General features: G+C 46.9%; 1 long non-coding RNA gene across 1 annotated transcript; it reads left to right on the top strand.

The window, feature by feature from the left end:
* The first annotated feature begins 50,036 nt into the window (after positions 1–50,036).
* Positions 50,037–112,029, top strand: LOC138286627 (uncharacterized). The gene is made up of 2 exons (XR_011202025.1): positions 50,037–50,121; positions 111,684–112,029. It is a non-coding gene; the product is annotated as an uncharacterized lncRNA (long non-coding RNA).
* The last annotated feature ends 32,150 nt before the right edge of the window (positions 112,030–144,179 follow it).

Raw genomic sequence — 144,179 nt, 5'->3', positions numbered from 1 at the left:
TGGATTACAGTCTCCACTGGTCAAGGAGGATGCATGGTGGGCACAGTGAACCGTTAACAGTGCTTGAGACGGCGGTGCCCAGCGGAGCGGTGCTTGAGATGAAGGGCCCAGCGGAGCGGTGCTTGAGACGGTGGTGCCCAGCGGAGCGGGGCTTGAGATGAAGGGCCCAGCGGAGCGGTGCTTGAGACGGCGGTGCACAGCGGAGCGGGCTTGAGATGAAGGGCCCAGCGGAGCGGTGCTTGAGACGGCGGTGCCCAGCGGAGCGGGGCCTGAGATGAAGGGCCCAGCGGAGCGGTGCTTGAGACGGCGGGGCCCAGCGGAGCGGGGCTTGAGATGAAGGGCCCAGCGGAGCGGTGTTTGAGACGGCGGTGCCCAGCGGAGCGGTGCTTGAGATGAAGGGCCCAGCGGAGCGGTGCTTGAGACGGCGGGGCCCAGCGGAGCGGGGCTTGAGATGAAGGGCCCAGCGGAGCGGTGCTTGAGACGGCGGTGCCCAGCGGAGCGGTGCTTGAGATGAAGGGCCCAGCGGAGCGGTGCTTGAGACGGCGGGGCCCAGCGGAGCGGTGCTTGAGACGGCTGGGCCCAGCGGAGCGGTGCTTGAGATGAAGGGCCCAGCGGAGCGGTGCTTGAGACGGCGGGGCCCAGCGGAGCGGTGCTTGAGACGGCGGTGCCCAGCGGAGCGGTGCTTGAGACGGCGGGGCCCAGCGGAGCGGTGCTTGAGCTTGAGGTGAAGGGCCCAGCGGAGCGGTGCTTGAGACGGCGGGGCCCAGCGGAGCGGTGCTTGAGATGAAGGGCCCAGCGGAGCGGTGCTTGAGACGGCGGTGCCCAGCGGAGCGGTGCTTGAGACGGCGGGGCCCAGCGGAGCGGTGCTTGAGACGGCGGTGCCCAGCGGAGCGGTGCTTGAGATGAAGGGCCCAGCGGAGCGGTGCTTGAGATGAAGGGCCCAGCAGAGCGGTGCTTGAGACGGCGGGGCCCAGCGGAGCGGTGCTTGAGAAGGCGGGGCCCAGCGGAGCGGTGCTTGAGACGGCGGTGCCCAGCGGAGCGGTGCTTGAGATGAAGGGCCCAGCGGAGCGGTGCTTGAGACGGCGGGGCCCAGCGGAGCGGTGCTTGAGACGGCGGGGCCCAGCGGAGCGGTGCTTGAGACGGCGGTGCCCAGTGGAGCGGTGCTTGAGACGGCGGGGCCCAGCGGAGCGGTGCTTGAGACGGCAGGGCCCAGCGGAGCGGTGCTTGAGACGGCGGGCCCAGCGGAGCGGTGCTTGAGACGGTGGGGCCCAGCGGAGCGGTGCTTGAGACGGCGGTGCCCAGCGGAGCAGTGCTTGAGATGAAGGGCCCAGCGGAGCGGTGCTTGAGATGGCGGGGCCCTGTTCAGCGGTGCTCTTCTGCACGGCGGGGCCCTGTTCAGCGGTGCTCTTCTGCACGGCGGGGCCCTGTTCAGCGGTGCTCTCCTGCACGGCGGGGCCCTGTTCAGCGGTGCTCGTCCAGTAGGTCAAGGGAGCCAGACCTGGCCTGGACTCCCTGCTCACTCGCCCTCCGACCGTGCTGTTGCTGGACCCTTTGGTGTCCTTCCTAACACCCGGGATGGGGCTTGTGGGCCCCTCCTGCTCCGCGCTCCTGCTGGCTGACTCTTCCGCCCTGCTGCCCTTTCGCTCCTTAGATGGGGCTCTCGGGCCCTTGCCTCCCCTAGCTGTTGTGGCTGGTGAAGTGGGCGAACTTGGCTCCTTGGGGGCAGCCGTGTCAGTCCTCTCACGGCGGCCCTTCAGCTTCCTGGTCTTCTTGCCTGGTGGGGGGCTGGCTGTCCCCTTGCTGCTGATTGAGGTGTCACTGCTGGCAAAGGGTGGGCTCCAGAACCCATGCACCACAGTGACACTCGAAGCTGGGCTGGTGGTGGCTGAGGTGCTCTTGGGACTCTTTGCAGATGGAGGGGGTGGGTCAGTGGAGGGAAAGAGGTCAATATTAGCAAGGAAAAGTTTCTTAGGACCAAGGTAAAAGGTAGGAGAAGTGGAGATGGAAGTGGAGGAAGAGGATGTGGTTGTAGGAGAGTCAGGTGTGCTGTCTTTGGGTGCAGGTGCATGTGCTGGAGGCTGTCGTGAGGTGGATGGCTGTTGGGTGGGTGGCTGCCTGCGTTTGTGTGTCTTGGAAGAGGGGGTGACAGACACAGTGGGAGAGGACACGGGACGTGTAAATGGCAGTGGGGGTGGTGACTGCACGTGTGCGGACTGGACTGGAGGGTGTGCTGGTGATGGAAGCACTGGCTGATGGTGGTGTGCATGCAGGTGTGAGAGTAGACATCACAGGGAGGGAGGAGGGAGACGAGGAGGAGGGGGACACAGAGGTGGTAGTGACTGTTGGAATGTCTGCATCTGGGTGTTGCTTGCGTGAATGCTTGTGGGTTCTGTGGTGCTTGTGTCTGGATGAGCTGCCCTTGGGTGTTGAGGTGTGTGCAGGTTGGTCTGATGGTGTGGATGGGATAGGCTGAGGAACAGGAGACAGAGACAGGCTGGAGGCAGTTAGAAGAGGGAGGCTGGAAACAGGGACAATGGCTGCCGTCAGTGCTGAGGCCAGAGCATTGAACGATCGTTGATGGGCAGCCTGACCCGAATGAATGCCCTCCAGGTAGGCATTGCTCCGATGCACCTCCCTTTCTACCCCCTGGATGGCATTCAAAAGGGTAGTCTGCCCAACAATGAGTGTCCTGAGGAGATCAATGACCTCCTCACTGAGGGCAGCAGGGGTAACAGGGGCAGGGGCTGAGGTGCCTGGGGCGAAGGAGACGCCCGCCTTCCTGGGCGAGCGGGCACGGAGCGTAGGCTGAGGGGCTGCTGGGAGGGCGGGGCTGGTGCGCTGGGTGGCGGCTGTACCTGTAGAGGCGGGGGGCCCGGATGTTGCCGCCACCGCTAGGGAGCTCCCATCCGAGGACGTGTCGCTGTCGCTGGTGTCACCACCGGTCCCCGTTGTGGTGCTCCCCTCGCCCTCCGGATCACTGGTGCCCTCGGTGTCTGTTCCTGGTCCCACCGGGGCCTTGTGACTTGCAGCTCCCTCGTGCTCCGATGCCAAATCTCCTCCGCCTGATGATGCTAATGCACACATGCACAAGAAGACGAAGAAGAAGGGTGGGGGGAGAAAAACGAAGACCAGGTTGAGTGCATGCAATGTCAACACCGTTGGCGGAGAGGACAGACACAGAAGCCTCATGCACTAAGCCGCGCATTCGGGGTACACTACTCAGTACTTCTGACTAGGACAACAGGTCTAGAGACGACAAAGGCGCACATGTGTGATGCTGGACCATCGATAGCTGTACTTGTCACCCTACAGAGGTGGGGGCCGGGAGCACAGGGCCATGCCTAAAGGAGAGGACTACACTACAGAAAGCGCCCTGGCCTAATGTCACCCCCAACCCTCCTCCCCCACCCAGACGCCTCCACTGCGCAGAGAGATAGCAGAATGTGCTGATACTCACCCCCTTGTGTCTGCTGTGATGTCCTCAAGCGCCCATCCAAATCAGGGTAGGCCACCGCCAGGATCCGGGACATCAGGGGGGTCAGGGTACGACTGGCACCCCTCCTAGGTTGGGAGGCCATCCCCAGCAGTGACTCGGCGGTCTTCCTGGTCCCGCGGCGGATGTCCTCCCACCTCTTGCGGCAGTGGGTGCCCCGTCTGACGTTGACCCCCAGGGCCCGGACTTCCTTGGCGATGGCACGCCATATGTCCACTTTCTGATGGGCGCTGACCTATTTGACATGTACAGGGTGAGAAGGAGAAATCATCATATTCCTGCATGTCAGATGCGATTGGCCCCCCCTCCCCAACCTTGCCATATGGCACATGCTCTCATCTGTCGTGCGTTGCACTCCTCATTCGCCCCCCACCCCACCAACTTAGCATCCAACCCACTCCACACAGGCATAGCCCATTCAATGTGCACCCAGTGGACTTACCTGTTGGTCTGGAGGACCGTAGAGTAACGCATACTGGGGGAGGACCCCGTCCACGAGCTTCTCCAACTCTTCGGAACTGAAGGCGGGGGCCCTTTCCCCAGTCGCAGCAGCCATTGTCACTTCCAGACCGAGGTCACAGCAGCACTTGCAGTATAGGTCCTCTCCTGTGGAAGATCAGGTCTCGAGTGATTAAGCAGATAGAAAATGGCGGTCACGCCCGCGGCGGTGCGTCCCGCGGCGGTGCGTACCGCGACCGCCGGCGCACCTCATTATTGGCTCCTGAAACCCATAGGCTTCAATGTTAGCCAATGCGGCTTCGTATAGCGGTCTTCGACCGCCTACCGCCACGGTGTGCCACGCCAGCGCATTGACCTCACATCCCATTGTCCCACTTCACAGGTCAGGCAGCCGCCATTTCAAGGCCCCACATGGCATAATTTGTACTGCGTCACACAGGCCTAGGCCTTGCATTGCCACACATACACGCCTTTCAATACATAGATAATCGTCTGCTATGCATGCAGTGGTGAACGTACCTGTGACTTGCTTGACTCTGTGCTCCATGTTGTCCTTCCTAGGCACCGTCCGCTGGGACTTGCGAGGAGAAGGATGAATCCTCGCGTGTACCGACCGCTGGTGGACCTGTCGACAATGGAAGAACGCCACATCATACTACGATACCGACTTGACCGAGCCACTATACATGAACTGTGTGCCCAGCTGGAGCCAGCCCTGATGTCCCCCATCCGCCAACCCACAGGAATTCCCCCTCTAGTGCAGGTTCTGTCAGTCCTCCATTTTCTGGGAAGTGGCTCATTCCAGACAACAGTGGCCATGTCATCTGGAATGTCTCAGCCTATGTTTTCAAAAATCTTGTCTAGAGTGTTGTCTGCCCTGACGAAACACATGCGGCGCTACATTGTATTCCCTGAGGAGGTAGATTTGTCCACTGTGAAGGGTGATTTTTATGCCCTTGGACATATCCCCAACATATTTGGTGCCATTGATGGGACCCATGTGGCTTTAGTACCCCCAAAAGACGATGAGCAGGTGTACAGAAACAGGAAAAGTTACCATTCGATGAACGTTCAGGTGGTCTGTTTGGCTGACCAGTACATCTCCCATGTGAATGCCATGTTCCCTGGGTCAGTGCATGACGCGTATGTGATGCGAAATAGCAGCATCCCTTATGTGATGGAACAGCTACAGAGACAACGTGTGTGGCTAATTGGTGACTCTGGTTACCCCAACCTGCCTTGGCTATTGACCCCAGTGAGGAATCCCCGGACCAGGGCAGAGGAACGGTACAATGAGGCCCATGGGCGAACTAGGAGGATCATTGAAAGAACCTTTGGCCTCCTGAAGGCCAGGTTTAGGTGCCTACATATGACAGGGGGATCCCTGATGTACTCACCAAAGAAGGTGTGCCAGATCATCGTGGCCTGCTGTATGCTTCACAATCTGGCATTGCGACGTCAGGTGCCCTTCCTGCAGGAGGATGGTCCAGATGGTGGGGTTGAAGCAGCTGTGGAGCCTGCGGAGAGTGAAGAGGAGGAAGACGAAGAGGACGACCCAGACAACAGGGACAGAGTTATCCAACAGTATTTTCAGTAGCACACAGGTAGGAATCACCCACGCCATTTAACTTTTACTGAATGCCCCCTGCATCTTTACTTTGTGTATTTCCCCCCAGTTCTTTTAAACTGAAGTTTACTTTTCCCTTCCCTTTTCAGTGCTGTATGACCCACTGCGTGACTTCAGCTTGGTTGGCCCATGGACTAATGCTTATAGACATCGGTATGTTGTCCACACATAAATTACAGAACATTATTGATAAGTAATGTGTTATACATTTGTAATTAATACAGGCTGACTCCAGAATGATTTATGTGCAATGAGTGATTTATTTTTAGTGCTATATATTGGTACATGATATTAAAACAGTGAAGGGTGAGGGTGGAGTTATGTCCATGGCAGAGTCCAGTTCTCGGTCGCACAGGTGCATTGTTCATATGGCTGTGGAAGGATGGAGCAGGGGCAGTTCAAGGTTGGACAGGGTGACACTGTGGGACAGTGGAATGACATCCGGGGGGATATTAGGCTGGCGGGGGTCTTGGCATCCTACTCTGTCTTCCTTTGAGATCTCAGGTTCCTCTTGCGGGGTAGTTGTTCTTCAGCAGGAGGTGGGGTTCTGGGGGCCCGTCGTTGTGTGGGGGCCTCCTGACCACTAACGCCGGCGGAGGTGGTAGGCTGTTCCTGGCTAGTGACAGGGGCCCTTTGCGGTGCCACATGGTCCCGCAATGTGGTTTCTATCCGGTTGAGGGCCTGGACTATGGTCCCCATAGCGGTAGCGATGTCCCGGAGTTCATTGCTGAACCCCATGTACCGTTCCTCCTGCTGTGCCTGGATCTCGGTGAACCTGGCCAGTACCGTCGCCATCGTCTCCTGGGAGTGATGGTATGCTCCCATGATGGTGGTCAGGGCCTCTTGGAGAGTCGGTTCCCTGGGCCTGTCCCCCCCCCCCTGTCGCACAGCAGCCCTCCCAGTTGCCCTGTTTCCCCGGGCCTCTGTCCCACTGTGAGGGTTTGGGGGTGGTGTATGGGTATGTGCAATGGTCATGCTTTGGTGGTGGCTGTCTATGGTTTGTGTTGGCATTCAGGGGTTGGTGTTGTTTAGGGTGGGTTGTGGTGGTGAGACATTGGCAGGGAGGTTATGTGCTGGGGGGGTTATTTTGGGGATAGGGAGGGGGGGGGGTTGGCATGCTGGTGGTTGGGGGGGGTGAAGTAGTTGAGATTCGACTTACCAGAGTCCATTCCTCCGTGTACTCCAGCGAGGCCATCAGGATGCAGGATGTTTACCACCTCTTGCTCCCATGCTGTGAATTGGGGTGGGGTGGGTGGGGGTCCGCCGCCAGTCTTCTGCACAGCGATGTTGTGCCTGCAGATCATCGAGCGCACCTTCCCCCGTAGGTCGTTCCATCGCTTTCTGATATCTTCCCGATTTCTGGGATGCTGTCCCACAGCGTTAACCCTGTCTACGATCCTTTGCCATAGCTCACCCTTCCTTGCTATGGTGGTGTGCTGCACCTGTGTGCCGAAGAGCTGGGGCTCAACCCTCATGATTTCCTCCACCATGACCCGGAGTTCTTGATCCGAAAACCTTGGGTGTCTTTGGGGTGCCATGGGGTGGTGTGGATGAGGTGTGGGGTGGTGTTTGTGGTGATGTGCGTGGTGATATGTGGTGATGTGTGCGTAGATGTGGTGTGGGTGATGAAGTTGGGTTCCTGTGTGTGTTGGGGTTTTCTATTGCTGTGCTCGCTATCTCTATCTCTCTCGCATTCGCTCCGATTTCCAACTAGTGGGGGTTTGTGGGTGATGTGGGTGTGTGTTTTATAGTTGATTGGATGTGTGGGAGCGTTGTTTGTATGTGTCTCAGGTGTGCGTATTTCAAAATGTCCAATGTGGCAGTGTTTTGGAGCTGGGTGTGTATTTTGACCGCAACGGTGTGTACCGCCAATGGAATACCGCGGTTGAAAGACCGCCGCGTAGATTCGTGGGTCAGAATGGCATGGGCGTGTTTGTGTTGGCGTGACGGTGGAGGTTTGGTCATCTCCATTTTTCCGCGGCCCGCTGATGTGGCGGCCTTCCTTGGATGTCGGATTTTTGCGGTTTCACAGTTGGTGGTCAGAATGACCGTGGCGGTCTACCGCGGCGGTAGAATGGCGGACTTCTGACCGGCGGTAAGGGCCTTTTACCGCCGAGGTCAGAATGACCCCCATAGTATCAAGGTTTAAGCATTACGGCATCATCTGTAATATGGCATATCATAGTCGTAAATATAATCTCGAGTGGGATAATCCTCACCTACATGTCTTGACACACCAGCTACACATTTTTTATATTCAATGGCAGGACTGGAGGCTTCTGATTATGCTAGTTTAAAGCAGTGTCACCATTAAAGACACAGGGGGTCATTCCTTGACCGCCGGGGCCGGGGATGCGGGAGCACCGCCAACAGGCTGGCGGTGCCCCGCAGGGCATTCTGACCACGGCGGTTTGGCCGCGGTCAGAAGAGGAAAACCGGCGGTCTCCCGCCGGTTTTCCGCTGCCCTGGGAATCCCCCATGGCGGCGCAGCTTGCTGCGCCGCCATGGGGGATTCCGACCCCCTCACCGCCATCCTGTTCCTGGCGGCTCCGGCCGCCAGGAACAGGATGGCGGTAAGGGGTGTCGTGGGGCCCCTGGGGGCCCCTGCAGTGCCCATGCCAATGGCATGGGCACTGCAGGGGCCCCCGTAAGAGGGCCCCACTTTGTATTTCAGTGTCTGCTTTGCAGACACTGAAATACGCGACGGGTGCCACTGCACCCGTCGCACATACCTACTCCGCCGGCTCCATTCGGAGCCGGCTTCCTCGTGGGGAGGGGTTTCCCGCTGGGCTGGCGGGCGGCCTTCTGGCGGTCGCCCGCCAGCCCAGCGGGAAACCCAGAATGGCCTCCGCGGTCTTTCGACCGCGGAGCGGCCATATGGCGGCTCCCTCCAGGCGGGCGGCTCCCGCCGCCCGCCGGGGTCAGAATGACCCCCACAATGTCCACAATTGTTTTTTGATAAACAATCGTAAATGTGGAATCAGACAACCAATCAGACACTGCCAATATGCCCTCTAAACGAGAACCATAAGAAAATGTTTTAGAGGTTTTAGATGCCATAGCATCTCGGACTGAATGGGGCAAAAAAGTAGTCAAATCAATAACCACTTCAGCCAACAGCCATGTGATCCAACGAGCCAACTTTGCTGAACTAACCATTCAAAAAGCCTTCTGTAAGGAAATAAGCAATTGACTCCCAGGGTCTCTATGATATTCACAGGTGCAATCTTCATATACCCGGAGGAATCATACCACACACAATTTTTTGATTTTCAGGGAAAGTCAGATAAGACACACTATGGGGGTGATTCTTACCTTGGCAGGCGGCGGAGGCCGCCCGCCAAAGTACCCCGCCAGAACACCGCACCGCGGTCGTCAGACCGCTGCGGTGATTCTGGGATTTCCACTGGGCTGGCGGGCGACCGCCAAAAGGCCGCCCGCCAGCCCAGTGGAAATCTGAATGGAGCCGGCGGAGTGGGAAGGTGCGACGGGTGCTGTTGCACCCGTCGCGTATTTCAGTGTCTGCAAAGCAGACACTGAAATACAAAGTGGGGCCCTCTTACGGGGGCCCCTGCAGTGCCCATGCCATTGGCATGGGCACTGCAGGGGCCCCCAAGACACCCCATACCGCCATCCTGTTCCTGGCGGGAGAACCGCCAGGAACAGGATGGCGGTATGGGCTGTCAGATTCTCCATTGCGGCGCAGCTTGCTGCGCCGCCATGGAGGATCCATTTGGGCAGCGGAAAACCGGCGGGAGACCGCACGTTTTCCGCATCTGACCGCGGCCAAACCGCCGCGGTCAGACCCCTATGTAATCTGTTTTAGTACGTTTAGTTATTCCAAAAGAAATACCAGTAGGAGTACTCTACCTGTTATATCTCACGCTCTCACATCAGACGCACGTCTACAATAACTGAGACACAAAAGCAAGGTCAAATTTGCTGGCAGTTGTTTACTAGTAAGGTCTTCATTACTGGTCAAGCCCTTAAAAACCAAAGGACCACCTTCACATCCCACAAAACAGAGTATTTTGACTGAGGGAGACGAATCAGTCTAACCCCTCTAAGGAGTTTACAAATTAAGGGATGTTCACCAATAGGTCTATCATCAATACGTTGATGACCCACAGAAATAGCAGACCAAAAAGTATTGAACATTCTATATGGCAAACCCTGGAAAGCTAATTCAGAAAGAAAATTAGTAATTACTGGAATACTTGCCCCAGGGAATCAATTTCCCACTCACTACACCAATTAACCCATTTGTGCCAAGAGGCATTATGTCCGTCATGGGTACTGGGGGCCCAGGACTGAGATAGGAAGAACATAGTGTCATCCCAAACTTGCTGTTGTCTCTGGAAATCCTCCACGCCACGAGGGACAAGCGGTGCTGAACTACCAACGGATGAGGACAACCCGCTGGATCCACCAGAAGGTCCCAGAACATTGGGGTCTGGGCTGGTGGAGGACATGATTGCGCCAATGCCACTGGGAACCATGACTGAGCTTTCCAAAAGGGTGTCACCAAAATCAACTCTGTCATCTGCTGCCTCGTCTGGGACAAGACTCTCTTGATCATTGAGAAAGGAGGAAACCCTGTAAAGCAATTTCCCTAACCAAGACTGGAAACAGGCATCTGAACTCACAGCACCTGGGTCAGACCGCCAACTGTAAAATATCCAAAGTTGAGCATTCAGGCAAGAGGCAAACAGGTCCACCTTGCAAGGGCCCCATAAACTGTTGAGGTGCCCTGAAAATGCGGGGATGAAGACTTCAGTCGCTGGAGTCACAGAGAAAACAAAAGTTCCAGTCTGCCACCGCATTCGCCTGACCCGGGATGTATTTTGCCATCAATGATATCTGAAGGTGCAGGCAATAATGCCAGAAGTCCTTGCAATCTCCACTAGGGAATGGAGCTTCGCCCTCACCAGCCTGTTTATTTAACAAGACACTGATGCAATGTCCATCCAGGTTGCAACATTTCACTATGTGTGGAGTCAAAGTCTTCCTCGCAAATTACCTGGCCAAGAGCTCAAGGCAATTGATGTGAATTTTCAGTTACTCTGGGGACCACCTGACTCCTGTCTCCACAGGGCCGCATCTCACCTCTGAGCCCCATCTGCTGGCATCCAACTTTATGACACTCTCTGGAACAGAGGCAAAAATGACCTTGCCATTCCAGATGTCCACATGATCCAACCACCAGGCGATCTCCGTCCTGGCCTCCCCTGACACAATGGCCCTTATTATGACTTCGGCGGACTATAACGTACACCGCCGAAGTCCCACCAGCCACAAGACCGCCAGGGACGACGGTCCTTCGATGGCCATATTATGACTGCTGGCCAGAATTTGGGCGGAGAGCCGCCAGCAGCCATACTGGCGGTCGGCAGTGCAGACTGCTCCGCTAGCACCGCCACGTCATCACAACACTGCCACGCCTATTACGAGTTGGTAATAGGCGTAGCAGTATTGTGGTGACGGGGCGCCCAAGGAGAATTGTGCGATTGGAGGGGGGTGGTGTTTGTGTGCGTGTATGTGTGTATTGTGAGTGTCTGTGTGAGCGTGTGAATGGATGTGGGTGTGTGTGCGAGTGTATGTGTGTGTCTGTGTGAATGCATGATTGCATGTGTGTGCGTGCATGCTTGGATGGGATGGGGGTGGTCTCTAGGGGCTTAGGAGGGACCGTGGCTGTGTGGGGGGTGCTGGAGGGAGTCGCATACTGGCGACTGGAATGTAAATTCCTGTTGCCAGTATCCTTTCCGCCAGGGATTTCCGCGGGTTTCCCGCAAGGAAATCCCTGCCAGAAAGGAGGCTCCAAATACCGACGGCGGTGTATGGTGGACCGCCGGGCCGAAGGTGGTCCACCTTCAACCCGGCAGTCTGACCTCCCTGGTGGTACAGGCGGTGAACTGGCTGCTTTGCAACCTGTTCACCGCCGTGGTCATAATCTGGCGGTCCAGCACCGCCACACCGTCGGCAGTGTTACCGCCACTGCCAGCGTGGCGGAGCTGGACAGCCAATATTATAATGAGAGCCTATGTGTTCTGAGTACACTAAACCCTTAAGAGGTGCAGGATCTTGAGGCATAGTGAAGGGGACTTGGAAATATAGCCTGAAAAGACAACGCCAGAAGGCCCACCAACTTTGCCAACATTTTCAACCATACTGTCTGTGAGGCAGGGGCTTCATAGGCATAATTTAGGTCGATCTGCACCATCCATTCTTCTTCCTACAAAAGATCTCACAGAAGGTGTATGCCATTCTTCTTGAAATGTGGGTACACCACCCACAAATTGAATTGCTTAAGACTGAGAACCAGACGAAAACCTCTTCCCTTTTTCTGTACTAGAAAAACCTTAGGAGTGCGGAAGAGAGGGAACTATCGCGTTTTTGGCGAGCAGAGCCTGAATTTTGGCATCAATAAAAAGACTCTCTGATTAGGATGAAAGGAGAGGAGGGGGAATGGCCTGCTCCCGCTCCACAGCTGATACTAATTACACCAAAAGGACTCCCTCATAAAAGTGGTGTGAGTGCTGCAATAAACCACACCTGTCTTACCAGTCAAACAGAAAGCATACAGCAAGAATAGACAGAACTACAGTATTATAATAACAGAAGAAAAAACACTTATCTGTTGCTGCTGCAGCAGCACAGAAAGAGGACGGACAATATGTTCAAGGGTTTATATAGAGCAGGTGATGCCCTCTGATTGGCAGAGACATTGATTCATGGGATATGTAGTTTAAAGCTTTGACTGTTTAACTGTTTTAATTGGTTGTTGCATTTTTCATGTAAAGATATAGAACCATAATCCAAAGTATTCGGTTCTCCCATAGAATTTCCATCACCTGAAAGAATATTGTGAAGCCTGTGTATGAAACAACTTCTACCTCACCAGAAGTTGATTCACAGGCCACACTTGCCCACAACCAGCACAGGAACACAAAGGGCCCAATTTTGAGATTGGTGGATAGAAAACGCCGTCCACCAAACTCCTGACATGGTGGCCGCCGCCTACACAGTGACCTCCCCACCAGAGTTATTAAGTGTTTCCCACTAGGTCAGCAGGCAGAAACACAGGCAGGCAGAAAAGCATTGTCTCTGGCTCGTAATCACAAAGCAGACAGTAAACACTGAGATGCTGCTGGCCAGAGGGGCCTGCACTGCCCATGTCAAGGGGCTTGCAGCGCTGCCCTGGCAGATTAGGACCACCGTGGCAGAGCTGGCAGTTCCCTGCTAGGCCCAAATAACAGGGTTGCACTGTGGCGCTTGGGCTAACGCATTGGTGGTGGTCTGACCGCCATCCGCCAGTCTGGCAGTCTAGTGACCGCCAGACTCGTAATGAGGCCCATAGTCTTCCTTCATTAACTGCACTGTCCATCCCCCATCTCCTGAGTCCAGAGTAGGGGAATCTCCAGAGTCTAGAGCAGGGGCATACAAAGAATTTTCCCACGTCCCTACCTTGCTCTCTGCTCTTCTCCTTTATCCAACGACCTCTCCATAGTTGGCATTTATTCTCTGCTGCCCTTACCATCCAATAACAAATGAGCCTTCACCACACTAACTAGTTTCACGACCCCCAGCATATCAAAGACCCCTAACATACCAGAGTATCACCTTTGACCTATTTGCGGTCAAAGTTCAAGCCATCCGGTAGTATAAGACAATGGGACAAAAACTCGAGGAAGGAGCATGCCACACAGAGAAGAGTGGATGAAAGTACTAAAAAATAAGTGATTATCCATTAGGGATAAGTAGAAATGGGGCCTCCAGATTTCATTAGAGAGACTTCTTTCATTTGAAAAAAAAGTAGATTGTCGGTCTTGGTCTTGGGGGGATACGTTGAAATGAGCCAACATTATTAACATAAACATCTCAGGAATTATTAGAGACAGAAGAAAAAGCAAAGGCAAACATCATGGACAATGAGACTGATTAACTACAAGGCCCAGAAGCACGTGACCCAAGCTTGGATAACATGCCAATATTGTAAAATAATTTATATAAACCACACATAGGTACTGAAGTTTTTGTCACAAAAGTGAGGCAAATCTGGCGCGAAGTGATTTGCAATTCGTGATTTCATGATTTGTGTTAGAAAGTTGTCTAAAGTAATGCATAGTAGAGCTGTGCACTATTTTAAGTCAAGGGGGGTGTTCTGTGGGGGGTACCGAGTCTTTCCTATGCAACTAAAGGATTCTGACAAAAATACCTATGTACTAATATTTGTAGTAACGAATTTGCAATAAAATATTACACCTAATAATCCTGGAGCAAGTTTCAATATGACTCAAGGCCTTTCTGTATGCATGAATGCTGCACCGAAAGCATTAAACCAGAAGGGTATAAAATCCATGCTGACAGAATGCATACGTTCTTGGACTTTGGTGCAGGGGTGTGTGCTTTGGCCTATCGCAGCCTAAATTGCACAAGAGGGTGGGGGGAATATTGTAATATCGTAGTACTTATGGCAATGTTTTTATCTCTCCCGTCGATGCAAAACAGAGCAGTGCAGCAGCTAATTCAAAAGTTAGTAAATTTCCCCCTAAATACTTATGATGACTGCACAATTAACTTACAATTTGCAGTGTGCTTTAAGTCAAGAGTCAGAAGAACGATGCATGGAGAGTACAATGTTTAAATCTATATTTAGGGGGGCCCAGGAACAAATAAAGAGGACAAACATGCCAAGGAAATTATTGTGATAAAATAACATTTTGCAGCTGCTGCAGACACAACGATATATTTTTTAATTCCTTTAATTCCTTCAATAAATGTAGCTTTTGAGCCAACATTGTATCAAACTAAGGAATTACATGGTACTAAGTTATTTTGAAGCCATGAGCCTGGAAACATCAAACATAATGGATCTGCATCTATATGTAGTAATAGACAATGGTATAAAACACTTAAAGTTTAAATTCTACTACAAAAAGTATTTTAAAAACGTAATGTGTTTCAAACCGTTCAAAATGATCAGGGCTAAATTCATGATACCTCTAGAACCTAGTGAGGTTTAAATATTGGGTGAACATCATATTCCTAAAAACATCACATCACAATTTTGAAATATTTATTGTTTTCTAGGAACTCAGTGTGTTAGACAAAAATGGACCCAGGAATGATGGCAGAAGCTCCAATTGTTTCCTGCTACATGTGGGATGAAATTATTTGTATAATTTACAAATAGTATGGGCTTAGATGTATGTTTGTGTGAGTGGTAATTCTTCCACACAAAGAGTTTCTGCCATAGTGAAGTAGAATTATTGCTTAGAATCTGACGATTTTAAATGCTTATTATTTATAAAACATGTAAAAAATATTTTTGCTTTTAATATAAAGATAATTTAATAGTAATTTAAAAAATGCAGTCATTAAAAAAATATGAAAATTGAAAAAAAACATAACTAATTCTTTCCTCTGTACTACTTTTTTTTCTTCGCATATCTCTTAATTGGGTTTAACACAACCAAATACTGTGAGGCAGCAAAATACAGCAATGGAAAGAAAGAGAGATAAGATATATTCATAACGAAAAAAATACAACATTTAACTATGCCACTGAGCGAGAGCTATTACTCCAGTAGAGTTTACAGAGGTGGGGAGCCATCATTGGGCTATAGATCCTAATGCCCCGTGGTAGGTTAGAGTATATTTCAACCACATCTAGGTGTTCACGGGGGAGCAGATATAGCGGGGGAAACACACCATGTATAACAATACCAAATGAGGGTATCAAGTGACATCATGTACAGTGGGTATTGGCAATGGTAGATCACCCAACCAGAGAGCAAGTGGAGTCACCAGAACAGTGGGGTCTGCCCCCTAGATCCTAAAAACAGCATAACTGCCCAGAAGGTGGAGTGAGATCTCCTGAGTGTTCACGGTGGGCGTGTGTCATTTTTGGCTTCAATGTTTACAATAAAAGCATCCCACATCTCATAGCCACCACCCATCAACCCCTTAGGTTGCAGGAGGCATAGGGTTTGGGCCTCCGCGCAGGACCACTGAAGAAGGCCTTGTAGCCACTTAGTATAACTAGGAGCGTGAAAGGCCTTCCATTGTGTGGCTATTAAGCGTTTAAAAGTTATGAAGGCCAAATCAATAAATCTATGGAGCTTTTTATCCCCCTTAGCCCGTCGGCACAGACCCAATAAACAGGATTCTGGGCTCAATATCAAGGCGTGGTTAGTTATTTCCCCAGTTGCTTCAATAATGTGTTGCCAGGCTGCCGTTAGTGGTGGGCAGTCCCACACCATATGGTAGAAGTCGGCTTCTGGTGTCGCACAGCGGGGGCACACAGGGTTCGATGTGGGGATCCTGCGTTTTATGTGGGACGGAGATAGGTAGGAGTGATGCAGGTAATTAAATTGGGTATAGTGAAGCCTAGGATTACGTGAGACACATTTAACGGAGGAAAGTGCTGCTGTCTAGGCCTTCTGTGATAAGGGGGGTGGGGAGTGCTGCACCCCATCAACATTGCGCAGCCTCCGGATTCGGGCAGGCCTCCATCAGCAATATAGTGTAAAGCCATGATATCACTTTTTTGGTGTCATTTATAGATAGTGTCTGCGTAAGTATCTGCAATATCTGGGGTTCGTCATCTCCCGAGTCCCAAGTGCTTTGTAGTAGATGTCGTATTGTGGCGTAGGTCAGGAAAGCACCTGCGTGTACCCCCGCATTGTCCACCAGTTAGTTAAACGTTAACAGCATAGCTTCCAAATAGAAATCACCCACCCTCTCCAGACCCGCTTCCCACCACGGAGTCAGGTTGTGATATGCAAGCATGTCGCGGGCCCTGGGCAAGTGTAAAAGTGGAAGCAGTGGTGATTATGGTATGTTAGGTTTTTTGCCGTGGACATATCTTAGCCAACATGTTTTAGCAGTTTCTATCCTCTGTACTACTTAGCGATATGGTGAAATATGTACTTAACTTCAAAATATAAAATTACCTATTTATTCCATTTGAGATATTCTTAAATGTTTAACAGTTTTTCATGGTGAGGTAAAATGTCGGAAACAAAAAAAGTATAGTTTTACATATGTGTGAATTCTGCTTACATCTGCCTAAAAATACAGCATATTTTAAACACAATGTGACACATCTACGTTTTGAGTAACTCTGCATGGAGAAAAAGATGCAAAACGTCACAAAAAAAATAACACAGTGGAAAAAAGATGAAAGGGCCTCAGTCACCAAGTCACAATTTTTTTGTAGGGCGAGTTGTAGATGAGTGACGAGGTGTTTTGGTGCTTAGTGGTGACTTTTAAGAGATGGTTGGATGGGAGTGTGTTTGTCTATAGTGTATGTGGTTGTTGCTCTGACAGTGGTGTAAAGTTTGACTGTAGTTGGTCTCTTTGGTATTGTTTTAATTTGAGGTATATCTTTGTTAATTTCTTATTTTTGTAGTTAGTTTTTGTGGGAGGTGGGGGTTGAGGGGCTAGTTCGTTTATAAATTGTGGGTAGAGGCAGGCAGGGGTGGACACAGGCCAATTTATGGTGTAGGAGTTTTACACTGCCTTGTTGTGCACTGCCTGCCGTGTATGCTTGGGACAGGTGGAACAGTGGGCCAGGGTTACTCTTTGCACAAAAGGATGCAAGAGTGGGAGAGGGTGACCTGTAACCTCGATGATGTGTCAAACGTCCAGAGACAGTAAAGCAAGCACAGCATAAATGGGCTGCTGTGGTGTCCCACAAAGGAGACCACCCATCCATCTCAGGATTCATCTTGATGGAGAAGTTGGTAAGTTACTACTAAATTCAAGTTTTATATCTGAAAAACAAATTATTTGTTTAAAGAAAACGAATTTCTATTTTTTTATTTTAAAAATATGAATAATTTTTATAATTACAATTATTTCTAAGCACAAGGCGGATTATTGTTTAAAAATATGTTTATGATGCTAATACATTTGCCAGCCTCATTGATCCTGCCAGTACTGGTAAACATTTTAATTAATTTATTGTCCTAATATAGGCCCTCATTACAACCCTGGCGGTCCAAGACCGCCAGGGCTGTTTTGGCTGAAGCACCGCCAACAGGCTGGCGGTGCTACAGAGGGGATTAGGAGGCGGTCGCACCGCAGGGGCCAGCGATTTCCCGCCAAATTTGCCCCGGCGGTGATAATCCGCCAAGGCAGCACTGCTTGCAGCGCTGCCCAGGGGATTACGAGTCCCCGACCGCCAGCCTTTTCCTGGTGGTTTGAACCGCCAGGAAAAGGCTGGAGGTACAGGGAGTCGCAGGGCCCCTGGGGGCCCCATGCAGCTTTTCACTGTCTGCTATGCAGTGAAAAGCGCGACGGGTGCAACTGCACCCGTCGCACGGCCGCAACACCGCCGGCTCCATTTGGAGCCGGCTTCTATGTTGCGGCCGAGATCCCCGCTGGGGCAGCGGGGATCTCATAATGACCGCAGCGGGGGTGCGGCGCATGGGCGGCCGCCCTGCGGTCAGATCTTGGCGGGCGGCTGTAGCCGCCCGCCAAGGTCATAATGAGGGCCATAGTGTTATTTCCATTTCTTTCAAGTTTGGTTTTACTGGTCAAAAGCCATGGGTCATTGATTCAAGAATCTGCAATGTCAAATATTCACGCTAATAAATAATTTTAAATGACATAGTGCTGTTTGGAATTATAAAGTTCAGCCCAATGTTTCACGTACATTCTTCTTACGGAAATATCTAAGAGAGACTTTTAGTTTACAAAAGGCACAGTAAATTCTGTTCTATTTTCATAACGATATTTGTTAGCAAAGTAATTTTATCTGACATATTTAAAGGCCTTCTTTCTGGTCAGATCAAATGAAAGAATGGTAAATATATTTGCGAAAGTACTGATTAACATTGTTTATTTATTGATCTGTTTTAATCATTAAATAGTCCATCTACAGTATATAACTTCTTTATTTTAATGGTGGTGTGCTGGAGTATTACACCACCAACATGGCAGATTACCTAGCTGGTCTATGAGAACTCTATTATGCTTGAGCACAGAAAGCTTCTAAAACATATATACGGGCCTATAACACATGTTTACCTTTTTTAATGACCTTTGAAACTCAGAAGTGTTTATATTTACAGGATCTAATGCCTCGTTAGCTCTTTGAACAATGTTTTTCAACAATGGAAAATAAAAATAATTTTAAAGTAGTCTGACATTCTAAAAGAAATTTAAACTATGCCCCATGGCTTCCAGGCAGATTTACAATCATAACAATAACCTCTATGGAATTTCATCAATTCCTAAGGTAGATTTTATAAAATGGATAATTTATGCTACTCTGACTCAATTTATTGTTCAATGGATATTAGATATGTATTCCCATGCATGAAAACATGCTTTCGGAAGCAAAGCAATCATTACCAAAGAAGTTAATCGGGGACTTAAACCTACAAATTATTCTGCCTGAAGTCAGGCATAACCTGTAGCTACTTTAAAAAGTTTCTACATTTTGACAATTAGGTTTCAAGTTGTTTTCTGCATTGTACAACGCCCATGCTTTGTTTGCTGTGAAGATGTATAGCCTTTGCCTCTAAATCTATTTATTTTGATTTAAGCAGGTAAGGCTCATCTTATTATTTTTAGAAATTCTATTTTTATCTTTTAAATGAAAACAAATAATTTATTGATAGAAGAGTTTATTTTGTTTCGAATAAAAAACAATAAAAATTATATCAACCTGAAAACGTAAATATTAACGGGCTGATTATGAGTTTAGCGGTCTGTGCACCGCAATGGTGGCGGCAGCAGCAGTCCGACCACCGTGGGATTGGCGGTCGGACCACTGTATTACGATGCATGGTGCTCCATAGAAGAAAGACTGCTGCGGTCCCACCGGCACCACTAAGCAGCGCAGAAAGTGCCTGTCGGAGCCAATGTTTCCGCTGGACACAATATGATGTTGACTTCCGCCGATATGACTGTGGCGGTCCAACCACCCCGTTCCAGCTGGCGGAATTTGAGCCATTAAAGGAAGGAACTCATCTGCAAGCAGTGTCACACTGCCTGTGCTGTCAGGGAGCCGATCATACACGTCCTCCCGCTGCTCACAGATGGAGCCCAAAATCCACGCCACTGTAGACTCAACCAACGGTACAAAACTCAACAAAAGATCAATGTGCCGTCATCCACATAGTATGGGGTTGTGCTCCATGGACCACGTATACATATTTGTGTCCCGGGTTAGAGTCATTCACAATGAATGACCCATTCACAGCCCCATGATGCCCCCTTTGGGCAGCTCACTGACACTGCACTACCACACTACACAAAAACACACGTCCGGTCATCGCAGTTTCAGGGACAGTGAAGTGTACAGGACATTGTGTCACACAACAGCAACACCACATCAACATCACACATAATTAAACTGATACCCTCACATTGCTCACATGCCATGGCCTGTCGTGATATTGAAGACACATATGTATGGAAGTATAATTTAACACAAACATCCCTTCCATGCAACATTCCTCTAATGCACCCACACATATCACCCACATTGCAAGACAATGGCAGGTCAATGGGATGCAAAATATTTTGTGAGACACATTTTCAAAGCTCACAATATAAACAATACCTGCAGAATAGGTAAGGGAACATCAGGGGCACTTTAGAAAGAACGCTGCATTGGAACACATTTCACTTTGCACATGCCCCTAAAACACTATTTGCATAGGAACCGGGCCTTCATGTATCTTAGGGACAAACAATGGTAGAACCAAGCTGACATGCCAATCTGCCAAATGTATAAGTGCAAATCAAGAAAGCAAATACAAAAGCAACCGCATGAGTCACACATGTAGATGAGGTAGCTGGAAGGTACACACATGAAAATGGACACATGGTCAGTCAAATGTATAGGAAGGTAGCACAACTGAACACCTTCCCAGTGTGGACAAGCACAACCCTAGCTTGCACACATGAGATGAATGTCCAATCTACATCAAGGTGACAAATCTAACACAATACATGTTGACATTGGACCAGCCAAGATGAAATACTTACCATATCAAACAAACCACAATGCCATGATGACCAAATTGGATCACCACGCACATATCCATCCAGTGGACATCTACCCTTGTCCTGGATGCTGGAAATACAGTATTAGGCCCTGATAAATGCGTCACAGCACAAATATATGTGTATGATCATCACCAACATTGCTGGTCACAGATGGCATTACACAGCGGTTCCCGGTTCACCGCCGGTATTTTTGGCAGTCGGAACAGACTGTCAATCCATGTTGTTGACATGTGTAGACAACCATGGGGGTCATAATTGGGCCTCGAGTAGTAGACAGCTTTGATGTTATGGGTGTAATGTTTTTCCAATCATGCCTGCTTTGTCGCATGGATTTGTTCCTATACATCATGTATGTTGGTGTGTACACAGTGACTAATGCTCCAACTCATTTAATGTCACAAATAGGTACTCTGGGAGAGGGAGGAGGCGACAAGCTCCAGTCTACCGTCTTTTGCCAGACGTTCAAACCATGAAAAAGCATCACATCATCAAACAGTTCTGCCTGAATCGGCAAACTATTATGGAATTATATTGTCAGTTGGAGCCAGATTTAGGGGGTTATTACAACTTTGGAGGAGGTGTTAATCCGTCCCAAAAGTGACGGTAAAGTGACGGATATACCACCAGCCGTATTACGAGTTCCATAGGATATAATGGAGTTGTAATACGGCTGGTGGTATATCCGTCACTTTACCGTCACTTTTGGGACGGATTAACACCTCCTCCAAAGTTGTAATAACCCCCTTAGTATCTGAAATCACAAATCCAACGTGCATAACACCCATTGGGAAACTCACTGCCCTTCCAACATACAGTGGCCATATCTGGTGGCATGTTCCAAACTATGTTCAGTGGTGTGTTAAGAGACATGCTATCAGCACTGATAAAACACACTGACAGCTATATCAGGTTCCCCAGATGTGAGGATTTGGCCAATGTGAAGGCTGACTTTGATGGTTTTGGTCAGCTGCCACATATGGTGGAATCCACTGATGTCACCCATATTGCCTTGGGGCCACCGCAGGCCAGTGAACAAGTCTAATAAAACAAGAACTTCCATTCTATCAATGTGCAAGTTGTCTGCTTGTCAGATCTCTAAATCTCAAACATCTGTGCTCGGTTTCCTGGATCCGCTCATGATTCCTTTGTAATGCAGAACAGCACCATGCCCCAGCTGATGTCACAAATGCAATCAGAGAGGTCCTGGCTGGTTGGTAAGTCACATCTGCCATGATTTTGTGTGTGTAATGTCAGGTCCTACAATCATGGAGTGACTCATTGTAGCACCAACGTCTCATTCCAAAACAGGAGACTCAGCATACCCAAACTATCATTGTTTGTTAACAACATTGAGGAATCCAACTACCCAAGGGGAACTCTGCTTCAATGAGGCCCATGGAAGAATGCAGCAGGCAGTGGAGTGGGATTTTGGGCTCCTGAAGGCCAGATTTTGCTATCTGGACAAGACTGGTGGAGCCCTCCGCTACTCACCCGGGAAGGTGTGTCAGATCGCCATAGAATGCTGCATGCTCTATAACATCGCCCTGCGGAGGAATATCCCTTATGTCCCAGAGGAGGGGGGAGCCTGAGGTGCCACCAGAAGAGAATCCTGAAATGCCAAATGAATATGATAGCGGTGAAAAGGAAGGAGCTGACTTGCGACAAGATCTCGCCAGCTTCTCTCATGAGTGTAAATATGTCATGAGATATGTACAGTGAACTGCAGTTGTGATAATGTGTTGAGTGTCTTTTTAGAAATAGAGCTGATGCTCATGCAAAATATGCAAAAAGGTGTTTGATGAGCAAGCTTTTGACACATTCACATTTTGATGATGTTGTTTGGGTTGTGTCAGATTTTTCTGATGGACTTTGTTCTCTAGATGTTTGCTGAATTGAGTCATATGTATGCTTTCATAACTACACTCCCTGATTTGTTCTTTGTTCAGGTATCTTCACCATGAAATCTTCATTTGGGCATTTTGGAGTTGTGACATTGGTAGGTGTTGGACTTTTTTGCGTATGCAGGGTCATCCCCAATTTTTTTGCCTCCCGCCTCCTATTTTTTTCTGACCTGTTGCTGTTGGCTTTTGAATTCTGAGCACTTTGCCACTGCTAAATAGTGCTAAAGTGCATATTCTCTCTGTGTAAATTGTATGTAATTGGTTTATCCACGGTTGGCATATTTGATTTACTACTAAATCCCTAGTACAGTACACTAGAGGTGCCAGGGCCTGTAAATCAAATGCTATTAGTGGGCATGCAGCACTGGTTGTGCCACCCACATAAGTAGCTCTGTAATCATGTCTCAGACCTGCCATTGCAGTGTCTGTGTGTGCAGTTTTAACTGTAAATTCAACTTGGCAAGTGTACCCACTTGCCAGGCCTAAACCTTCCTTTTTCTTACATGTCAGACACCCCTAAGGTAGGCCCTAGGTAGTCCCCGAGGGCAGGGTGCATTATATGGTTAAGGTAGGACATATAGGGGGTCATTCTAAGTCTGGCGGGCGGCGGAGGCCGCCCGCCAGACTTCCCCCACCAAAATACCGCTCCGCGGTCGAAATACCGCTGAGGGTATTTTGGGATTTGCCCTGGGCTGGCGGGCGACCGCCAAAAGGCCGCCCGCCAGCCCAGGGCAAATCATCCTTCCCACGAGGACGCCGGCTCAGAATTGAGCCGGCGGAGTGGGAAGGTGCGACGGGTGCAGTGGCACCCGTTGCGTATTTCAGTGTCTGCATAGCAGACACTGAAATACAAAGTGGGGCCCTCTTACGGGGGCCCCTGCAGTGCCCATGCCATTGGCATGGGCACTGCAGGGGCCCCCAGGGGCCCCACGGCACCCCCTACCGCCATCCTGTTCCTGGCGGGAGACCCGCCAGGAACAGGATGGCGGTAGGGGGTGTCAGAATCCCCATGGCGGCGGAGCGCACGGGAGACCGCCGGTTTTCCGCATCTGACCGCGGCCGAACCGCCGCGGTCAGAATGCCCTGCGGGGCACCGCCGGCCTGTCGGCGGTGCTCCCGCCGACCCTGGCCCCGGCGGTCTCTGACCGCCGGGGTCAGAATCACCCCCATAGTAATGTGTTTTATATGTCCTGACAGTGAAATAGTGCCAAATTTGTTTTTCACTGTTGCAAGTCCTTCTCATAGGTTAACATGGGGTCTACCTTTAAATCTGATTAAAGTGTAGATTCTCTTTGGGAACGGATGAACATGTGGAGTTTGGGGTCTCTGAGCTCACAAGTTAACAATACATCTTTTAGTAAAGTTGATTTTAAGATTGTGTGTTTAAAATGCCATTTTTTGAAAGTGAGCGTTTTCTTGTTTATACCATTTCTGTGACTCTGCCTGTTTGTGGATTCCCTGTTTGGGTCAGTTTGACAGTTGGGCTGGTTGCAATTCACACTAGACAGTGACAGAAAGGGAGCTGGGGTGTGGTCTGCATTTCCTGATGAGCCATCTGTGCTAGGAGGGAGGGGATGAGTGGTCACTCACACCTGAAAGGGCTGTGCCTGCCCTCACACAATGCAGTCTCCAACCTCCTGGTGAGTGTCTGAGGCCTGGCCTGGGCAAGGCAAGATTTCACATTCAAAAGAGACTTTACTTTGAAGTAGGCCTACTTCAAAGGAGAAATTGGTTATAAGAAGGGCACCCCAAACCACAGACTTTAGAAACACTTTGGAAACAAGAGGAACCTCTGCCTGGAGAAGAGCTGAGGAAGAAGAGCTGCCCTACCTGTGACTGTGCTTTGTGGAGCTATCCTGCAGTTGCTGCTTCTGCCAGAGTAAGAGGGCAAAGACTGGACTTTGTGTGCCTTCCATCTTGAGAAGAAATCTCAAGGCTTGATTTAGAGCCTGCCTCCTGTTGTTTGAAGCCTCAGGGACAGCAAAGACCTCTCTGCCAGCACCTGGAATCTCTGGAGAGACTCCTGCTCTGACAAGTGGTGCCCTGCTCTGACAAGTGGTGCCCTATCCAGTTCCTGGGCCCTTGAAAGCTTGAAAGGAAAAGCTGGTGAGAATTTAAGGAAATGGACTTCGGACGACTCCGGACCGACGCTGCTGCTGAATCTGGTGACGCCGCCTGCAACTGACTCCGTGATCTTCGCTGGAACGCGACGACCTTCGCAGGCCCGACATCGCTGCAGCCCCGCCGAAGTCCGCGACTCCTTGGAAGTCGCTGCATCACGTTGTGACCAACGCTGCTCGAAGTGCAAGGACTCAACGTTTCACACAGACGCCGCGATCCCCGAGTTCGCGCATCGGCTTGTTTTAATTTCGTCACAAAGGTACTGTACTTGGGGGTCTATGCGACTCCGTGTCTGGCGCCGCTGGTGTCGGATTGTTGGAAACAACTCCGTCATGACACCGCGTTGACACCTCATCGAAGCATTTTGTGTTTCTAAGCGCTATTTTTTAGTTTAATCTTTAAAAGTTCATAACTTGACTTGTGTATGTCGGATTTTTGTTGTTTTGGTCTTGTTTTGTTTAGATACATATTTCCTTTTTTTCTAAACCTGTGTTGTGTCATTTTGTAGTGTTTTCATTAAGTTACTTTGTGTGTTGGTGCAAATACTTTACACCTAGCACTCTGAAGTTAAGCCTAATGCTCTGCCAAGCTACCAAGGGGGTAAGCAGGGGTTAGCTGAGGGTGATTCTCTTTTACCCTGACTAGAGTGAGGGTCCTTGCTTGGACAGGGGGTAACCTGACTGTCAACCAAAGACCCCATTTCTAACAGTAGGTATATTGTGCTGTTAGGCCTTTCAAAGTGGACATGGATTGTTTCTGGGAATGTTTATTACAGACTTTGGATGTAGATGACCTGTCTCAAGACAGCTTATACAGTGATAGAATGGCAGAAGACTACGTTCGACCTGTTCATTGTTGTGTGGTGGCCATGATGCATCATGTGTGCCATCGTATGGTGAGTGAAAATGTTGTGGTAGGCCAATTTTATGTCAGTTCCCCCTCACCTTGGCTAAACAGTCTTTTGGTTTAAACTGTGTGTAGCTGTTAATGTGTTTAATCATTGCAGGCCAAAGTGCCTGCGACACATCACTGATTTTTATTTATTTTATTTTTTTAATAATTTTATTGAATTTTCAATACAAATCTGCTTTCCATAATTTTGCATTTACAATGACAGGATTTGGTTGATCTGATATAAAATATACATTCAAAACAAACAATAAAAACGTAACTTAGGTCTTATTGTAATACTCAGAAAGTATTTGTCTGCTGTGTCTGGGTGATAGGTCTTGTAGTGTGGTGTTAGTTACCATGCAATCAACTGCCTGGTTGTGCTCTTCCCTACTAGTATATGTTTAGTTTGTGGTGGTGGGGGGACTGGTCTCATGTCTGTTTGTGGCTTATGATGCAGTAGTACTTATTGTTAATGTTCTAATTATTTACTCATCTCATGTTTGCCGCTGTAGGTTGCAGCATATTGAGGGTGTATGGATGGGAGAAATCTCGGCCCTTATGATATATCTCTTCTGGCTTGCTTGGTTATGTTAGAGGTGAACGGGTGGGAGCCTATTTATCTCAAAGCTGTCACTTAGTCGAGTTCATGGCGGTCTCTCATCATTCTTGGCCTCTAATCTGCTTACTAATGTTTCCCAGGCTTCACATCCTGTGTGTTGTTGGCCCTCCCTTGCTAATTTTCGTAGTACCAGCGATTCTGTGCGGGCCCATCGCAATGTCATGTTGTACCAGGTTTTCAAATCTGGTGCTATGGACGCTTTCCAATTCATAGCCATCAATCTTTTGTACATCACGTATGCTAGGTCTGCGAACTTATGTAGATGCCTATGTTTCTTTTCTCTCGGTCTCAGCCCTAAGAGGCAGGATTTAGGATCAACTGTGAGCGTCAGACCCGTCAACTCTGAAACCTCTTCTACCACACCACTCCACTCCCTGTTCACCTGAGCACATTCCCAGACCATATGATAGAAATGTGCCAGTGGGGCGTTGCATCTAGGGCAGGTTGGGCCAGAGCCGGGGAACATGCGTTTAATCCTAGCTGGTGAAAGGTACGTTTGGTGTGTGTAGTTGAATTGTGTGTAGCGAAATCTGGGATTTCTTGATACCCCCGTGTGTGGTGTAAAACGTTCGGCCAGCCCTCTTGCGGTCTCGGGGTTGGCAAAACTGTGTTCCATCTTTCCCTTACATTCTCCAGGTTAGGTTCGGGGAGTTTATTCAGGGTTTTATATAAGTTCAACACTACTTTTATTTGATTTTCATATTGCAGCATGTGGTGCAATGTAGGGTAGGTCACTGGTTCTTGGTCTCCAGCCTCCCATGCCTTCTTAATTAAGCGACATATAGCATAGTATGCTATAAATTGTACGGGGTTCACTGCTGTGAGGGCTTGTATGGATTCAAATGACATCAGTTTCCCCTCTTCAAAGCAGTCTCCTGCTGACAATATGCCCGCCTCTGCCCAGGCCGTTAACGTGTGCGTCGTAGCCGCGTTGGTCCATCCAGGAATCAGTCCCAGTGGGATGAGCGGCGAATAGGGGAGTGCTCTGTGACGTTTTGAATATATCTCTTCCAACATGAATGTGCCACTAGCATTAACGGATTGTCAGACGCCCCTTTCGGTGCTTTATTTGTTAGCCATGTGATCAGAGGTTCTCCATGTAGTCGCGCCAGCACCCAGGCGGATTCCTGTATCCAATTCAGTATCCACTGTAACTGTGCGGCAGCGTAATAAAGTTCGAAGTTGGGGGCGCCCAGGCCACCCGCACCTACTAGCCGCTAAGCTGCAACAGGATTGCGTTCAAGTCACGGAAAGAAGCTCTTGGGGACCGAGAGTGGCAGTGCCGTGAAGTAATATAACAGCCGGGGCAATAACAGCATGTTTGCTACCGCCATTCTGCCCAGAGGTGACAATGGCAGTTTACTCCAGAATCGCAGCAACCCCTTCATAGAAGCCAGTGCTCTCCCCAGGTTTCCATCTCTAAGGTCTTCAGTTATATGATATATGTGGACCCCCAAATATTTGAACATGTCGAAACACCATTTCAGGTGTCCTGCTGGGGCCTGTTCTTTTCTCGACGGGGACCCTATGGTTAGTGGGAACACACACGATTTTTCCCAATTTACCACCAAGCCCGATATCTCCCCGTATTCAGTCAAGAGTGAGACTGCTAAAAGTATCATCTCGCTTCCTTTCTGCACGTATATTAGGGCGTCGTCTGCATATAATGATATAACGTGGTGTAACCCATTCCTGATTATGCCACAACTATCTTCCATGGCCCGTATTTGAGTCGCTAGTGGTTCCTTCGCTATAGCGAACAACAAGGGAGATAGGAGGCATCCCTGCCTGGTGCCTCTGGCGATCGGGAAGCTATCAGATATGACCCCTCCTGTTTTCACCCGAGCTTGTGGGTTGGCGTACAATGTCTGTACCCACTGTATGTAATTAGGGCCAATTTCCGTTTTCCGCATAGTGGCAAATAAAAAGTCCCACCCTAGTGTATCAAATGCTTGCTCAATATCTAGCGAAAGCATCACCTCATCACATGCATCCGGGGGGGGTACCTCCCATTACACTCAACAATCTGTGGATGTTTAAAAAGGTATTACGTTTTGGGATGAATCCATTTTGGTAGTCGTGTATCAAAGTATGTATGATGGGAGCTAACCTGTTAGCCAATATTTTGCCTAGGATTTTACAATCGAGATTTAGGAGTGAGAGTGGTCTATAGGATTTAATGTCTGTGGGATCACTCCCTTGTTTAGGAAGAACCACTATCATTGCCTTACTCTGTGTAGGGGGTAATATCTTACGGCTCCATGCCTCCTCGAACATTTTCAGCAGGTGAGGCTTTAAGTGTTTCGAATACATCGCGAAGTATTCTATAGGGAGGCCGTCTATACCTGGCGCTTTGTTTCTGGGCATCTGTGCTAAAGCTAAGTCCAATTCCTCCATTCCCAGAGGGGCCTCCAGCATCTCCCTATCAGCCTGAGATAGTTGCGCCAAGGGTGATCCTGCAAGAAAGGATTCAAGTTGTTCGGCCGTGCATACTGTGCGTTTAGTATAAAGATTTGTGTAGTATTCCCTAAACACCCCATTTATCTCTTCTTGCGTGGTGGCCATTTTACCTTCATCTAGCTTTATAGCCCCTATGGGAGGCTGCTGACGGTTCTCACGAAGGAGCCATGCCAGCAGCCTGCCTGATCTATCCCCCTCCGATTGTAGGCGCATTAAATGATATTTGTGGTCGTGTCGGCGGAGACGAGAATCTGCTTCATTATATTTTATGCGTGCCTCTTTTAGCTCTATGTAAGATGGCTCCTTTCGTGCCACTGCTGTTTCCATTGTTCTCAGTGCCTTTTCCAATTTACTAATCTCAGCGTGAAGGGCACGTCTCACTCCCCAAGTGGACGAGATACAATGTCCTCTGACTACCGCTTTGTGCGCTTCCCACTCTACTGCTCTTGTGTCTGTGGAGTCTTTATTAATTTCCCAGTACTGTCTCAGTGTCGTGTTCAGGCCCTCTGCGAATGCCTGGTCCTGGAGAGCTTCTATAGGTAATCGCCAAGTAGCGATTACCGAGCACCTCCTGCCCCAATTTAGTGTCAATCTAAGTGGCGAATGATCCGACAGTGTCTTGGCCAGGTATTCTGTCCCATTGATCAGTGCACATATGTCCAGGGTCCCCCATATTATGTCTATTCTAGTGTGCACTTTATGAGGTATTGAGTAAAATGAGTATTCCCTCTGTTGGGGATGTTTCATGCGCCATAGGTCATAGAGTCTCATGTCACCCGCCCATGTCAACAAAGGGCACTTGGCATTGCTATTTGTTGATCCTTTTGGGGGGTGTTTGATCTGTCTAACACTGCGTTCGGTGTGCTGTTGAAGTCGCCCCCCCTGATGGCCGGGGCTACAGGGTTTACCAATATTGCTGGGGTAAGTATACCCAAGAATTCCGCTAACGCATTGTTGGGGGCATAGATCCCTATTATCAATAATTGTCTCCCATCTAATTGCCCCTCTATTGCCACATATCTGCCCCCCTGATCAAATCTATGCGAGGTTTGGGCAAATGGGACGCCACCTGCTATCCATATCAATACTCCTCTAGCGAAGGCTGAGTATGTTATGCCTATTAGCTGCTCACCCCATTTCCTGCGAATCTCCTGTAGATCAGACTCCAGTAGGTGTGTTTCTTGTAGTATAGCGATATGTACTCTCTGGCGTCTGAGACGTGCATATACCCGAGCTCTTTTACTTGGTGCTCCCAGTCCTCTCACGTTCCACGTAACTATTTCATATTGGTGTGTATTGAGATTTGCGTGCTGAGTCATGTAGCGTTATATGATGTACCTATATGAAACCCGCTCCGGGTTGCAATGCCAGTCCGGGCCCCCACCATCCTCACCAAATATATAATTAAGGCTAAAAACCGCAGCAGTGTTCTCTGTGTTCTGAGTTGACCTATTATATACAACTTAACTGTCTCCCCCCCTCCTCCCACCCCAACTAGTTCCCTCACACAACTATAAACACGTAGTAAACTACACAACACACTACTACTTAAGGAAACCTGTATCCGTGCGAATACCTGTAGGGCAGCTATTTTGGCAACCGGATGTGGCTCTTATATGGGGCTCACATCCTTCCACAGACATGGTCTGCACATATGTGTGGGCGCTCCCGGAGTGTTAGCCCCCCCCAGACCGCATGCACATCAATGTTAGACAATGCTCACAATAAAGAGAAATGAATTGTTCAAAAGATACTCGTGGGTGGCAATGGCGTCTTCCGAGTTGATTCCCGCGTCGACCACCCCCGCCGCCCACCAGCTTGTCGCGCAGCACAGGTGGAAAAGCGGTCTAGCTGCTTGTGTTCACAGTGCATCCGTAGATCTGGGGATAAGCTTCGGGCCCTTGAGCACCCCCATTATCGTGGAGTCCGAGCTAGCCAAGTCGGAGTCCGATTTGGTCGTGGGGGCCACCCGGAGTCCCTCAAAGGAGTTTTACGTATGCAGGGGAGTTTCTTTCAATGCTTTTGCCCTTTCTTCTGCTGCCTGTTTTGCCGTGGGTTGACCATTGGGGCGTTTCCTGATGCGCCTCCGCGATGAGGAGGTAAGCCATTCCTCTCCTTCGTTCATTCCCTCTTGGGATTGTGCGAAGCCTTTGGCATGCAACCACGTCCGGACATCTTCAGGGGAGGTGAATATGTGGGTGCGCTCTTCTGATATTACTCTCAATTTGGCAGGAAATAGAAGGGCATATTTAATATTGTGCTCGCGGAGGAGTTGTTTGATTTTTACATAAGAGTTACGTTGTTTCTGTACCTCTTAGGTGAAGTCTGGGTAGGCATTAACCACTGAGTCTTCATGTCGGAATGGGCCTTTGCTGCGGAATTGCTGTAATATTAAATTGCGATCTCTGTAGTTTAAGAATCTTGCTATCAGTGGTCTAGGTGGTTGGCCCGGGGACGGTGGCCTCCCCGAGACTCTGTGCGCCCTTTCCACAGAAAAGAACTTCGATGGGGACCCATTCAGCACTTCTTTGATTAGCCATTGCTCTGAGAATATTTCCGTGCTCTGTACTGGTATTTTCTCAGGGAGCCCTAGGAAGCGAACATTGTTGCGCCGGGATCTACCTTCTGCTTCTTCCGTGCGCCGCCATAGAATCTTCACCTCTGCATCCAGTCATTGAATTTGTTTTTGATTATCCGAGACTATAGGATTTGTCATGTTTAACACATCTTCCGTCGACTTCACTCTCTCCGCCAGATTGCGATGGTCCACTCTAAGTAGATTCAGATCTTGTGATACTGTGTCTATTCTGAGTTCCAAAGAGGATTTAGTGTCCATGATTGCCTGCAGCACTTTTTCAAATTGTGTAGAGTGGGCTTGGAGTGTGCTTTCCAGCGACTGTAAGGTTGGAATTAGCTGTTGATCCCTCGGTGCCGGTCCAGTCGCATTTCGTTCTTGATTTTTTGCAGATTTAGACTTCCCAGTTATGTTGCGTGTCTGTTGGGCAGCTCTCGTGATGTAGGGCAGCATTATTATGTGCTGCTTGGGCGTCGGAATTCGCTGATGGTGCGAGTCCACTCCTCGGTGTGTGATTCCCCACTGTGGCTCAGCCGAGTCTGCCTGCGACTCCCCTCGGTCGAGCCGGTCAGCGATGGTGCAGGTCGAGGGCAAATGAGTGGTTAACACTACCGCTGATAGCTAAATGCCCTAAGACAGGAGCGTGTCACCTCATCCGATGTGCCCAGCCACCGCCAGCAAAATGGGATTCTGGGCGATCTGGGTCACCCCAGCCGGCCCACCACAGGCACCACTCCCACATATGTATGTGGCCTCTGGCAGAAACAGGGGAGAGGGGCCGGATGGGAAGGACAAAAGATAAAGGATGGCAGGGTGGGGGGGGAGAGCTCAGTCCCTCCTGCCCAATCAATCCCCCCACCAGTCCAGTGGTGTTGTTGCCCCCGCTCCGCGGGGGAAAAGGAGTTCAGCTTTGGATGGTGGAGAGGGAACTGTCCCTCGATCACGTGGGCGTCACCACCGGGCCTGGGTGAGCGCTCGTCAGCCCGGAGCGGCTCCCCTCAGTGTGTACCACGACCTTACTGCCACCTCCGCCTCAGTTTGGCTGCTCCAGGCGGCAGATCTTCACAGTGGAGCGGCGCGCGACACCCGGCCGCGGCACACTATCTCCCCCGCTCCTCCTCTACAGGTGCGGGGGCGTCCCGCCCAGCAGGGGAAGCCGAGTTAATCACGGCAGCCGCCGCTGTCCGATGGAGGGGGAGGGCGGGAGAGGGGAGAAGCCGTGTGTTAATACGGTCCCCCGGTGGGCTCCCCCCTCCGTTACACCCCTCTCACCTCGCTCCGTTACCCGCCGATCACACAGGCGTGCAGCCCAGCGCTGTCTGCCTCCACGGCCGCCTGGGATCGTGCGATGACGCGCCCTCTGACTGTCTCGCGGCACACGCCCGGTCCTGGCCGCTCTGTCCTCCTGCTCAGTGCCGCCCGGTTGTTCAGCAGCACGGCAGCCTCCGGGGCCCAAAAGCAGTGTTTTAGGTGCTTAATTTCACTCCGGGAGCGCCCTTTAGGATTTTTACCGCGAGCCCAAGGCAGAGCTCACGGATTAGGCATCCGGCACGGCCGCCATTTTGGCTCCTCCCCCGACACATCACTGATAATTAATTTTGTCACACCACCTGATGCAGAAGCACTGGATTGCAATGACCCTGTGATCATGAACTTCTGTCCTGCCATCTGTCTGGGTGTTGCATCCTATGATGTATTTGATACCTTTTGAGAGCTAGGGGATCTGGCACCAGCTGATGACATCAACCCTATCCAACATTTGCCTATGTAACAGGACACGGTCTCGTATGTCCATTCCTACAATGTTCTGGGGTTCTGTAACTATATTTTGTGGCCTACATAGTTCGATATGTTCATGTTTCTCTTTCAATTTTACTGACATCTTGACAACCTATGTGCTGAACAATGTAACAAATATATATTTTGCGACAGGACACTTGCATTTATGTGTTGGTGTGTAATGGTTGTAATCCTGAGCCAGACACTGTGTATATGCAACATATCCATGCTTGCACAAGTACCTTGTATCTTCATTGTCTGGTTCACATGGTCTTACAAGATAGCAGACAATGAGTTTGTGATGGTGTATTCATCACAGTGCTCATACAGAAAATAGAATTTTGGGACATGAAGAACCAAAAATGTCAAGTGAAGGGGTCAGTCATGGTGAATGAAATCATTGGAGTAGATGCCACACCATTGGAAGTCCAGAGTACTCCTCCAATATGAAACGGAATGTGGGTCAGGATCAGTCCATAGAGTCAATGTGTTGCTGGGGTATCTGAGGGTGGTTGTGCCTCTGGCATGGCCTACCTTCCTGTGGCTGCCGCAGATGTACCTGGGCTTGATGTAGTTGGCACACAGGAAGTCGTAGATGGTGGTGTAAAAGCCCTGCTCAGGGTTGTATTGATGTTCCTCAGCACCCCTGTTAGGGTGCCCATGTTATCATTATGCCCATCCATTTTTGCAGTCATGATCCTCTGCAGCTGCTTGATTTCCTGGAGTTCAGTCAATCGTGCCTGGGACTCCTGCTAGACCCCTAAGACGCGGCTGATGGTGTTCTGGTCAACAGCAGCCCCAATGGCCTCATTCCGTTGGCCCACAGCATTCCTCTTATGCACCCACCCCCACAAGCCTGTGCCCTTGGCACAGGGGGCCCTCTCCAACTGGGTCCTGGACCCTCAGCGTCTGAAGTGTCAAGTTGCACCTCAGGATCCAGGACTGGGGTGCACAAGATGGTGGAAATTGTGCTAGGCGCACAGGTTTTGGGGGGGGGGCATCGCTGCCTGTGATGTTAATGCAACAGGGCTGGGAGGTGTCGTTGTGGGCACAGTGTAACTCACTGTTGCCATCTAACCAGGTTTCCCAGATGGGCCAGGCCCGTTCTCCACGTCCACAAGTTCAGGAGTGTCATCATCACTGAGGGCTTCATCCAGGGGTGTAATGGGAGTCTTTTCAGTGGACTCTGTGTGCCCCGTGGCAACTCAACCTGTTGATAAAGGAAATACATTGTTACTGGGTGAAATGTGGCATCTACCTCCAATGGTTTTTTGTTACAGTCAACAGAGACATTGGATATTCTTAATTGTTAGGTTAGTCTATTTTGCCATGTTACCTTGCAATTGGAGTATTTGACATGACATAAGAAGCTTTCCTAAACTATTAGATTCAAGCAGCTCATTAGATGTGCAGATACGTTGCACTCTTAATGATGGAATGAAAATTATACTTTCCCAAAAGTGAAGCCAACACAGTGGAGAGGCAACATGTGCCTTTGATCATTTAGAGGGAGGCCTAGTTGAGTTAAATACAGACAAACACAGAACTTTGTTGTATATGTATCTGCGATCATCATGTGTGCAGTGCTGTGTCAATGTGTTTGCTGCCGCTACCAATCTGGTGATGCAGCATAAGGCCTTAGGAACACTTGGCGAGCACACTTGGTATGGTGTCATTCCTGTCTGTCATAGTTAATCTTGTGATAGCAGGTCACGATGGAGCTAGTTAGACAGACATGTCTCAGAGTTGAGTTTGATCTGTATATTGCTCACTCCTAGGTGAGTAAACTTCAATTGAGAATTAACAAACAGGTGTATTTGGGCAAGTGAACACTGGGCTGGTGGCTGCAGTTACAGATCAGGGCCTCCTGGCCTTAGTAGTCAGGCCACTCCCTCTACTTCATAACACTTGACATACGGTATTCTCCCAGGTGAGTACACTTCAATTGAGTTAACACACAGGGTTATTTGGATAAGTGAACACTGGGCTGGTGGTTTCAATTACAGAAACATGAGTTATTGGGCTTTGCAGTGAGGTCACTCCCTCTACTTCATAACACTTGACATATAGCATCCTCCCAGGTGGGTACACTTCAATTGAGAGTCAACAAACAGGGTTACTTGGGCAAGTAAATACTGGGCTGGTGTTTGGAGTTACAGAAACAGGATCTCATGGCCTTAGCAGTCAGGTTACTCCCTCTACTTCATGACACTTGACATATGGTATCCTCCCAGGTGAATACACTTCAATTGAGAGTTAAACAGGGGTATTTGGGCAAGTGGACACTGGGCTGGTGTTTGCAGTTACAGAAAAATGGCCTAATGGGCTTTGCAGTCAGCTTACTCACTCTACTTCATAAGACTTGACATATGGTGTTGGACCCGGTTTCCTGGGCACTCGGGGGTTACCCTGCTCCAATCGCCATCAACTGGAGTGTTCCCCACTGGTGTCCTGGGGCCTCAGCACTAATGGAACCAAAACTGGAGAACCAAGTACTCCTCTCCAGCACCTGACTCTCTCAGGGTAGTGAGACAGAGCAGTCCAAGGCTTACTCAAGGTAGACTTTCAGAATACCAGGTACACTGTACTACCAGCTAATAAGATCAATGTCCAGTCAATGTTCACTTTTTAAAAATAAAAATACTCTAATACACATAAGAGAAATATACTACAGATAAAACTAGGATAAACAGTAAAAGCCAGACATTTCTCCAACCCTCTGGGCCAGAGTTCTGGCCCCAAACAGTATTGTAGCACCTAGACGCTGAGCACTGTAAGAACACAGTAAGCATGCAGACACATAATTAGAACTCCATATTACAGACCATGTTGCACAGGATTGCTCTCATTCGCTACAGCCATGTTACCAATCCTTGTATTGCAATGATGTAGTTTCAGCATATGATGTGAAGTCAAACGTTCCAGATCAGCCCCAGAACCATCCACCAGAAAGAACCAAAGTGCCCTCCTGTCCTTAGCAAGACACTGCTCTGGTGTTGTCAGGGATCTGATCACAGGTGCCTGATGTCTTGGCACAGTTTAATGGAGTCCCACTAGCCCAGTAGCCACCGTATTTGCTGGCCAGAGTGCCAGTACACCCTGGTAGCCCCATGTATCACATAGAGAAAGGTATGGGGCCTGTACCACAGGACACTCTTCCCCAGCTACAGATGGTAACTGGAAGTATCACAGGCTCCCACAGCACGGGGGGTCTGGGCAAAGTGATCTCACATTCAAATGACTGGTGGAATCAAGCTTCCCCGTCTCCCTCTGTCTCTGTTGATGTGCTGCAAGCTTTCTTATCTTGAGCAACTGTTCTCAATTTCCTTATCCTTGGTCAAGAATTACCTGACCTGGAACAACGTAGGGTGGTTTGGGTCCAACCTTTATATTTGTGTTCAAGAAAGGGACGTTGATCCACTGACTAAACCCTAGGAACTTGCTTGGGGTGATTCGTTTTCAGATTTCATTTTCTGCCTGCAATGCAGGCACAGCCTTGTGCTAGGTGATGGCTCTACAGCAGTTAGTGACAATGTGGGCTCAAAGCAGAAGTATCACAATTCAGGAGTACAATAAAGTGTGAAGTCTCTGCACCTGGTTGCCTATGCACTCAGCAGTAAAACCCTACCTACATATTGCTTTAGCTTTTATTAAAGAACCCCATACTCTACCATCCACGAAGTGTGCAGCAATTTCCAGCTAAAAGTATAGCCAAATCACCATCCTCCCAGACTTGAGTGTCTACACTACATGAATGCACGCAACACACTTTCTCTGGCTGTAGAAGTGGTGCCCATTGTCCAACGTCTGCCATGTCAAAACAGGTGCAATCCAAAATGGAACCTTCTGTATGCAGCAATGATAATTTCTCTACATCACAGTGACATGCCATCATCAACCTCACACATATGCCTACTTATGGGTGTTACATCAAAGTAGAACTCTATGCAAGCCTGGTGGGTGGGCACTTCACTTGAGATGAACCACAAAGGTCTGTTCATCATTATCAATCCACAAAATTCAATATGCTGGCACTCCCACTTCATGTCAACGACCAAGGACACGGGACATCTATCATGATCCAATATCATTATCGATGCCACACTTGGTGCATCCTGTAGGTCACAGAACAGGTTCTTCAGCTTGGAATCAGGGCCGGTTTTAGGGCAGTGTGACCAGTGCAGCTGCACCTGGCGCTGACTTTTGTGAGGGCACTGTGTTTCAAAATAGCGTATGGGTTTAAACGTAGGTGAACTTTCTTGTGGTTCATGATTTTCAGGCAACAGTAAAAATGTCAAGATAACTCTGGGGATTAATGATACTGCTGGTGAGAGATCAGAATTTTTTTCTAGTGGTGGTGTTGTCTCATCATAAAGTAGCGCAGAGGGATAATGTGCCTGCTGTAAAGAACGTGTACCGTGCAGATCACATAACAATGTGTAAGAGAACTATGAATTGTTTTTTTAAATCAATTAAATGTATGTTACAGGGGGCCTATGCAGAGAAAAGGGGCACTGCTGGAGAGAGGTAGTGAGGGAGTTAGTGGAGAAGGAGGTCATTGAAGGGGGCGCCACAAGCATTTAAGCCAGCCCTGCTTGGAATTACGATTGACAGGCTTGGGCCTCCGAGCATGTCAGCTGAGTCTACAAAAAGTCAGGATACCAGCTTCAAATTCAGTCGGATCCCTCAGGGTAAGACTACACTCTCTTGTTCCATGCAAGGACAATCCAATCCCAATACACGGTGTTCTCTCCATTCCTGGCACACTCTTAGGGCCATATGTACGAACACATTTTCCCATTGACACAGAATGGGAAAAACCCTTTGCTACATCTGGCCCTTAGTCCCTCAGACTCACAAAGGGTGAAAGAAGGAATGCTTGCAAATTGACTAACAACTGAAAATCGCTCTGAGTACTATTCCAATCCATCATTTTCACACTTTGTGCCGTTCCAGACAGAGGCCCACCTTACGAAGTCCTGACCCAACTCCTCATGGGAACAGTCCATCTGAACTGCTAAGCAAGGCCTCCTCCAGAATCAAGTACAAGCAACACAGACCAGTTTCAGCCACTTCAGTGATGTACTTCTTGGATCAGTGAGCAAGGGTCTCATATCTGGACATACCTTTTGCCATGAGGTGTTATATCAAACTGGTAATGAGAGGAATGCTTTTGAAAAGCCTTACTGTTGGCAGTCCCTCTGAGTTTTTCCATTGTTTTTCACCCACTTTGCCACAACAGACAGCGGCCTGTCTTATGCAAATCAGTATTCACCCTTCTCCTCATGGGAACAGTGCATTACGAACAGCCGGGTTTTCCATCCAAAAGGTAAGACAGGCAGAGGGATCAGTCTTATCGAACACCCTCAAGGCTTCATGCTATTGGCTGAAAACTGGGATTGGCTGCAATTCACCTTCATGATACCGGGCCAATTGACAGCTGTGCATCCAGGAATGCAAACATGGGCATGCACATTTGCTGTTGCATGTATTCACACATAAAAGCCATACCTATTGACAATGGCAATCCTTGGGGTTGAAATGTGTTTCAAGCTGCCTTGTCTATTATCCACTGTTGCTGTTGGTATGTTTACTGTTTTACTTCTATGCCCCCTACATGCCTGCAGAGTAATCTGCTACACATTTAAGGTGGGTATGTGCTATGTGAACTTTAAGTAAACAAATAAATGTAATGCAGTTGTTCTGTAAAGACATAGGTAAGCAATTATAATAATGACAGTTAATAATAATAAAACTAATTAAAATATTTCTTGGTGCCTTATCAGGAATATTTATTTGTATACAACCAAAGGTTACTAAGCCCCAAAAAATGAAAGTTACGGTGGTCCTGAAGGGATTCAAACCTGTGTATTGCATGCTGGGCACCGCAGGGAAAGCATGACCCTCTGAGCTATCTGACATGACTTGTAAATATGCTCTTCGGGTTGCAGTTGGATCTTAACCTGACGGAGTATGATCCTACTAAGTTATTTTGCTAAACAATGACCCTTGCCCCACAGTCTACACTCTGTGGTTGGCAGTAGACAAGTCATCCCTTTAAGCTAGGGTATTATAATTCAGATCTTTAACAGGCAGCAGCGGCAGTTTCTCTGTGAGTGCAGGGGAAGTGTTGCCTTCCTGCCCACTGCGTGCCACGGGTGAAAAACATAAAATGGCAATTAAATGATTTAATTGCCATTTTATCTTTTCCGCCCCGATGTGAGCGGTGCAGTGCCCTGGGCCCGAGGCAAAAGACATGGGGGCGATTACTCTGCTGCCCATTGACAGCAGAGGACTGGAGCAATGGCTGGCAGGATGCTCCAAAGTGCGCATGTCACTTTGGCCGGCAGTATTTCACTGACCAAAGTGACATGTGCACCTTCAAGCTCTTTTAGGAAAGTACCCTCTTTCTGGCATGCTTACCCCCACTTTTTGCCTATTGCCAGTGTGTTTGACTGTATTTACTGGGATTCTGCTAACTAGGACGCCAGTGACTGTGCTCTCTGGTTGCTTGGACCACACACACCCCACATTTGGCATACTGGTGTCCCCTTGTAAGTCCTTAGTATATGCTACCCAGGGCATTGGGGCACCAGGGGTTCCCCATGGGCTGCAGCATGTATTATGCCATTCATGGAGAGCCCATGCAAAGTGCATCTGCAGGCATGCCATTGCAGCCTGCGTGAAAGGGTGCATGCACTGTTTTCACTACAGGTCACTGCACCAGGTCTCTGTAAGTCACCCCTATGGTAGGCCCTCCGAGCCCAGAGGGCAGGGTGCAAGTACCTGTGTGTGAGGACACCCCTGCATGAGCAGAGGTGCCCCCACGAACTCCCGCTCCATCTTCAAGGACTTTGTGAGTGCGGGGACACCATTTTACGCGTGTACTGGACATAGGTCACTACCTATGTCCGGCTACATAATGGCAACTCTGAACCTAGGCATGTTTGGTATCAAACTTGTCAGAATCATACCCCAATACTGTTGTCAGTATTGGGAGAATGATTCCACGTACTCTGGAGGCTCCTTAGAGGACATCCAGGATTGCTCCTACCAGCCTTTTGAGGTTTTCCAGGCAGCCCAAGCTGCTGCCACCCCTTAGACAGGTTTCTGCCCTCCTGCTGCTTGATCAGCTCCAGCACAGGTGGGCAGAATAAAGGATTTCTTTTGGGACAGGGGCGTAACACCCTCTCCCTTTGGGAATAGGTGTTGCATGGCTTAGGAGGGGTAGCCTCCCCAAGCCACTGGTATGCTTTGAAGGGCACATTTGGTTCCTTCTTTGTATAAACCAGTCTACACTGGTTCAGGGCCCTCCAGTCCCTGCTCTGGCGCACAACTGGACAATGGAAAGGGGAGTGACAACTCCCCTGTCCATCACCAGCCCAGGGGTGGTGCCCAGAACTCTTCCAGATGGTTCCTTGATTCTGCCATCTTGAATCCAAGGTGAGCAGATGCTTCCGGGAGCATCTGAGTGGCCAGAGCAGGCAGGTTATTTCAGAGCCCCCTCCTGATAGGTGGTCTCCTGGCTAGGTGACCAATCCCCTTTCAGGGCTATTTAGGGTCTCCCTCTTGAGTTGGTCGTTGGATTTGGCTTGCAAGATTCCAGCAGGACTCCTCTGCACCCTTTACTTTGACTTCAGGCAACTGGAACTGCGACTGGACCCTACAGGACAGGAACCGACAATCTGCATCCAAGACGAAGACTCTGCTTGCAACATTGTTTCCACTGTTCTTTCCAGCTTCTGCGACATTTCCCCAGCTGTGCATCCTCTGAGGGCAGCAAGTGTTCAGCCTGCACGAGAAGGAAGAAGGAATCTCCCTTGGAGTGAAGGAGTCACTCCCCTGCACCCACAGGCACCAACTGCAACAACGACCGTCTGCGTTGATCTCCTCTCATCCTGAGCTGCATGGATCCTGCATCACGGGTGGTGGTCTGGAGTGGTCCACTCGGTCGTCTCTACCAGCTGTCCAACTTTGGTGAAGGTAAGCCCTTGTCTTCCCACGACCGACATTACCCCCCCCAAGCACCACATCTCTTGCAGCTGCCAAGGCTTGTTGGCATCTCCTCCAAGGGATCTTCAGGCTCCGTGTAGCCCCAGCCCCCAGCACTCTTCCCTCTGCATGCTTCTCCATCGGTGGGGGACACTACTCCAGTTGTGCTGCGTGGGCTCCTCTGCAACTCCTAGTTCCTCTTCTAGTGGGTCTCCTGCGGGGGCTGCCTTTTCTTCTGTGGACTCTACCTTGCTGATGGTTCCCCCTGGACTCCCTCATGGGTTGAGTCCTCCTGGACCTTGCTGGTCCCCGGCAGCTCCACTTTTCATCCACCATGACTTCTGCCTTTGCCAAGGCTTGTTGGTGGCTTTACCATGCCACAGACAGACTGCAATCTTCCATGTGGCATGAGACATCTACTGCATCCTCCAGGAATTCTTTACCAACTCTAGGGCTGCATTGCTGACCGTCTTCACCCAACTGGCGACCAACTCTTGCAACCACAGACAGGTGGGTAGTGGATCCGGCCACCACCGGCCACTCATGTGACTTCTGGACTTGGTTCCCTTCTTTTACAGGTCTTCCTCTTCAGGAATCCACCGCTGGTTTCTTCCAGTCGTGTATGGGTATTGCATTATCTTTTTAGTCCTTTTGGGTAGTTGGGAGAAAATCCAGTAACTTACTGCTTTCTTCATGGTCGCTAGGGGGCACTGTAGTACTTGCCTTTGAGGTTTCCTAGTTCCTCCAGCTCCCCTCTACACATTCCACTTACCTAGGTGGGGGTCCTGCATTCGCATTCCTTTTTTAGGTCGAGCGTAAGCATAAGACCTCTTCTATACTTTTAAGTATACCTCTTGTGTGGGCTTTCCACTATTTAATTTGTTATTCAAAAATCCTTGCTTGCTAGTAGTCAGTTATGCCTCTTTGTCCCTCCTTCTTCTGTGTGGGAGGAGGGACCAACTACTGTATAATTACATGTTGTCCTGTTTATCTGGTCTGTAGGGCATTTTTGTTTTTACTTTGTTTCCTGCTCCTAGCCAGGGAAGCTTCCCTTTTCATTAGCAGAGCATTCTTGCTCTGAGCTTAGCTGTAAACCAGGCTATAAATCAGGCTGTTATCTTGGTCACATTTGGTCTTTGTGGACTCTCTACACCCCCTTTCAGCTGCCTGACTCCCGCCCTTCCATGGCTTGGATTTTCTTTATCAAGTGTGCCTGCCTGTGTTCCCCAGCGCAGACGATTGCTTGTAATTGTTTATAGCCTAGGTACCCAGCTCTACCAGGGCTGCGCAATCCTTAGAGACAGTGCCCACTTCTGCTCCATACTGGGATCCCATTCGCAGCTCCATCAGTGCACCTCAGTTCACACACTCCAAGCCCCTCAGCCGTGCCCGTGCCAGAACCCCACACACGCTGTCTACCAGAGCACTTCAGTTCTTACAGTCAGTACATACTGCTGTTCCAATACTGGGACCTCGGGCGCAGCTCATTCAGTGCAACTCAGTTCACACACTCCAAGCCCCTCAGCCGTGCCAGAACCCCCACACGCTGTCTGCCAGAGCACCTCAGTTCTTGCACTCAGTACACACTGCTGTTCCAGTACTGGGACTTCGGGCGCAGCTCCATCGGTGCTCTTCAGTTCTATACCAGCGAGGTCACCTCCTTTCCTATACTGGGACCCTGGTCACATACAGTTTTGTTACAGCAGCTCAATTCTAATAGTCAGTCCCACTGCCAAGCCAACACTGGACCCAAAAGAGCAAAACACAGCTCAACCAGTGCACCTCAAGTCTAACATCCAACGCCACTGTTGATGGGAACCACCACAACTCCGCCAGAATCCATTAGTTCTAACATTCAGTGCATGTTTCTTCTCAGTACTAAGGCTCACTCACACATCCCTCGTCACTTCTGTGGTTCAGAAGCAAAGCTACTACCATGCTGGGCCCCATTCACAGCTTCACCAGGTCACCTCCAGGCTAACACAAGGCAACATTGGCACACCAATACTAGGTTCCCCACATAGCTTCATTAACATACCTCACTTCTGACCTTGTGTGCCAGTCACTATTCCAGTACTGCAGCCCACATACAGCTCTGCAAGTGCACCTCAACCCTAACCTGCAGCCCCCCATTATTCCAATACCAGGAATTACACGGCACTCTGTTTCTCATTCCTCACCCACTGCTTTTCTGTTATTCCAGCACTGGGCCGGGACACAGCTCTGTCTATACCCCCAATCCTGATCTGGAGCACCCCAATATTTCTGTATTGGAGTTCATATACAACTCTGCTAATGCACCTCCTGCTGTTCTGCAGTGCCCCCTGCTGTTCCACACTCTGACTTCTGTTTGAGGACGTGCAGGAGCCAATTAAACCTATTTTTAGATGTCATCTCTATTTTGGAGTGTCTGTTTCACTGATCTCACTCTGTTCTTTCCTTTACTCTGTTTGCTCTCAATGTTTTCTTTCTCCCCCACTTGTCTCTTTCCGGCTCTTAAAATCCACACATTAACAGTTTCGCTCTTTCTTTCAATTGTTTATTTCTACTCTTCTCCCTTTTGTTTTTTTTAAAATTTCCCTCTTCCTACCTCCTCATTCAAACTCGCAAAAACTTGGCTATTTCTTTCTTTGTTTCGTTCCTCTCTTTTTTTTCCATCAGGCATTCATTCTGTCACTATTTCTTCTCTTCCCTTCATTCTTTCTTTGTCTTTTTTATGTGCTCTTTCCTTTGACTTGATATGCGTCCTTTCACTTTTTTTTTTTAGATCTTTCATACTTCCTTTCTCTGGTATTTTTCATATCTTTCTCTGTCAATTTATGTTTTAATATAAATCCATCTTTTTTCCATCTGTATGTGGAAGTCACAAGTTACTTGTTGGGACCAAAGTGTCAAAGTCGTTTTCCCATTTTGTGTCTGTGGGAAATGTGTCAGTGCATACATGCCCTGTTTTTTGTTGTTGTTTGTCTCTCTCACCATCTTTTTCTCTAATGTTCATTTTTCTCTTTCTTTTCACACTTTTCATTATTTTTTCCTCTTTATCTTTCATTCCCTGCTTCCTTCCCTTTTTTCTTTTGCCTCACACGTTTGCTCTATTTCTTCTTAGCTGTATTTTCATTTTCTTGTTATTTCTTTCCCTTTTGTTTTATTGCTTTGCGACACCCTTCTCTTTCTTCCTTTTGTTTACTGTATTCCTTTTGCTTCTCTTTTTCTGCCCCATCCGCTCTCTCCCTTGAGGCCTAATTATTAATGAAGCAACAGGTGCAGTGGCACCAGGGCCCAGAGACCTACAGATCTCACTCAGCTCTAATTACTGCTATATTTTTCTACCAAAACTACAGTTAAGCATTTTCCTTTCTTATTCCAGGGCCCATGACACCGTTACTATGCCACTTGTCCTCTCCATCTTTACTCCCGACTCCCTCTTTCCTTTCACCCTCCAATCCGTCCAAAATGATATTTTTGTTATCGTGTTTTGAGCATTACACTCTAATGCCAAACGTTTACTTCTGATAAAGGTTTACATGATAATTATATGTTTCAAGATAGAGGAAGAAGGTAAATGGAAGTGCTTTAGTTAAATGCTGGGTCACTGGAGTTATATGGCAGGAAAAGACAACATTACGAGGCAGGGTTGACTATTTTATGTGGCAAAAAAAGTCCAGTTATGAATTTACAATGCCAACAGCCCTAAATCAAGAAAATGCAAGACCTACTGCATTGCAAATGCTTGTTTTAGTATATGGTTTGGGCTCCCCCTTGGGTCACTATTGCCTATTGCTATTTGCAGTGTTTTCTATCACTTGTTATGCCTATTACTGATTACTAGTGTACATATTTGGTGTGTTTGCTTGCCTCCTATTGGTGTATTGTCTATCTAGTGTTTTGGTACGGTATTACTGTAATAAAGAGCCTTTATTTTCGTAACACTGAGTGTTTTGTTTCATGTGTGTAAGTGCTGTGTGACTACAGTAGTATTGCATGAGCTCTGCATTTCTCGAAGATAAGTCTTAGCTGCTCATCCACAGCTACCCTTAGAGAGCCTGGCATCTAGACACTGCCTAAACTTCACTAATAAGGGAATCCTGGACCTGGTATAAGGTGTAAGTACCATAGGTACCCACCACACACCAGGCCAGCTTCCTACAGCTCTCCACTCAGCTGTCTTAGGACAGCTGGGTGGAGACCAAACACAGGCCTTCAGGGCCTGAAGGAGCATCTGGCCAGCCCTCTCCATCCAATTCAGGCGCTTCTCTCATGCTGATTAACAGCATGAGAGCAGTGCCTGGATTGGTCAGGGGACCTCCACAGCAGACTGCAGTTTGCAGAACACTGAGGAGGACGTGCAGCTGTCGGTAAGTACCTTTTATTTTAATTTAACATGGGATTTTGGAGGGAGGGGTTGTTTTACTATGGGCTTTTGAGGGAGGGGGATTATTTTCTTGGGATTTTGAGGGAGAGGGTGATTTATCAAGGGCTTTTGGAGGGAGGGGTGTTTTATTTACTTTCTTGGAAAGTGGTGGGGCACTTTGCTCATCCCACCATTTTAAAAAGTTACCAGCACCCCTGATAGGCAGCCTGCCACCCAAGTTGGGGAAGCTGGGACAGCATCATGAGAGACTGCCCGGGATCAGATTGAGGAGGATATGAGCGTCTCACCCCATCCGACTATCCTCTCCCTGCCTCACTAAAGAACACAAGGCAGCAAATCAAAACAGCATATAAACTTAAGCAAATTATGCAGCTTGTGGAAAACACCCACAGTACAGAGTTCTGATTCAGCAGGCATATTAAATTCATGTTTAAACATTGTTTTTCTGATACCATTTAACATTTAGCAAGAGATAATAAAATTTGCATCTACATATGTAGGTTTGCCAGAGGCATCTGGTAGCTGGCAAGATGAACGAGTGGGTTAAACATTCATCTGCCTACCATGATGTGGCTTCCAGGCAAGGCCAGCTCAGCACTGCAAGGCTGATAAATCGAGTGCAGTTACAATGATTAATAGCGATGCCAGTTTTTACTGCACTGAAAAAATCAGCAAATACTCATGGGCATAACACAGGCCCCTGAAGCCCCTGTGGCCCTAACTCAAGGGCCCACAAACACTTCAGGGGTCCCCGCATTTAGCCCATGGCCAATGAATATCTGTGAGATATGGGATGCACAGTGGCCTCTAGTCACATTCTGCAGAGGGTGGGGGCATCACTTTGTGCTATACCACTGGAAATATTGAGGTATCAACCTAAAAATAATATTGCATCCACTACACCAGTGGTTCCCAACCTGTGGTCCGGGGGCCCCTGGAGGACTGCAAAGCCTCCTCAGGGTGCCCCCGGCCGCTTGGAAACTTTAATAATAACAGATTAATTTGCCAGCTTTCAGTAATGACTCGTTGGGGGTCCCCGGATTCCAATAATGATTCAGTGGGGGTCCCCGGATTCCAATAATGATTCAGTGGGGGTCCCCGGGTTCCAATACAGATAAAGTGGGGGTCCACAGAAGTCAAAAGGTTGGGAACCACTGCACTACATCCCCTACCATTACACAGTCGAGGAAAGTACATATTTACCTTTCTCAGCTCACCAAGACTTAACCTTGCGATGCAGTGATGAGGTTGGTGTTCTTGTCATCAATGTATCACAAGCAATACAGTGGGGGTATAATTCAATCGTTTCAGCGTACCACAGAGGAGTAGTAAGTGCTATATAAATGTTACAATACAATATAGCAAAAAATCACCACCAAAGAGCACAGGTAAATCACAGTAAGGCAGTAACACACAAAACCCCAAGTAAAGGTAATTCATTTCTTCTGTAACAAAAGGTTCTATTTTAGAATGTACTGAACACAGGCTTCTATTCTGCATTTTTCGTCATGCCTTTAGTTACATTAGCATAAAGCAAGATGTCCCATTGGCCAGATCACGTTGCAACGCTGTGTTTTGGAAAGTGATGGGAATGATTTGCGCCATGCCACATTTATCAGTCCAGTGCAGTGAGAAGAGGCCGGTTGCAATGATTTGTAGAAATCCTGACTCATCAAACTTCACACAGAAGGTTTCTGTCTTTGTGTTTTTGAAACCAGTTAATAGTAAAGAGGTGGGTCAGAAAAAGCAGACCTCCATCTTAGTTCCGAAAAATATGCTACTCACCGCAAAGCACTTCAACGCCTCGTCATGGGTAGGAAGCGCTACATAAATACCTTCTACAATTACAGTTACGATTTCTGCATTTTCAAAGTGGCAGGATTGCAACACGTGACCACTGTCGGGTGGGGGCAGTGCCGTAGCAAGATAAAAAATGCCATTTTGGGAAAGGACCTTGGTGGGCACATACGTCTGTGTGTGGGACCAGTGTTGGCCTCCACCATACCCACAGTTCTCATTCACACAGTGGAAGTTTCGCAAACTGCCCCATTGTGTACCAGGGGCCAGATGTAACAAAGCTTTTTGCATTTGCAAACGGTGTGAATGCCAGTTTGCAAATGCAAAAAGCCCTTTCAGAATGTATCAAAGGCATTCCGAATGCAATTTTAAGGAATCGCTAAAATAGCGATTCCTTAAAATTGCGACCCTGTTTAGAGAGTCGCAAATTGCGACTCTCTAAATAAGAAATCGCAAACAAGGAATCCTTATTTGCGATTTCTAAAGCACATGTATGAAGCAATTCCTTAATGCGAATTGGGCATTTAGGAATCGCTATTACCACCAAGTTGAACCTGGTGGTAACCATGTGCAAATTTTAAAAATGCATTTAAAATGCATTTTTAAAATTTACATGTAAAGCACACATGCCCTTTTTACATGTGTACACCTTACATGTTGTTAAAAAATGTTTTGGGGTGCAGCAGAGAGGGCCTTAGGCCCCCAGAACCCTGGACTTTGCATTTCCCAAAATTGCGAATTCCAGTTAGGAATTCGCAATTTGGGACATGCAAAATATTCTCAAATATGGGCCAACAGTCCCATAGATGCGAATGAGGGCTGTATCGAAAATTTGCGATTCGGTAATAGCATTTGCAATTTTTAAGAAATCGCTATTACCGAATCGCAAATGTGATACATTGCATTTTGCGAATCAGAAATAGCAATCTCTTAAAAATCGCTATTTCCGAATCGCAAAAGGCTTCTTTCATACATCTGACCCATAGTTACCAACTGGCAAGGACAAGGGTGCATTAGATGCTTTACACCCACCTCATGTCTCAAACTATTGATGCATTTCGTTGCAGAGCACAAAGAAGGGGGGCTGCTTATCTGCAATGAAGCACAGTGTTGACACTGCAAGCCTCAGACATTAGAAAATTAACAGTTTTAAGTAGCAAGCGGCATTGCTTCTCGATAAATAACTGTTTTGCCCCTGCCCCGCCCCACCCCACCCTTTATCTCATGGGAGAGGCAGAATCCACAGTCACCCTCAGGGAAATAGACAACAGCAACACCCCTTTACCTCACCTACCTTTACAACTCTGCTAGTGTTACTCACATGTTTGTGCTTACAGTTAGAAGGGTGCAGACCCAGGTGTCTGGCGGGCGGTTACACACAAATGTCATCTTAGTACAAAGGTGTCAGCGGTGGGACTAGACAATCCCGTACATTTAGAGCATGTTTACACAGTTAAGGTTGTTTTATACTAGAGGGTCATTGGGCTGGTCTGTGGGGTGTGGGTATCCAAAGGTTGTGACAGAGTAATAACTGGTCAGATGGTCGGTCTGTGTGGAGTAAGAATCCAAGGGTTGCGACACACTTATAGAGGTTATGGTTTGCAGGCCCAGTTTTTCTCATTTGGAAGGTAGATTTTTACTGAGAAAGGAAGAAGTGCCTTTGAACTGACAAGGAAGGGTGTCCTAAGGCAGTCTGAAGAAGCAACAACTTTAGTAGCGTGGGTCGTGAGTGATGCCACACTGTAGCTCAAGCTCTCTCAGAACCTTGGGCCAGGTTTCCAATAGGATCACAGTAGACCGTACTGGACCACCATCAATGGAGGACGCAAAACTTCAAAATGAAAGTGCCCACCTTCATGTAAGGATAGGGAATGGTGCCATGCCAATGTACAGAATGAGAAACTCGGTAACTGGTGGATAAAAGATATTCTAGGAGGTGTTTACTTTTCTCTGCTGCTTCGGGCTTTGTGCCAGCATCCACAGCTGAGAATGGACCTTGTCCAGTTGACACGTACATCACCTTCACAGCCTTGTGAAGAACATCCCACTCCTGGCACCAACTAAGCAAATCCTCTCTGCACAGTGCTGAAGGCTTTAAGTGGGATGAAAAAACTAGGGAGGGGGGGAGGCTTAAAGGGGCAACAACTGACATTACACCTAAAACAAGACAGGACTACTGTTTTTTTCAGTGGTTGTTAGTTGCAAAAGGTACACAAGTACCACATGGCTTTGGTTTATATAATACTGAAAATGCTTCAGTTCTGAAATGATGAGGCTGAACTAACTATAACGAGTCTCTCGGAACTTACATCAAAGGGGGCGCAGGGTGGGACTGCTGGAGAGTTAAGATTTGTTTTTTCATTCTGAGGGTGACGGCATAAATGGAGAGTCCGATAGGAACCCGTCTCAGCACCTGCTTTTTTATAATTGCCGGTGCAGGGCACTCTCAGGACCCGACCTACTTAAAACCCTGGGAGTCCCCCCTACAACTATAGCTGGCATCCATCTCCATGGCTTCAAGGCACCATGCTTGAGTTCTGATAAGAAATCACAGTTAACCAAGAGTGTCAGCCCATTGGCTTCAATGGAAACAGCCCACAATGCAACTCTCAGAACACATTATGGTTTCAAACGTGGGGTCTGCCACAAGGCACAAGGAGGACATCCTACCTGCGACCCAAAGGCCCTATCACTCGCACACAAATGCGTCACAATGCCAAAACAACGCAGTGATCCACACGAGCGCCTTGCAGACAAGTTCGCTCAGAGGCACCCCAGGCGCTATAAACGCCCTGCTTCTGATAACTGGTTTTCCCTTTTTAAACAAGAGTGAGTCATGGGGTATTTATAGGCTCGCCGCAGGTCGCCAGGATTTGAAATCTATTGCAAAGGTCGCTCTGGTTTTTTAGCCGGCTTCTGCCCTGGAGCGTGTTTGCTGTTTGCCTGCTGTCATGCCTGTCACGGCGATAAGAGAATAATGTAAGGTAGCGCACCACGCCTCTGAGGTGAGTGGCGAGGCGTGAGGTACTTTCTCTCGAGTCACGCACCTGATTTGCATTTCTGCTGCTCTCTCGGCTCCCTGGCTGGTCCTCACTCGTCGAACAGTTAATGGAGGCGCGGGCCTGGCAGGTGTGTGTGGTGTGACTGCATCCACGCCCGTGGCACCCTCTGGCTTTCCACGTCACTGCGCCACAGCGTGGGCTGGCTTGCCACATCACTGAGCCACAGCGTCGGCTGGTCTGCTGCTGGGGTGCACGTGATGTGAGAGTCTCCATCGCATGGGGGAGCGGGGGCGTACCTTGGGCAGTTAGTTTTTGGAGGGGTGGGGTGAGCTTCAGATTTTGCAACAATCAGGCTGGCATATAATGTTAAAATGCACTATACGACTAGGAATGAGCATGAGAGGGGCCTAGGGCCAGCGGGAAGGGAGAGAAATACGAGTTGGTAAGAGTACCGAGAGAAAAAGACACAATATCTTGTAAAATAACCAAACATTTTTAGGACTTTCAAAAGAGAGCGAGAGAGAATTGTGTCTGCCTATATCAAAAAATTCCTGGTGAAATCTGACAGACACTTCACATTATCCAAATGAAAACACTTGCACCCACCTATTCATCAGAAAACAGTGCTTAATTTGAGCCGGTAGTTTCCAGTACGGGGTACCGGCACTTATTTTTGAGGAGCAACACTTATTTTTTTCTGCATAAGGCATTTAATGCGAGCAAAAGACACATATGGGAAAGATAGAGGAAGAGAAAAATGGAAAAGCGCCACAAAGGGAGAAAGCCAGGCACGGCCGGTCCTTTAGGGCGGAGGGGCCACCCCCCACCTTTTGCCTCTCATGAAGAGTGTCTGTCAGGCTGAACAAAGGTCAGCCTGACAGACACTCTTCATGTTCAGGTCAGGCAGCCAGGAGCAAACATACGTGATTTGCGCAGACTCCTGGCTGCCTCAGCTGAACTTTGCTGGGCTGAGGAGGTCACAGCTCCTATGGGCGTGACCTCCTCGGCTCAGCAAAGGTGCCTCGAGGCCCTCCCCTGGATGACGAGGAAAGCGTCACCAATTGACACTCTCCCTGGGCGTTTCAGGTTTAAGCCCTGAAGTGCCCAGGGCGAGTGTCAATCAGTGACACTTCGTCACAGAGTGAGGTGGGGTCAGCAGTCTCACTGACCCCATCCCACTCTGTGACGAGGCTGGGACTGAGGGAAGGCAGCAGTCCCAACACTCCTGGGACCTCCGAGGCTGAAGGTAAGTGTGTGTGTTCTTTTAAAATGAATGTTTGGTGCGTGCGTGCATGTTTGAATGTTATGAGTGTTGTTAATGGATGTGCGTGCGTGTGTGTGTGAAAGAATGAGTGTATGTGTGATCTTTTAAAATGAATCTTTGGTGCATGCGTGCATGTTTGAATGTTATGAGTGTTGTTAATGGATGTGCGTGCGTGTGTGTGTTAAAGAATGAGTGTGTGTGTGATCTTTTAAAATGAATGTTTGGTGCGTGCAAGTTTGAATGTTATGAATGTTGTTAATGGATGTGCGTGTGTGTGTGAAAGAATGAGTGTGTATGTGCTTCCCACCGGTCCCCCTCCCTCCTAAAGCTGCGGGCCACCACTGGAGAAAGCAGAAAGCTGCAAGAGTGAGCTGAAGGGGCAGGAAGTGGTTGTAAATGGATTAAAGAAGCCTGAGATGGATTCAGGATTACGTTGCCTCAGTATTCTGTGCTCACACATTTACTTGCAGCAGCCGCGTATTTTAGAGAACAGCTTTGGGCGCGTTTTTATGTACAAATTAAGCACTGTCAGAAAATACATTTATTACAGGGATGTAACACCCCAAACACCACCCTCCTCCTTGAAGATACGCCCCTGTGGGGGAGGAGCATAGCTGGGTGATGTGTTCATTGGGGAGCAAGAAACACCATTAGCCTGGCCCCAGGGAAATATGCTGAATTCGTCCAAGTGTTGTTTGCCAACACAATTCAGCAGCACCTGCATGTTGTCTTCTCAGAGCAGCAATGTTGCAGGTGGTGAAGAGACATTTTTTTCTCTTCCAGCTTGGGCCCCAAGCATCTAAAGGTCCATCAGCCTTTTTTTGTTGCAGCAGATTCCTGGCTGGGAGCTATCTGCAGCCTCACACCTAGATGCCAATGCAACAGGAAACAAAAGAACACAGCTTGTCATCTATTCACAAATACTTGAGACAAACTTAAGGGATTTGGCCGCAGGTCTTTGACTTTGCGCAGGCCCTGTATGTAAGAGATATGCATGCCCTGTGAGAATGTCAGATGTATCAGTATACATGAGTATTTACACGAATAACAATTTAAATAGCGCTTTATGTTTTAAAAAAAATACTTTTGTAGCTCTACTCATCCCACTGTAGGTTGAGCGGTTTACATCACGCACATGTATTATAGACTGACATTAAATCATACAACTGTGTAGTTTTAATCAGTATACAGGGTGTTACATAAAACAAAGAGCGTCTCAAGGTGTAGGAGTCACACATTGTCTTTACTGTTAGGGATTATAATGTTAAGAATGCATGGCCGGAAGAAAAACAAACTCAGGATTTAAAATGTAACGCAGTGCTCGGTGTTGTCCTCTTACTACCCAAAGAAGTCCTTTTTACAGCATTATAATAACAGATTTAAAAAGTCAATAAGGTTTTCCACCCATGTCTTGCAGTTTGCATGCAGGTCCTTGCTGCTGGTTCATCGCTCACTGTGCTATATTAAGATTGCAATTTATGAACTGCAAGTAATAAAATGTCTCTGTGCCAAAGTCAGTGACCCACTTACCCACCTACATAACATGATAATAATCTGTCTTCCGCATGCTACACAATGGGCTTTCTAGGAGACACATTAACCTCTATGCTAGTTTAGGAATCAAAACTGTGACTAAACAAAATACAGGTTTCTCCAACAAGTGCTTTAGCCACCAGAGTTATTTTACCATCATTATTATTCCCTGAGATTTACTGGGCAGACAAAGTTCTCTGCACTGATGCTTTAACCCCATAAGATGTTTTAAAATACAGCCTTTGCAACCAGTTAAGGCAGAAGAGTTACGTTTAGGTCTCTCCTCTGTGCCAATTTCTTTGTGACAGAGTTTTTTTTTTTTAAATAAGTGTTTAAGTTGACTATCAGACTGCTTTTCTGACTCTGCTCATTGTGACTCCACCAGCTTGACCCCAATTTATGGGTTCCCAGGGTAAAGTGTTTCCAACTCCAGCAAGACTCTTCTCTGCTAAGACATTCCCACTGCTAAACATCCTGAACTGCTTTTCCTTACTTCAGCATCAGTTATCTCAACAAGCTTACTCCCCAAACATCCAGCCTCTGCACACTACAGTCAGGACCGCGCCGCATTTGAAATAAATTCCCCTGCACTCTTGTTCCTAAGATCGTGCAAGCCATCGCTCTTAGTAGCGTGAGCTCTCTCTCCATTTGCCTCTGTGGGAGTGACATATGCAAAAATAACAAAGTACCCCATTCAACCTGCTACTTATCAATGCCTTATCTGTGCCACAGTGGGAGGAAGGCCTTCACTGCACAGAGAAAAATAGATCCCTCCCTGTGCATGCGCGAAACGTCACGTGCCAACGCGTCTGCTATAGATTCGCTACACTACACAACAAAGCATTTGTTGACCCTCTCCCTCCCCCTCCCACATACCCCTGTAGAGAGAGCTGTTGGCTTGCCTCCACCTGGGTCCCTCAAGTAAGTACTGCGGTAAAGGCAGGAAAGTGAGGCAACCAGTTTGCCAAATACTTCTCCAATTTTCTCATATTTTGAGAGACAAAGGCTCACTAATAGGCTAGTAGCATACAAATTAAATACCGTGAGTGGCAAGTACCGCATGAGCTGTATCCCGAGTCGTTTGTCATGTTTTACGCTTCCGCCCTCATTCTAGATCCCACATTACATGTTTAGGGCAAAATTTCCAATACTTGTGCAAATAGAAGTTTGCACTGGTATCTGTGTTACAAGATGTGCTATTTATGAAACCCTTCCAGTTTGTCCGTGGTAGATTCCAATGTGTCCACCCTACCAAAATGTATCAGAGGAAAGGCATACAAAAGCAGAACATGCAGAATTCAGAATTTTAAATACACAGTTTGAATGTTATGCCTCATTTTGAAGTTCAAAACTAGGGGCAAAAGATCTTTGGCACATGTGGTAAATGCCTTACTTTGCTGTCATGGTAGTTAGCACATATGGTAAATAGCACTTCATCATATTCATCATATGCAGCATATTGTGGAGTAGTTATCATATGCCCTCTTCTCCCTCCATCTTTATTCTTCACTACACCACCAACTCCTCCTTAGTAGGACCCTTTAGAACCATGGCCCTAATCAGAAAGCTTGGCAGATGGGGCACTCCGTCACAATCATGGCATATATCGCATTCACTGTATTGCAGGTGTATTATAGCCGATAATGGATGGGATATTCACTACATTTTGATAGAGCATTCTGTGCGCCAGACTCTAAATAAGGCACTCTTTATGGTGGACATTCCATGGTTCCACTCCTCACAGCTGCTGAGATGCCAGTGGTACTTGAGTTGATAACTATATAACTCTATGCCACACACACTGTTTCACCCAACATGTAACGAGGATATAATTGATATCATTTTAGGTCCTGAGTGCTGGCTGCAGTTGTACAGTTTTTGGGTGCATTACCTACTCCCAGGGGTGAAGCCTACTTCTCACCATGTAACTTAAGCACAGACCTTTGGTAACAACTACACTTTATGTTTATTTTGGGCTTTTTTGTTCCATAAGTCAAAATCAAATTGATAATTGTGAATATTCGAATCATAAAAGCAGTGAGGCATTTGCGATCATCTTGGTTAGACCTGTGGTTAGAGTTACACATAGATGATCATGAACATCTCTTTTTACAAATGATCTGTGCAAGATGAAGGATGGATGCTGCTCATAGAAACAATAAGGGCATCATATCCCCTTCATGTGGTCCGGGCATCTTTGTTTGCGATAGGCAAGGGCTCATATATACTATATGTTTCTATATGTATATATGGGAGCAACACATGGCAGAAGAGCGCCAAGTGGCACAAATCAGCAGTCCTGAGCCATTGTTGTGTGCAATAACTATTTTGCTCTTAAGACTTATAAAAGCGCTGGATTGAGGCTTCACCTTCTTGTTCTAGTATTGAATTTTGTGCTGGAGCATATGCCTCAAGCACCACTTTTTTCTTTTCTTCCAAGGATGGGACTACAAAGACGCCAGAACAAAATTATGGATGGCCCAGAAGAATTTTTAAGAGAGACTTTTTTTGCCAAAGGGCTTTGCTCCTCCTCATTTCCACACCTTACACGCAGAGTCTTTGGCTGGATTCCAATCTTGGTCCATCCTCCATCTTAAAGAAAGGAAGAAGTAAGATCAGAAGGAGATGGAGCACATGGACGACCAGTTCCTATCATAATGGAGTCATGAAGGAACACCAGGGGTGGATGCACTACGCGGACCATGTCTACACAATCAGCTCTGAGCGTAACGGAGTCCTGAGAGAACAGCAGCGGGGGATGCAGCATGCGTCCCAAGTCTACACAACCAGCTCCCATTGTAATGGAGTCATGAGGGACCACCAATGGTGGATGAGGCACGCGGACCTTGTCTACACAACAAGTTCCAATTGTAACAGAGTCATGAGTGATCACCAGTGGGGAATACAGCACGCGGACCATGTCTACAGGAAAAGCTTTCATCAGTACTGAGGGACATGTCATCACCAGGAATAAATGAGGCTGGAGAGCCATAAGAGAGGCTCAGGTTTAAGTTACTGTTGCTCTGAAATGGATTTCACGTCACTGGTCAGCAGCTGGATGTTTCAGGCAAGTCTATCTGCATAGAAGGACTTAAAAAGCCACATCTTTGGTTGTTCCTTAAAGTAGAAATCTACAGTTTGTCTGTAATACCACTACAAATCCACATTGAAGGGAACACCCAAAGAGTATGTGTCATCCTATTCTAAAAGGGGCAGCTGAAATCATGGCAGGGCACACCTTTCCTTCCAATGAAGAGGGACACTGTCCATGAACTACTCGATGTGCAACAAAGTGGAGAGACGGAATCAGTTGGAAGCTTCCAGCTGAGAAGTGGCAGGATCCCATCTTTGGCACCTGCACCTGTAACCTGTAGCAGGGGTACAAAACAGCACAGGTTACTGTCTGACATCTTGAATAGTGTAAGGTTCAGGAACACAAGCCACTCGACTGAAGTGAGCTGTAAGAAGCCAGCAGTGTGACAATACTTCCTGTGGCCACACAGTGGTAAATACATAAACAAAGGTGTGTTCCCAAACGCATCACAAATACAGACACTAGATATATGTCTGTAGGAAAATGCCACTGTTGGCATGGTCACCCCCCACTTTTTGCCTAGTGTTGATGCCAGCTTTGACTGGAAGTGTGCTGGGACCCTGCTAACCAGGTCCCAGCACCAGTGTTCTTTCCCTAAAACTGTACCTTTGTTTCCACAATTGGCACAGCCCTGGCACACAGTTAAGTCCCTTGTAAAAGGTACCCCTGGTACCAAGGGCCCTGTGGCCATGGAAGGTCCCTAAGGGCTGCAGCATGTATTATGCCACTCTCAGAGACCCCTCACTCAGTACATGCACACTGCTTTGCAGGTTGTGTGTGCTAGTGGGAAGAAAAGACAAAGTCAACATGACACTCCCCTCAGTGTGCCATGCCCACAAACCACTGTCTGTGGCATAGGTAGGTCACCCCTCTAGCAGGCCTTACAGCCCTAAGGCAGGGTGCACTGTACCACAGGTGAGGGCATAGCAGCATGAGCACTATGCCCCTACAGTGTCTAAGTCAATTCTTAGACATTGTAAGTGCAGGGTAGCCATACTGAGTATATGGTCTGGGAGTTTGTCATTACGAACTCCACAGCACCATAATGGCTACACTGAATACTGGGAAGTTTGGTATCAAACTTCTCAGCACAATAAACCCACACTGATGCCAGTATGGGATTTATTGAAAAATGCTCACAGAGGGCATCTTAGAGATGTCCCCTGAATGTTAGCCCAACTGCTAGTGTAAGGCTGACCGGTCTATGCCAGCCTGCCACTTCCAGATGAGTTTCTGACCACATGGGTTGAGTGCCTTTGTGCACTCTGTGGTGAAGGTGCTTCACACCTCCCCCTGCAGGAACTGTAACACCTGGCGGTGAGCCTCAAAGGCTCAAGCCTGGTGTTACAATGCCCCAGGGCACTCCAGCCAGTGGAGATGCCCGCCCCCTGGACAAGCCCCCACTTTTGGCAGCAAGTTCAGAGGGATAATGAGAAAAATAAGGAGTCACCCCCTCAGCCAGGACCACGCCTAAGGTGTCCAGAGCTGAAGTGACCCCGCCCCTTGAGAAATCCTCCATCTTGCTTTGGAAGATTAGGACCAGTAGGGATAGCGATATGCCCCCCCTCCCCAGAGGGAGTGGGCACAAGGAGGGTGTAGCCACCCTCAGGGACAGTAGCCATTGGCTACTGCCCTCTGACCCTAACACACCCCTAAATTTAGTATGTAGGGGTGACCCTGAGCCCAGTTCTTCAGATTCCTGATGACCTCAAGAAAGAAGAAGGACTGCTGAGCTGAAAACCCCGCAGAAAAGAGAAGGAGATAACAACTGACTCGGCCCCAGCCCTGCCGGCCAGTCTCCTGCCTCAAAAAGCTGCAAGAAAAGAAGCAACGCGTTCTGTAGGACCAGCGACCCCTGAAAAGCCTCCAGGGGACTGCCTGCATCACCGAGGACCAAGAAACATCCTTGGCCAGCGGACCTGTCCAAAAAGAAGACAAATAAACCATCTTTAAAGGGACTCTCACCTCACTCCAGAAGCATGAGAGCAACTACTCTGCACCCGATGGCCCCGGCCCGTGTCCAGAGAAACCAACTAGCCAGAGAGGATCCCCTGGCGACTCCGATGACGTGTCCACCCTGGTCTGACCTCTCTACACCCCCACGGCGACACCTGCAGAAGGAATCCCAAGGACCGCCCTGACCGCGACTGCCCGGGACGAAGATATCCGTCGCCTGGAGAAGCAGTGCACCCACAGCCCCCAGGCCCAAGAGAAACCGACCACCGGTGCACCAACTACCATCAGGCAGCCCTCACCCTTGCTCAGTCGGTGGCTTGTCCAAGAGCCCCCCCTGTGCCCTGCTTGCAGCGCCTAAGTGACCCACGGGTCCCTCCATAGAGTTCTATTGAGAACCCAACGCCCTGTTTGCACACTGCACCTGGCCGGCCCTGTGCCACTGAGGGTGTGGTTTTTGTGCCTACTTGGGGCCCCTCCAGTACTCCTCCAAACTCCCCTGGTCTGCCCTCCGACAACGTGAGTACTTACCTGCAAGCAGACTGGAACCGAAGTACCCCCTGTCTCCATAGGGGCACTCATTATTTTGACTCCTGTTTGACCTCTGTATCTAACCGGCTCTGTGTTGCTGGTGCTGGGTGTTTGGGGTTATCTTGAACCCCCAATGGTGGGCTACCTATGCCCTGGAGATTGAACCCGTAAGTTTGTTATTTGCCTCAAAAACTGTACTTTACTTACCTCCCCCAGTAACTGTTGAAAATTGCAGTGTCCACTTTTAAAATAGCTTTTTGCCATTTTAAAGAAAAATGTGTACATTGTTGATTCCATTCAAAGTTCTAAGTATTACTGTGTAAAGTACCTTTCATTTAATGTACTTACCTGCTAAATGAATCTTGTGGTTCTAGAAATAAATGAACAAAGGAATATTTTTCTATATAAAAACCTACTGGTCTGGAGTTAAGTCCTTGAGTGTGTGTTTTCACACATTGCTTGTGTGTGAACAACAAGTGCTTAACACTACCTTTTGATAAGCCTAACTGCTCGACCACACTACCACAAATAGAGCATTAGTACTATCTATTAGTGCCTCTGTCAAGCCCCTTGGGGAACCCCTGGACTCTGTACACACTAGGGGCCTCATTATGACCATGGCAGACGGCGGTAAGCTGGCGGTCGGTGTTCCGCCAACTATTATGACCGTGGCGCAATAGCCACGGCCATACCGCCGGCCCCTCCACTATACCGCCAGGCTTCTGTGTGGCGGTCATAGTCCGCAGGGCAGCGGTGCAAGCACCGCTTCCCTGGGGACTATGAGTCCCCGACCGCCAGCCTGGCCACGTCGGTAAACACCGCCATGGAAAGGCTGGCGGTAAGGGGGACTTGTGGTGCCCCTGGGGGCCCCTGCACTGCCCATGCACTTGCCATGGGCAGTGCAGGGGCCCCCAGGCATAGCCCCGTCACGCATTTCACTGCCCGAATTTCGGGCACTGAAATGCACAATGGGTGCTACTGCACCCGCTGCACATCAGCATTGCCGCCAGCTCTATTACGAGCCGGCAGCAATGTTGATGTGACTTTTCTGCTGGGCCAGCGGAAAAGTGGTAATAGGGAGCCAGAAATACCACCAGCACTGGCGGTATTCTGGCTCCCGCAGCTTCAGCGGTCTTTTGAAATGACCGCTGAGGTTGTAATGACGGCCTATATCTCATTTTGATATAGTATATACAAAGCCAGCTTCCTACAATGTCATATGAGACAGATGGTCTCTGTCCTGTGGGCAGGATCAGTACAATCTGTGGAGCATAGTAGTGATTCACACTGTGTTGACATACGTTGCACTCTGTTGGTAAAGTAAATTCATGGATGTATTGGACTCCGTACTATTGTTATTTAATGTAGTATGAATTTTTAAAATTGAGTTATGGTTGACACACTCAGAGTTTTAGTTGCAGTGTACCCTCATAAGCCGCCATAGAGGAGTACAGTAGAAACGTGGTAAGCGGAGTGGAGCTCAGTGGAAACATGGTAAGCGGAGTGGAGCACAGTGGCAGCTTGGTAAGTGGAGTGGAGCGCAGTGGAAATGTGGTAAGTGGAGTGGAGTGCAGTGGAAATGTGGTAAGTGGAGTGGAGTGCAATGGAAGCGTGGTAAGTGGAATGGAGTGCACTGGAATCATGGTAAGTGGAGTGGAGTGCAGTGGCAGCATGGTAAGTGGAGTGGAGGGCAGTGGAAATGTGGTAAGTGGAGTGGAGCACAGTGTAAGTGTGGTAAGTGGATTGGAGCACAGTGGAAGCGTGGTGAGTGGAGGGCAGTGGAGAGCATGGTGAGTGGAGCGCAGTGGAAGCGTGGTAAGTGGTGGGGAGCACGGTGGAAGTGTGGTAAGTGGAGTGGATGCAGCCGAAGCATGGTAAGTGGAGTGGAGCACAGTGGAAGTGTGGAAGTAGAGTGGAGCGCAGTGGAAGCATGGTAAGTGGAGTGGAGTGCACTGGAATCATGGTAAGTGGAGTGGAGTGCAGTGGCAGCATGGTAAGTGGAGTGGAGGGCAGTGGAAATGTGGTAAGTGGAGTGGAGCACAGTGTAAGTGTGGTAAGTGGATTGGAGCACAGTGGAAGCGTGGTGAGTGGAGGGCAGTGGAAGCATGGTGAGTGGAGCACGGTGGAAGCATGGTAAGTGGAGGGGAGCACGGTGGAAGTGTGGTAAGTGGAGTGGATGCAGCTGAAGCATGGTAAGTGGAGTGGAGCACAGTGGAAGTGTGGAAGTGGAGTGGAGCACACTGGAAGTGTGGTAAGTAGATGATCACCAAGACTGGCATCAGCCTGAACAAGGCACATGAAGCTGGCCTGGACTTCATGTACACTACAGATGCCCCAAGGCTTGATAATGGAGATTTCCAAGCTTTTGTGTTCATGTACGTGTGTGTACCAAGTGGCTACAGAGTAACAGAAGAGAAAGGGGACAGTTGGGCTAGTCTCTGGACAGGCACAAAACACCAGTAAATAACATACTTTAGGGTAGTGCATTAACCGCAGAGAATCAGCTTGAAGTTCTTATGCTGAAACACCCATATTTTTTTGACTTTCACTACTTGCAGATAATCTAGGCACATGTAGCATACACATATACAATAGTGTGAAAAGTGATAAGGTGCTTGCTCCACATGTTTGCACTACTATAGTCCGAGCTCGCTCACCAAGGGCACTCCGAAGGAAAGGTGCTGATGTAAATGTGCAGGTGGCACAACCACTGCTGAAGACAGCGGGTGCAGAGCAGCAGTAAAGTGATGTGAGGGTGGAATCTGCCGCACCACACTCAAACCAGTGGAGTAAAAAAACATGACGGGCCCCCGGCATTGAGGGACCTCAGAGATACTCATAGCCTTGGACCACAAGGGAGGTGGCCCCTGTACCAGAGGGGCTGCAGAGCCCTATATAACACCATTGACTCAAATAGACCTACAACTGGGCTAGTGGCAAGGCCGGCCAGGACACGAATTGAAGGAGTGTGCGGGGGAATGAGAAAGATTCCGAACTATAGACCAACCTCCCTGAGTAATGCTGAGGCAGGCTGAGTAGTAGAACATGCCTTGTTGTAAAAACAGCTGTTTGGAACACTGGTACTTCAATGCTGATTTTCAAAAGGACCTGCCCGTTCAAAAAAGAGAGTTCGATGCTCTGGTTAGAAACACCACAAAAATAGTTCCTTGCCTAAAAGAGCAAATTGCTATTTGGAAATAGAGGCTGATTAGGGAGGCAGACAGGTCAGTGGATTCACACGTGAAGTGATACACATCTTCAAACTCCCCACTTCAGGCTTGAAATCTCTTCTTCTCCTCAGTCATATTTCATCAGTGTGCCAAAAAGTTGTTATGAATCCCAGCTGGAACAGAAACCCCCATGCAGCAGGATCTCATGCTGCGCTAGGCCCATCCTATCTCAATGCTCAGCCCCAAACGGGGGCAGCTATGTTCCACCGCACCCCAACCCAGAATTCCTTTCAGGCCTGTACAACCTCCCACTAAGAAAGAAAGATAGTTTGACTGATCAGCTTGTTGTCACACATCATCTGGCCTAGGGAGCCAAGGGTGGCTTACAGCCTGCAACACTTCCATTCCAAGAATAAAATACGCATTGTCAACTTTGTCATAGACAACCTCTCACATGTGCATTAGTGGCTGAGCCAAAGCTCAGCAGGGCACAACCAGAAACTATGACCTTAGTGTTTGCAAAGACTTTGGACTGCTGTTTGGCTAGCCTGTTTGGGAGCTCCTCAAAGTTCTTCAAGCAAGAGCGGAGACCTAGGAGGCATCTTCCACTCCGATCTGTCTTCCATTCCGCAAATAAAGTAATCACTGAGGGCCTGAGTTAGAGTTTGACGGAGGGGTTAACTCTGTCACAAACGTGCCGGATATCCCGTCAGCCCTATTACAATTCCATTGTATCCCATGAAATCGTAATACGGCAGATGGGATATCCGTCACGTTTGTAACAGACTAACCAGTCTGCCAAACTCTAAATCAGGCCCTGGTGTTTTCCTCACATGTATCACAGGCTCAACTTCTGCAGACTCCACAGCCTATGGCTTTTCTGCCTGCGAGGGGAGGAGACTGCAAGGAAATAGGACACCTGGCAGGCTTGGCCCCCTCGCCCCAAAAACAAGGATCCCACATACAGGAACATGTCGCTACCCTCAGATAACTTAAAAGTAAAGTTGGTTAAATAAATACAAAATAATTGAAAATATGCAAGAATTTGTGACTAAGGGGCTCATAACGAACCCGGCTGTTCAGACCGCCATGCTGGCCGCAGTGGAAAATACCGCCACTGGCATGGCGGTCTGAACCACCATATATTGAACATGGGAGGGCCACCACAGGCGGCCCTCCGCCACCTCCCGGCTACCGCCGCCAGGCAGCCTGACAATGGCGGATATCATTATCCAACAGGGCACCGCTGCAAGCAGGGAAAGGCTAGCTGAAGGGGTGCTCCGGGGCTCCCCTGGGGGCCCCTGCACTGCCCATGCACTTTGCATGGGCAGTGCGGGGGCCCGTATGCAGCGCCCCGTCGTGCAGGTCAATGCCCTAATTACAGGCAGTGATCTGCACGACGGGTGCTGCTGCACTCGCCACACAGCGGCATTGACGGCGGCTCCATGTGGAGCCGTCGTCAATGTCCCGGCCCTGAATTCTGCTGGGCCAGTGGGAGGAAACACTGTTTCCTCCGGCCGGCCCAGCAGAATGTCCATTATGCGGCCGGCAGGGTCTGAAGGTGGCTGGCAGTCTATGAAAAGACCGCCAGCATGAACAGGGCGGGGTTTCCCGTGTGTTCATAATGAGCCCCATAGTATCTACTCACCTAATGCTGCGGATGAGAGGCAGAGAGTGTTTGTAACACCACAAACATTGGCCCAATCTCAACATGTTCTTCAGTTTGTTTTTAACACATGACAAATGTGGCAAACAATAATTCCTTAGAACATTCAGTGACAGACCTGGATAGTGCCTTCATGATATTTGTCCATTGCCAAGGCTCGGAAGCTCCATGGAAAGCACTCAGCAGCGTAACCATCAGCCATGCTGTTTCCGGCATGCACTCTCTTCCATAGGCCAAATAAAAATCCAGGCAGATCTCTATAAATGTAGCCTCTGTGTGGCAGTGTCCTTTTAAAGGTTTATGTGTCCCTTGCCACAAATAAATGTGGCTTTGCTCTATTTCGATATCTAGGCCTCTGTCCTGGGATACCAGCCAATTGTAATGCAGTAGTGATTGACTATGCCACATTTGGAACGTGCAGTTCTTCCTCACAATGTGTTGCGTTTTAGTTGCCTGGTATGGCGAGGCTCTCTTTTGTATTGTTTTGACTACTTTTTCTTTGTCTCAACATGAAACAGTCATAATCTGGTTTGAGTTGGGGATCGAAAAGGGCATTCAGTGTACCTATTGCGGAGTCATAATTGTGGTTAAATAATTTGTATAACTATTTTCTTGCAAAGTGCAGTAGCAGCGACTTCTTTATCATGCCACCCATCTCCCTAGTGGCTTGGAAATAGTTGTTCAGACAGCAAACCCATTTTTCCAGCGGGAGGATGGAGTGGCCAATCAATCACCCTGCTGAAGTGTGGCAGTTCCATCATGGGAGTATGTGCAGTCACCCCACTCTGCCGTTGAACTACCTCAGCCATGCGTGGCAGTACTGAATGGTCAACTTAGTCCGTTGAATTCACTCCCTGTTTTTAATAACTTATTAATGTTATCCCTTACTCACGATGCTGTGAAAGTGTGCTTTCCAAGACCTGTTTTCTTTTATGACACCAAAAAGAGCCCCAGTAACAGGTAAGTCTTGACTGTATGCCTTTTATGTATTCACTTCTTTTTCTGAACCTGCTTGGTTAGAAGTTTTTCCTGCCTGCTCTCCAAAGCCCGTTCGCTTCTGGTTTGGTAGACACTAATGCTTCTTTGCTTCGTGTCCAGTTAATTGCCCCTTCGCTGGTGTGTCAGGCAGGTGGTGCTGCTGCCCACCACAGTGCGCCTCACGTTTCTTCCTTTCACCCACTCCTGTGCAGATGAAACCACTGGTTCTGCCCACCTCACAGGCCCTTGCGGGAGCCAAGCAGCACAGTCCCTGCCCCCGCCGGAGTTCTCAGCTCTTTCCCTGCCCGAGCCTGGTAGCCTGGAGCTCCGTGCACGAAGACCAGCCTGCTTCCTCAGGTTGAAAGAGCTGCACCCAAGGGATGAGCACAAGAGCGCTCTCCCTACATGCCTGACAGGGTAGTGGGTCTGGCTGGTCTTGCATCGGTCAATGGTGGATGACTATGCGTTCACAGTCGAAAAAGTGAATACTACCGTCCTCCTTGTCACCACTATAAAAGCACCAACATACACATATCAGGTTCCCGTACCAGAGAAGAATCTCCACACATTTGTAGTACTCGCTGGGAGTGTACCCAAGATGGCACTCTCCCCTTTATTTGTCCGCTCGGCTGTGCTGGCCGTGGGGGTCACTCAATCATGATTTGTAGAGCGCAGCTCATCACCCGTGAAGGTATCCGGGTGCTGAGGATCTTGCCACAGAGGCTCAGTTGAACAGCCAGGTCTTGAGTCTTTTTCTGAATTCCAGTAGCGAGGGTGAGGTCTGGAGGTGAAGAGGGAGGTCATGCCAAGACTTGGCCACAAGGTAGGAGAAGGAACGACCTCTGCTGCGGCTTAAATGCATGTGAGGCGTGCGAGCGAGGTGGAGGAAGCGCAGCAAAGTGTTGTGGATGATTGGTAGAAATCCAAGCGGTGGTTGGTGCATGCAGCATGGCCCCCCAGAGAGACATATGGGCTTGGTGGCTCCCCACAGGTGTGAATGAGATGGCATAGGTTGTTATCGTGCAGGCTGCAGTGTAACGAAAGGTACAATTCATTGTTAGGACCAGTTTCTTACTCCACATTTACACTTGCCCTTCTTCATACAAGATGGCAGTACTTCTGGGACCCAGTATTACCTCTGGAATAAAACAAATCCCCTATAAGAACCTATGCAATAGAGCATACCATGGAAATCAGTGCTACTGCTGTGCTTGTTTCGTGGGTCAACTGCCGCATTTTGTGGCCTTGATGATTTGTCTCCAGTAGCAAATGTGGTATTACCAAATGTGGTACCATTGTGGAACTTGTTACACTGATGTCTCAATAAACTCCTGTTTCTGTCCAAAATTGTTTTTAGCAGGAAGCCACAATGAGGGCATAAGTGGCAAAAGCCACACCCTTCGTGGCTCAATTACCAGTGTAGATCCAAGGGTAGGGAAATATCACTCCAGTTTGTCAGAGCTTACACAATGACCAGGGGTTCAAAGCAGGCCAGCAGAAATGCAGGACCTCTTGGAAAGTTCACAGAGACACACATAGGCACGTGCACACTCAAGAAGGCACTCACTGCATGACAAGGAGGTGGAGGACCCCACATCTGGTCCATGGATGCTTCCTTGCTGGAAAGAGATGACTGAATGTATGAACACGCCGTGGAATGTCAGAACTAGTAGAGCAGTCTGTCTTCCTAAAACTCTTGTGATGGGGAGGACTGCCACTTAAGTAAAGTTCAGCACTGAAAGAAATAGCAAATTAGTAGTAAACTGACACAATATATAAATATGTGCCTCCCACTAGTTTGCATGGCTAAGTATAATATTCAATACACTTGTGCCAGTAGACAGTACAATAACAATAGAGTTTTCATTATTTACCTATAGCGCTGCTGCTCTATAGTGCTGGTGTTATAACATGTAGCTCCTCTACTTAAACGTCAATGTGAGTGCATGTTACGGGTATTGTTTGCCTTTAAACGCATGCTGTGAACTTTACACTGCTTCGAACACTCGAGAGCAACCCTTCTGAGAAACATTTCTGTATGGAATCTCTTGACATTCTATGACAACAAGATATGAGAGTCTTGGGGGAAAGAGAAAGGGCCAACTCTGCAGGCAGGACCCTGGGCACATGACCAGGCCTAAGGGGCCATCTGGTCTATGATGTCACAATAGGTCTCCAAACCCAACCATTTACTATCAAAGGAACATTCTGGAACGCCATTGCTGCAGGGCTGGGTAAAGATAACTTTTTTACTCGACTGGGTGGTTCTTCAAGGACCTTTATGGATAGCAGCTGTCCTCTTTCATAACCATAGGGGAGCCACAACACCCTTGGAACTATTGACCCTTGCAAGTCCTCAGTTCAGTCAAGAAGTTGCACACAGGAAGCCACACCACTATTTAGTGTCCTGGTACTAGGGGGGGGGGGTCTCAGTGATGTATGAAGAAGGGCAAGTGTAAATGTGGAGTAAGAAACTGGTCCTAACAATGAATTGTACCTTTCGTTTAACTGCAGCCTGGACAATAACAACCTATGCCATCTCATTCACACCTGTGGGGAGCCACCAAGCCCATATGTCTCTCTGGGGGGCCATGCTGCATGCACCAACCACCGCTTGGATTTCTACCAATCATCCACAACACTTTGCTGCGCTTCCTCCACCTCGCTCGCACGCCCCACATGCATTTAAGCCGCAGCAGAGGTCGTTCCTTCTCCTACCTTGTGGCCAAGTCTTGGCATGACCTCCCTCTTCACCTCCAGACCTCACCCTCGCTACTGGAATTCAGAAAAGGACTCAAGACCTGGCTGTTCAACTGAGCCTCTGCGGCAAGAACCTCAGCATCCGGATACCCTCACGGGTGATGAGCTGCGCTCTACAAATCGTGATTGAGTGACCCCCACGGCCAGCACAGCCGAGCGGACAAATAAAGGGGAGAGTGACATCTTGGGTACCCTCCCAGCGAGTACTATAAATGTGTGGAGGTTCTTCTCTGGTACGGGAACCTGATGTGTGTATGTTGGTGCTTTTATAGTGGCGACAAGGAGGACGGTAGTGTTCACTCTTTCGACTGTGAACACGTAGTCATCCACCATTGACCGATGCAAGACCAGCCAGACCCACTACCCTGCCAGGCATGTAGGGAGAGCGCTCTTGTGCTCATCCCTTGGGTTCAGCTCTTTCAACCTGAGGAAGCAGGCAGGTCTTCATGCACGGAGCTCCAGGCTACCAGGCTCGGGCAGGGAAAGAGCTGAGAACTCCGGCGGGGGCAGGGACTGTGCTGCTTGGCTCCTGCAAGGGCCTGTGAGGTGGGCAGAATCAGTGGTTTCATCTGCACAGGAGTGGGTGAAAGGAAGAAACGTGAGGTGCACTGTGGTGGGCAGCGGCACCACCTGCCTGACACACCAGCGAAGGGGCAACTAACTGGACACGAAGCAAAGAGGCATTAGTGTCTACCAAACCAAAATTGAGCAGACTTTAGAGAACAGGCACGAACAACTTCTAACCAAGCAGGCTCAGAAAAGAAGTGAATAAATAAAAGGCATACATTCAAGACTTACCTGTTACTGGGGCTCTAATTGGTGTCATAAAAGAAAACTTGGTCTTGGAAAGCACACTTTCACAGCATCAGTGAGTAAGGGATAACATTAATAAGTTATTAAAAACAGGGAGTGAATTCAAAGGACTAAGTTGGCCATTCAGTACTGCCACGCATGGCTGATGTAGTTCAACAGCAGAGTGGGGGGACTGCAAATGCTCCCATGATGGAACTGCCACACTCCAGCAGGGTGATGGATTGGCCACTCCATCCTCCCGCTGGAAAAATGGGTTTGCTGTCTGAACAGCTAATTCCAGGCCACGAGGGAGAACGGTGGCATGGTGAAGAAGTCTCTGCTACTGCACTTTGCAAGAAAAGAGTTATACAAATTATTTAACCACAATTATGACTCCGCAATAGCTACACTGAATGCCCTTTCCGATCCCCAACTCAATCCAGATTATGACTGTTTCATGTTGAGACAGTCTCAGCAGAAGAAACATAAGACCATCAACAGCTTTTACACCCATATAAAGTAACTAGCAGGCCTGGGCTGAACCCACAGTTACACAAAAACTGTGTTAGATTTCTGGAAGTTCTGCGAGGAGGCAGAATTGGGCACGTCACACTGCTTGCCCTAATTTTTTGTGCTAGAAGCTTCTTCTGTGCTATAAAATCAGCACAAACGCCATCACATTGTGTGCAAGAGGGTGCTGCTTATTTCTGCTGATTGAGTAGATTTTTAGGGTCGAGCCTGCGTCGCATGCTCTTGCGCATGCGTTTCGCTAAGCGAGATGCTTTAGGATTAAAAAGGGCTTTGAGCCCTGTCCACATAACGTCAGTGTCTTTCATTGGCTCGTGGGCTTGCCTGTTAGAATCTGCTTGATTTCATTAGTGGAAGGCATGCATACGTCATGCCTTTTCCGGTGGATAGCCCTCCTCGAGCGCATCCACCAAGTACAGAAAACATGCAAGGCTCACTGTTTTCCGTCCAGCTCGTGGACTACTTTTTCTCTATTTTCCCAGCGCGATCCCGCTTGGCAGAAGTCGAGCGCTTTACATAATATCGACCCTGTTTCACAGTTAATTGCACTTTTTCCGGTTACGTACATAATTGCACTTTTCCCGATAGATTTCATTACCAGTGAAAAGTCCGGTTAGGAGTTTACAACGCTATCAGCTCTAACACGAGCAAACACGAGACCCGTTGCATTGCAAATGCTTGTTTTACTCAAGCAGCAGCTTTCTCAGCGCGAATGGTCGTGACCTGCTGATCCCACGTTCAGAACTCTCACCAGGAAGCTTCCTGGCATCCAAAAATCACGCTAGAGAATGCAATTCTTGCTCGCCAACTTAACATTGGGGAGCCGCACACAAGAAAAAACTCCACCACGCAGCAGTTGGTAGCGTTTTGCCTAAACAAAACTCTGCAAACTCCACCGTTGGAGCAGACTTTTTTGCCCACCGCTAGTTACTAGCCAACTCCTGCACCAATGGTGACCAATCAAAGGAGGTGTGAGCCTAATTCAACCAAGGATGGAGGTTTTAAGTGCTGACACAATTGATATTACACCAATCAGGCATAAGACTGCAGGACATAGCAATATTATGAAGACCCACAAACTGTTGAACAGCAGAGCAGAAGAAATGGAATTCACACTGGCAAAGAGACCGGCACACCCAAGTGGCACCAAGGTGATATACGTTAAAGAAAAAGTAGTCAAAACAATACAAAAGAGAGCCTCACCATACCGGGCAACTAAAACGCAACACATTGTGATGAAGAACTGCTGAAACTGTGGCTTTGATACACATGCGCTAGATGAGGGCACCAAAACAAGCCATGTTCCAAATGTGGCATGGTCAATCACTTTACCCACATATGCTAAGGAGGCGGAATTCCTTGGGATGATAATGTACCACCCTGACCCAACAAAAATAAACCCTGGACGAAGATCAACCAGCCACCAACAGGGCCACAATGCCTGATACACAATGTGCATATTAGGAAGACGATGAAAAAAAATCTGATTCCTTACACAAACAATGCACAGAGGGACGGCGACCTCATCCTATTTGTTTGATAACCATCACCAGCATGCCAGTAAATTAATTAATTGTCATTGGTGCATCAGTCAACGTTATGGACATTAAACAGTATCAAGCCCTAAAACTGAGGTCACACCTAACCCTGACATGAAATAGAAACTATGCTTTCAGAGGAGAACAAACGTTGTCCCTGGCTAGAGTTACTGAAGCAGCCATTCACAATGAGGACTTCAAAACTCAAGCCTGTTTCCACATTACAAGGAAGGAGAAGGAACACTTTGGGAAGTCACACAGCAGAGGACCAAAAGCTAGTGTTTTTTGCCTGGACAGTGCATCAGTGTCAAGTGGACGATATCCTAAAGGATCTTCCACAATTGCTGCACTGGCTGGGATTTCTGACAGGGATGCAAGCTTCATATTGACAACACGATCTGACCGATGGCCCTGAGGTACAGACAGATGCTTTCTCATCTATGGACACTAGTAGACAACTAGAGAGACTGAAGCAAATTAATTTGTTTCAGAAGCAGTCTTGCCTGTCCGACTGTGTATCGTCATGAGGCTGCATGTATACAGCATGAGACATATTACGCCCAACATGGATGATATCACTGCCCACCTGAATGAGGTGCCATGGTTCGCCAAGTTGAACTTGCATGCTGGTTATCACCAGTTGATGCTAACCCAGCCATTAGGTACATTACAACTTTTTCCACTCACGTAGGTACAAACGCCTTAACACTAGAACGTCATTGGTAGACAAAGTGTTCCAAACCCCCATTCAGGAGTTCCTTTCATGATTGGAGGGTGTGCTAAAACGCAATCATGTCCTGATATACTCTTTGACAAAGGCAGATCACCACCACCACCAAAGACTAACTAACCAAGGGCTTGCCCTACACCAGGCCAAATGCTCATAGTTTGAGATTAAACTGCCCTAGGTCTTGAGGAGGAGCAATAGATTTGAATAACAATAGGGTAAGTGAGCAGAGCACTAAGTAGCACTGAAGCGTGGTATTCACAGACTGAGTGAGAAGCTCTGACCATTAACCTCTTAGCTGCTGGGCCTTTTCCCCTTCAGGTGCCAGGCCTTTTTTTGGCTATTTGGGGTAGTTCGCACTTAGGTCTTCATAACCTTTGGTCCAAATAAGGTATCCACGCCAAATTTGTGCCCTTTTTTCCATATCCAAGGAATTCTAAAGGTACCCAGAGTGTGTGGGTTCCCCTGGAGGAGACCAAGAAATTAGCCAAAATAAAGCTAAAATTTCGTTTTTTTCAAATAAATGGGAAAAAAAGGGCTGAAAAAGAAGGCTTGTGGTTTTTCCCTGAAAATGGCATCAACAAACGGTTTGTGGTGCTCAAATCACCATCTTCCCAGCTTTCAGGAACAGGCAGACTTGAATCAGAAAAACACATTTTTAAACACAATTTTGGCATTTTACTGGGACATACCCCATTTTTACTATTTTTGGTGCTTTCAGCCTCCTTCCAGTTAGTGACAGGAATGGGTGTGAAACCAATGCTGGATCCCAGAAAGCTAAACATTTCTAAAAAGTAGACACAATTCTGAATTCAGCAAGGTGTCATTTGTGTAGATCCTACAAGGTTTTCCTACATAAAATAACAGCTAAAATAAAAAAATATTGAAATTGAGCTGAAGAAAACAGCCATTTTTCTCCACGTTTTACTCTTTTTGGTGAAATATAAAGAGTGAAAAATAGGTATCAAGAAAATCTTTGTATTTCCAAAATGGGCACAAGATAAGGTGTTGAGAAGCAGTGGTTATTTGCACATCTCTGAATTCCGGGGTGCCCATACTGTCATGTGAATTACAGGGCATTTCTCAAATAGACGTCTTCTTTTACACACTGTCTTACATTTGGTAGGAAAAAATGTGGAGAAAGACAAGGGGCAATAACACTTGTTTTGGTACTCTGTGTTCCCCCAAGTCTTCCGATAAAAATGATTCCTCACTTGCGTGGGTAGGCCTAATACTCGCGACAGGAAACGCAACATGGACACATCACATTTTTACATTGAAATCTGACGTGTTTTTTGCAAAGTCCCTAGCTGCCAATTTTGGCCTCTAGCTCAGCCAGCACCTAGGGAAACCTACCAAACCTGTGCAGTTTTCAAAACTAGACATGTAGGGGAATCGAGGATGGGGTGACTTGTGGGGATCTCACCAGGTTCTGTTACCCAGAATCCTTTGCAAACCTCAAAATCTGGCCAAAAAAACACTTTTTCCTCACATTTTGGTGACAGAAAGTTCTGGAATCTGAGAGGAGCCACAAATTTCCTTCCACCTAGTGTTCCCACACGTCTCCCAATAAAAATGGTACCTCACGTGTGTGGGTAGGCCTAGCGCCTGGGACAGGAAATGCCCCAAAACACAACGTGGACACATCACATTTTTCCAAAGAAAACAGAGCTGCGTTTTGGAAAGTGCCTAGCTGTGGATTTTGGCCTCTAACTCAGCTGGCACCTAAGGGAACCTACCAAACCTGTGCATTGTTTAAAACTAGACACCTAGGGGAATCCAGGATGGGGTGACTTGTGGGGCTCCCACCAGGTTCTGTTACCCAGAATCCTTTGCAAACCTCAAAATTTGGCCCAAAAACACTTTTTCCTCACATTTTGGTGACAGAAAGTTCTGGACTCTGAAAGGACCCACAAATTTCCTTCCACCAAGCGTTCCCCCAAGTCTTCTGATAGAAATGGTACCTCACTTGTGTAGGTAGGCCTAGCGCCCGCGACAGGAAATGCCCCAAAACACAAAGTGGACACATCACATTTTCCCAAAGAAAACAGAGCTGCGTTTTGGAAAGTGCCTAGCTGTGGATTTTAGCCTCTAGCTCAGCCGGCACCTAGGGAAACCTACCAGATCTGTGCATTTTTGTAAACTAGACACCTAGGGGAATCCAGGATGGGGTGACTTGTTAGGGCGCTCACCAGGTTCTGTTACCCAGAATCCTTTGCAAACCTCAAAATTTGGCCCAAAAAACACTTTTTCCTCACATTTCTGTGACAGAAAGTTCTGGAATCTGAAAGGCCCCAGCATTCCCCCAAGTCTCCCGATAAAAATGGTACCTTACTTGTGTGGATAGGCCTAGTGACCGTGAAAGGAAATGCCCCAAAACACTGTGTGGACAGATCAAAATTATCAAATACAAAACTACCTGTTTTTGTGGGGAGCACCTGCGTTTTTGGTCCTGGGCTCATCAGCCATACAGGGAAACCTACCAAACCCAGACATTTCTGAAAACTATACACCGAGGGAGCCCCGAGAGGCTTGACTTGCGTGGATCCCCCAGTGTTTTCTTACCCAGAATCCTCAGCAAAGCTCAAATTTAGCTACAAAAAATCAAATTTTTCCCACATTTCTGTGTGGGATCACCACACCGGGACAAATTTCCTCAGTCTCCCGGTAAAAGAAAATACCTCACTTGTGTAGGTGGGCCAAGTGCCTGTGACGTGGAAGAGCCAAAAACATGTCAAAACTGAGGGGGCAGTTACCCCAACCCTCTTATTTTGGAAAAAAATCTTACCTGGTCTCTGGTGGGCTTTCTGCCCGCTTGGGGGCAAATGGGCCTTCTAAAAATATGCTGATCTGCCCCCAAGGGGGCGGATATGGGCAACAGTAATGTGCCCCCATGGCTCGCTCCCCTTGTATGAAATTGATGCAAAAAAATTAAAATCCCTGGTTTCTAGTGGTTTCTGCCCCCCTGGGGGGAAGATTGGCCTAATAGAAATAGGCCGATCTGGGGGCATAAATGGCCTGAATACAATTTGACCCCCAGGGGAGCGACCCTTGCCTAAGGGGTCGCTCCCCATATATAAAAAAATAAGGTAAACAAAAAATATATATATTCCTGGTGTCTAGGTGTTTCTGCCCCCCCCCCCAGGGGCAGCTCGGCCTAATTATACTAGGCCAAATATAGGAGTTAGCATCATATTGTGGATGCAGCAAACTAACTTGACTAATTAGATACAAAGTAGGCGTTACCATCCACAACATCACGTTAACCCGCTATCGACGTATTTATACTCCGGCGCACAGAGCAGGCAGACCCAATTAATGGCATTAAGCCTGCTTAGCGCCATTATTTGACGCCTGGGTCTGATCAGGCGTTAGGGGACCTGTGCACCCATTTCCATGGCCAAAACACCATGGAATGGGCCCAAACATGCCCACCCCAAGCCCCAGTAAAACCCCTACCCACACCAGAGGTACATCCTGGGTAAGTATAGGTAAGTATAATTTCATTGGGGCCCCCTGCCTGACACTGGGCATTATGACCTTGCGCAGGGGGCCATTGGGGTGGTGGGCATGACTCCTCTCTTTGCATCCATTGTGCCACTTTGTAACCCCTTGCCCCACATTATGCCTGCCCCAGGCATAATGTATGCAAGAGGGGTGTTCCCCCATTAGGGGGGACAAAAAAATGCTGCAAAGAAATCTGAGAGATTTCTTTGCGCCATTTTTTTCAGCATTTTTAACGCCTGCACAGAGTAGGTGTTAAAATGAGGCTCCCCTTGTTTTCAATGCGTTTCCAGGTGCTTTGCAGGATTCAATTTTTGGCGCAAATCCGCCAAAGCTCCAAACTAGCGTAAAACATGTTGACGCTAGCACCCTAACTACCGCCATGGGGCACCATATGTTAAATACGACACACACATGGTGGCATTAGGGGGACGCAAAGGGGCGCAAGGAAAGTAGTAGCACCACTTTTCTTAAATATGCCCCTTAGTGTCTTACAGCCAAGTTCCTCCAATTGTAGCAAAATCACAGTATCTGTGACTTGGTGGTGGTTTAGTGGACTAGAGCAGTGGTTTTTAACCCGTGGTCTGGGGACCCCCGTGGGGGTCACAACGTCTAATGAGGAGGTTCACAACCCTTAGAAAATTAAATAGCATTAACAGATTAATAAACCTTAAGTGAGATTTGTGAAGCCATGCAAGGCCAACTTGCGTGGCCCTGCGTGGTTTCATAAAGATCGAGGAATGTAAAGCAGCGCAAATTGTATGAGTGGACTTCTTTGCATGAAAGTTACCAGTGACTCCAATGCTTAAGAATGGCAGGGGCCACATACACAGGAAGGTCATAGAAGTAAAGAGAATGTTATATTGAGGAAAGTGAAGTGGGGGGAGAAGGGATTTAGAGAGAGAGAGAGAGATGAGTAAAGGTACAGGTAGGGTAGGGAGAGATGAACAGCAATGTAAGAAAGGAGAGCTAGCCAGAAAAGAGGGTGCAGAAGTAAAAAGACAACAGAGGTAGATCGGGAGGTAAACTTATAGATGGAGATAGGAAGAGTTAGAGCTCATGAGAAGGATATGTAGGGGTAGGGAGGGAGGCAGGGTAAACTGAAACGTGAGATGGAGAGATAGGCAGTTTAGAAAGAGGTGAGTCCCAGAAAGGTAGAGGCAGGGAGAAGGAATGCAGCAAATTACTATATTTTGCGTGATGTACCCCCAGTAGAGGCAGGGAATGGGAGTGTAGTCTATTACTTTTGTGTGGTGTACCCTTAGAGGTTTCCAGTGAAGATATAGTGAAGTGTATATGTAGACTTCTTCGGCATTAAATTTACAAGGGACTCCAACGCCTAAGAATGGCAAGGGCCAAATACACACGAAGTAGTAGGAGAAGGGAGGTAGAGATAGAGATGTGAGGAGGCACAGGTGGGGTAGAGAGAGATAAAAGGCAATGTAAAAAGGGAGAGGAAGCCAGAAAAGAAGATGCAGAAGTAAAAAGAAGACAACAGAGGTAGAGAGAGAGAGAGAGAGAGAGAGAGAGAGAGAGGTAAAGTTTAAAGAGAGGTAGGACGAGTTAGAGCTCGTGAAGAATATGTAGGGGGACGGATGTGAGCTAAAATGAGGAGTGAGGTGGAGAGAAAGGTAATGTAGAAAGACGTGAGTTCCAGAAAGGTAGAGGCACTGAGAGGAAATGTGGGAAATGACGAGCTTTTGCGTGACATACCCCTAGATGTAGAGGTAGGGAATGGGACTGGAGGGAAGTATTGTCTTTTGAGATGTTTCAGGGAATAATATTAAAGTGCCTGTTCACCCCCTTTTTACCATGGCTGAATTGGCATGCCCCAAATCAATCAATCAATCAATCAGGAATTTGTAAAGCGCACTACTCACCCGTGAGGGTCTCAAGACGCTGAGGAGGGGAAAAGGCGGGGGAGGTGCTGCTACTGCTCGAACAGCCAGGTCTTCAGAAGTTTCCTGAAGGTAAGGAGGTCTTTGGTCTGGCGTAGGTGGGTGGGAAGAGTGTTCCACGTTGGGAGCTGACCTCTCCCACCAAGCAAAAGCAAACATAACTCTGCTTTTTGACAGCGGGACCTGTCGAACAGGTGATTTCTATGGTTATGTACATTTAAAATGTGAGCCTAACATCCCTGTAATCTTAGTTTTTTCAGTGAATTTTTATGTTTTTCTATTTCCTAACTATAACATCCCTGTAACCTTAGTTTTTTTCAGTGAATATACACATATATATATACACACACACATATATATATACACATATATATATATAATTTAAAAAAGGTTAAACCTTTGTTGTGGTTGGAAAACTTTATTTTTTTTTCTATACAAACCAAACAAACTACACAAACATTACAAATTATGAACTTATAATTGTACCTTTTATATAGAATTTGTGCAAAATCTTCAAATTATTATAACTCACACATACGCAGTGTATTCAACTCGGTCGCAACCCTACATTAACCTTTGTTTTTTTAAAGATTGAATTTCAAGGTTTTTTTTGTTTTTTTTTTAAACAAAATATTTATTTGAAATCATATAATTTACTGTTGTTGAGTGGAGTATCATAAAGTGTAGTGCGGTAAAGTACAGTGGAGGACAGTTTTGCACAGTGTACAGTCATAGAGTGTAGTGTTGTAGAGAGGAGAAGAGTGGAGAGGAGTGGAGTACACTGAAGTGTGGTACAGTGGAGTGGTGAACAGTGGAATAGCGTACAGTAGAGTGGTGTAGAATAGTTTGGCATACAGGAGAGTGTTATACAGTGGAGAGGAGTAGTGTGGAGTGTCATAGCGTATAGTGGACTAAACTGTCAGAGTGAAATGTTATATAGTTAAGTGGAAAGGGGTGCAATAGCATAGACATCTGTAGTGAAAAGTCAAGTAAACTGTCATAAATTGGAGTGGCGAGCTGTACAATACAGTAGAGTGGTATGTCGTAGAGTGTTGGAAAGGGCTGTAGAGTGGAGTATACTATTGTACAGTGGAGATTAAGGGCAGAGATTGGAGCTGAGGGTTGTACAGGGTAGTATAGGGGCATTGAGTGAAGTAAAGTACAGTATAGTGGCAAAGTGTAATAGAACCTTGTACAGTGGAGTGATACAATGAAGCAGTGTAGAGTGGAGTGTTCTAGAGTGCCCTAGAGTGGGGTAAAGTGTCATGAAGTTGAGTGGAGTCAAGTGGAGTGGCATAGCACAGAGTAGAGTAGCGTGTTGTAGAGCAGAGTGCCGTGCAGTGGAGTAGAGTGGACTGGCATGGCATACAGTTCAGTACAGTGTAGTAGAGTGGAGTGGTTTGTTATACAGTGGGATGGACTGGCATGTTGTAGTATCATGAAGTGTCATACAGTGCAGTAGAGTGCCACAGAGTTGACTACAATATTGTACAGTGAAGTGGCATGGAGTAGAGTACAGGGTGGTACAGTACAATATAGTGGAGTGGCATAGACTGGAGTGGTGTACAGTGGAATGCTGTACTTGGCAGTGGTGTAAAGTGGAGTGGCATAGAGTGGAGTAGCGTACAGTAGAGTAGCGTGCACTGAAATAGTGTAGAGTGGAGTAACGTAGAGTTGACTGGCATACAGTGAAGTGGTATACACTGGAGTGGCATACAGTGGAGTGGCATAGACTGGAACACTGTACAATTCAGTGGCATAGAGTGGAGTGATGTACAGTGAAGTACCTTACAGTGGAATAGGGTACAGTGGAGTGGAGTGCAGTGGAGTAGGGTAGAGTGGTGTCAAATAGCATAAGGTTAAGTGGTGTAGAGTCTAGTTGCATACAGTGGAATAGTGGATAGTGGAGGGGCACAATGTTGAGTAGGGTACAGTAGAGTGGCATAGACTGGACTGGCATACAGTGGAGTGCCACAGAGTGGAATGTTCTAGAGTGAAGTGGTGTACAGAGTAATAGCATACAGTGTAGTAGCGTGGAGTGGCGTAGACTGGTAGCGTACCGTGGAGTGACATACAGTCGAGGGATTTAAAGTGTAATAGCGTAGAGTGGAGTGGCATACAGTGGAATAGTGTAGAATGGAGTAGTGTAAACTGAAGTAGCACACAATAGAGTGGTAGTTACGTTACGTAGACTGGAGTGGCACTGAGTGGAGTAGAGGGGATTAGGGTAGAATACAGTGGTGTAGAAGAGTGGAGTGGCATTGAGTGGACTGGTGTACAGTGGAATAGTGTATGATTGAGTGTTCTACAGTGGAATAGTGTAAAGAGGAGTGGCACAGTGTGGAATAGCGAAGAATGAGGTGGCTACACTGGAGCTGCATACAGTTGAATAGCAGACTGGAGTGGCATATAGTGTAATGGTATAATGTAGAGTGGCATAGATGGTAATGGGGTACAGTAGAATAGCATTCAGTGGATTGGTGTAGAGTGCAGTGGTGTAGAATGGAGTGTGGTAGAGTGAAGTGGCACACAGTGGAATAGCATACAGTGCAGTGGCACAGAGTGGGATGGTGTAGAGTAGAACAGAATATAGCTGACTGGTGTAGATTTGTGTGGGATACAGTGGACTGGCACAGAGGAGTGGAGTAGTATAGAGTGGAAGAGCATACTGTGTGGGGTGTATTAGAGTGCAGTGGCATACAGCAGAGTGGTGTATAGTGGAATAGTATACAGTGGAGTGGCGAAGAGTGGAGTGGCGAAGAGTGGAGTGGCAAAAAGTGGGGTGAGGTAGAGTGTTAGAGCGTACAGTGGAGTAGCAGAGATTGGAGTGGCACAGAGTGAAGTGAGGTCGAATGTAGTGGCATTCAGTGCAATAGCATAGAGTGTAGTGGTGAACAGTGGAATAGCATACAGTGGAATAGTGTACAGTGGAGTGGTGTAGAGTGCAGAGGCATAGCGTTGAGTGTGGTAGAGTGGAGTGGCAAACACTGGGACATAATTCAGGGGAGGGTGGTAGAGTTGGAATAGCATAGAGTGGAATAGCATACAATAGAGTGCTGTAGAGTGGTGTGAGGTAGACTGTAGTGGTATATTGTGAAATAGCATAGAGTGGCACAGAGAGGAGTGGAATAGAGTTGAGTGGTGCACCGAGGAATAGAGTACACTGGAGTGGGGTAGACTGGAGTGAAGTAGAGTGGTATGTCAGAGTGGAATTGCATAGAGTAGAGTGACATAGAGTAGAGTGACGATGAGTGGAATGGCATTGATTGGAGTGAGGTACAGTGTAGTGGCATACAGTGGAATTGCATACAATAAAATGGTGTAGAATGGAGTGGCACAGAGTGGAGTGGTGTACAGTGGAATAGCTTATAGTGTTGAGGTGTAGACTGGAGTGCTACAGAATGGAATAACGTACATTGTAATATCATAGAGTGTAATAACGTAGAGTTGAGTAGCATAAAGTGGAGGATAGTACAGTGCACTGGCGTACACTGGAGTGTCCTGGAAAATAGTGGCCTAGAGTGTAATAGTGTAGAGTGGAGTGGTGTAGAGTGGAGTTGTTCAGTGAAGTGTCGTACAGTGGATTAGCACAGACTGGTGCTGAGTACAGTCGAGTGACATAGAGTGGAGTGGTGCAGATATGATAGGAACAGTGGGGTGGCATAAAATGCAGTAGCGTAGAGTGGAGTATGGTAGTTATATTGTACCACGGTATACCGCTGAAACGTCTTAGTGTACCATGGTACATGCTTATAAGAAGGCAGTATGTGATTGGGTAATGACTGCGTTACCAAACGCAAAAGGCAGCCATGTTGTTTTCAGCACACTTTTGCTAAGTTTTGGGTTAGGGCAGTGTTTCCCAAAGACCTCTCCAGGGGTGCCACGCACACCATGGGAACATTGAAAATGCTATCACTGTGTGAAAGCAAGACTTGCAGTGTAAACAAATCAAACTTGATGGGTTTTACAATTACATCGTAACATTGCAAAACCCTAACATGTTTGTTTTTTTTGCTCTGCAATTCTTTCTCTTTCATACTACTGCACAGCACCATTCTAAAGCCATGTTACGTTTGGAACAGAGCTGTGCAGTAGCATAAAAAAGAAAGCATCACTTTGCAAATAAATCAAACCTTGCTAGGTTTTTGCAATGTTACGCTGCAAATTGCAAAACCCATCAGGTTTGATGTGTTTCCACTGCGAGTCTTTCGCTTTCTTACTACCGTACAGCTAACAAAGCCACACAGTAGTATGAAAGAGAAAGACTTGCGGTGTAAACAAATCAAACTTGATGGTTTTACAATTTACATCGTAACATTGTAAAAACCTAACAAATTTGATTTATTTGCACCGCTATTCTTTCTCTTTCATACTACTGCACAGCTCCATTCTAAAGCCATGTTACATTTAGAACTGAGCCATACAGTAGTTGGTATGAAAAAGAAAGAATTACAGTGCAAATAAATCAAACTTGTTAGGTTTGTGCAATGCTATGTTGTAAATTGTAAAACCCATCATGCTTAATTTGTAAATAAAAACGTGCCAGTGCTGAAAGCTCTCCTCTGAAATATGTGGCTGCTGCAATTAAATGTGCAAGCCATGAATACTGAGGCAGCGTAATCCTAAAGCCATTTTGGGCCTCCTTAATCCATTTACAGCCTCTCCCTGCCCCCTCAGCTCAGTCTTGCAGCTTTCTGATTTCTCCCAATGTGGAGCTCCTCCCTCCTTCTCTTGCTTCGTCTTTCCCATATGTGTCTTTTGATCGTAGTAAATGCCTGATGCAGAAAACTAAGTGTCGGCCCTCAAAAATATGTGCCGGTGGCCTCCACCGGAAACCACGGTCTCAAATTAGGCACTGTTTCCACTGCGAGTATTTCTCTTTCATACTACCGTACCCCTAACAAAGCCGCATTGTGGTATGAAAGAGAAAGACTTGCAGTGGAAACTAACCAAACATTATGGGTTTTACAATTTACATTGTAATACTGCAAAAACCTAACAAATTTCATTTATTTGCATTGTGATTCTTTCTCTTTCACATTACCATATGGCTCCATTCTAAAGACGTTACGTTTAGAATGAAGCTGTACGGTAGTATGAAAAATAAAGAATCACAGTGCCAATAAATCAAACTTGTTAGATTTTTGTAATGTGCACTTGTGGCTCAGAGTAACCCATGTGGGAGAGTTATGGAAGACACACCTGTAGCAGAAGTCCTTTATTGGCTTCATCCCAATTATCTTCAGGGAGAAGAATGTAGGGGACATATTTATACTTCCTTTGTGCTGAATTAGCGTTTTTTTTACACTAATTCAGCGCAAACTTAACTACATATTTACATTTTGACGCTACACCGGTCTAGTGCCAAAATATTGGCGGTAAAGTCATTTTTTGGATGCGTGAAACCACCTTGCATCTCAAGGTAGGCGTTCCCATCCAAAAAATGACTCTAAGGCCCTAGCTCTTTATTTATCCTCCAGTGCAAAAAAGGTGGTAGGGGAGGCGGGCCTAAATATTGGTGCTGAGCCTGCTTACCAACATTATTTAACACCTGGGTCAGGGCAGGCGTTAGGGGACCTGTGAACTAATTTCCATGGTCAAAGACCATTGGAAGAGCACCCAAGCCCCAGGAACACCCCCACCTACACCCACACCAGGGGGACTCCAGAGGATTGGGGGAACACATCCTATGTAACTAGGGTAAGTAGAGGTAAGTATTTTTCTAATTATTTTAAAGTGCCATTGGGGGCCCTATAATGGGCCCCCCTACATGGCACTAGATACAATGGCCATGCCTAGAGGACCCTTCTCCCCTGTGCTAGCCATTGGGGTGGTGGGCATGACTCCTGTCTTTTGCAAGACAGGAGTCATGTGGTATGAATGGTTTTCCATCAGGAAATTACGCTAGGCTGGTTAGAGGCATTTGTTTGCCTCTAACCAGCCTAACCTCATTTTTGGGTGCAAAATCCCCTGACCCCATACCGCCACCCCACCCAGCTAACGTAATTTTCCAGACTTTAGCCTACCCTTTGTATCGGCTTGCGGGATTCCATAAATTTGGCGCCTGGCTGGCGCCCTGGAATGATGAAAGCCGATGCTATACTTTCTGATGCAAAACTGCGTTTGCCAGTTTTGCTTCATAAAGTATAAATATGGGCCCAAGTGCTCCAGAGACATGGCTTACATCCTCTCATCCGTTAAAAAAAAAGTGACATAACTGGAAGCCACGGCCAATGGCCAATAAGCCAAGGGAGCCACAGGCCGAAAAAGTTTGGGAACCACTGAGTTAGGGACTTAAATATAGGTAAGTAGCAGGTTTCACTGTTTTTCCCTACCTTTTACCACTCTATTTGAGTGGTAATAGAAAGAACAATTTCTTATGTTTCAAGATATTCTTACAGCACTTTACTGTAAACAGGGCTTTTCAAAATAAAGGGGGTGATTCTGACCGCGGCGGACGGCGGTCGCCGCCCGCCACGCGGTTCCCGCCGAAAGACCGCTCCGCGGTCAAAAGACCGCAGCGGTCATTCTGGCTTTCCCACTGGGCTGGCGGGCGACCGCCGAAAGTCCGCCCGCCAGCCCAGCGGGAAACACCCTTCCCACGAGGACGCCGGCTCAGAATTGAGCCGGCGGTGTGGGAAGGTGCGACGGGTGCAGTTGCACCCGTCGCGAATTTCAGTGTCTGCTAGGCAGACACTGAAATTCTTTTTGGGGCCCCCAGGGGCCCCGCGGCACCCCCTACCGCCATCCTGTTCCCGGCGGGAGAACCGCCAGGAACTGGATGGCGGTAGGGGGTGTCAGAATCCCCATGGCAGCGGAGCGCGCTCCGCCGCCATGGAGGATTCTCAAGGGCAGCGGAAAGTCGGCGGGACACCGCCGACTTTCCGTTTCTGGCCGCGGCTGAACCGCCGCGGTCAGAATGCCCAGCGGTGCACCGCCAGCCTGTTGGCGGTGCTACCGCCGACCTCCGCCATGGCGGTAATTACCGCCAGGGTCAGAATGACCCCCAAAATGTTTAAATTAGCACAGTGATTTGTGGGTATTACCGCAGGACTATGTAGAGTCTTTTGTAAAGAATTAAATATGTTAGAAATTGAAAATACACTGTACTACACTATATTTGAAAAGTGTAGTGTAGTACAGTGTATTTTTGATTTGTTAAAAAAAAATTTTCTTCTTCTAGTAAGTACCACTGTATTTCTAAGGCAGTACTGTGGTACTCCATAGAATTATTTTTTAAGTATATAGAAACTAATTAATAATTTTCTCGACCTATTACCATTTTAAATTAAGTGGAAATAGGTACAGTAAAAAATATCAAGCGTAATACTTACCTATATCTAAGAGCGTAACAGAACACAGCCAAAGTGTACTAAACATGTCCCCCCCTTTTTTTTGTAAAGGCGGTCATTAGACAATGCCTTGTTATTGTTATGTACTGTGGTAGTTTCATGAAATACAGCAGCATTTTGTGAAACTATCACAACAACAGATATCACTAAGTTTAAATGCCTTATAACTTAAATAATACTCTACTTACCTGTAGTACTGAAAAGGATTATTTGCACACCATAATGTAAAATCCTGTCAAATTTGATAGAAATCTGTTCAGCCGATTTAGCCCTACATGCGATAAAAAAGTCTATACAAAATGCTTTAGTGGAAAAATGCATTTTGGGACCTCCACATTATCTTTGCACCCCCTTGATCAATTATTGCAAAACTTTCCGTCCTCTGCCAATGTAGAAAAAGCTATAGGTGTTGGATAGTTACATGGCGATTCATCAAACCGGGAAAAAGGTATTAGCAAGCAAATTTCAGGGTAAATCCTATACCTGGGAATTGCAACTATAACTAAAGAGTGGCTTCCACCATAGATACATATGTATTTGTTTATTTCTTGATTTATTTATAGAACGCACCTCAAGGCCCAACCCAAAGATGGATTAACAGTGGTGCTGCACCATTCAAACAAGAGAATATAACCTCTCTGTACCTAGGCAAGAAAGGGTCAAATACACTTTTGTGTTGAGTAGAACAATATTTTCTTTCATTGCTGAGTGGTTTATAGTTTGAGGCCAGCATTCCTCTTGAATTCTTTACCTGACAGTTTTCCATATTAGGTATTTTGCTACTGATTGCTGAATTGTCAGAAGAGTTTTCAAAGTGGGAGACTCCATTGAGACTGTTGGACAGACTGGCTTGTTCAGGACCTGGACTTTTCATTTCCTGTTGGGCATGAATTCAACAAGTCTTGAGGCCTCATTACGAGTTTGGCGGGTGGCGGAGACCATCTGCCAAACTCGTTAGATTGGAAAACCGCCAGTTTGGTTTTTCACCCGCTAGCTCTATCATGACTTTCCCGCTGGGCCAGCAGGCAGAAACAGAGTTTCCACCCGCTGGCCCTGCGGGAAACTACCCACAATCGTAATCGAGCCGGCGGCAATGTTGCCGTGCATTGGGTGCGACAGCAATCATCGCGCTTTCCATTGCCTGTAATTCAGACAGTGAAAAGCATGATGGGGCTGCCCATGGGGGCCCCTGCCTTGCTTGCAGCGCTGCCCTGGCGGAATTAGACCGCCAGGCCGTCGGCCAGTGAAAAAGGGGCTTTCACCGCGGTCATAATGTGGCTGTCAGACCACTGCATTGGCGGCGATCACATCAAAAGAATTTCCTTTCTCTTTTGCTTGGGCCCCTCTGCACTTTGGTCCATACTGCTACCTGCGTCTTGGATCATTCTCGGAAAACGCAAAAATTCCATCCATGGTCAATAGCACCACTTTTTTGCATTCTGCATTTTCAGATGTAACCAAGGAAATATTAACATCTAGATCCACAGATTTGCCTGCAGTTGTGGCTTTTCTGGTTTCAATGGAAGACATGAACAAGATCATCTCTCATCATAATGTATACATCTCACGTGTTTTTCAAATATTTCAAGGAGGGACATCAGGGAATGAGTGTACTGGGCAGTCAGCTTTCTCCCTTTCATGTACCCTAGGGTATCTCTGAATTCCTTTTGTTGCCAATTGGTTTCTATCTGTGAACAGGTAAGCCCTTCACTCTCAAGTGGGTGGTAGGACTAAAGCAGACACCCCCATTATCTGACAGTCTGTTGGTAGTGTGGCTCCTTACAGGAGGACAGTAAGCCTCGGCACTCCACCTACAACCCTGTGCATTTACAAGAGAACACTGGCATACTTACGCTCAAAACTCTGTTCAGCCAAGCCCAAAATCTTACCTGGAGCTTGGGGGTGTGAGAAGGGCCTAATAGGACAGTCATTATCTGCTCCAACCAATATGGGAAGAACAGGGTGGCAAGCAGCCCACAGGAAAATGGGAAATATGAATGCCATGCTGAACAGAATGCAGAGAGAGAAGGCAGGACTGAGGTTTTTATGGGTGTGGGCCAGGACATGTATTGAGCCAATGACAGTGAAAGAAAGGTTGGTGAAAGTAGAAATACCACTTATTGGCCAATCAGAAAACACTTTGGGGGAGGAAAAGGGAGTAGCCTTTACACATAATAAAAAGGGTGTTTTTTGTCCAAGAGGCATAGACTTGCTCGATGCAGAACTTCCCATGGCTAATCCCTCCTTATTCTTTAGAGGAGCACTCACTCATCCATGGTGACAAGAATGGAAGTCCATTACTTAAAAAAAAGGGATGAGCAGAAAAAGAGTCAAAATGTGACTTAGGAAATGCAGAACCTGGACTGTAAAGTAAACATTTCTGGGAGATAACCTTGACTAAAAAAAAAAAGAAATTAACCATTTTCCTCTTGTGAGGACACAATCCAGCTTTCTGGAGATCTGATTCATGTATTTTGAATGAGAGAGGAACTGTTCTAACACATTTGGTTATTAAATGTAAGGAATCTATAAAGGAAGGATACTTGCCACGTCCATTATTTTACACTTTCACATTCCTAAATCCAATTCTTTCATTGCTTCATTGCCTTTGCAACCTGCCCGCCCATCGCAGCTTGAGTAATGGCATCTACCATTTTTTGTGACAGTGATGGAGGGGTGCAGCTGGATATGCTGTTAAGAGTGAATGGGTTCTGTGTCCCCCTACCAATGGCAATGCCCTCACCTTGCTAAAAATGGATCTGCTGTAGTTTCAGTTAGCCAGCAACTGCTTACAGGGCCTAGACAGAAGAAACCTAGACAATGTTGAGAACTAAGGAGCAGATTTACTTGGAAGTTACGCAGGGCAGCAAGACTGCCTGATAGGGAGAGAGCAGGAATGTGCCATATTTACGAAGATATGAGCATTTCTGCTCTCTGCCTGTGTTGGTGCACTGTGGTGCACTGCGTGCTGCCTAGCACTAATGCAGTCAGCCTTTTGCCATGGTGAAACGGTGCTTGCATTAAAGGCAGGATTGTCTCTGTGCAGGAAGGGACACTGCCCTCTCTACCCTCTTTTATATTTATTTCTCTGTACTTGATATCTTGCACTACTCTTTTGCGACTCTGGGGTTGTGATCTGTTATATGTTATACTTTTCATAGAGAACATCAATTACCTACAGAAAGTGTTCTGATACTGAGACAAAGACCACTATGGAAACAAGTAGATGTTAACACCTGCATAGCCATGTTTTCGGAGGTTTCCTGAAACACAACAGTCCAGCACAGCCTGTTGGTTTATGCATGTATTGCGCCACTTTATAACCCTTTGCGTTACATTATGCCTGCGCCAGGGATAATGCATCCAAAGGGGGTGTTCCCCTCTTAGAGGGGCCCAAAAAGAGATTTCTTTGTGTCATTTTTTGCTGCATTTGTAACACCTGCTCGGAGCAGGCATTAAAAGGAGGCTTCCATTGGTTACAATGGGCCTCTGGGTGCTCTGCAGGATAGCGTCAGAATTGTTTACGCTAATCCTGCAAAGCACCGGACTAGCGTAAAAATTCTGCCGCTAGTCCCATAGCTAACGCCATGGTGCGCCATATTTTAAATTCAGCACGCACATGGTGGTGTTTGGGGGGGCGCTGAGGGGCGCAAGAAAAGTGGCGCTGCACTTTTCTTACATATGCCCGTTGGTGTTGTAATAGTGACCACATCAGACAAGATTACGTTAGTGGCCTCCCCGTGCAAGATTACCTGCATTATCACCTCGGTACATCATGCAGAGTTGTCAGCAATAATGTAAAAAGGATTTTTAATTTTGGAATGCCCCTACATAGGTGTTTCATGGTAGCCATAGTTGCAATGCCCCTGGCACTAGGGTAGTATTAATAATATTGCATGATTTATCACTCAGATGTAAGATTTATATATATTTTGGAAATCCATTTTTCTCCAAATCTCAGCCTCTTAGTTGTGAAAACACACATTTTCATTGCAAAGACACACATTTCAATTTTAGGATACATATTTAATTCAATCAAACAAAAGATTCTTACTTAGGAGGCTGTGCTGCAAGCAGGAGAGCTGCTCATTGGAGAAGTCTGATTTAGTGGTGGTAGTATCTTTTTCAAATCCCGTAGCAAAAGGATGCATGTGGAGAAAGATGAGTGATTTTCGTACCTTAGGACAAATCAGTGTCTAGACAGAATCCCACATTTTTTCACCATTTTTGCCTGACTTGGTGACATAGCCCAGGGGAAAGGCCAAAAATATTTTGGTGGTAGATTAGATACATGGGAGAGATATAACCACAGTACTTCAGTCTTATCTGTATTCAGCGTATGGGAACTTTCCCTAAACCACAAGGTTACCACGGATATATATTGGTTAAGAGATTGACAAAGGTTTGGGCCCAACTTATCTATGGCAATGTTCAACTGCATAGTTCATGCGTCTGATACTAAAGGATCAAAACAAGTGTATCAATGGTCTAATTTAGGTGTTAAATAATATAGGACTAAGTGCTGACTCTTGAGATACACCTTGTTTTATTACCCTAAAAACTGACAAATACAAGAAAAAATAGAGAGTTATTTCTTTCAAATAAGACTGGCACCAATGGGCTGCCTTCCCGCTGATCCCAATTTCCTCAATTCTTGTGATCAGAATACTATGTGATGCCGTATCGAATGCTGCAGACAGCTCAAGCAACACCAGTGCTGTTGAAGTAGCTCTGTCCACTGAGAGGCGCAAATCGTCCAATACTGACAATGATACAGACTGCTATGGGATGATGGAAAGCCTGACTGAACTGTATCAAAAATCTCATTTTTGTCTAGAAAGATTGAGAATAATTGATTTACATATTTGACCAATATCTTTACTGGATAAGGCAGAAGGGAGATTCACCTACAGTTAGACAAGACCTCAAGATTTGCATTAGCCTTTTTTAGCAATTGAACTATGAAAGTTTTTTTAATTCCACTGGAACACAGCCCTTTGCAGGAGATCCATTAAATATCTCCAGGAAGGGAGGGGCAAGGACATTCATAAATTCCTTCCAGCAATCTGGAGAAAGGGAGTCAAGTGGTAAATCAGAAGTAATTGATATCGTAATTCTAGTGAACTTATCCAAGGTAAGGCATTCCAATCGCTCCAGCCTTTGAGATCGTAGAGGTAACACTGGGTACATTAAGTCCTACAATACCTGTGTTAAAGATTCACAAATAGTCAATTTTTTCTTTAAAAAATAATGAAAGTCTGTTGGCCAGATGTTGCGTGTTGTCAATGCAGACAGTGACATATAGGGGAGGCAAGAAAGCACACTACCTCATAAATCCTTTTTGAGAAATTTTCTGAAAGCTGTATCCTGCTTGAGAAATATTCCAATTTGCAGACATAATCGTTAGCGCACGTTTTAGTTCTAATATAGCTGGAGTACAGTAGTACTTACACCAGATTATTTCATGAATTTACACCCCAACTTTGCCTCTCTGAGCTAAGGCGTATACTGTGCAGCTGAGGGGCACTGTCTCGTAGGTTTGTGAAGGTATCACTATGTACAGTGGTGGCTCATTCCAATTAGTGTACTTTGGGTAATCCATCTCTTCGTTTGAGACTCTCAGTCAACTAGCTTTTGTCATGAGACCCTACTCAAATCATCTGCTTCCAAGTGTTAGTACAGGCCTGTTTTCTCTTCCTGACCTGGTTTTCTATAAGAAGGAGTTATATTACTACACCGCAGTTTAAAATTTATCAAAAACTGGCCAGACAAAACAAATTATGCACTTTGTACCTTGTGTTTTATCTAATAGGGTGCACAAATTAGATCTATTGTATGGCCGTCTGGATGAGTTTGCTTATGGACTACCTGATGTAGTCCTTGTACTGTCATCCCCCAACAGACCTCTGCTGAGGTCTCTTGAGACTGGTCCACCTCAATACCGAAATCCCCTAATACCATAAAACTGGTACATGTTGAGGACAGGGGTAGTATGAGATCCAAAAAGGCGTCAGTAAAAATTTCCAACGGCACAGGTGGGCGATAACACCCCATATTGTTCTCCTTATACTCCTTGGTGCCTCTTTTTGACCCTCCATCATGGTTTCGTGTTGGTTTCCAGACAGCGTGTTGGTTTCCAGACAGCGATCATAGGAATTGCCTGGTTTACCATTTGACTGTCATAGCTTTTGCAAAGCTGCTCCATTTGTTTGAGCATGCCAGCTAGTCATATGCTGTCCAAGTAATTCATGTTGAAACTAGATCTTCTCCAAGGAAAGGGGGGTGGAGTTGTACTATTGTGATGCCCTCTATGCGCCCAGCTGGGTTGACTGGCCCTGTGTTCCACTGGGAGGTTTCTGTCTGGTGTGACCCCTGCCCCCCTGCCAGCCTAGCAGGGGAAGTTGAGAATTTCGTGGGCATTATATGAGTCTTGTTGTCATTAGCACCTTGTCTCCATCATTACTTTGTGCAGACCTGACCTGTTGCCTTGCGCCATGCTGGACATTGGGTCTGGTTCTTTTGGCATCCTAGACTGGTACTTTGAGAGTCCTTATTGCTGTCCTAGCTTGGCCTACTAGGTGCACAGGCTGCCACCTCTTTTCAAACTTTTGTAGCATTTTTTGTAGGGTGAGCATATCTGGCTGGGGGGTTTCCTAAATTAGAAAGATTATGCCCTCTGAGGATATCCCCACAATGTAGCTGCAGCGCGCTGGGAATGGAAATGAGGGGCCAGATGTATCATCACGGCCCATTGCGATTCAGTAATAGCGATTTTTAAGAAATCGCTATTACCGACTCGCAAAGGGCCATGTATCACATTTGCGATTCGGTAATAGGGATTTCTTAAAAATCGCAAATGCTATTACCGAATCGCAAATTGCGATACCGGCCCCATTCGCAGCTATGGGCCTGTTGGCCCATAGCTGCGAATTTTTTACATTTCCAAAATTGCGATTTCTGAACCAGAAATCACAATTTTGGAAAAGCAAAAGGCCAGGGTGCTGGGGGCCTAAGGGGCTCTGCTGCACCCCAAAATCATTTTTAGCAACATGTAAGGTACACATATGCCAAAAGGGCATGTGTGCTTTACATGTTCAATTTAAAAATGCAGTATAACTGCATTTTTAAATTTTGCACCAGGTTACCACCTGGTTGCATATCATGGTATTTTGCAAGTGCAAAATGCCATTCTGCGAAAAATCGCAATTTGCGTTTTTTTGCAGCATAGCCTTGCGACCTGGAATTTGCGAATCGCAAATTGCGACTCACAATTTCCAGGTCGCAACGCAAGAAATCGAAATTTTAGCGATTTTGTATGTGTGGTCTGCGAATGCCTTTCATGCATCGCAGACCACTGTTTTGCACTCGCAAACGGCCAAATTTACCGATTTGCACCGTTTGGGAGTGCAAAACTTTTTCATACATCTGGCCCGAGGTGTCTTCTTTGGTGGTACGCCACTTTCAACTCTGCTGTTTTTGCTTGTTTTCCACTGTAGGAAGGAACTTTCTCTTCTGGTCGAGTATTTGTGTCCTCTGCTGGGGCCTCTACCTGGAGTCTTTGTTGGCTACTCTAGGGTTTGTGGTCATGGCTGCCAGGCTTTGGAGCTTGTGGTGTAGAACACCAGGGGAACTTGCATACACTGGTTCATGTACTCTTCCCTTTGGACCTGTTAATTCCCTCCTATCTACATTTAGATGCAGGTTCTGGTAGTGAGTGCCTGTCCTCCTTGTTGGGCTTGGCGCATGGTCTGCCCTGGCAATGCTTTGCCTAGTGTTGTATGTCTTCTTACTTGTGCTTTTTGCTGCCTTTCCCCTTCTTTGGTGTGTTGTCAGTCAAGTCACAATGTGTGCCCATGTTTCCTATTGGGACTGGGGTAGAGACTGAATATGCAAGTGCTCAGGGCACATTGGGGCCTTGTTTAAGGTTCTATAGCCAGTGCACGTACTATATCCACGTCTGTTAATAACTCTCACATTTTGGGTGTCTCACAAAGAAAAAGAAAAAAGTACATCTGAGCACCTACATTCACAGAGTAGGCAGTAGAACCAGAGCAATTGTGCTAAGGTTTGGTTCAATAAGAGTTAATGGTGCTTTTCCCTGTAGTCTTCTGAGGGATTTCTTCAACTGGTGTAGATCTGTTTGGCTGGACCTTCCCTTATACGGGCCGGGTGCTATTCTGCTGCTTCTGTCTTTCCCATTTTGTTTGCTTTTGATACCTAGCTCAGGATGGTGTGTTCTTGGTGTCCTGTTTTGGCTGCTGTGGGCGGTGCCTGTTTGTGATCTTTCCTCTGTGATCCCAAGGGTCCTTTGGTTTGGCTTTGATTTGGGAGCCTTCATCTCATAGCTCAGGCTTCCTTCTGGACTTTTCATTTGGAATGCCTGTCCCCAATGCCCACAGGGAGTTAGGGGCTGGTGGCAATCTCTTCCCTGCGCTCTTGATTTTACTTGGGCTGGGGTATTTCGGACCTACAGGAGGATGTTGATCCTGTCTGGATTTCTTTCCCTGCACCACATGACTGGAAGTTGCCTTTGGCTTTCTTATCTACCGTATTAACTCATATGCATTGGTTGCTGCAGATGTTTCCTCTTTTAGGGTTTGTTCCTTTGGGGGGCCCTGGGTGTCCCTTCTGCCTTTTGGGTGGATTTTTTCCTTTCTTGCTGCCTGAAAGACATCTTATTTTGGTTCTGCCTGCTTTGGTAGACCATCAGGGAATAAGGACGTGGAAGAGGAAGTGATGAGGATGCTTTGATTATTACTCTAATTCTTCTCTCTCATCCCTGAACTAACAATACGTCTGCCCACTGGGTGCCAGGTTTTGATTGTAGTCTGCTGGGCTGCTTTGGTAGTCGAGACAGTAGTTAAGTAAAAAAAAAAATCAGAAACATTCATTCCATAAAAGTGACTTTCGAAAAAATATACAAATATTTAATTTTCAATTGATCCTTAAACTCTATTTACATTACTCCATTATAAAACAATCCTAAAATCACAATAAAACGTTACAACAATTTTATATCTAATTGACGGCTAATCACAAAAATAATTTGCTTTGGATTTACAATGAAACTGTATATTAAAATCTTCCCATTTCCATCTGCTCTGTCACCTGGTAATATATAATGTTAGCAGATATTTTTACATAAAATGGCACACTTGAAGCCCTCATAGGAAACGTCTAAGAGGGATTAAAGGTAATTAGATATCTTAAACAGTCATATTCTTAAACTAGAGAAAATCTCTAATATGGTCACGATATTCTAGCCTAAAGTCTTAGGCCCCTCGCTTTCCTTAAGAGTCCCACTGAGCAAAAATAGTTACTTATAGTAAAAAACAGTGTGAATGGATGCGTCACCCTTCAGTAACCTTAAGGCCTCCATACGCCTCCGGATACCAAGAGATTTACACAGTGGACGTATCCATTTCTGTCTGGGCTTTTTATCAGCTGGGCAAAAGAACAGCACGTGAGGTAGACTTTCGATGGCTGACAAAGAACAGAGTGCAGAGAGGCGAGGGAGCATCATTCCTCCTAACTTTCCATGTTGTTGTAAATATCCCAATTTCAAGTATATCGTAAAAGAATTTTAAATATAGGGTTTTTGCCATTTGCTGCAATAGGATGTCTTGAAATGGTTCATAAGAGGGACTATCTTTGGTTAACAAGAATGGGTTTATTAATTTACCAAAGGTTGGGTTACAATGGAGGTTGGCCTGGATGTACTCCCAGTAATGGGTTTTTAACTGAGTTTTTGAGGATGCCTCTAGTGATTCAGATTTATTTAAAAAGAACCTAGGCCCAGCTTCTCAAAGCAAGACTGGACATATTTGAACCACGAGAAGATACGGTCACTATCAAAGGTCAAAAGTTCCTTTAGTGCTCTCAAAAATGGCCTAAGCTCCTCTGTAGTTCAAATGCCCACCCAATATAGTAGGACCCTTAATCTAGCGAGTTCCCCCACTCTTTTTACAGCAATGTCTCGAAGCATAGGTATTAACAGAGTACTCTTAGAAAGATAGAGGAGCAAGCAAATGAACTTATTTTCACGTAAAGTAAGCAGATCTATATTTGCATGGCCCCAGATTTCAGCCCTGTATAGGGCAGCTGATTGGGCCTTTAATTTGTATAATTTTATGCCTGGAAGTAGCTCTCTGGAGGATGTTCTCTGGAATTTCTTGTAGATAACTGAGGCTTGATACTGGGCCACAACCCTTCTCTTCTGTATGTGGGGAGACCATGATAACCTACTATAGAGCATTAGACCCAAATACTCAAACCTAAAAATACGCTCCACACTTTTATTACCCAGGCCCAGAGTTTGTTTAAATGATTTATGGAGTCTGACTGCCATGAATTTTGTTTTAGAGACATTAATTTCCAGGTCCTTGTTGGAGCAAAAAGTACTAAAATTCACCATAGCTGCTGCAGTCCCATGGGAGTCTGTGAAATTAGAAGGCTATAATCAGCAAATAGTAATGCCAGCACCCCACACCCATATAGTTGTGGTTCAGCTGTCTTCCCCTTTAAAAGGGTCTCCACTATATTATTAACATATAAGGAGAAGAGGGTAAGTAATACACACCCCTCTGCATATTGGGATTTTATCAGTTGATGTAGACTTTCCTAGTAATTTATGACGGAAAGTCTTAATTTTATTAAAGATACACAGGCAAGTATTATGCTTCTCCTAACTTGTTTTAATTAGGTAGCAGCAGTCAAGAAACTACAATTCCCATGAGGCTTTGAGAACAGAAAGCCAATGGGAATGAAAAACGTATTGGAACATCCATCAATGGGAATGCAAGGAATAGGAATAGTATAATGATCATACTTGACTGAGACCAGCCCTCTTTCTTGATGCAAGAAGGCTAGTCAGTGTGAGAAAACAAAGGAAAAATAGCTAGAACGATGGAAACTGCCAACAACAAAGAAAAAAGTTCTTGAATAAAGTTCAACCAAGACTGGCATGAAGAAGAAATCCATAAAACAGGATATGATTTCCAGTGGCAACGAGACGGATCTCTTGAAGATGTTCCTGAAGTTGAAAATCCCATCTGACGCTCAAGAGGAAGGTTGAGGCTGAGTAGATGGTGCTGTGAGGGAGGGAGAAAAAACGAAAATCAACAGTTATAGAGAATTTGCGGTGGGATAATACTTGCCTCCATGTCTTTAATATAATTAAGACTTTCCGTCATAAATTACTAGGAAAATCTACATTTTATGTTTTAAAGCATGTTAATTACTACAGAAGTTGCTGTATGAACTGGTTTACAGTAAAAAGTTCTAAAAAGATTATCATTAGACCAATCAGCCAATCTCAGAATGTCTTCCAATCTAGAACCCACCCAGAAAGCTTTGGAAGCCATAGCCCCTCTAGAAGAGTGAGCCCCAAAAACAGAGGTGTCAATACCTGCCAGGGACCTGACCCAACGAACCCATCTGGCCAGCGGAGCGGAAGCTACGGGTTTGTGAGGCTTATGAAATGAAATAAGGAGTTAGGAATGGGAGGATGTTCTGAGATTGGCTGTGTGATCTTCATAACTCTTGAGACATTGTCCCACACACAATTTGGATTGGTTAGGAAAATACGGATAAAACACTGTACGTAAGTTAGTCTTAGTACGTTTGTTGATAGAGAACAAAACGCCTGCAGGGGTGAATTGGCAAGAAGAAATATCTAAGGCTTTAACATCTGATAATCGTTTAATGGAAACTAGGCACAGTAACATAGTGAGTTTGGCTGAAATCATTTTCAATGATAAATCAGAATTATCTTGCCAGGATAAAAACAAATTTAAAACAACATTAACGTCCCATAATTTTGAGTATTTGGGCAAAGGAGGAACAGAAAACTTTACTCCCTTTAAAAGACGACAGAGAAGGGGATGTTCTCCCACAGGTTTTCAGTTGATGTAAGTGTGATGCATGGAAATAGCCGATATATATAAGTTGACTGTTCTGTAAGACTTACCTGCACTGGCCTGGGCAGCTAGAAAATTAATAACGTAAATTATATTGTCTGAAATGGGATCAAGGTCCCTTCCCATACACCAGCTTGTCCAAAGAGACCAGGCGGAACTGTAAGCTTTCCTGGTGCCAGGGGCCCAGGCTTTGTTAATATAGTCTGAAGCCTCTGCCGAAATAGGAATGGAAGGTCGGGAAGACCCGATACCTTCCAAGCCGAAAGTGTGAGAGTATTGTTGAATATCAGGGAGTGCGTATGCCCTAGAGGATCCAGAAGAAGGGAAGAAAAAAGCAGAATGAGGACTGGGAAGCCGATTGCCAGCTCCAAGAGAGGAGGAAACCATACTTGAGATTTCCAAAAAGGAACTACTATTACCAACGTCGCTTTTTGACGTCTGACTTCGGCGAGAACTCTGGTAATCATCAGAAAAGGAGGGAAAGCGTAGTTGACTGAAGGAGACAAACCCTGCAGAAAAGCATCTGAGGCTAACGCCAAAGGATACGGATGCCAGCTGAAAAACTGGGGTAACTGCGTGCTTAGGCGAGAGGCAAAAAGGTCTATATTGAAGGGACCCCATTTGTAGAGGAGAGATTGGAATACTGAGGTGTGGAGTTTCCAGTCGCTGGAATCTCTGAGGAAACGAGAGTGCCAGTCTGCCGTCTCGTTGAGAGAACCTGGTAGATACTCTGCTGTGAGTGAAATTTCATTGTGCAAGCAAAATTCCCATAGACTTTTTGTTAGGTCCGCTAGGGGTTTTGATCTGGTGCCCCCTAAACCCCAAGAACTCTATTCTTTGTGAAGGGATTATAATAGATTTTTCCCTGTTGAGAATGAAGCCTAGCTGAGATAGAAGAGAACACGTGATTTGGAGATGAGACTGAAGAGAAAGGTGACTCTGATGCATAATGAGAATGTCGTCCAGGTAAAATAATAACCTGATGCCTAAGGACCTGAGGTGAGCTGTTACTGGTTTCATTAGTTTCGTGAAGCACCAAGGCGCTGACGAAAGGCCAAACGGAAGGGAAGAAAACTGGTAAGTTTGTCCCTGCCACTGGAATTGGAGGAATTTTCTGTGATCTACATGAATAGGGACGGAAAGATATGCGTCCTGTAGGTCCAAGAGAACCATGAAATTTAAAGGAAGAAGAATGTCTCTTAAATGGACAATAGTTTCCATTTTGAAGTGTCGGTAAACGACAAACCGGTTGAAAGCTCTAAGATTGATGACTGGTCTCATCTTTTTGTTTTTCTTCTGAACTAAAAAGAGAGTACTTAGAAAAAAGGGATGGTCTAGGACATTCCGATTTCAATTTGGCCCTTGCCTGTTTGTCTAATGGGAGTCTTAATCTAGAAGCGATATAATCGCCCACATTTGAAGAGGGAAACCATTCCGTGGAGTTGGGTTGGTGAAAGAGAGAGGGATCAAACACAGAATTGCTGTCAGAATCTGCGAAGGGATTAGAAAGGGAATGATCTAATTTAGACTTATTAGGAGTAGGGGAGGACTGAGATTGAGATCCCCAAATGTCTGAACTGTCGTCCATGTCATCTATGTCACCCATGTCATGATCAGTATTTGAAATGTGAGAAATCACAATCTTTTTAGGCGCATTCAATGTATGTTTAGTTTTTGATTTACATTTCTCATAAGAAAATTTAGAATTCCCCTCCTTTGAAGGAGGCCTGGGAGAAGACTCGTCCTCAATCTGGGGTGAAGAAGCTTCACCAGTCAAAGAGGCACCATCAGGGGTGACCTTCAGAAGGGCTTTTTGAGATGACAAATCCTTAAGTTAATGTTTTCTGCTATCCCCCACAGAATGGGCCATTAAGGATTTAAAACCATACTCTGAACACAGGATTCAAGGTTTTCAGTCATTTTGTTCATTGTTGCTGAAATAGCTTTGGCAACAGCATGATTAATAAATGTCCCAAAGTTCTCATCGTTATTAATGTGTTCAGGGGAGTTATCTCGCACCATTGCAGCCAAAAATATAGTGGAGCCACAGTAAAATGCCCAAGAGAGGAAAAAGTTAACTCCTTGACAGGAGAAAGTTGAAAGAGAAAAAAAAAAAAATGTACACACCCAACTGGGCGTGACCAGAACTGAAGGGAAGGCTGGAAGAAGAGGCGGAGACTCGAGTCGTTCTAGTGAAAAGTAGAAAATGGGAGACCGAGACGGGTGCAGAGCACTGCGAGAGAAAAACCGGAGTAGCGAAATGAGGAGAACGGCTAAAACAGGTCAATGGCAGTTGTCTGACAAGAACAACCGTTTTGACCGTTGGAAGAAGAAGGAAGCGTGTGAGCGCTCGAGAAAGGTGCGAGGACAGCAGCGTGCTAATAAAAGTAAGCAAATGAAAATGGGTGCCGAAGCGTAGCACAAACAGTAAGAATATAAACGTTATCACAAATATTGAATGAAGGAATAAATAAGCACTTATCTTGACTGCGAGCAGCAAGAAAGAGGTCTGGTCGCAGTTAAGTATGGTGATTATACTATTCCTTGCATTCCCATTGGTGTATGTTCCAATACGTTTTTCATTCCCATTGGCTTTCTGTTCTCTAACCCTCATGGGAATTGTAGTTTCTTGAGTGCTGCTACCCAATTAAAGCAAGTTAGGAGAAGCATAATATAAGCCTCCGGTCTTGACATAAAATTGCCCCTGAGGACCCCATCGAACTAGGGCATAATTATTATGATGGAGGTTTATGAGGTTGAGCAAGGATAGCTTCCAGGACCCCTAGCTCCTTTCGTCACTTTGGGTCTTGACCAAGGATTTCATTGTTAAGGGTTTGGTCAAGATCGATTTCAAGGATTCTGCCACCTCAATATGTATGTCTGTTATAAGAATTTTAGAATTAACTGAAATGGGTGATTATAATAAGGCATTCACAAAAGCATTATATATTGCAGTTAGAATCTCCAGATTCCCCAAAACTGAAGATCATTTAATGGGAATACGATTATACCCTATTACTGGGATAAAAGTTGAACGCACTAGAAAGCAGGAAATGCTAGTCCAACGATTCAAGACTTTAGCATGAAGCGGATAGTGGTCACTCTCCTCCCTATGTTCTATCTTGAAATCTACCAACATATCCCACAAAGCTCTATATTTATGCATTCAGCAAAGCTCACTAGCAAAACTTCAGAGCATGCAAAACGTAGCGCCATGACTTCTAAAGAAAATCCCTAAGCTTGAGTCAGTGTCAGAGGCTTTGCATGAACTTCACTGGTTCCCTGTAAGAAAAAGAGTATTTTCAAAGCCTAATGTATAGCACATAAAACTTTGCACTGCAAAAGTCCAGCTTACTTGGCAAGACATCTTACCTGGTATTTTCCCACCAGAACCTTGCGCTGAGCATATTCTAAGGCTGTTAACATCTCCAAATTCAGAAAAAGGTGCTGGGGAGGTGGGAGTTTTTCCTCACATTACGCCTCCAATGTGGATCAATTTACCCTTTAAACTTTGAAGTTTAAGGAAGCTCCTTCAAACATGGCTGTTTTCTTATGCGATATAAACAGATATAGTTTGGGCCACTGGCAGTTCTGTCTGTTATCTTTCTCCTCCCTCTATGTCTGCGGCCTTTCGGCATTCATGCGCTCTATAAGAACTATCAATATCAATTGAGGCTTTGATCAGAATGGAGTCCAGTTTAGATGATAGCAGGCCTTTTCTAAATGTAGAAGAACCCTGCCTATCCAACACAGATCTTCCATTACATGCTCTCAGCCCATTAGATGTAATGAAGCGAAAAAACTACATGGCAGCCACTGAGATTGGGACAAAGTGTTTGGAGCTGAGACAGGGTATATCCCAACCCTCATCGTCATACTCTTTGAGGATCATATCATAGTCATAAATGGGTTAGAAGTTAATATTGAGATCTCCCCCAAGTTGATCAGGTCTTTGGGATTAAATAAGCTTACAGAGCATTGCAGGGCAGCAGGTGTAGATGATTCTGCACTCCTGCTTCTAGACATTATACAAATACATACATGACCCTTCTGGTGAACACATTTTTAAACCAAGAATGTCTAATGAGTCAAGATCTAGAGTGACAAAACGCAAATTTAGGTCTATTCTTACCCAAATTAAAAGACCCCAAATGGTCTACCATGAACAGATGGTAGAGCATTTGTATAGTATGTAGTTTAGCCCAATTTATACAAACGTTCCATAGCCCATGTCTCTTGGAAAAAAACATCATTTTGATCAATATATTCCATCCAGTATGCTGCTATCAGGTTGGGCTTAAGACGTGCAATGTTCCAAGAGAGGATGTTGTTTGCTCCAGTGAGAATAACTTTTTGTCCGTAATGGGAATAGTCTGCTACCAGAACCTCCTGAGTTTGAGATATAATTTGTAATGGAGACGAGACAGAAAAATTGGAGCATGGCCCTCTATTTCGGTTGAAGACAAGGGGGGTATTACAAGGGGAGCCAAGGCACCTGTTCATTCATCTGGCCTTGGAGATAGTCCAACACCTCCAGTTGATGTATTTACCAAGGAGGGGATGGCTGCCAAATAATAATGTCTAAGTTTGAATCTAATGTAGCAGACGGGATTACCTCACCTCCTTTGGGCACTGATTTTGATATAAGTCCTACATCAGCAGGTGCCATGCGCAGTCACTGTCAGTCTTGAGCATCCAAGAATTATATTGGTTCGAAACGATTATTGGTTGATACATTAAAGACTGTTTGGCCAGTAATATAAGTGGTTCTGCCATGGCGATTTACAAATCTATTAGGAGTTGTGGGGGAGGGCAAAGGTCTATAAAAATAGCCCAAAGAGAGGGCTTTTATTTTCCTTGGAATCTGAGGTAGGTTATTTAGGCCCTTAGGAGTGAACCTACTAGCATGGGAATTTTACAATTCACCAGTCACAGTTTCCTTCAGAAGTCTTTTGGGTGGATGCCGAGCCACTGGGTTCTTCTTACCAATATATCTTGGGCTATATCATAAGGCCATCTCAAATTTATTTTTATCCAATGCAACAACTTTTTTTTCAAGGTCAAATGGCTTTCAGTTATACCAGGAGGGATTTCTGGGACATCCTTAATTAATATTAAGTATGGAGTGCACTCCAGAGGAAGTTGGGGATACTTCATCATGACTTTCCCAGTATTAATATGTAATACTAATACTAATACTGGACCTAGTTTGGTCTACCACCTATTTACCTTCTGTGGCCCTGATTTATTTTGGAGATGCCGGTCTAAACTGCCCAATTGATCTTCGCTTTTTGAATTTTTTTTAGGGCAAGTAGTCATTGAGGCTGAAGGGGATATGTGACATACCTGGATCTGTTGTACAGGAGAGATAGACTGCATAGAAGCAGATGGAGGACTATTACTTCTAAGTGAAGATGTAGGTAGCTTCAAGGCCTTTATTTTTGAATCCGGGTTGTCAAGTTAGACCATTGTTGGAGCTAGTTCAATTTTTAAGGAATCTATAAGTTGGCTTACACAATTTATAGATTCCCATATTATCTTAGCCATGAGGTTGGTAGTCAGCCCAAGGGAACCTCACTCAGCATATGGAAAGAATCCCTAACTACACTGCAAAGCTTTAACTCTTAGGAGAGCTGGTAAGGTAGTGGGAGATGAAACATGGACCTTGGGTTTCTTCTTAGGTTGTTTCTTTTAAGTTACCCTCCTGGAGTTTGTAATGGGGACAAGGGATGATGAACTACTTTCTTCTATAGAAAGATCTTTTGAATGGGGATGAAAGGATGATTTTTAAGAGGAACTGGATTTATGCTAAGGATTGTGAGAAGGGGAAAACACCAGTTCTGGGTCTAAGGGAGCGTCAGCTAAAGACGGGGAGCCAAAGAAGGAGAGCCTGGGTTTCAAGATAGTCTCCTTTCTGATAGAGCGAACTCGATAGTTACTACACCGATCGCCCTCTCTAGCATATGATCGATGGAGCCCTCTCGTTAAAAGGTTTTTCCACCTTCTCTATGGACAAGCTTCACAGTTAACCGACCTGTTAATTTCTTTAATAGAAAGTGAAGAAAAGATCTGAAAAGAGGAATGTAGCCCAGGCAAATGGAATCAAGGGGAGTGGCCTGGCCTCTTTCGGGCTATGACGAGCTAAGACGTGCCTAATCTACGCCAGAGCGCATGCCTGGGTGCGTCCCATGCGCACCACCGGGTGAGTCCCGTGTGCTTCCCACGCTGTGGACAGGTGTTGCCTGGGGGACATAGTCGCACCCCAGTGGTCAGGAGTAAACTGCGGCAAAGCTGCTGGCAAGAGAAACCTGCGGTAGGCAGGTGAAGCTAGTTAAGTGTGCTGGCAAGAATCCCAAAATCTGCCACGGACCAGGTGTTGGCTGGAGGACGGAGTACCACCCTAGGGGTCAGAAGTAAACTGTAGCAAAACTGCTGGTAAGAGAAACCACTTCTAAGACACCCGCGCTGCGGGCAGGTGAAACTGGTTAAATGTGCTGGTGAGAGTCCCAACATCCATCCTAGACCAGGTGGTGGCTGGGGGACTTAGTACCACCCCAGGGGTCAGAAGTAAACTGCTGCAAAGACACCGAGACAGTAGAATTCTCAATAGAAGTGTCCTTTATACACCCTCCTCGATGGGGAGGTGTTTAAACTTTTTTTTCCTTTTAGGCAGCTAGTGGGGTGCCTGTTTCTATACTGCAAGAGACCGGGAAAAGGAAGAAGAATTCAAGCAGTGAAATTATTAGTAGCAATCAAAGCAATACTCCCATTTTTCGATTAGCTCCCTTTTCAGCATTCATGCTCCAAAAACACATTTTACTCATTTATCCATCTCTTGAGAAAGCTCATCAACTTTTAAGCTGTACAACTTTGCAAAAGAGGGAAAACTTATATTAGGGATCCGTCTGCGTATTGTCAAAGGGCTCCATTTAGTTTGATGGAAGGAAATTTGCTGGTAGACGGTACTCAAATAATTTGCACATCTGCAAGTAGGTCCATCTAAACTAGAGTGTGCGGTCTCGTCTGTTTTGCAGCATAGCTTCCAAAAAGTAGAGCTTTCACCCTTCTACAGCGTTCTGTACGTGCACAGTAGAACTTTCTAATTCTATGTCAGGACTGGAAGCTTCTGATTATGCTGTCTCTTTCTTTACTGTCAACCCACAGCAGCCAATAAAAACTCAAACTACATTTCCCATGAGACCGCAGCCTCGATATCACTCCCAATCAGGGTCTACCCTCCCATTTATATGCCATAATCCTCAGAGTCAAGTCCTCTTTCTTTGCTGCTGCAGCACAAAGCTAAGTACTTTCACTAACAATCTGTTTCTGTATACAAATAATACCAGTACTGTTCAGCGCGGCCTCGTGCCTTCATGCGCTTTAAATAGGTTTTGTTTACTTTTACCTTTGTATTTTGACAAGCGCTTAATTTCTTTCTGTCATTGTGCCGCATTTACATGCTCACGCACACTCGTAATAGGTTTGGCCCCGCCGGTGAGGAGGCCTGAAGGTCGCGCGCCTTTTCTTCTAATCTGCTTCACTCGCTGGACTCGCGCATGCGCTCAGACACCTTTTCTCGGCACGATCGCATTTTTCCAGCGAGTGAAGACAGTTTTTCTTCTTTCTGATCTAAACGTCGGAGAACTTTATCAGTGTGCCTTCAGGTTTACGCCCAAATGAGCTGCAATAATACGGCAGAGCAAGGCTCGAGGGAAATTGTTTTGTTACTGGTGCCTCTCTCCTCTTGATATTACCGGCTAAAGTTCACATTTTTGTGAGGCACTTGGGTTTTCCCCCCAGTATTGATATCTGTGCTTCTGGGACCTCTGATATATTATTGTGCACAGAGAAGCATGGCCCAATACATGGATGATGATCAATATGGGGAATATGATGCTGGCCACTATGACTAGCACATGGAAGAGCGCGTTGTGGAGGCTTTAGACTTCCACGTGCAGGACTCAGTTAATAAAGCTTTGGTAAAAGCCCTACGTCCTTTTTGCACAACCTATATTTAATTTCGCCGTTAGGCGCTTTGGCGCAGGCTCGGGGAACTCCACCCTGGTAGAGGTCAATGTTAATGAGCCTAGCCGGTCATCTAATGACCTTCTAAATCAGACCGTTAACACGGTCCTAAGTGATCATGAATAAGGGGCTTTCAAAAATCGCGCACCTCCCTCCGTCCAAACTAGTCAGTATTCTTCTGACTCTTGATTCTTCTGATTCGGATGTGTCTCCTGCACAAGATAAACCCCAGGGTAAGCGCAAACGTAAGGCTCATCACGCCGAAGATTCCGCAATGCCATCTTCTGAAAATAAATTGCAATTTGATCCTGACGCTATTGTACACCCTAGATCCATGGAATGGGTTCCATGTCAGGAGTTGGCAGATTATGTGCAGTCTAGACTGTGAAAAGGTTTTGAAAAAGACGTCCATAACACCCTCCAATCTGAGTGCCCTTGTTCAGCACTACCTGGTAAGGTTGCGGAGGCCCTGGAACTTGATCCGCATTTAGTAACTTTCCGTAAAAAGTACGCTAAAGACCCCAAGAAGGGTATTGACAGAGCCTGGAGAGGTTGCCAGGATAAGTTACTACATGTTTCTGGACCTCCTACAAAGATTTTAGACTTTGCTGTGCAGGCTAAAGAAACGCAGGAGATAATAGATCCTGAGATCCTGTTGGAATGGACCCAACGAGCCATTTGTCTTTTAGGAAATGCCAATTGTTCCATTTCCACATAACGTAGGAAATCTCTCCTACTTTGCATTGACCCGAAATTGGCAGAGTTAGCGCCATCAGATGCAGGTCCTTCAGCTAATGGACTTCTGTTTGGAGATAGATTTGTCAAAGATTTGGCCAAGTATGTGGCCACCTTCTCGGCCCTGGACAAAGTCCAAACTTCTATTAAAAAGGTGTTCAAAAGTGGCCTTTTTCGCAGGGCCGGATGTTTTGGAGGTCGAGCGTCAGCCCGTTTCACCCCCAGGCTTCCAGACAATAGTACAGAGGCAGAGGTTCCCAGGCTTCCAATCTAACACAACTTCTATCCGTAGAGAGGATGAGGATAGAGAGGTCGCAACCCCAATGGACCTCACAGAGGAGGACAATATAACCGAAACCCCGCTCAATCAGGTAACACTTCTTCTTGCTGGGGAAGTAATTCTGGGGGGCAGAGTGAGCCTGTTTGTACACAATTGGTCTCGCATCACACAAGATGTTTGGGTATTAGAAACAATACAGGGATATCATCTGGAATTTTATTCAAATCCCAAACAGTCTTCCATTCCCCCTCCTCTCCTTTTTTCCCAACAAGAGAGTTATTTAATAGATCAGGAGGTCGAAGCTTTGCTTCAGAAAGGGCTGATCGTTCCTTCCCTTCCTCACCCCAGGGGGTTCATCCGCACAATCTTTTTGATCCAAAAGAAGGGAGGTGGCTAACGGTTAGTGCTCAATCTTCGCCTCTTCAACTCATGGATTGTCTATCAACATTTCAAAATGGAGGGCATTCAGACCTTTTGTTGGAAGGAGATCGGATGGTCCAATTAGATCTCAAGGACGCCCACCTGACCATTCCCATTTTTGCACCTCATCGACGTTTTCTTCAGTTCTTCTGTAAAACAAGGTGTTACGAGTTCTCATCTCTTCACTTCGGTCTGTCCTCAGCTCCTTGGTGTTTCACCAAGATTATGCGCCCAGTTCTGGAATGGCTCAGGGAAAAAGGTGTTCATGTTATAATTTACCTCAACGATATTCTAATCATGGCACAGGAGAAAAGTCTAGTTCTCCTCCATCTTTCATAGACAGTTCAGCTGCTCCAGGATCTGGATCATAAACGTGGAAAAATCCCAGTTGGTTCCAGCCCAACAGATAGATTTCTTGGGATTCAAGATAGACTCAATTTCAGATCAGCTGAAACTTCCCTTAACCAAAAGACTGGCCATCAAGTAGGAATTGAGGAGAGTGTCTGTTCCTTTGATTTTCTTGAGAGTTCTTGCCCGATTGGTGGGCCTCCTTGCTTCATCTATTCAGGACATATTTCCGGGCCCCTTCCATTATCAGGCCCCTCAGAGACTGAAGATCTTGCACCTTCGCAGGGGTCTTTCCTATTCGGAACAGGTAATCTTGTCCCATGAAGCCCGGACAGAAATTCAATGATGGTTGACTCATATGGATGTCTGGAATGGCAAAGCAACATTTGCCTCTGTTCCGAAGATTGTCATAGAGTCAGATGCCAGCAGATGGGGCTAAGGGAGCCAGATGTGGACAGATGGAGACAGGGGGAAGTGGTCCCCAGAAGAACTTTGAATACACATCAACTGTCTAGAACTTCTAGCAGGCTCTTTTGCAGTGAGGACACTGTCACCAGTCAAAGTACAATGTTGTATCCCCTTGAAAATGGACAACATTTCCGCCGTCAGGTACATAAACAAGCTCGGGGGAACCCGCTCCAAGATGCTAGTAGAAATTGCGAAGGACTTTTGGCACTTTTGTCTAGCTCACCAGATATCTGTCACAGCTGAGTGTATTCCGGGCAAAGTGGACGTGATAGCAGAATGGAACTCCCGATATCTTCAGGATGTCAGCGACTGGAGGTTACATCCCAGAGTTTTTCAATTTCTCAATCTTCTGTGGGGTCCCTTTTTGATAGACCTGTTTGTGTTCCGTCTGAATGCACATCTTCTGCGCTTTTACAGTTGGAGACCAGATCCGCAAGCTCTCAGTTCGGACGCCTTCCTTCAGTTATGGACAGAGGAATTGGCAAATGCGTTTCCCCTTTTTGGATGATTCATCAAGTTCTCTCCCAGGTCCTTCAACAGAAGGAGGAGATGGTCTTAGTGACTCTTTGCTGGAAAGCTCAATCCGGGTTCCCAGTGGTGTTGGCCCTTTGTTGCGCAGCTCCTGTGCTGATTCAGAGTTCGGTGGATCTCTTACTGAATCCGATGGGCCTTCCACATCCTCTCATTTTGGAAGGACAGTTATCACTCATGGCATGGAGGATTTCGGGAGATCGGAACAAGTCTCTCAGATTTCAGAGAGCACTAAATTATGTCTCACCCAATCCTTTGCCCCTAGCACACATAAAAGATACGCTTCCGCTTGGAAGCGATGGTTGGATTAGTGCGGTCAAAGGGACGTGGATCCCGTGGGGGCTTCTGTGCAAATGATTGCAGATTTTCTGTCACATTTAGCTACTCAAGGTTTAGCCTATAGAACAGTTAATCATTTTAGGTCAGCTATTTCAGCTAAACATCCTAGAACTGATGATAAACCAGTTGGTGAACATCCGCTTATACGTAAACTTCTTCGCAGCATTCGATTTCTTCATCCCCCCAACCTAAGTATTCGGTTCTGTGGGACGTTAATATAATTTTGAAATTTCTGGTAGCATGGCCAGCTAATGAAGGCTTATCCAGGAAACAATTGTCAGCAAAATTTGCTATGTTACTTTGTCTTATTTCATGCAGGAGAGTGTCAGACGTTAAAGCACTGGACATTGCAGGTAGAGTATTTACTCCAAAGGGAGTCTCTTTTTGAATCACCAAACGTACAAAATCCAATTCTACATGTATTTCTTATCCACGTTTTAGAGACAATTCTAAGTTATGTGTGGTTCAATGTTTAAAAGTATATGAGGATGTCACGCTTGAGTTTCGTAGGAATCCGACTAGACAGTTATTGATTTCTCTGCAGAAACCTTTTGGGGCTGTGTCCTCGGCGACTTTGGCCAGATGGGTTAGATGGTTACTTCAAGAAGCAGGAATTGACATTTTGGTCTTTGGGGCCCATTCTGTTAGAGGGTCTATGGCATCGAAAGCATTTAATTCAGGATCCAGACTAGAAGATATTACGTTGGCAGCTGACTGGCCTTCAGATTCCACCTTTGTACTTTTCTATCATAAGCCTAAAGTGGATGTTGCTTCTGGGATTGTGGATCAACTTTAAACTAGCATAATCCGAAGCCTCCGGTCCTGAAATAGAACAAAAATTTTCGAGCTTACGCAACAAGAATTTTCAACTCTATTAAGGACACGGAGGTGAGGATTTAGGAAATATATATGACATGATGTATTAAGGTGTAAAATGTCCCTCCCGATATGTTATGAAGTATTATGATTTTTTTCCTCAGCTGGAGTTGTTATGGTCTATTTTTTCCATTTACAGATAAGAAGACTAACTGAGCGGATTCCAGGGAGTGGTTCCTGATGTTCTTGGACGTATCTGCACCAGTTGTGCTGTTCCCTCGGTCTGAAGAGGACATGGCTGGAGTTTGATTTCGTTGGAGTTTTGAGTCTCTAGATGAGCAAAGAAAGAGGACAGACTCTGAGGATTATGGCATCTATATGGGAGGGTAGACCCTGATTGGGGGTGATATCAAGGCTGTGGTCTCATGGGAAATGTAGTTTGCGTTTTTATTGGCTGCTGTGTGTTGACAGTAAAGAAAGAGAAGCATAATCCTCGCCTCCGTGTCCTTAATAGAATTGAAAATTTTTGTTGCTTAAGCTAGAAGATTTTTTATCCTTCCAATGCTTTGTCAAATACCTCCACCCACTCCTGGGGACTGCATTTATGATACCGTCGCGTCCACACTGTGTTCCATTGCTGCACGCTCTGTCCCTTCACACACGTGGCCAAGCCACGCCCTCCTTCAGAGACTCTGAGGACTGAACGAAGAGGAAGGGTGACATCATACGCGCAGGCCAATGTGCTTACATCATCATGGCGCTCATTAGTGCTTGACTTCAAGCTGACCTCTCTTTCCAGGCTAGAGCAGTCCCTGCAGGAGAGACAATATCTGCCTGTTGATATTATATTACTGGAGGGAGACGTTCTGTAGAATTCAGAGAATTCATGGCGTTAGGGGTCAACGCTTGAAGATCAAGCAGGTTGCAATAAACCAATACCACATGGAGGGGTCAACACACTTAACCTGCTTTGGAAAATCTCAAATTTGATCAGGACCTGCAATATTTATAGTTCTGTCTCGATCTGAGTGAAGTAGTCTTTAAAGAAAGAACAGAGGGTTGTGTGGGAGGTAGTCTCTCAGCTGTGGAGTATGCTATTCGGGCTTAGGATAGGTTACGTGATACATGATATTTGACTTTTCTCATGAGGGCTCATGTACTATATATTACATACTGGAGGTTCGTTTCAAGATACTTTTCGCTCTAATCTGACCCAGCAAAACTGGAAAATATATGCAAATTATTTTTGCAAATGTATGTTTTGCATAGCTTTTACATGCATGGTGAATTTACATGTTAGTTCAGTATAGCGTTGGGCGCTGCCTTGTGTCGCTTCAAAGCACTCACCTGTAAGGAGACAGTCTGATTGTTAGAAGAGGAAGTAAGCACCCCATCAGGCTGGATTGCTAACTACCCAGACCTGTTCCCTATTGCAGCGGCAAAAGTTTGCAAAGTCTTCTCTTCAAGTTTATATTTTGAGGAGCCTTCCTCTGTAGAATACAACTGGGCCGCAAAAGATAAGCAAGGCCCTCATTCTATGTGTCCTGGAGTGAAAGGCGCGAGCACTGTTTGTGGCCAGTCACGGTATTCCCAGTTGTGCAGTAACTCCCCCCAAGCACATTTCACCAAGAGCCTCTTGGAGAGAAAACAGGGCAGACCCAGGCAACTTTATTCCTCACTCCCAGCAGGTAATAATGTTTTTTTTAAAGAAAAAAAAAACCTTGAAAACCCACAACAAGCGAAATCCTATCTCCCATGGCGTTTTTATCTCCATGGATAACTGACTCGCTCTGAATGTGGGCAAAATGATTTCTGCAAAGTACATCTTCTGCTGTACGATTTTGTTCATGTTTAATATTGATAAATGCTTGCAGCAGTCATGAACTTCATGCACAATTAACTAATTAAAAACAATATTTTTGTGAAATTGCAAACTTGTGCTTTTTGCCAAAACATTTGGAATAAACTGTGCACCACAACTACACAACTTAGAAAATAAAGTTTATTTTGCATAGACACATTTTTAAACGTTGCATGCACAGCATAGGCATACTGCTGCTAGTCTGTCTGGCTTTATTGCCTTAGCATGTAAAGACAGTGCTAATTAACCTGTATCATTCCCATTAAAATCCAGTTGCACAAAATGTAATGGGATTCACAATCCAACTTGCATGCCCTGGGAACTTGGCTTTGCTCCTGCATTAAAAAAACGAGCTGACAGGTTCATGGGCCTGATTCATGTTCACACATTTAAGTCTGACATGCACCTGCCGTGCCTCGATTTATGACTCCAAGGTATTCATAAAAGGTGACCTTGTGCATCTAAATTATTTTAATGAAAGTCAAAGTTACCCCACAATAGTACAATATTATAAATGAGTGGGCACTCAAGGGGTAGTTGTCCCTGGACAGTTTGACAAAACGTACAAAACATACAAACTAGACAGTGATATATTTTCCAGATTTTTTTAGCAACAGAGTTTAGTTTTCTAGACCCTGTAGCACTAAGGGGCATATTCACAAGCGGGTGCGCCACCGGTGCGTCACTTTATGTGACGCACCAACGGCGCATAGGGCAGACACATATGTACAAGGCCTTATAGATATTGTGTAAGGCAACAAAGTGCAAGTTGCTGCATTGCATCACACTGTGTCAGGGAGGTGTAACATGGGCGTTGCACTGGGTGCTACCACGCAACACCCGTTTAATTTGCTGCATTCCCAGATTTACAAGAATCTGTAACCCTGAGAATGCGTCAAACGTACGCCTCCCAGGGTAGGCAAAACAAGGAGAAATATCTTTATTTCTCCTCATTGTTTCCTCTGTCCATGTGTGATGCATCCTGCAGCACACATAGAAAGAGGGAAAGGCCTCTCTGGATTGTTTTAGTGCAGGAAGGTGCTCCTTCCTACACAAAAACATTCCTGCCACCAACACAGACACCTTGGTCCATGGTGCAAGGGTGCCTGCGATGGCGTTAGGCAGCAATTTGTGTACCAACACAGGGGGAAAGGACAAAAATGCACCACATCTTGTAAATAAGGTGCATTTCTGCCCTTTCAAATTGGCGTAGGACAGTGTAGCAGAAAGGCTTGCCTGCGATGTCCCACTCCAGTTCCTTGTAAATATGCCCATAAGTACTCAGTTAATGTGCCAACCAGAATCATCAATTATCTGCAACCACCTCACAATCCACTGAGCAATACGTGAGCGAGATCTGTCTCAGGTAGCACTAAATCCCATCAGACATTACAGGGCCAGTTAGAGGAAATCCTAACCCTCTCTAATTAAAGTATAACACACCCAGGAACATATTCAAGAATACTTGAACATGAGGGATACAATTAAAAAATGTATTTTAAAATCAAAATCCTAGTCTAATGCACACAATATTATTTTCAATCTCAATGAAGAGAAATAAGATGGAAACATCAACGTTTATTAAAAGCTTGAAAAGGAGGAACCACTCTAACATGTTCTGTACTCATTCTGCTACTTCTAGGTGCTAATCTAATTCTAGCACAGCAGAAAATAAAACATATTTCAAGTTTCAGAAATGTTGCGCACCCACATACCTGTTTGAACAATAGGGACTATGTTTAATCCAATAGCAAGGCTTGCTGTTCTTGTCATATGAGGCGAGCTGCACTGATAAGTCAGGGAGCGTAGGCCAAGTGCCTCCTTTCCTCTTATCCTGCAATTAGAACCAGATATATGTCCTGCTATCACCAGGTGTGAAATTTTCCCTCCACCCTTCACTCTCTGTTTTTAGCTTTAATAGCATTATTTTATTGTGGTCAAAACACTTAGCATAAACAATTAACAGGAAGTGGCCTGAAAGCATTAAAAGTACTTAATTTTAATAACAACAGTAAACAATACACATAACTGTCAACTTTCTAGAAACTCTGAGAAATCAATAACAAACTAATGAAAAATGAAGCAGTCAGTCTTTAGATTATGTACTATGAATAGATGCATGTAACCTTGATTATCACATTGCAGAGCATATTAATCTAAACTAATATGCATTGTACTAATCACGCATATTCACTTTTGATTAATTGACTGGCACATGTAAATCAAGCAGGGGAATACCCAGAGTAGAAAAGGCATAATATTAATAACTACCCCGGAATGAAAAGAAAGATACACTCAATTAATATATTTGTAGATTATTGTAAAGGCACATGTGGAATGAGAAATTTAGAAAGAGAGATGACTATTCACTACCGTATTTTCATAATATTGCAGCTGGGTGCAAAAATTGTATATTGGATAAAAAGTAAAAGGTACAAACTGTCCCTTTGTGAGTTTTTACTTCATGTAATTTCCCCAAAAATGTACTTGCACATCGTAATGCAATCTTGGCACTGTTACTTTCTCCCATATGCAGGGGCTGACATGGACTTTCCAAGAAATGCGGATGTGGAACCTACAGGGGATACACTCATCGGAGACGGTCCTTATTGACGGATAGTTGACGCCTTTCTTTTTTAATAAGAAGAGTCTCTGTATACTATCATTTCCACTCTGACAGCATGCATCAGCCTCCATCTTTGGTAGTGCCATTAGCAAATCCACTCGTTTCCTTTGAATAGTGCCTGACTGCATTCAAAATGAAGAATGGGGGGTTGTGATCCTGTATCAATTCATGCAGGAGGCTTTCCATTTTCTTAGTAAGCGACTGTCTGCTGAAATGTATTCTGGCCGTACTTTGAATTAAAAATATTTTGATTGAATTGCCTAATTATATTCCTGCTGCACATATTAAGATTTACCTTAAAAACAATGCAGAGCTCACTTGCAAGGACATCCAGATCTCTCCTGTCCGACCGACCGTCAGGTAAGGGACCGCTCCCAGCCCTGAAACAGTAGTGGACTGTCTGGGCTGTTTGATCTACGTGGTTGGTTGCAAAGTAAAAAAGCACCATTACAGTGTGTAATTAATTAGATTATTATTTGAGGTGGGAGACTACCCGCCTCATAGGAATAGTTGCAAGGTGAAGTCTCCAAGTAACAAAATTAGTCTAAACTGAACCCCTGGTAGCTGTGGCACAGAGCAGACAGTCTTAACATAGTGCAACATGTAAAGTATTTATGAAGTACCAAAACAGTAGTAATGTCAAAATGCCACACCATAAAAATCCCAAACTGAATTAGAAAAATAGATTAAAAATGAATAAATAAAATGACAACAAAAAACAATAATCCAATTAAGGGAACCATAGAAAGTGATTTTTGTTTGTTTTAAATAAGATACCATAAAGAGCGATCAGTGCCAATGATAGTCTATGGTGGTGGTAGACTTGGCTCTAGGCGTAATATCAGGCTGACCATGATGGGCCAGATACACCAACCAGGTTTGTCCTGGTGAAAGATTTTACCTTGTGGTTTAGACTTTGAAGGTCCAATCAAGCAAAGGAGAACACTTGTGAAGCCTTCCCTGTTCCTCAGAGAAGGCACTTAGAGACTCACAAGATGTCAGGCAAAGGCCGACAGCAGGGTCCACTCAAGGTCCAGCTGTCACTGATCAGCTGGGTATTTCTAAGAAAAGCCCTTTTGCAGCTTGTTGTTTCCCTGTCGTGTCAAAGGAGGCCAAAAAGCTAACTCTTAGGGTCAGATGTGGTAAACTTCCGAACTGCGACCCGCAAATTGCGAGTCAGAGCGACTCGCAATTTGTGACTCACAATTTGGAATGTTGGATGGTGTCCCTGACACAATCTGCGACTCGCAAGGGGGTCGCAAAGGCCCACCTCATTAATATTCATGAGATGGGTCGCAATTTGCAACCCCCTTGCGAGTGGCGGCATTCACAAGGATGGTGGCCAGCAGACCACCATGTTTGTGACTGCTTTTTAATAAAGCAGTTTTTTTTTTTTTTTTGTAATGCAGCCCGTTTTCCTTAAAGGAAAACAAAATGCATTACAAAAACGAAAAATGAAACGTTTTTGTTTCATTTTGTAGAGCAGGCAGTGGTCCACAGGACCACTGCCTGCTCTGAAAAAATGTTTGCAGTTCCATTCACAACAGGGAAGGGGTCCAATAGGGACCCCTTCCCTTTTGTGAATGGGTTACCATCCATTTCAAATGGGTGCAAACTGCGATTGCTTTGCGACCGCGGTCACAAAGCAATCCTGCAATGCGCTGCGACTCGCAATTAGGAAGGGGACGCCCCTTCCTAATTGCGAGTCGCAAACGTGGTTACCGAATCACAAAACGGGTTTTGTCATTGCAAAGTGCATTTTGCACGTCGCAAACAACGATTTTCGCTGTTTGCAACGTGCAAAATGCTTCCTACATCTGGCCCTTGGAGTCCACATTATTGTCACGTGTACAAGAAAGAGGGAGCCGTTCCAGAAAGTGTTCTGAAGAGGATACCTGAGGATACCACATTTATGCCTGGCAATAGCTAGAGGGTGGAAGTGACTAATGGGATAAAACCTATTAGGGTTAACCCCACTAACGTCTGCAGCAGTTCCTGTCTAAGCTGCTGCAAATAGGCCCAATATGCCATGTGTCAGGGCATTTTCAAAATGATGAAAAGCTTCAGCCGGTAAACTTGTGCAGTGGGTGTGCGGGGAATGTATTAGGGAAACCCTAGTGTCACCCAACATGTAACACTAAAATCCAGTTTGAAGCAGGCACTAAACCAGAGACAGAAGTCTGGTAGGACAAAAGCAGGGTCCTTCACCGATCAAACAAGGGATTCACTTTGCATCCTGTTCTCTCCCTTTCAAATGTGTCCACATGTTACATGTGTCTCAACAAACCAGTCACACAGATTTGGCACTGCGCTATCAAAAGGATTCTCACAGGCACCAACCCTGCAAATTCTGTTGAGCTCAGAGTAGTCAACTCTGCCCATTCAGATCAGCGTATTATTTGCTCCTGGAAGGCATTATACACCTATTTCACACCTCTTCAAGGCTTACTGCTGGCAAAGGCGTATGCTAACAACCTTTCAACAGTACATGTAGATAAATGTTAAGTTTCTAAATGTTCCTATCTATCTATCTATCTACATATATATATTTTTCATTTAAAAAAACAAAGTTTCCAGACACGTTATAATGAGCTCACCTTTTAAATGTGCGAAACCATAGAAATTCACCAGTTATAGTCAGAGTTACCTCAGGTAACTGTAAGTCATGCCCTAAAACTCACACCCCCGCCATGCACAGTTATCTGATCAATGATTTTACTGTAGATGTTACAGTGACATTATCAATGATGTTATCAAAGATGCAATGAGTGCCATATATTGTGGGATAATTAGCAGTGCATGGCAAGGACATGAGTTATAGTTACCTTAGGGCACGAGTTATAGTTACGTGAGGTGACTCTAACTATAACTGGTGAATTTCTATATTTTGTATGTTTAAAATGTGAGCCTAACTATAACATTCCTGTAACCTTTGGATTTTTAAGTGAATTTCTATGTTTTTTTAAAATTCTGTTTCCTATCTATAACATCCATGTAACCTTCGTTTTTTTCAGTGAATTTATATGTTTTTTTTAATGTATAGTAATTTCAATTTATATATGTTAATCCAACCACCACTGTGCACAATTTTTGGCCGTGCATGGCAGCGATTATCCACAGGGCCAACCCCCTCTAAGCAACCAACCTTGCACTGTGCACGGCCTTTGCCCGTGCACAGTGGAGGTTGCCTGCAAGACCAGGCCTGCAGCCAGACCCTGCAGCCATCCCCCTAACCACCCAACCCCATGCTGTGCATGGCCCTTTGACCGTGCGCGGCAGGAGTTGGCCGCTGCCTCTCTAGTTGTACGAATAGGTGTGAGAGGGTGTATCTGGGGTGAGAGTGGCTGTGAGACTGTCTGGGTGTGAGAGTGCGTACATCAGTGTTTTAGTGGTTGTGTCAGTGTGTGCGCCGATCTGTGAATGGGTGCATGTGGGTGTCAGTGGGTCTGTGAGTGGGTGCATGAGTGTCTGAGTGGGTCTGTGAGTGGGTGCGTGTAACCGGGCGTCCATCGGCACGGTTATGAATGATAGCCCCGGGCCAACAGAGTCATACCGCGGGGGCACCTGCAAGAGAACAGCCGACCCGGAAGAGGTCTCTGACCCGGATATCCAGGATGCGGCAGCACCAATAATAGGGAAGGAGAAGTGAGAGGGGGTGTGTCCCGACAAGTCCGAAGGAGACTCATGGAGCAGGACGGAGACGGAGTTGAGAACGGCACCAGGAGCGGAAGAAAGAACTGAATCCAAGGAGGAAAACGCCCGCGAGAACGTGAACGACAAAAGTAGGGACCCAAGACAGCGGGAAGCCTGGAGAAGGGTCAGAAGACCCCAACGAAGACACTGAGGAAAAACAGACAACGCCGCCACGTGCCTGGAGGGGCGTGGCTTACACAGGTACGATCGTACCTTAGATTAAAGTTCCTGCCCGAGTGGATAAGGGGTGGGAGTGAGAGTGACCTGAGAAGGGGTGGAGGGAATGATTAAAAGAAGGGGAAACTATTCTTAAATTCCCCCCCGATATCTAACAGCACAAAAGGGGGTGGTGAAGTGAACGACCATCATATACAATATAGAGAGAGACTCCTGGACATGGGGAAACGGGTGATTCACTATACATTTATTCCTCCCACACCCCTGCACTCCTACCCTTCCACACCTCTACTAACCCTTATAGCCCTTCCAACCAACACCTGCACTTACCTGTTTTTCCCATTCTTTTCTTTGGGAAACAGGTCAACATCCTCTGGGGACGAGTTCCTGTTTCTTCCCGACGACCATCCAGATGGGAACCTGACCACCATTTAGAACGCCCTAGAGGAAATAAAACCCATGTTTTTTTGTTTAAAAAAAAATATTTTTATTGATTTTAAATGTTAATCAGTTCTCATAATTACACTTACATTGATAGATTATGATTGCACTGTTATAAAACATACATTCAAAACTAACAATAAAAAAAAAAAACTTAACTTAGGTCTAGATATGATATTCAAAATGTGTTTGACCACTGTGTCTGGGCAATGGGTTGGGTGTGGTCTTTCATGCTAGAGTACATTCTATTATGGTGGTGTTGTTGAGGGGGGGGGGATCCGGGTCGGCGTGCAATTCCGGAGCGTGATGCAGTGGCGCTTGCTGCCCCTATTCCAAGTATATTGTCAATCCTCGTTAATAGCTATATGTTGTGGCGAGTTGGGGGGGGGGTGGGATTGGAGAAACTTCTAAACTATCTTGTGTAGTTGCTTTTCTTGTATGATTGTAATGGAGATCGTCGGGTAAGTGGTAGTTTTATCTCGCGGGTGGTACTCTAATGAGTTCATGGCGGCTTATCGTCTTTTTTGGCCTCTAATCTGCTTACTATTGTGTTCCAGGCTTCACAGCCTGTGTGTTGTTGGCCCTCCCTTGCTAATTTACGTAGTACTAGAGATTCTGTGCAGGACCATCGCAATGTCATGTCATGCCAGGTTTTCATATCTGGAGCTGTGGGCGCTTTCCAGTTCATGGCTATCAGTCTTTTATACATCACGTTTGCTAGATCTATGAATTTGTGTAAATGCCTATGTTTCTTTTCTCTCGGTCTCAGACCCAGCAGACAGGATTTGGGATCAGCTGTGAGCGCTAGGCAAGTCAGCTCTGAACCTCTTCCACTACTCCCCTCCACTTCCTATTCACTTGGGGGCAATCCCAGACCATGTGATAAAAATGTGCCATTGGCGCGTTGCATCTAGGGCAGGTTGGGTTCGAGCTGGGGAACATGCGTTTAATCCTGGCTGGTGAAAGGTAAGTTTGGTGTGTATAATTAAATTGTATATAGCAAAATCTGGGGATTCTCGACACTCCCCGTGTGTGCTGTAGGGCCATCCGCCATTCCTCTTGCGATAGCGGGCTTGGTAGGACTGCATTCCATCTTTCCCTTACATTCTCCACACTGGGTACTGGGGTTTCATTCAGAGATTTATATAGGTTTGACACTACCTTTATGCGCTTGTCATTTTGTAGCATGAAGTGTAATGTGGGGGAGATCATCGGTTCTTGATCTCCAGCCTCCCATGCTTTCTTAATTGCATGGCATATAGCATAATATGTTATACATTTCCCGGGGTTTACTGCTGTGAGGGCTTGCATAGATTCAAATGACATCACTTTGCCTTCTTCAAAGCAGTCTCCCACTGTCACTATGCCCACCTCCACCCAGCTCGATAATAAGTGTGTCTTAGCTACGTTAGACCAACCAGGAATCAGACCCAGTGGTATAAGCGGTGAATAAGGGAGCGAGTTATGGCCGTTTTGAATGTACCTCTTCCAGCATGAAAGTGCCACTAGCATTAGTGGATTGTCGGACGTCCCTTTCGGTATTTTATTTGTTAGCCAAGTAATTAGGGGTATGCCCTGTAGTCTCTCCTGGATCCAAGCGGGCTCCGCTTGCGTGGGATTGTGTATCCAGTGTAATATCCACTGCAATTGTGCCGCCGCATGGTAGAGTTCGAAGTTGGGGGCTCCCAGGCCACCAGTGCTTATTGGTCGCTGCAGCGTGGCAAGTGCGACCCGCGCTCTGCCCCCTCCCCATATTAGGTGCAAAAGGGTAGTGTTCAGGTCCCGGAAGAAACTCTTAGGGATTAGGAGTGGCAGGTCCGCGGAGTAATATAGCAGTCGGGGCAATAATAACATGTTGCCACTGCAACTCTGCCCAGGGGTGACAGTGGGAGTTTACACCAGAATTGCAGTGAGCCCTTCGTTGAGGCCAGTGTCCTCCCTAAGTTCCCATCTCTGAGGTCCTCTGTTCTGTGGTATATGTGGACCCCCAGGTATTTAAACGTATCAAAGCACCATTTCAACTGTCCCGCTGGGGCCCTTTCTTTTCTCAGCTGAGGCCATATGGTTAGTGGGAACACGCACGATTTTCCCCAATTTACCGCCAGTCCCGACATCTCACCGAATTCAGTAAGAAGTGAGATTACTAGAGGTATCGTTTCGCTCCCTTTTAGTACGTATATTAGAGCGTTGTCTGGGTATAGTGATATAACACAATGTAGCCCATTCCTGACTACTCCCCAATTCATTTCCATAGACCGTAGACGGGACGCCAGCGGTTCCATTGCTATAGCGAACAGCAATGGAGATAGTGGGCATCCCTGTCTGGTGCCTCTAGGGATCGGGAAACTTTCAGATATGACCCCTCCTGTTTTCACCCAGGCTTGTGGACTGGCGTATAATGTCTGGACCCACTGTATATAGTTAGGGCCAATGCCAATCTTCCGCATGGTGGCAAACAGATAGTCCCACCCTAGTGTGTCGAAAGCTTTCTCGATATCCAGGTATAACACCATTTCATCCCACGCGTCCGGGGGGGTGTCCCCCATTACACTCAGCAATCTGCGGGTATTTAAAAAAGTATTGCGTTTTGGGATGAAGCCGTTCTGGTCTTCATGTATCAAAGTTTGCATCATGGGGGCTAGCCTGTTAGCCAGTATTTTGCCTAATATTTTACAATCGAGATTTAAGAGTGAAAGTGGCCTATAGGATTTAACGTCTGTTGGGTCTCGTCCTTGCTTGGGGAGAACCACTATCATTGCCTCTCTCTGCGTTGGAGGCAATAGCTTACATTGCCATGCCTCCTCGATCAATTTCAGCAAGTGGGGTTTTAGGTGTTTTGAATACCTCGCGTAATATTCTATAGGGAGGCCATCTATCCCTGGCGCTTTGTTCCTGGGCACCTGACCCAGTGCTAAGTCCAGTTCCTCCATTCCAAGCGGGACCTCTAGCATTGCTGCATCCTCTTGTGATAAGTGCGCCAGGTGTGTTCCCACTAGAAAAGACTCGAGTTGTTCGGCTGTGCATACTGTGCGCTTAGTGTATAAGTTCATATAATAATCCCTGAACGCCCTGTTTATCGCCTCTTGCGTGGTGACCATCCTGCCATCCGTTAGCGCTATGGCCCCTATGGGAGCCTGCTGGCGGCTCCCACGAAGGAGCCAAGCCAGCAGCCTGCCCGATCTATCCCCCTCTGTTTGTAGGCGCATTAAATGATATTTGTAGTCGTGCCGGCGAAGGCGAGAGTCTGCTTCATTATACTTTGTGGGCGCCTCCTTCAGCGCTGTGTTAGAAATTTCCCCTCTGGCTACTGAGGTTTCCATTAGTCTCATTTCCTTTTCCCATCTACTAATCTCTGTGTGGAGGGCACGTCTTACTCCCCATGTGGACTTGATACAGTGTCCCCTGATAACCACTTTGTGAGCTTCCCATTCTTTTGCCCTTGTGTCTGTGGAGTTTTTATTAATGTCCCAGTATTGACTCAGTGTCGTGTTCAGGTCTTCTGCAAATGCTTGATCCTGGAGGGCTTCCACTTGTAAGCGCCAAGTGGGAACCAGCGAACGCTTCCTACCCCAGTTTAATGTCAACTTGAGTGGCGAGGATCCGACAATGTTTTGGCCAAGTATTCTGTCTCGTTGGCCAATGTGCAAATGTCCGAAGACCCCCATATTATGTCTATTCTAGTGTGGACTTTGTGAGGTATTGAGTAAAATGAAAATTCCCTCTGTTGGGGATGTTTCATGCGGCATATATCATGGAGCTTCATATTATCCGCCCAGGTCGTCAGTGAACCTCTGATGTTACTATTTGTTAGTCGTTTCGGGGGGATGTTTGATCTATCTAATACAATATTCGGTATGCTATTGAAGTCTCCCCCCCATATGGTCGGAGCTTCAGTATTTTCCCAGGAATTCCACTAGTGCATTATTGGGGGCGTATATCCCTATTTTTGATAATTGTCTCCCATCTAAATGCCCCTCCACTACTACATATCTACCCCCCGGTCTATCTTATGGGAGGTTTGAGTAAATGGGATGCTGCTTGCTATCCATATTAACACTCCTCTGGCAAAGGCTGAATATGTTGTGCCTATTATCTGCCCGCCCCATCTTGCGCGAATATCCTGCAAGTCAGTTTCCAGAAGATGCGTTTCTTGTAGAATAGCGAAGTGCACCCTCTGGCGTCTAAGATGTGCGTATACTCGAGCTCTCTTACTTGGTGTACCAAGTCCTCTCACGTTCCAGGTGACTATCACATATTGGTGTGTGTTAAAATTTGCGTGTTGAGGCATGCAGTGTTATATAGTGAGCCCGTCTGTAGTCCGCGCCAGTCCGGGCACCCACCCCCCCCAGCAGGCTTTAGAGTTAAATCTAGCGACCGCAGCAGTGATCCCTTTAATCTGAATTGACCTATTGCACACAACTTACCTATATTCCCCCCGCCGCCCCTCCCTGTTGCTTCCCTCACACATCTACAAACTTTTGTTAATCTACATAACACACTACTACTGAAAAAAAACTGTATCCATACGAATACCTGCGGGAGAGTTATTTTAGTAGCCGGGTGTGGCTCTTATACGGAGCTCACATCCTTCCGCAGACCTAGTCTGCTTATGTGTCTGGGCGCTCCCGGAGTGTTGACACCTCACCGGGCCCGCATGTGCCTCAACATTAGACAATGTTCACAATAAAAAGGAGTTCAAACGATATTTGTAGGTAGCAGCAGCGTGGTCCGGATGAATTCTCAGGAACGATTCCATTACCTTCTCGCGGTTATCACGCAGTTCAGAGAAATATATGATCTACCTGCTTGTGTTCACAGTTCATCTGCAGTTCTAGGAGTGAGCTTTGGGCCCTTGAGCCTTCTATTAGCGTGAGCCAGAATCCGAGTTAACCGGCGGGGCCGCTAGGAGAGCCTCAAAGGAGTTTTGTGTATATAGTGGAGTCTCTTTCAATACTTTTGCCATTTCTTCTGCTGCCTGTTTTACCGTGGGTTGGCCCCCGGGGCGCTTCCTGATGCGCTTTCGAGCTGTGGAGGTAAGCCATTCCCCTTCTTCCTCCTCTCTACCCAGAGATTGTGCGAGGCCTTTAGCATGCATCCACGTCCAGGCATCTTCAGGTGAAGTGAATATGTGGGTGCGGTCGTCTGCTACTACCCTCAGTTTAGCAGGGAATAGGAGGGCATATTTAATATTGTGTTCTCGGAGGCGTTGTTTGATTTTCACATAGGTGTTGCGCTGTTTCTGTACCTCTTGGGTGAAGTCCGGATAAGCGTTAACCACTGAGTCTTCATGTCGGAATGGGCCATTACTGCGGAATTGCTGTAGTATTAGATCACGATCTCTGTAGTTCAAGAATCTTGCTATCAATGGTCCAGGTGGTTGGCCCAGGAGCAGTGGTCTGCCCGGGATTCTGTGCGCTCTTTCCACAGAGAAGAACTTCGATGGAGATCCATTTAGTACCTCTTTGATGAGCCATTGTTCTAAAAATATTTCGGAGCTCTGATCTGGTAATTTCTGAGGGAATCCCAGAAAGCGGACATTATTGCGTCTGGATCTACTTTCCGCTTCTTCAGCTCGACGACCAAGGATCTTCACCTCCGCATCCAGTCTCTGGATTTGCTTTTGATTATCTAGTACTGTGGATTCCGTTATGTTTAGGGAATCTTCCGTCGCCTTCACTCTTTCTGCCAAGTTGCAGTTGTCTACCCTTAGTAGATTCAAGTCTTGTGATACAGTGTCTATCCTGAGTTCTAAAGAGGATTTAGTGTCCATGATCGCCTGTAGTACTTTTTCAAATTGTGTGGAGTGGGCTTGCAGTGTGTTTTCCAACGACTGCAGCATTGGGAGAAGCTGCTGATCACCCTGCGCTGGTCCTGGCGCATTTCGTTCTTGAATTTTTAGAGCTTTAGACTTCCCGGCCATGTTGTGTAGCTACTAGGACTTTCCCACAGCGCGGGGTGGCGCCAGAGCATGCCTTCCAAATCTCAGGGAATGTAGTCGGCACAGGGGCGCTTCTCAGCTTGTGGCCCCTTGTCAGACCGGGCGCCGGCTGGGGGGGGCAGAGGGCAGCGCGCACCGTCACTGTTGCTTGATTATCCGAGCACCTCGGCTTAGCTTTTAGTGCTGTGTGAAACTGCGGCACACCTCAGCCCCCACAGCCAACACACGGCACCCCTTGCGCCCAGCCACGTCCCGGGTGCCCCCCCTGGGTGATTGCCACGAGCCCGGGGTAGAGCCCACGGTTTAAATGTACAATTTGGTCACCTCCCCACTGCTGTTGCGGCTCTTTACTTGATTAAGGCTTCTGATGGTCCGAAAACCGTGAGAGCGATCTTTCCCATCTCAGCACCCCTCATTTGCATGTCGTGACACATGTGTCTAGCCACACGGCTGCTTCGTGATATAACCCTGCAAGCACCTTTCCAGCTGTTGATTTGAAGGTGCCCTGGTGCCTTAGCTTCCTGGCACACTATATTTCAGGTGAGGGTGATAATGCATGCCTTAAACCTTTAATGGCTGGAAGGTGCCAAGACAGACTGAGTCACTGTGTGCGGTAAAAGATTGCACTGTATTCCAATCTTGTGATAGCTGGCTGGTTTATTTATTTCCCAGTTGAAGTCCCTTTTTTTTTTTTTTTTTCGTTGGATGGCTCTTTTTTGTGGCGGTTTTGAGTGTGGCTGCAGTTCAAAGGCGGGAGCCGCCGGCCTTTCAATCGCGGCGCTCCCGCTCACACGATGCCTCACAGCTGCGAGGGCGGCCCGCCCTGCTGAGATGCACCGCCCCGGGCGCGGCCTCCGCCATCTTCCAGTGGAGGAGGAAGGGGGGTTAGGGGGGACAAATGGGGGAAGCCGTGTGCGAGTACAGCTCCCCCGAGAAGAGCACCCCCCTCAACCCGCCCTCCACGCCTCCCTCAGCTCACCGCTTGATTGCGAGGCGCGCGATCCAGCGCCGCTCCGGCCTTCGCGGGCTGCTGCTGTCTGATGTCGCCGTCCTCCGCAGCCGCTCCTCATCTCCACTCCGGGATCGGTCTTCCCGGCCACATTCCTGAAGCCACATGAAGCCGCGGCACCACCACGGCTCCCGCAGTTAGTGCGCGGTGTTCAAGGCGCTCGGGCACACTCCGGGAGCTCCCTCAGGATAATTTCTGTGAGCCTGAGATGGAGCTCATGAATTAGGCATCCGATTCGGCCGCCATTTTGGCTCCTCCCCCATAAAACCCATGTCATTATCTTTAATGGATAAAGGAAGAAGACAAGACCAAAGACATTTCCTAAAGAGAGACCACATATACAGTGAAGGTTCCACTTAAATATATCCCTAATAAAAGGAAATTGAAACCAAGGTCGCTGCCTACAGAGTCATTTGCATACCCAAACACATACAGAGTGGGAACCCACTACAGTGCGTAAGGGTCTGAGTGGGTGTGTGAGTGGAAGAAAGAAATTGAAAAAAAAGAGAGAGAGAGCAAGAGAGTGTGAGAGAGTTTTTTTGACTTTGATGTATGATATACTTAGAATGAGGTATTTCTGCACAATTTGAAAATAAAAATGTATTTGTCATTTGAAAAGAGTAAGATCACCTTTCAGTATGAGCCTTGAACATTTGTAGGTAAAAAAAAAGATATATATATATATATAAAGGAGGGAAATGACCAGGAACACACATCTGGTCTCGAACCCTCAACACGAAGGTCTATGACCTTCACACTTGAGCTGGTCAGGCATATATATATATATATATATATATTAGCCCTTAATGGGCTATCTGGGACAGCGGGGGCAGCCTCAAGTCCGCCCCGTGGTCCTTGACTATATTTATTTATTTATTTAGTAATGTGCACTTACAGGCTATCTGGGACCTCGGGGAACCTCAAGGCCTTCTCCGTGATCCCTGACTATATTTTTTTAATTTATTTTGTAATATGCCCTAATGGGCTATCTGGGACCACGAGGAGAGCCTCAAGGCCTCCTCCGCAGTCCCTTGGCTCCAGCAAGCAGGCAGCTGCTTGTAACAGCAGCTGCCTGGTTGCTGGAGTAATCCTTTCATCTCTGTTCCCAACAAGCATACCTGCATGCAGGGAACAGAGATGAAAACTCCACTTTTTGACAGCTGGACCTGTTTGACAGATCCCGCTGTCAAAAAGCAGAGTGTTTGCTGTGACTTGACTGCATCTGTCAAAGCTGCAACCAAGCAACAGCAAACAGCTATGTCCAGGGGGTGGGCACCCCGGGACATAGCAGGAGCCAGCCCTCGTGGGTGGCAGTCCGCAGGGCCATCAGTGGCTCCATGAGGGGGGCCGGGCTACCCTCTCTAATGTGGAAGAAGCCCCGAGGAGGTGGTGATCCCTGGGTCTATGAGGGTCTGAAAGGTACCTCCCTCACTTAATATTATAGCCCCGGGAAAGTGGTGGTCCTTGGGTCTGTAGGGGGAGGCCATGCCTATTTATTAAATATAACCCCAGTGAGGTGCATGCTCCCCCCTGCTTTAATGTTGTTTAAAGTCCCAGGGAGGTGGCAGTCCCTGGAGCTGTGGGGGAGGCTAACGGGCCACCCCCACATAAATTAAATATAGCCCCGGGGAGTTGGTGGTCCCCAGGGCTGCAGGACTTTAATCTTGATCATCTCCCCGGGGAGGTGGAGATCCTTTGGGCAGTGAAAGGGGGGTGGGCGCCTTTCCCATTATCATAAAAATGCACCCAGGACTTGTCCCACTGTGAGCTTAAAAAAGACAAAGCACGGAAGTCTGCGCCTTGTTTGTTTTTTAAATTTACAGCGGATCTGCAGATCCACTGCGACTCCCGCCGTAAATTTAAAAAAAAATGCTTTTTAGCCCTGGGGTGGTCCCTTTGGAACCCCAGCACCAGAGCTAAAGGGTCAGGGTGTCTTTAACCTGGCCCCTTTTCTTTTTTTAAACATTTGTGTCTGGGACTCCACTCAAGCCGAGTCCCATCATGGGTGACAAAACTTCCATGTTGGAGTGTTGTCAGCCAATCAGATCTCAGCACAAGATCGGGAGGGGTTGTGAATCCTTTGCTTCCCTCTATATACAAATTTGGATTTCCTTAAATTTCTCAAAAGCTACTGAACGGATTTACACCAAATAACAAAAAGAGCTCTTCCTAGGGGTTACCTTTCTGCCACATTTGGTGCAATTCCATATAGTAGTTTTGGTGCTATTTAAAATCCCTATGGAAAAATGAATGGGGAAAATGTATTTTGGGACCCCCCTTTTTCTTGACCACCTTGACGGATCACCCCAAACGTTTCCAGACAGCAGCTGATGTGAGCATAAAACTATTTGGGAACATTTCGAGAAGATTCGGCAAGCAGCACCAAAGTGTTTAGCAAAACAAAAAATGCTTTTTCTATAGAAACTAGGTCCTAACTATACCAACCTCATGGCGACCGCCACTAGGTTTTATATAAATATATATATTACCTACTGTGTGTGGGCGCTTGAGGGTCTGAGTGGGTCTGTGAGTGGGTGTGTCAGTGCCTGAGTGGGTCTGTGAGTCAGTAAATACATGTCTGAGTGACCTTTGACCCTGTTACCAGGCAGGTCGCTCCCCCCATCTGCCACGCAGCCCCCTGTGGGTTGAACCTCCGTTGCCGCTTTTGCCGCCTGACTACTCGCTCCCTTTTTTCTGTACCCCTGCGCTTGGCTTCTGTGCCACTTCGTTTTTTCATTCTGTGCCCCTGTGTTTTGCTTTCTGTACCCCTGTGCTCTGTTGTCCCTCTCCCGCAGTCTTTCCCGACGTTTTTTCCCCGGGTTTTTCCCTTGCTGCTGAGCCCCTGCTGCCCCGCCCCCTTTACTCCCATTGGCCGCCCGTTCCCATCTCCCAGCTGCTCCTCCCTCCCTCTGCCCTCATATGGAGGCCGCGAAGCAGTGGTAGAGAGCGACCTTTGACCCTGTCACCAGGCAGGTCGCTCCCCCCATCTGCCACGCAGCCCCCTGTGGGTTGAACCTCCGTTGCCGCTTTTGCCACCTGACTACTCGCTCCCTTTTTTCTGTACCCCTGCGCTTGGCTTCTGTGCCACTTCGTTTTTTCATTCTGTGCCCCTGTGTTTTGCTTTCTGTACCCCTGTGCTCTGTTGTCCCTCTCCCGCCGTCTTTTCCCACCGTTTTTTCCTCAGGTTTTCCCCCGGGTTTTTCCCTGGGTTTTTCCCTTACTGCTGAGCCCCTGCTGCCCCGCCCCCTTCACTCCCATTGGCCACCCCACTCCCAGCTGCTCCTCCCTCCCTCTGCCCTCATATGGAGGCCGCGAAGCGGGCGCGCCGCTGGCGCGCCGCTGGCGCGCCTAAGGCATGCCCGTCTGCGCCCGTCCACGCCTGGACCGCACCCAGCACCAGAACCCCTGGAACCCGCACCCCGCGCAACGGCAGACTGCACTACGACGCAAGCACCCTCCAGGCACTCAACACCAGACGAGACCACCCCTGCTACCGGGCCACCCCGAAACGCACCCAGGGGCCTTTCACCTGCCGGAACTGCAGATTCACCAGCATCCAACCCTCCACACCACCAGCCAGAGAACCCAACCACCTCCGCTGCATCCTCCTCAACACCCGCTCCGCTCGCAAGCACGCCATAAAACTTTGGGACCTCCTAGACCCCACTGCCCCGATGTCGCCTTCCTGACGGAGACCTGGCTGAACGCCACCTCAGCACCAGACATCGCCATAGCCATCCCACAGGGCTACAAGATCTCCCGCAGAGACCGCACCAACGGAGCGGGAGGAGGAATCGCCATCATCCACAAAGACTCCATCAAAATCTCAACGAACACCGATGACACCCTCACCACCGCCGAGCACATGCACTTCCAGATCCACACCGACCCCAACACCACCCTCAGAGGAACTCTCATCTACAGACCTCCCGGACCCCGCCCACAGTTCAGTAACACTATCGCCGACCTCATCAGCACCCACACCCTCGCTTCCACGGAGTACATGCTCCTCGGGGACCTGAACTTCCACCTCGAGAGCAACAACAACGCCAACTCCACCGCCCTGATCGACAACCTCGCCAACCTCGGACTCAAACAGCTCGTAATGACACCCACTCACGCCGCTGGACACACACTCGACCCCATCTTTTCCGCAAGCCCCCACGTCTCCTTCAACCACACCACCGAACCACACTGGACCGACCACAGATGCGTCCACTTCACCTTCAGAAAACCCACCACACACCACCGCACCCAACAGCTACCACGCCGCTGCTGGGGCAAGGTCACAGAGGACCAACTGACTACCGCCCTCGCCCTGAGACCACCCACCGACCCCACCGACCCAGACACTGCCGCGACCAACCTCACACAGTGGATCAACGACTGCGCCAACACCCTCGCCCCTCTCAAGACCTTTACAACCAACCACACCAACAAGAAAGCCGCCTGGTTCACCGAGGACCTCCGGATCTCCAAACACACCTGTCGGAAGCTGGAGAAGAAATGGCTCCACGACCAAACACCAGACAACCACACAGCCCTCAAGAGCGCCACCCGCAGACATCACCAACTCATCAGGACCGCCAAGAAGACCGCCTTCAAGGACCGCCTAGACAACAACGCACACAACACCAAAGAGCTCCTCAGCATCGTGAAAGAACTCTCCATCCCCAGCTCCATCACCAACGACATCCCGCCATCTCAAGACCTGTGCGACTCCCTGGCCACCTTCTTCCACCGCAAGATCACCGACATCCACAACAGCTTCAAGCCCAACCCCCAGCACCCACCACCGAGTCCACCACCCCTGCGACTACCACTCGCACCAGTCGCCTGACCGTCTGGTCCAGCGTCAGCGACGAAGACACCATCAAAACCATGAACTCCATCCACTCCGGATCCCCATCAGACCCCTGCCCTCACCACGTCTTCAACAAAGCCAGCGCAGCCATCGCGCCCCACCTCCGGAAAACAATCAACTGTTCCTTCGAGACAGCAACCTTCCCAGAAAGCTGGAAGCACGCTGAGATCAACGCCCTTCTGAAGAAGCCCAAGGCGGACCCCAAGGACCTCAAGAACTTCCGGCCCATCTCCCTTTCCCAGCAAAAGTGACCGAGAAGATTGTCAACAAACAGCTGACCCGCTACCTTGAGTCAACAACATCCTGGACCCTTCCCAATCGGGTTTTCGCAGTAACCACAGCACCGAGACCGCCCTCATCGCCGCCACTAACGACATCCGGACCCTGATGGACAAAGGAGAAACAGCCGCCCTCATCCTCCTGGACCTATCAGCAGCCTTTGACACGGTCTGCCACTGCACCCTATCAGCACGCCTCCATGACGCCGGTATCCAAGAGAAGGCTCTGGCCTGGACCACATCCTTCCTCTCCGGCAGAACCCAGAGCGTCCGCCTCCCACCCTTCTGCTCCAAAACCACCGAGATCATCTGCGGCGTCCCACAGGGATCCTCCCTCAGCCCGACACTGTTCAATATCTACATGGCCCCCCTTGCCCACGTCGCACGACAACACAACCTCAACATCATCTCCTATGCCGACGACACCCAGCTGATCATTTCCCTCACCGAAGATCCCCACACCGCCAAAACTAACCTCCACCGAGGAATGAAGGCCGTAGCCGACTGGAGGAAGGACAGCAGACTGAAACTGAACTCAGACAAGACTGAGGTCCTCATTCTCGGACCCACCCCATCAGCCTGGGACGACTCTTGGTGGCCCACGTCACTAGGCACAGCCCCGGAATCCACGGACCACGCACTTTACCTGGGGGTCATCCTCGACTCCACTCTCTCCATGACCAGGCAAGTCAACGCCGTCTCTGCGTCCTGCTTCAACACCCTCCGTATGCTCCGCAGGATCTTCAAATGGATCCCCCTCGACACGAGAAAAACCGTTACCCAGGCCCTCATCACCAACAGACTCGACTACGGGAACGCCCTCTAATCAGGAATTACAAACAAGCTCCTGAGACGATTCCAACGCATCCAGAACGCCTCGGTCCGACTCATCCTCGATGTCCCCCGCCGCAGCCACATCACACTCCACCTGAGAGGCCTGCACTGGCTCCCCGTCAACAAAAGGATCACCTTCAAGCTCCTGATCCACGCACACAAAGCACTGCACAACACCGGACCCACCTACCTCAACAACCGACTCAGCTTCTACACCCCCATCCGAAGCCTCCGCTCAGCCAACCTCGCCCTTGCCACATTCCCCTGCATCCGAAAAACCACCGCTGAAGGCAGATCCTTCTCCTACCTAGCCACCAAGACCTGGAACACTCTCCCCACCATCCTACGACAGACCCAGGACCTGCTGGCCTTCAGAAGACTCCTCAAGACCTGGCTCTTCGACCAGTAGCACCCCCCTTCCCCAGCGCCTTGAGACCCTCGCGGGTATGTAGCGCGCTTTACAAATGCAGTGATTGATTGATTGATTGAGTGGGTCTGTGAGTGGGTGCATAAGGGTCTGAGTGGGTTTGTGAGTAGGTGCCTGAGTGGGTCTGTGAGTGGGTGCGTGATGGTCTGAGTGGGTCTGTGAGTGGGTTCATGAGGGTCTGAGTGAGTTTGTGAGTGGGTGCATGAGTTTCTGAGTGGGTCTGAATATGGGTGTGGGAGTCTATGAGTGGGTGCATGAGTGTCTGAGTGGGTGTGTGAGTGGGCACATGAGTCTCTGAGTGCATGTGTGATTGAATGAATTAGTGTATGAATGAGTCTGTAAATTAAAAAAAAAAATGTCCTTATTTGTGAATAATTAAGATTACTCTTGAATATTACGCATGGTGAAACAAAATCGTTTTAAAACCAAAATTTAACCCTCAAACACCCCTATATCACACTCCTGGGGTCAGGGTACCTCCGCCCTCTCCCGTAACATAAAATGGTGACGGCAACTTTTTGTTCAGGTTGTGGCCAGCCAATTACACCACTTCTATTCATGCGCACATGCGCAAAAGCTCGCAAATATTCATTATTTATTTGCGGCCAGAGATATACATATTTGGATTTTCTCTAATTTCTTGTAAACTACTGAATGGATTTACAGCAAATAAGTGAAAGCGTAATCTACATACCGAAAGCTAGCTTTCTGCCAAATATGGTGTAATTCCATCCAGTGGTTCGGGCTGTAGTCGTGCAGGGGTTGTATGTTGGAAGAGTGCAAGGCTTTACCACGTATGCTGTAACATCACAGGCATTACAATGAATGCGTCTTTACAACGCATTCCTTTATCGTGCATATCGTTACAACAACATGCCATAGGGAAAGCATTTGACTTTGGAGAGGTATAATTTACTGTTCCAACTCCAGTCTCCGCATCAGTAGTGAAAGCTACTTTCCATAAGACATGTCATTATAAAGATAAACGTGGTAAATAAATGCTTTGTAACACTTGCGATGTAACGGTATGCGTGGTTCGGCAACATTGAGAATGCTTTTTCCTGCCTAAAGGTCCTTGGGGAATTAACATGGAAAACACAACTTTTTTTTACCCTATCCTTTTTCTCGGCCCCCGCTTGACGGATCACTTGAAACTTTCCGTGTGCAACAAGAATCACAAGGACACTTTTTGGGGGAAAATTTTGTGAAGATTCGTCACATGGTGCCAAAGATATAGGTGAGACAAAAAACTATTTTTCTACGGAAACATGGTCCTAACTATAACTACCTAGTGGTGACCGCCACTAGGTAATATACATTATAGTTAGTTCATTTTTCCAGAGGACCTTTAGACACGCCTACAGACCAAACTACTGAACGGAATTACACCAAATTTGGCAGGAAGCTTGATCCTGTTGTGCAGATTACGTTAATTGGTGTAAATCCGTTCAGTAATTTTGGAGTAATTTAATGTAAAAAAAGTATAGATATATAGGGACTTGGATCGTCCGCAGACCCAGAGATCCGGGAATCTGGGGTAAAAGCAAAGCCCTGATTGGCTGGCCGCAACCTGACAGAAAAATTGCAGCTGCCATTTTCTTTTGTCGCATCGGGGGTGGTAAACTAGCAGTAAAAAAACACATTAGGGGTCAGGATAAAGGTATCCTGATCCCGTAGGACACATGGGCAGAAAATTGCCCAATTATTTTTTTCTGCCCGTTCTGTGGATCCACGACTGGCGACTGGATCCGTGGGTCCGCGTATCCCCAGAGAGGTGGATCCACGGTACCAGAAAAAAAGAAAAAAAATTGCCAACTGCGTCCAAGCTCATGCTTTGCATGGCCGAAGGTGGTGTGCAGCTTGGGTTTGGGTGCATGCAGGAGGATTGGCCGCTGGGCCTGGCCATATCCCAGGTCCAGCAGCCAACCTCCGCTGCGCATGGCAAAAGGCCATGTGCAGCGTGGTGTTGAGTCATTATAGGGGTTGGCTGCAGGGCAGGCCCTGCGGCCAACCCCTGCTGTCACGTACTAAGGCGTGCCCTGAAGGGGTTCGGTGGTTATAGGGGTTAGTCGCAGGGATTGGAAAGCCAGGCTCTGCAGCCAACCACGCATGGCTGAATGCTGTGTACAAGTGTGGGTGGTTATAGGGGTTGGTCGCAGGGCCTGTCCGAAGGTTGGTGGTTGAATTAACGTATAGTAATAAAAATGAGTTTGCAATAACTGAAAAAAACAAAGGTTTCAGGGACATTATACTTAGGGTCAGTTTTTAAACGTACAAAACCACAGAAATTCACCTGTTATAGTTAGATGTATTTCAAGTAACTGTAGCTCGCACTCTAAGGTAACTATAACTCGCACCCTGCCGGGCACTCCTAATTACCCCATAAATTACAGCACTGATGACATTTCTGATAACATAATAGATAATGTCACTGTAATACCTGCAGTAAAGTTATTGATCATATAACTGTGCATGGCGGGGGCGCGAATTATAGTCACCTTAGTGCGCGAGTTATAGTTACTTGAATAAATCTAACTATAACATGTGAATTTCTATGGTTTTGTACATTTAAAAACTGAGCTTATTTTTTCTATATGGTCCAAAGCGTTTAAGGCTTTGTCACTGTAAGGACATGGTAACATTACATTTCTATATTCCCCATTTATGAATACAACGTACCTTACTATGTGAGCTACAAGGCGTACCCAAGGGTGACTCACTAATATTTAAAAGGGAGTTTTTATTTATCCGTCAGAAGGGGTTACTTTAACAGGATGCACTACAGGTTTTACACTGCAGCAGACAGACTACACCTGGTAGGCAGGTAGTCATCAGTAGTGGATGGCACAATAGGTGCTGCTGTCAACAGGTGGAATTTAACTTCCAGGCCCAATATGCACTTTCTACATCATATACTGGAATTTGGAATAAGACAATATAACCATGTCTAGAGAGGAAGCACAGTCACTTTCTTCCTGGTTAGCAGGGGTAAATGTCACAGAATTCATAATTCAGCAACGCATATAGGGAAAACTTCTAGGTTGACCACGCATAAAAAGGCTTATTTCCAATAGGGGCCAAAGAGACAATGCCCAGAAAGGTGAGGCCAAAATTGCACTTCCACCATCTGGCACTGTCCAAAAGTTACTTGGCAGTGCAAAAACTGAGGATAAGGTTGAAGACCTACACACTGTCACAACCCAATAAGGCCCATCTCAGCCATCTTCATACTAGTCTAAGTGCATAGGCCCTATATGCACCTTCGCGCTCTCAGGCAGCTCTTTCTTCCTTCCTGTGGCTCCTGAGTGCTGTCACAGAAGAAGGATGCTGTTACGGGCTCCTTCGACTTTTGTGTAGGATACAGGGACACTAGGGATGGCCCTTCGGCGAACTCAGGAAGGGCTGATTAGGTATGGTCTATTACGGTGCCCTAGGGACACAGAATAGGACACATATTAGCTGCCACTGGATCCTCTCCAGATCTAATGTAAAGCATTGGACCAGCAGGTGATTAATAAACATGTTACAGACATGATGGGCATCTGGAACAACTATGTACTAAAAGTGCTCTGCTATTGTAACACGCACTAAGGTGAAACTTCAGAGTTTTTTTCTTCCACTGTACCTTGACTGTACTTGCAGAGGATCCACATTACACTGTTAATAAATATAAGTGGGCTCCCCCCCCACTCACCCTCCCCGCTTGCAACCCCCCTTTTTCCCATTGTACATTGATCCTGTTAATATGATGCAGACAGTAGCCTGGTCGGCTGTTGAATGTACATGTTGTTGTATTTCAAACAATAAAGAGATTTTTAAAAAAGTACTGGGCCAGCAGAGGGATGTCCTAATGATGTCTCCTCTCCTGCAGCACAGCCAGCAGGAGCTACACTCTGAGACGCACCAATGGCGACTCTTAATCACCGTGGAAGATTTCACAGTCGTTACTCAATCTTTGGTACTTTAAAGGCTGGACTGTGGCAACGAGCTCCTCACGAGCATCACCCAGAACCACCTGGGCCATCAGAAGGCAGCCCTACACTTGGCAACAAGGGTGGCCACGGGCTGCGGGAATTTGATCATAGCAATCCTTGTCTGATCACACTTGAGTCTGATCATACTTGAGTGTCTCTCAATGGAAGCCAGAAACCTCTTTAAACTGGTCTGTATTCAGCTGTCCACATACGATCACCGAACCGTCCGGCCTGCAAACTTTCTTCCTGAAAAGGAGCACTCAGGAGTGCTGAGACACCCTTGCTAGAAATTGCTTCTTTCAAGGAGGGAGCAAAAAAACTTAGATAGTCCATAGGGGGGTGCAACAAGGGTCTGGGATTCCATCCCTCCACCGATGAGATATCTGTCCTAGTTTGCAAACTTATAGAAAGAAATAAGGCCCATATTTATACTTTTTTGCGCTGCATTTGCGTGATTTTATTTTATGCAAAAGCGGAGCAAATTTACAAAATACAATTATATTTTGTAAGTTTGCAAAACAAAAGTAGAAATATGGGCCTAAGTATCTTTCAGAAGGACACCTGAAATTATATAAAAAAAGATCCTGTTAAAACAACCCCCTGCAGGATATCTAGACCATAAACAACTTGTTGAATATGTGCGATTTGTAGTATGCATCTTCTGAAACTATCTAAATATGCACATTGTAAACTTATGTAACTGTTACCCCGCCCTCGTGTAAAGTGCCCTCTTACCTTGTTCTGCTTTAATAGCGCTTTGTACAACCACTAACATTAATAAAAAGACAAAATAGATACCTTTGTATTGAAACACCGAAAAATGTACAAAAGCATGCTTTCATGTTAAACATTAAGGGGCATATTTATACTCCGTCTGCGCTGATTGTGCGTCAAAACTTTTGACGCACAAGCAGCGCAAATGTTGCCCCGTATTTAAACTTTGACGCCTGAGCCAGCGGACGACAAAATTCCACCTTTGGATGTGGCAACCCGCCTTGCATTAATCATATGCAAGGTAGGCGTTCCCGTCCAAAAAATGGCTTAAACGGCCCTGCGTCGTATTTATGCTTTCGGGCAAAAATGACGCACGGCCGGGAGGCGGAGCCAGAAAATGACGCACAGCCCGATTTGCGTAAAAAAATAATGCCTGGGTCAGGGCAGGCGTTAAAATGGGGCAAACACACTTGTATTTAATCAGAACACACAGAACAAACAGCAGAGCAGCAACAGGGAGCCATGGAGGTGATACTAATCCAGCGTGCACGCAGACGCAGAGCCCAGCAGCAACAACAGCAGCTACAACAACACCAGCAGGGACCCCAAAGGCAGCGCAGAAGGCAGGAGAGGATATTCCGCCCCAGAACCACCCTTCAGGGCCTCAGGGAACACGACATCATCCAGAGGTACCGGTTGAACTGGCAGGCCATTCAGATGCTGCTGCGCAACATTGAACAGCAGTTGGCCCCCACTTTGGTGACACCCCACACCATCCCAACAGAAACAAAGCTGCTTGCCGTACTTCACATGCTGGCAAGTGGCTCTTTCCAAACAACTGGCGCCCTGGTTGGCGGAATATCACAACCATCATTCTCCGCCTTTTTGCCCAAAGTACTGGATGCCATCATTGGACTGACACCCTGCCACATCTGCTTACCTAACACACTGCAGAAGCAGCAGGAAACAAAACAGGGGTTCTACCTCAACAGTGGCTTCCCACACATCCTTGGTGAAATCGACTGCACACATGTACGCCTTGTGCCACCTGCTGCAACTGAACACCTCTACCGCAACAGGAAGCACACACATTCCATCAACGTGCAGGCCATTGTCGATCACCAGGGATTGATCACCAACATCGTGGCTAAATGTCCTGGGAGTGTACATGACTCATACATCTTCCGTCACTGCACCATCAATGAACACTTCCAGGATGGACGGTATGGCAATGGACTACTTATTGGTAAGTACAAAAACCTACTTATATACACACTGCACAGCAACCTTCCGGGACACACAACACATACACCACAACAGCAACATGTGAACATGAACACACTGAGGTCGTGACATCGCTAGCCATGTTTCGTAGGTCACCATTGAACCTGTCACACATCGGAAATTAGTGTACAGTCTAATGTTAAGACGTCAAAGATCACAACGTGTGGAGTGGGTTGCCTAAATGTCACCTTGCAAAATGTAAGTGTCCCAATGACCTTTACCTTAATCCATTGCCTAAGTCTGAAGGTATGGGATGTCCAGGATACATTGATATGAACGTGTTAACAACACTGTCAATTTTAACTGTGCATGGAACTATCATCTCACCCCCAGTGAAGACACACGGACACCTGTATCACAAGTCACAATGCTAGGGAGGGCAAACTGTACTGCAAATCCCAAAACATACTGCTGACAAACGGTTAGCAGACAAACACTCGTTCTGCCAAGGAAACTACACAATGCAGATGGTACATCCGACAAGCATAGGATGCCACATTATTACACAAAAGTCACAGACAACACAAGACAACTACTGCCATGCAAGGTCATTTCAATAGTGCCAGCTACATCAACATGATCCCAATCATTTTCTTTTGCAGCTGATCAGGGGTATGGCATCCAGCCATGGATTATGACACCATTTGGCAACCCAAGTACTGCTGCAGAGCGTGCCTACAATAACGCCCAAAGGAGGACACGCAGCATTGTCGAGAGGACCTTCGGCATCCTCAAGTCAAGGTTCCGGTGCCTTGACATCACTGGTGGTAGCCTCCTATATTCCCCTGAGATGGTCTGTAGGATCATCCTCACATGTGCAATATTGCACAACATTTGTATCAAAAGAAACATTCCCCTCCTGGAACCAGAGCCACACATGCCTGAAGAGGAGGAAGAGGAGGATGCTGGCCTGCAACAGGAGGGGGAGCTACAGAACACGGCTGCTGGTATACGCAGGCGGCAACAGATCATCAACAATTTCTTTTGAATATGATCACCTTCACTACTTTAGTTAACTAATTTAAATAAACACCTATTCTAATCACCATATCATGGTCCGGCTATTCCTTTTTGCACACCTTCATCTCAACTTATCAGAATAAGAGTGTTGCCTCATGGAGCATTGCTGAGATACTGAGTAGGACACTGAACATCCCAGAGCTAATGTGATGCCTAACATACAATGGTCACATACACACACACTCTTAATGACATGTATAATGTACATTTCTCCTTTGAAGGCCAATAGCAGAGGACCACAACTATTTCACACATACATGTTGAAATCAAGGTCCAACGCAGCATATGGCACACAACTAGGACACCATCACTCAATAAGGGGAAAACAAGCCTCATAAATGAGGCAGTCAATGTGCTTTGGCATCAGTAACAGGAATGCCTGACCAGACCCTTGACAGCAGTAAGTCCAACTGCATCCAATAGTTGCAAGGAATATCTGTGACCAGAGTCCCATACAAGCAGAACATAGACAGCACAAGTGCCACACATATGAGCAGCATTGTACACATGACATTCCATGTACATGTCAGCCCATTTCCTAACTCCTGACACACCCATGCACCTGGTCACAACCCACCTGTCGGAAGAGGTCCCTGGAATACTAAGATGTGTACCCTGATATACCCTCCTCTACACACACAGACCAACATTAGCAAACCAGTGTGCTACACCCTTTCCTATGGTAGGCCATTGTCTTAGAACATCTGACTGCAAGGACGTCAGGTCAATTTATACACTGTCTTCTAGTTTAAAAGGCCTGTTAGCACCTGTAGATTGCTTCCCCTGTGAAAATGTCTGTTGGCCCTTAGAATGCAAGTCTCACCAACAGGACTGGTGAGAAACAGATGCAGCCCACACCTGTGATCACCTCCATGCTCACCACCCATTTCAAAAAGCACTGCCCCTGATGATGCTTGGAACAGCATAGGAGTTGCCATTATGTCAAATACACCGTTAAGAATTGATACTAATTAAGCTGTGTAACACAGCCACTGGGTTCATTTGTCACCTTAAAAAACACAGGACATACACAGTTTTACATGTCAACTGTCTAGTTTGTCCTCCAAACAGTTTCAGTCAGACCACTGATTACGTAACTTGTCAATTAGCTGGATCCTGAATCACCTTCCATTCTGTCAGCCTGACTGGCAACTGTCTGTTCGTCACACTAAAGTATCCCTGTGTCTACATATGTACCACACTTGCGTTAGCAAACCTCTCATTCATCAGGGGGCATTGGGCATGGGCTTCTTCCATGCATACACAAATACATTGTATAGCATCATCTGCCTTTTAACTGTACCATTTGAGTTACATCCTCTTGGAAAAGCAAAATTCATGGCCCATCCCTTGTCTGGGTTGCATTTATGCATGAATGACAAAGTGTGACAGTGTCCCAGGGCCGTAGGCAGGGATTGGGTACAGGGCTTTCAGCACAACCAGCAACCTCTGATAATGTCCATGAATAATACACAAATGTCAGGACCATGACAGTTCACACACAGAATCACAGTGCGCACAACATAGTGATGGGCCGTGTGTGGTGAATAGCTGCAAAAATAATCAGCACAGAGGCTATGATGTTCTCAGATGCAGTGGGAAGTGCAGAGGCCAACCTGTGTACAAATGTTGTAATGACACCTGCCGGAACATGACACCTGAGACATTATCTCACTCAGCACACCAAGGTTTCCCTGTTGACAGTCTCATTACACGTCTTTAGTGACAGGGTGGGACCATCCACATGTTGGTTCACATGTCCACATCCACTTTACTCACATTGATCAACCAAGGATACTCAGTAGATACAGGAATAGCTGCCACTGACTCACGATGAGTCCTGGACCGAACTGTGAAAATTACACCCCAAAAAATATACAGGATCATCATTGGCCCACACGCATGAACAAGACACCTATGTGCAATTGATCACTGGAAATAAGTGGACACGTGCTGTCTTGTATGCTGGTCCTCCACAGACACTTGATAGTTGGGGCTCACTTCTATGGCCTCAACTGTGGTGTCATCATACATTTGAGATTCACCCTTGTCTGTCTGTGCAAACAACATGGTACCCACTTCCTCAATGCATGTGTATGACTTACTGTGGGATTCACCAAGTAGTGCCTAGGAAGCTCTTACCAATACTGTAGGACATAGGATGTAGAAAATGTGGACCATTGACATGAACAAGTGTCTGCCATCCATCTGGTGCATGCTATGTCACATTTGGTGTCTACGTGATCCTAAAACTTGGAAGTACACTTTACGGGTGTTGTTACATGTATGACTAACACATGCCCTCGCTCATTTCCAATATGACTTGCATCTAAGGATTGGATACATGGACGTCACAGTCATACAAACATATGTACAATTATGCTTCATGTGATACACACACACTTGGACCACCTGGGAATCATGATTGGTGGCACTGTTGGTGAGTACGAATCATGTTAATGTGCACGATTAAATGCTCTGTAGTGACATAAGGGGATTAGTACAATGTCTGCCAGCTAACTTGCTGACTGTGTGTAATGCTGGGGAAATATAAAGGGATCATTGATGCACTATGGCAAGGATCACAATTGCTAGCTGTCAGGTAGCACGTGCTCAGCAAACTTACAGGGTACTTTTCCATGAAGGAAATTGGTGCAGCCTTTTTGTCAGAAAAGCAAACAAAATAGGAGCCAATCATGTCTATATAGGGTACTATTGACAGAGAAGTACAGATGTACCAACATTTAGGCCAACTTTGTTGACGCAATTGCTAGACTGACTTTAGATTCACTACATGATGCAGAAAATGATTGCTGCCTTCACGTCAATTGATAATAGCAAAGTGGCTCAAACATATGTCTCATGTGAGTCTGGTGAGTGTGGAAGGAAAGCGTTTACGGAAGTACTAGGAATGTGTGGGATTATTGTGTTCCTTGATATTTTTTTGATACATGTCAGTTCTGGATTTGAAAACATCGTGAAAAGGTGTAAGGTGCCCTCAGCTAACATCTTAAAATGTTTGTTGGAGTTAGCTGTGCCACAATCCAAATATGGATGGCAGTCCAAGTGTATGCACATGGCCTCACATCTCCATGGTTGGTGCAAATCACCATAGCTGGGCCACATCAATTGAATAAACTGTAACAACAGGATGGCCTACAAAAGTCCCTGCCCCTCCCTCTGTACATTGGACCTATGTGCAATAAATGTGTCATGGCCACAAGGCATGTTTGACTGGTAATGCAGTCCTCAAGTAACCAGGCTTTGGATGTCTCTCTTGGATGCACATGATGAGACGACTACACTCCATATTTTTTACTGCTCACCAATTACGGGGCATATTTGCAACCACATGATAGTTAGGTCCAATGTATGTGTGCAGATATGTGTGTAACTGTCACAGGAGACCCATGCTATGGCCGTGATATATCAGATGCAGTATTATCATGTCTGAATGGCTGCCATTTCCTTATTCAGCCCTCACATTGTATATGTTTATGAAATTGTTGCGCTGTGCACAGATTTTGAGCACATTTCTTCTTTCCATACCTTACAGGTGGACCGGCACCCTACACTGTGGGAGAGGTGGTGACATTTGAGGACCCCGACCACTCCAGTAAGTGTTGATATGTCTATTATGTGTTGTGTTTGCTGGTTATGGACTCGTGTGAGTTGGACGCATAGCAAGGTGTGATGCGCTGGGCAAGCTTTTCTCTTGTTCCATGAGTGGGAATGCAGTTCTCACATGTTTTGAGTTGGCCAATGCGTATCCAATTGTATCATGTAGGGATTGTAGGACATTCCTGTGGGCCCCACTGTGAGTACAGGGGTTAGTCATGTGTATGACACTTGTATCACCAAGAGTCGAAATGGAAGTCAGCCCCAATTTAGTCAGCCTGTCAGACCCACATTCTCTAAGATTGGTACAGCAAATAGCTTTCCAATAGACATCTGCTTCCTTATTTACCTACGTTATTTTGAAACAGTAGGTAGAACCTCCTAGCAGCATGTACTTCCACATGTAGTGCTACAAGTATGTGGAACTTGAGTGCAATGGCCTAGGTGTGCATGCAATTCATGATAATGGGTGTTCTAGCAACTGTGTCTGATGTAAGTCAGGCTTCACTGGAAGTATATGTTGTGTACCAAGTTCTGCATTTCCTGACATGTCTGACCCTATGAGTGCTCTATGGTTTGCTGACTCCTAATTGTAGATAGACCTTACCTGTGGTGTGTCTGTAGAGACAAACGTGTGGAGTTTCCTATACACTCCACGGTGTACATGTTGTTGGCAATTTATAGTTGTGTATCCACCCCCCCTCAAACACGGGCATGGGTTTGTGAATGGGGTACCTAGTACTGATGCTACCAGTATGTTACACATACATGTGAATAAGTGACGGTTTGGTTACAAACTAGTATACACACCCAGGTTTGGCACTTGGTACTATACTGGCAAGTCCAGTTACAACTTGCAGACCATGTGGCTTTAGTTTTGCTTTCCGTACACTGACATTTGTAGCCCAGGTCTTGGCGGAGGATATGCAGCATGATTCTTAGCTGATAACTGGCAGAACTCAGATTGCAAGTCAAAGCCAGTTATTACCCATCTTGTAGGTTATGGATGTGCTTTGTGTGATGTGACCTTTGTAGTCTGGCCTGCCATGTACTTCCTCAGGGACATTCAGTGATCTGTATTGTGATATGAGCTTTTTACAAGTACAGTAGATGTAATGTCTGATAAACTTGCTGTGCCACTTCACACAATGCAGTTACTAATGTAGAATATCTGCATTTGTCTTCACAGCTGCTAACATGACTCCAGACCAGGTCTGTGAATTTCAGCGCCGGGCCATGCGATATCAGCACATCCTGCTGGTGGAGTCGGGGTTCCGGAGAATGGCCTGGCGATATCACCATGAACGGGCCTCCGGGGCATGGAGAGCCTTCCCACAGGGTGGGCCTACTTTGCCCACCACAGCCACCACCAGCACAACCACCAATCCGAGCCAGGTGGCCCCACCCACAGCTGCCACTGTTGGTCCGACATCTGCTGGACTTCCAGGCCCCAGCATTGCCACCGGTGCAGGACAGCCCACTAGGCCTGGCACCACACCCACACAGACCTCCTCCACCGGTACCCAGACTGCCACTGCTCCATCTGTTGACCCTGCAGCCTTCAACCAAATGGAACGTAAGATGGACAAAGTGCTGCACAAGTTGAACCACCTGAGCCGGGATGTGCAGCACATTAACCGGCGGGTTAAGTCCATTAAGAGGACCCTCCGGTGGGCCAACCTCTAGACTTTTTACAATGGACATGATTCCCTCCCCTCCCTCCTCTTTCCTTGTTCTTATAGTTAGTGGGCTTAGGGGGCTTAGTGTTAGGTTAGTATAGGCTGTTAGTTTAGTTAGTGTTAGTGGGTGGGGGGTCCTGCTTGTTTCTAGTTTTATTTATTACATATGTGGGTGGGTGGGTGTGTGACCATGTTGGGGTTCTTGTGTGTTTAAAAAAAAAAAAAAAAAAATCTAAAAAAACAAAAAAAAATCTCCAAAAAAATACCAAAAAATATATATTTGTATAGGATAGTATAGTATGTGTTTAGGTTAGTATGTGTTGTCCTCCATGTGTCCCGTCTCATAAGGGGGGTGGGGGGTAGATGTTCAGAACGTTTCGTTACATGTGATAAGTAAGTGTAGCTTAGGTTAGTTAGGGACAATTGTGGGTAATGAGTAGTCAGGGTAGATTAGGGTAGGTAAGATTTTTCCCTCAATTTCCTCATCTGTGATTAGCATTTAATAAATATTTGGTTAACCCTTAGTAGTATGTGTTGAATGGTACTTGATCGTGGGTTTGGATTCAGTGTACATCAATTTTGTACTATAACATCTGTGTCCTATGCTACAAACAAATCCCAACTGAGCTGTACGTTTGGCAGCTAGCCCAGAGCTACCTTGCAAAGTGTCGACCCTTCGTTGCAACCACCAATCACAGTTAATATGGCTCCCAATGTGTTTCTGTTGATAAGTGTGTTTTGAAAGTCACAAACAGTGCTTCCAGACTTGATATTGGGGAAACAGTTTTAGGTCTGACTGCAGTGTGATGATCATGCACACCCTTATAAGATGAGTTCTCATTGCCAATCTTGTATTCTTGTCTTCATGATCCTCATACATCATTTGTAACACAGTTCGGCATGATTACCTATTTGTATGTTAACTCAGACACCTTCATTTATGCAGTTTTTTTGTGTTTACTTAGATTAGTGTGCACTGTTATTTGTGTTATTTTTGCATGTCGACAACATTTTGCGGCCACTATTTGATGACTTAGTTATCCCCTGAGGAAGCATTATTCTGTCCAACACAGCATGGTGGTGTATGGTTTCCCACTTCATCAGATCTGTCCCTCAGGATGGGCAGAGTATGATGCAATCATGGGCACTGTGCAGAATTCTCTGACTACATAATATCAGGACAGTTGTATTGACAAGCTACGTAATTTGACAGTAGGCACATTTCAGTTATCTACTGCACAGTTGATATGTCACATTACCCAGAGACAGATTTGTTGTGTAAGTGCTATTTATTGAAACGTGCTATAGTGCTATCTGTACATTGTCCATGATTGTGAGTCCATTATAGTGACATTTTACATTGTGATCCAACACAAGGGTTACGGAAATGTTTTGACATGCTGTGGTTGATGTTTCAGACAGTGCAGAGGGACAGGATTTGGCAATGAGTAGGAAAGGGACAATCACTGGGCTGGGTGACAAGATATACAGTGGTTTGCAGAACAGTGCTTGAGTAAAGTTGTTGCAAGACTGGCAAGTTACAAAGCGCAGGACCTTGGTAAATGTGGGCCATGTGGCAGGGACTAGTGCTTCCGGGTCATTTTCATTGTGAATGTGATCTGTTCCATGTCTTCTTCTTCTGATGTGTGTGTTGCCTGCTCTGTCCTTGTTGTTGCTAGTTTTGAAGGGGCAACACACACCTCAGTGTTAGAAGACGTGGAGTCAGACATCCCGGTCGCTGCTCCCTATGAAGGTCTTACGGGCAGTACTGCAGCAAGGAGGGTCTGCTGGTTCTTGAGAATAGCAGCTACATCACAATGGTAGGCAGCCAGGTCGGCCCTGAGGGAGTCATGATTGCATTCGTGCATGAAGTGGAAGGTTTGGGGTGCAAGGTATTGTGGCAACTCCCTTACTGCAGTGGTGAATTCCTTGACAGTTTCTTGTAGTCCTTGCAGTATGGATGTTAGGGCTTGCATAGCTGCTGCCTGATCTGCAGATGACATCATGCACGAACGCATCCCCTCAAGGCTGGCTGCCATAGTTTGCATCCCCTCCCGCACCTCCTTGGCCAGCTCCCGCTGTACTCCAACTACAGTTCTCTCAAAGCTGGTGCCAGTGTTGTCTGAGTCCTCAGCTGTATTGGAGCTGGCAGGTCTTACAATTGGGGTGGTGGGTGGATCCTCTGCGATGGCTGCTTGTTCTGTGCTCCTCCTTGTGACTGAAGGTGGGGTCTGGAGGGTTTCAAGGACCTTTTGGATGGTCTCCTGGGGAATGTTTATCGGCTCGTCATCCATGTCATCAGGGAAATCTGGGACAGGTATATCGGCAGGAGATCCATCTTCCTCTGCAATGAAACAGGGTACAATTAGTGTGTCTGTGTTGTGACAATTTTGATGTGACGTGCCTGCCTTTTGATGAATTCACTTTGTGATCTTGTTTTGGGCTAATTTCTCCAG

Source organism: Pleurodeles waltl, chromosome 3_2 (assembly GCF_031143425.1).
Source record: "Pleurodeles waltl isolate 20211129_DDA chromosome 3_2, aPleWal1.hap1.20221129, whole genome shotgun sequence".
In the NCBI taxonomy this organism is placed as follows: Eukaryota; Metazoa; Chordata; class Amphibia; order Caudata; family Salamandridae; genus Pleurodeles; species Pleurodeles waltl.
This window is presented reverse-complemented; position numbering and strand designations above follow the sequence as displayed.